Here is a 144179-nt window from a genome sequence, read left to right on the forward strand (position 1 = left end):
CTTGCATGAAATGGTATGTCTCTTATTACTAATATCTCCTTAGGGGAATCTATGATCTTTCCTTATTTTTCTCTCTTTCTCTTTGAAGATTACCTCTTCTTTAGAGTTGCATTTTACATAAATTAATGTATTTTCTTACATTGAATACTTATGTGATTTTATTGTGCATTTTTTTATGTCTAAATCTCTCCTTATAGGTTTTTTAATTATTCTCATTGTCCTTACACTTTGTGGAAATGATTTATTTCTCCTATACTTCCTAAGGATCTACTCTTCCTTTGTTGAGTGGTGTTTTCTTATGATTTGATGTCATTCCTTGTGTAAAGTTATTGTTTGCTCAAGGATTCTCTCTTATGAAAGAGGTGTAAGTCCTTGGCTACAATCTCTTCTTCATTTTTCAATGTATACCCTATTATGAACTTACCCCTCACATTGGGTCAAAAGTGTGTCATCCTTCATCAAGAATGCCTTTCACCTAGCAATAGGGGGAAGGTATGCATTCTTGTTCTCCTTCCCTTCTTTGGTAGAAGATGTTATGTTTGTTCAAGAAAATCATCTTGGAGGTATATGTCTTTTGATAAATTATATCTTCTCCTCCAAGGATCCCCTTTCCACTTGCTGCAAGATATCTCTTTTTCAACTATCCTATCCTTGCTTGAAGAGTTTCCCCTCTTTAGCTTGGATTTATGACATTGTTGCCTAAAGGATATCTCCTTGGTGTTGAAGGTGGATATCCTTGATTATAGCTTCCTTAAGACATCAACATAGGGCTATGTTGACATCTTAAGGGGGCACTCATATTGTCCTCTTTGTACTATATTCTATCATATTTTTGCATATCATTTTTGTATGTCTTAAATGGGGTATCCATTCTCTAAACTAGAGCAAACAAACTCTTATATGAGATACTCCATGCCCAAAAATAGACATAACATTTGATATATGTCTTAGACAGGGTGTGCATTCACGAAACTAGAGAAAACAAACTCTTACATGTGATGTCCTTGAAACCAGGCATGTATCTGTCTTAAACGGGCTAACACATTCTCAAAACCAGAGCAAAAATATTAAACGAGATGTTCCTGAAACCAGACATTTACCCCTTGGCATTTGCATTATATGTCTTAAACAGGTTGAAGCATGCACAAACCAAATGAAACAAACTCTTATACGTGGTGTTATACACTTGAAACCAAACATCACTTGCACACACACACGAGGATGAGTGGAACTAGAAAAACATGGATAAACTATTCCTACTCTCCTCCCCAACATGGATCACCTAGAAAAATATATCTAGGGGCAAGTATCCATATTTTTTCTCACCATTCTTCCCATGGATCACCTATAAAAACACATCTAGCATGTATTGTGCTCTCTCTTTCCTTCTTCCCATGAACTCATAGCTTTTCTATTGATGATTCATGGATGATGTGTGCTTTTCTCTTTTATGTGATTGCTTATGTTCTCAAGATGGTATTTTTCAAGAATGATATTAGTGGTTGAGACATTTTGATATCGAGGTCTCTTCAGCTAGTTGACTTGAGGTCTTGTTTTTGGTCTTTAGCTTTTGTGTTTTGTGTATTTTGCCTTTGTTTATCTTTTTTCATCTTTGTTTGCCTCTTTTCTTTTTTTTTGTGTGTGCCCTTTCATATATTTGAGCAAGTTAAGATCCTAAGATTGGGGGCTTGATCCCTCAAAATTAGTGATGTCTTATACTCCTTGTGATTATGCTCCTCTTCTTCATTTCTCTTTCATCTAATTTACCATGAGTATTTGCATAGGCTCATACTTCTGCTAAAGTGGAGGCTAAATGTAGCATCCCAAATTGTACTCCCTTACAATTGGGTCCTCATTTGGGCCCTAATCTTAGCATTCATGTCCCAAAGTTGGACTAGGACCTAATTCTACTCATACCATTAAAATATACCCTCCTTTTCTCTTTACACATCACATGGCCTCTTGGTTTTGGCCCTTGAATGGGGTAGGACCAAGGCGTGGTTCCATGGGATCAGGGCATGGCACCTTGGTCCTCTCAATTGGGACCTTAATTTGGCCCCCTTAATGGACATAATGAATTAGCGGGAATGTGATTTTTGTGTCGGCCTATGTTGGAAAACTAAGATGTTGTTCAATGGGCAAGTATAAAAGGAGGTCCATCCCTCTCATTTCATAAGAACGGGAGAATCATAAGGCATCCAATCAATTTGTATTCAATCAATCTGTCATTCAAGCTCATCATCAATCATTTCAAGAGATTTTCAAGGTTGTGTTGACGGGTGTTTTGACACACTCACCAACAGTCAAGTAATTTATGCAAACACTCACCACCTCTCCTGAAAAAGTAACAAGTTTGAAAGAACTCACTGCTCCAAGGTCTCTATAGTCAGGTCTTGATGGTGATGGGCAGCCCAATGGTTGATGTGGTTATACCTGTAAAGGGGCCTGTTGGTTAGAGCTAAATCTCGTTGGTTACAGATAACTGCACTTCCTCTCTTTTTGTATTTTTATGGTTTTAAGATTCTCTGGGAAATAAAATGCGAAGTGTAAAGGGAAACAAGAAAATAACAATAAAGACCAATATAATGATGACTTAATGAACTACTCAATTAGTTCCCTGCAATCCAAGTAATTATCAAATATTATCCAAATTGTCATTCAACAACGGACCTCCAGAAAACCTACAAAATCATCAATTTCACAAGTCTATGGAAATAAAATCATCAACAATATGGCCTATCACAATGATTCCCATACACCATTGACGTGCACAATATGATTCATAAATTGATAGACAAAAATATTAAACCACGTTGCTAACTCCAAATAATAGACGTTACTAGATTACACAGAACAATTTGGTAGAATATGAACGTAGATCAGGCAATCTACAAGTTGCTTTTCATATTAATCTCCATGAATGTATAACAAAAATAACTCAAACTTCTTAACCAATCTGCAAAATATTCTAAAATCTCTAAGTAGGCCACAAATCATCAATTTGGGACCCTTACAAATGAATCCAACTTCTCAATTTATAGAAGTCCTTTACCCTACTATCTAGGAAATAACTCTATTCTAATTAAGAACTAACCCTAGGAGTCGCAGTTAACTTGCAAGTTTATGCCTTGACACTCCACTTAACAACTACGAAATGGGGAGCACATGAGCACTACGAAAACCCTGCTAGGTGAGCTAGGTTTTTGTAATCATGCAAAATTTCTCTCAAAATTGGAACTCGAGTAGGAGCCACAGTTAAAAATTAAGGAAAAAAAGCTTTGCTATCTTTAGCAATTGTGTTCTTATCTTTTATTTCTTGATAAAAGCTCTATAATTATCAATTATACATGCAATTGCTTGAACTGGAGGATCTGCTACATGCTTAACTCTGAACTTATACTTCTTCAAAACTTCATCTGCATGTGTTCCCCCTTCCTCCAGCTCTTTCACTGTGTGTGCCACCTCTTGATACTGAGTAATCAGATACATGTATCTGTCCATAAGTGCGACATCAAACTAGGTCGTGGGTCCTAGGTTTTGTGCCTCATATGCATCCCACTAATTCAAAACTTGTTGTTGGTCCATTATTCTTGTATCAGCTAATCTGAGGCCAAAAGGTCCTAGCATATTCTTTACAAAATTCTCGTATGACAAAATTTTCCTAAGGAGAGGGTCTCGAATCTCGGTCATATCCTTGATATATTGCTGAAACTTTTCAATCTTCAGCTCTAGGATGTATACATAAGACTGCAAGTTTTTATAACTGTCACCCCCTAAGAGGTCCTCCTTTACCACTGTCTCTTCACCTAGCCACAATACCTTTTTCAAAACTTGGAATTGTTTAGTGAAAATGTTCGACTTTCGTTCCCATTGTGTGGAAGAGGAAGCCAAAGCTCCGCTTACCTATACCGCCTTACTATACATCCCCATAGTATTTTGCAAAAATAATCTTATTTTGGCCGTATTTACTTGGGCCCATGACTTGGCTGCAGCTGCCACCCGCCTTACCTCCACTAACGCTTTTACTTCTTCTTCTGGCAATGATGAGGTAGAGGGTAAGTCATCAATTCTACATGAGTCTAGGGGTTTGCTCATTTCAATTAGCAGCTACTTATATTGTCCTAGTTGTGCTTTGAGTTCCACATTGGAAGTATGCTCCTTCTCTACACGTCCTCTGACGATGCTCGTGGCTAACTCCAAAGTATCTAGCTCCCCCCACTTGGTTTGCTTGCCCAAATTTATCTATGATATTTGGTATTTGGGAGGAGCTTGTCCCTTGGCCTGAGATGGAACTGCCACATCTGCAATCACTTCACCGGAACTAGTTTTTGATAGGTGATGAACAGTTTTCAACTTCTTAGCCTTTGGTGGCTCCTCAGTGATTACTTGTTGTAGAGTGACCTTAGGGAGCTTTGATTTTCTCTTTTTCTTCCCAAAGGTAAATTCCAGCCATTGCGGTATATCTTCATCCTTGTCACCTTTATGTGACACTATATCCGCAGTTATAACATGAACCTTTGCCTGCTCCTCTGCTTCTGTTTGCCCGGGGTCTTGAGGTGGTATAACTTGACGAGCTAAATTGGTTTGGAGAGCTTGTTGCTTATGTAACTCTCCTAGTTTGCCACTGACAACCTCATTAAATGCCATTTCTTCATCACCTGCCTCTATTTCCTCTTGCCCGACTGCTATATCCTTAAGAAGGTCCTCCTGATCTTGAGGGGTTAGAATCAGTCTTTCATTCAAGAGGTCTCCTGCCTTATCCCCTTCTTGTTCGCCTTCTAGCGGTCGTTGTTGCTCAAGATCCTCTTCCTCCTGATCCAAATCAGATTCAAGGTTTCTAACTTTCATTCCTTCAGTGGTAGATGTGAAGCCTTGCACTCCAGGCTGCCTTGTGGATATATTGACTAGTGGTGGTGTAGGGGCACTGGTGCCTGGAGAATTTGTGGCATCAGTTGAAGGTGGCTGAGTGGGTATCTCCTCAATAACTTCAATATTTTCTTCTTGTTCTTGGGTACCCTCTCCTTCAGTTCTCCCTATGGTCATCCTTGGTGGGAGAACTCTGGCCAGTGGTACCGCTCCTAATCCATCGGTCACTCCCACGTCTCCAGCCTTCTTTGATAGTTCAGAATCCCTCATCTTCTCTTGGAGTTTCTTCAGTAAGTCCTCAGTGCTTTCTTTAGGTTTGTCTTCTTCACCTGGATCGGTGGACGTGTTTTGCCTCGAGGTTGACCTTGTCTTTTGAGCGTACTCCTTATGGCCCCTTGACTAAGGTACCCCTGAGGTGGATTCCTTCTATTTCACTTTTGAGATGCTGGGCCTTACCCTCTGGCGTAACCATTGCTTAGTCATGTTGATGACCACCTGGGAGACCTTTTCCATATTTTTATCTTCACTAGCAAAAAATTTTATTAGGGTGAGGGGCCTTTTATCTATCACTAATTCTCTATAAGATGGATCAAGTAAGTCACCATCATCCCTAAGGTCTTTAGGGAGGTTAGTCTCGATTTCAAAATCTCTCACTTGTGGGATAGATAACCTGTTATAGTTCTTCTCCCTGACCTAAAAAATATCTTGCAAGTTGGCCCAAAAGTCCTCCAAGCTGGGCCTATGCCCCTCATATGCCTTAGGCATAGCTTGCTTAAGTTTCCCACGGGGATCATAAAATTCCCTAGCATGATTATATTCCTTCAAGTTTAAATCTTGAAGCTCTTGTTCTGCCAGTTTTGCTACTTGTATCTTAGAGTAGGCAAAGTACCCAATAGATACTGAGAAATCAATACCTGTTTTATGCTTTGATGACAAAAGTGACTGGAGGCCTACAAGCTGCCTTACATATTCCAGCAGAATTATCCTATCATTACAATATCGAGGCAGTAACATTGAGTTCCCTGTGAATCCACTAACCCTGATGTAAGTGGAATGTGGGTTTTGTATGAACCAACATGCCCACTCTCAGATGATAGCCATAGTGGTGTAGGAGCACCCTTCCAAGCTCTTCCTCCTTCTTTGTTTTGTTGGTGTTATGCTTCTTTAGAAGCCATTGTATATGAATAAGAGCCATGAGCTCATTTGTTCTAGACTAGGTCCTTTGTGTTTTGTTGTGATTTCTTGTGCAGGAGAGGTTGAGTGTGCCTTGGATGTGTGTTAGGCCTTATTGGCATGTTACTGTCCTTAGGATAGCCCAAAATAGGCTTAGGAGTCATGAAAAGCAACAATGACAAAGTTGCTTAAACGCTGCAAAAGTTGCATGACAACTTTTAAAAGTTGTCAAGCAACTTTTCCACCCAAATGGTCAAAGACCCTTGTTGAGCATGGAGAACCCTAATTTTGGCACACCGATCGAGGATAGGGTAGTATAAGTATTTGCAAACCCTAAATTAATGGGTTGGATGTCAGACATTGTATGACCAAGCAAAAAGACCAGATTGAGACTGCAAATGTGTTACCATTCAATTTGAATGAAGCAATCAAGCAAGTTAATGGATTGATTTTGCATCCAAAACTATGTGGAATGTCTTCCATGGTGTAAATAATTTCATTTCAAGCAATTAGATTAGGTTTTTATTTGCAGATTGAGTGTGTTTGTAAATAGTTTGTAAATTGTCTTCATATTGTCCAGTTTTGGATAGGATTGTGTAAATGGCTTCATAACTCCAGTCCCCATTGTGGAACCACCATGAAACCATGGGGAATGAGATTTCAGACCTTGTACCATACTGCAAAACAAGTAGGGCCCTTGAAAATGTAGGGAGGCCATCAAGAGACCCAATCCTAGGCGAGACTGAACAGTGCCCGGCTAGGAAGGGTTAAGTTGCAGAGGTCTTGGAGAGCAAGGTTGGATAGAGAAGAGAGAAATCTTTGGAGGAGGTGTAGAGGAGTGTTTGAAGCGTCATTGGTGTGAAGGAGAAGCCTCCACCAGTCTAGACAAGGTGGCTATTATACAAAACATATACTGTGACCCAGGTAGACCATAAAACTCTCACAAAACCCTTAAAAACCCCAAAATTCGCCCAAGGCACTGTACGACCATTTGGAGGCCTAAAATCTAGAAAATCCTTGAGCCCTTTCCAAATGAATGGTAGTCCATTTTGGGAGGTTGGGTTGTTTGTGCATCATTTGTGAGAGGAAGCTCTAAAGGACCAGGTAGGAGGCCTAATTGGTCCTAGTCCTTGTAGCCCTATGTTGTAGGCAAAATACAAAATAGTGAATTTGGTAGGAGGGATGAAGGTTGTAAATTCTTGGGGGCACATGGATGGATTAAAAACATGGTTTAAAACCTGACCTAACCTTTCTAAGACCTAGGAAGGTGTGGAAGAAGCCAAGCCCTTATTAGCCATAGTAAGGGGTTTTGAGTCTCATGAGCAGGTGAGGCCTTAGGAGCAACATTGCAACTCATTGGTGGGTGGATTGGGTAAGGTTATGGGATTCCTCAAGCAAGGGAAGTCCTAGAGACCCTAGGGTGTGAAGAGAATACCAAGTGATCCCAGGGAAGGATCAAAGAGCATAGACTAGGATAGTCTATCCCAAACCCCATCCCATCAGATTGGTATCAGAGCAAGTTAAAGATTTGTTGGACTGTGTATGTCTCTATATACTGGTGAATCAATAGGGGAGAGCAAAATGGTTACTAATGCAGAGCTGGCTAGAGAGGTAGAAGAGCAGAAGGAGAAGAATAGGCTCCTTGAAGAAGCTATGAGTGAGATAAGGGATAAGCTACATGAAGTGGTGGATCAGAGGACACATGAACTTTGGGGTGAAGACACCAAAGATAAAGGAAAGAAAGCCATTGACATAGATGATATTATACCTGGACCAGATCCCTTGTTTAATGAAGAACCATTTGTAAAAGCTATTAAGGCTTTGAACACCAAAGCTTTTGAAGGATTGCCACATTTTAGTGGAAGGATGGACATTGACACTGTCATGGAATGGATTGAGGGCATGGAAAACCACTTTGAGTGTGAGGGAGTGACAGAGGCTCAAAAGGTTAAAGTTGCCAAATCAAGATTAAGGGGAGCAGCTTTGACATGGTGGAAGTACCTGCAAGAAGAGAGGGTTAGTATGGGGAAGCTACCTATTGCCAATTGGAAGGCCATGGTGAGTAAGATCAAGGAGAACTACTTACCAGAGGATTATGAAGTCCAACTTCATAAGAAGAGACAGGGTTTGAAGCAAAAAGACCTTGATGTGACCTCCTACACCGAAGAATTTCAAAAACTTTGTCTTAGATCTAAAGTCCAAGAAGATGAGTCTATTAAGATGGCTAGGTATCTAAGCAGCCTAAAGTGGAACATTCAGGAGGAGATAAGCCTATGGACTCCTACTACTGTTCAAAAATGTCATCAGCTTGTTGTCAAGGTGGAAGAGAGGAACAAAAGGAAAGGATACTCTAATAACAGAGGTAGAGGCAGAGGTAGAGAACAAATGAATCACCGAGGTGGTTACCAAAGCAAGTCAAATGAGCAGAGGAACCAAGGAGAAGCCAAGTTAACTGAGCAAGGCAATGAAACCAATCTTAGGGGGGGCCATCCTAGAGGAAGAGGTGCACAAGGTGGTCCAAGTAGGGGTAGAGGTACCGGTAGAGGTAACTCCTACTTTGCAACTATGAAGTGTTACAATTGTGGTCAATTAGGACACCCGACATATAGATGCCCTGACAAGCCTACCTCATCAAACAGTGGAAAGAGGGTTGCTAATGCACATGAAGACTCTTCAAGAAGTAAGACACCCAAAGTGGACCATATTGAATCAGAGATTGGAGAAAATCTGATGTTCAATAGGGTCTTGATAAAATAGCCAGTCAAGAGTGAACCTAAGCATAGGAGAGCATTGTTTAGGGTGAGATGCAAGATCCTTGGTAAAGTTTGCAAGGTGATAGTTGATTCAGGATCAACTGATAACATAATATTAGAAGAGGTAGTTAGGAAGTTGAAACTCACAAGGATACCCCACACTAACCCATACAAGGTGACATGGTTGAATCATGAGCAGAGTGTGCTAGTCAATGAACAGACTTGGGTAGAGTTTTCTATTGGAGGATACAAGGATAAGATCCTTTGTGATGTGTTGCCTATGGATGCTTGTTATTTGCTGCTAGGAAGACCCTGACAATTTGATAGGAAGGTGATCTATGATGGAGAGGAGAACTTCATATCATTCAAGAAGGATAGCAAGACCTACAAGATTCAGTCCTTGAAAGAGAATGAAGAGGGAACTTCAAAAACACCTAGTGTCTTATTGGCTACTGGTAAAGAGTTCTTAAACTTACTACATGAGGAGGAGATAGTGAAGTGTGCCATCTTTGTGAAACCAAAGGAGAAACAAGACAAGTTGCAGACAGAAGTACCCAAGGAGGTGAAGCAAATGTTGCAAGAGTATAAGGACATAGTGAGTGATGGAACACCTACAACACTCCCACCAAGAAGGTCTATAAGTCATCAAATAGACTTTGTTCTTGGAGCATCCCTACCTAACAAGGCTGCATATAAGCTCACACCTGATTAGAATAAGGAGGTAGCAAGGCAAGTGTAGGAGTTATTGGAACAAGGACTGATTAAGAAGAGCATCAACCCATGTGCAGTCCTGGTAGTACTAGCATCAAAGAAGGGAGGTAAGTGGAGACTTTGCACTGACTCAAGGGCAATCAATAGGATCACCATAAGGTATAGGTTTCCTATTCCTAGAATAGAGGATTTGATGGACTATATAGGAGGGGCTATGTATTTTACCAAGCTAGACCTTAAAAGTGGTTATCACTAGATAAGAATTAAGGAGGGTGATGAGTGGAAGACTGCTTTTAAAACCACAAAGGGATTGTATGAATGGCTTGTGATTCCATTTGGACTCACCAATGCTCCGAGCACCTTCATGAGGTTGATGAATGAAGTGTTGAAGGATTTCACAGGCAGATTTGCGGTGGTGTACCTAGATGACATTCTCATCTATAGCAGAACCAAAGAGGAGCACCTTGAGCATTTGAGGTTAGTCTTAGAGAGGTTGGATGAGGAGAAGTTATCCATCAACCTAGAGAAGTGTGACTTCTTGAAGCAAGAGCTGGTCTACTTAGGATATGTGGTGTCTAAGGGAACCTTGAAGATGGATCCAAACAAAGTGGAGGCAATCTTGAATTGGCCTGCACCTAGAACAGGGACTGAGGTAAGGAGTTTCCATGGATTAGCTCAGTTCTATAGGAAATTTGTGAGGAACTTCAGTGGCATATGTGCACTAGTCCTTGACACCATTAAGGAAGGTCTTAAAACTAAGTTTGAATGGATTGAGCAGGCTGACAAAGCATTCCAATTGTTGAAGCAAGAAGTAGCCACAAAACTTATCCTTCTCCTACCTACTTTTGACAAGCTATTCACATTGGAGTGTGATGCAAGTGGAACTGCAGTAGGTGGTGTATTGAGTCAAGAGGGAAGACCTGTGGCATTTTTCAGTGAGAAGCTTAATGAAGCTAAGAAGAAGTACTCAGCCTATGACCTAGAGTTGTATGCATTAGTGCAGTCTTTAAAGAAATGGAGGCATTACCTACTCCCAAAAGAATTTGTGGTGTTCACAGACAACCAGGCATTGAGTTACATTAACACTCAAGAGAAGCTTAGCAATAGGCATTTGAAATGGATGGAATACCTCCAATCCTTCACCTTCACCATCAAGCATAAGAAGGGACAACTCAACAGGGTAGCAGATGCATTAAGCAGGAAGTTGTTGATAGTTCAAGAACTACAGTTGCAAATCATAGGAATAGAAGGTTTCAAGGACCTTTATGAAGGAGATGAAGAATTCTCATCACCTTACAAGGTTTGCAAGGAGTTTGAGAACCATTTCCATGGTGAGTATGCAGATTACACTCTCCAAAATGGTCTCTTGTTCAAAGGTAATCAACTATGTGTGTCAAGAGGATCTATGAGGGAAAACCTCATCCAAGAGAAACACAATGGCAGTTTAAGTGGACACTTTAGAGTCAACAAAACCTTGGATTTAGTATAGAGGTACTACTATTGGCCAAAGTTGCCAAGGGATGTGAAAAAATATGTAGAACATTGTGGTGTATGCCAAAGAGCAAAGGGAGGATCAAGCAATGCTGGTCTCTATCAACCATTGCCGGTCCCAAATAGACCTTGGGAATGTATAAGCATGGACTTTGCAGTAGGGCTTCCCAAGACAAAGACAGGTATGGACAACATCTATGTGGTAGTAGATAGATTTTCCAAGATGAGCCATTTCATTCCATGTAAGACTACACATGATGCAAGCTATGTTGCACATCTCTTCTTTAAGGAGATTGTTAGAATTCATGGACTCCCTTTAAGCATTGTTTCAGATAGGGACAACAAGTTCATGGGCCATTTTTGGCAAACATTATGGAGGAGACTAGGAACTAACTTGTCATTTAGCTCAGCTTACCATCCACAAACAGATGGTCAAACTGAAGTCATCAATAGGGTGTTAGGCAATTTGTTGAGGTGTTTAACTAAGGAGTATGGTCAGACATGGGACCTAATCATTCCTCAAGTAGAATATACATATAATGACAGTGTGAATAGAACCACTGGTAGAAGTCCTTTTGAGATTGTGTATGGCAGACATCCAAGAGGAGTATGTGAGTTGAGAGACATTGGTAGTTTGGAATTGAGGAGTGGGCAAGCAGAGGACTTCACTCAAACCATCAAGGAAGTTCAAGAGAAAGTTAAGAAGGCCATCCTTGAATCCACTCAGAAACTGAAGGCAAAAATGGATGAGAAAAGGAGAGAGGTTCAGTTCAAGGTGGGTGACTATGTGATGGTCCATTTGAGAAAAGCTAGGATGCAAAGTGGTAAGCCTACCAAAATGCAGATGAAGAGGGTAGGACCTTGTAGAATCTTGTCACAATATGGTAAGAATTCTTACAAGGTTGACCTACCTTCAGATTTGGCTATATCACTAGTCTTTAATGTTGCTGACCTGATCATGTACAAGGGTGAGATAGAAGGGTAGACTGAGAACCAAGCCAAGGTACTGCAGGACCTAGATGTTAATGTCTTACCATAGGTGAAGAAGCTTATAGTAGAGGAGATCTTGGAATCAAGAGTGAAGAAGTCCACTAGACACCAAGTCTACATGGAACACTTGGTGAAGTGGGCAGGACAACCTGAGTCTGAAGCTACTTGGGTGGAGGAGAGCAGGTTCAAGACACTGGGCATAGACCCGACTCTCATCTCTTCTTCTATTTCTTAGTTGTGTGCAGAGGGGGATTATGGTGCAAGAGAACCCTTCCAAGCTCTTCCTCCTTCTTTTTTTTGTTGGTGTTATGCTTCTTTAGAAGCCATTGTATATGAATAAGAGCCATGAGCTCATTTGTTCTAGACTAGGTCCTAGTTTTAGGTCCTTTGTGTTTTGTTGTGATTTCTTGTGTAGGAGAGGTTGAGTGTGCCTTGGATGTGTGTTAGGCCTTATTGGCATGTTACTGTCCTTAGGATAGCCCAAAATAGGCTTAGGAGTCATGAAAAGCAACAATGACAAAGTTGCTTAAAAGCTGCAAAAGTTGCATGACAACTTTTAAAAGTTGTCAAGCAACTTTTCCACCCAAATGGTCAAAGACCCTTGTTGAGCGTGGAGAGCCCTAATTTTAGCACACTGAATAAGGAGAGGGTAGTATAAGTATTTGCAAACCCTAAATTAATGGGTTGAATGTCAGACATTGTACGGCCAAGCAAAAAGACCAGACTGAGACTACAAATGTGTTACCAGTCAGTTTGAATGAAGCAATCAAGCAAGTTAATGGATTGTTTTTGCATGAAAAACTATGTGGAATGTCTTTCATGGTGTAAATACTTTCATTTCAAGCAATTAGATTAGGTTTTTATTTGTAGATTGAGTGTGTCTGTAAGTAGTTTGTAAATTGTCTTCTTGTTGTCCAGTTTTGGACAAGATTGTGTAAATGGTTGCATAACTCCATTCCCCATTGTGGAACCACCATGAAACCATGGGGAATGAGAGTACAGACCTTGTACCATATTGCAAAACAAGCAGGTCCCTTAAAAATACAGGGAGGCCATCAAGAGACCCAATCCTAGGCGAGACTGAACAGTGCCTAACTAGGAAGGGTTAAGTTGCAGAGGTCTTGGAGAGCAAGGTTGGATAGAGAAGAGAGAAATATTTGGAGGAGGTGCAGAGGAGTGTTTGAAGCATCATTGGTGTGAAGTAGAAGCCTTCACCAGTCCAAACAAGGTAGCTATTACACAAAATATATACTGTGACTCAGGCAGATCATAAAACCCTCACAAAACCCTTAAAAACCCTAAAATTCACCCAAGGCATTGTACGGCCATTTGGAGGCCTAAAACCTAGAAAATCCTTGAGCCCTTGCCAAATGAATGGTAGTCCATTTTGGGAGTTTGGGTTGTTTGTGCATCGTTTGTGAGAGGAAGCCCTAAAGGACCAGGTAGGAGGCCTAATTAGTCCTAGTCCTTGTAGCCCTATGTTGTAGGCAAAATACAAAATAGTGAAATCGGTAGGAGGGATGAAGGTTGTAACTTCTTGGGGGCACATGGTTGGATGAAAAACATGGTTTAAGACTTGACCTAACCTTGCTAAGAGCTAGGAAGGTGTGGAAGAAGGCAAGCCCTTATTAGCCATAGTAAGGGGTTTTGAGTCTCATGAGCAGGTGAGGCCTTAGTGATAGTTCTGATACTTAATATAAGTACAGATTCAATAGCCAACAAGATGAGAGGGGGGGGGTGAATCATACAAACTTAATCTTCCATAAAAACATCAGATTCAACCTCGATAACATATATTTCAGTAATATAACCAAAATTGTTAAACATGCAAACTCAAAAGCATATAAACATCATAAACCTCATAACACCAGATTTAACGTGGAAACCCAAATAGGGAAAAACCACTGTGGGATTTTGGACCCACTAAGAAATATACTCTTCTAGAGTATGCTCGGTTAAAAGCAAATCCTGTTAAAGATTACAAACACATTGCTAGATGTGACCCAGTTAAGGGATTTCCCTCAGACCTGTTAGGATCTTCACCTTGTTAGAAGTGACCTTGTTAAAGGATTTCAAACACTCAATCAGAATGTCACCTTGCTAGAGGGTTTTACAAATAAGACTGTTAAGTCCACTCTGTTAAGAGATTTTCTGTCACTTTCACAAAATAATAGTAATAAAATCTATCTGCAACTTCACATCTAAAATGCTAAAGAAGATTCCTATTTGTTCAATACAATATAGACATAGAACTAATCTTGTCTATCTATTGGGCTTCTATACTCTGTTATTCAAACAGGTCTTCAAGCTTCTGTGCTTGGTAATCACTATGTAGCATCCCTGTGCATACACTTGCCCGCATACATTGTTTATCAATAGTTTCCTATTTATAAACAATTAGGTAACCGCATAATCTCCTTGATCACATTTCCCATGATCAATCATAGCCATCAGATCTTCGATCTTGTCTAGGTTCAATGCATCTTTCGATCTAAAAATGTTTTACCCCACCTTGGAACTTGCATATATTTCTTGGAACTTGTGCCAGGGTATTGCGGTTCAATCTGAGTTGTAGATCTTCATGCCGACTTTCCATTGCCTTAGATTCGTTAACAAACTATATTAACGGCATACCAATCATTCAATTAGTTCCAACTCATCAGCTTCCTTCAACGCATGTAAACATTTAATGCATTCTGTTATAGCTCGGTTACAACTCGGTAACAACTCGGTGAATACTAAACTTCACTCGGTAGACATTCCGCCTTCATTAACCGATAGCGATAACCTTAGGGTTTACCAACTAGGTTCCTTAGGGTTTACCGACTAGGTTCTTTGCTTGATAACATAGTATAGTATTAACCTTTACAATTTACAACATATGTATGATGTTAAAACAATCTAAAACATCATGATCTCATCATTGTCTAACTTGATAATAGTTGCCCATCGAATACCTTATTCATCCCCTTATTCATCATATTCTTTCTTGTGTCTTTTACCGACATCTATATAATCTTCAAATCATACTTCTCAAGATATGGCAACATCATACTGAATTATAAAATTAATTTTTTGACATCAATGACAAAATAATAATATCAAGATAGTAAACATCCTTAATCAGTTATATCCATAATCATCAATAATCATCAACAACCTTCTCAATATCCTTATTGAAATGCCAACAATCTTTCATTGTCTGTTATAATGCTATATTGCCAACAATCTCCCCCTTTGGCATTGATGGAAAAACCAATTGATTTGACCTTAAAAGATTCGGATTGCTGTGATTCTAAAATGTTGAAATGCTCTCTTGATGTCATCAGAATTTCTCCCCTATACATTAGACTTCTCCTCTGTTCTCTTCAGTCTTCTTTCCAATCTCCAGTCTTCTCATTAGTCTTCTTTTAGTCTTCTCCCCTTTATAGTAGTCTTCTCCCCCTTTGACAACAATGCCAAAAAGTAAAGAACTAAAACATAATTTTTGTCTGTATGAAGTGATTTCCTGCTGTTGTGTATCAACTGAGTCTCGGTCAGAGCATTTTATCTTCAATTCCTGTTCCCTGTATAATTTCCTATAATAATTCTTGTACACCTTTAGAAAACATCCTAAAGTGTATAAATTAGCATCAATTCCCAAAAGATATTTGATAGAGTCATCGGATTGATGCTTTCACCGAACTTGGTCAATGAGTAGAAGATAGGGGTAGGACCCCTAACTTACTTCTGAGATATTCAAAAGTGTCCCTTGGTAGTGGCTTGGTGAAGATATCTGCTATTTGTTCCTTTGTGCTAACATACTCCAACACCACTTTCTTTTCTTGAGATTCTTCTCTAAGATAATGATATTTGATAGATATGTGCTTTGTCTTAGAGTGCATAACAGGATTCTTTGAAATATTAATGGCACTCATATTGTCACAGAATATAGTTACTGGCTCGGTAACTTCCTCATTTATACCTTCTAACAATTGTTTGATCCATGCAATGTTGGTACAATTCAATGCTGCAGCAACGTATTCAGCTTCTATTGTTGACTGTGAAACACATCCTTGTTTCTTGCTAAGCCAACTCACTAGTCTTTCTCCTAAAAAGAAAGCTCATCCACTTGTGCTTTTTCTGTTATCAATGTTGCCTGCCCAATCAGCATCAGTATAAACTTTTAAATCAAAATCATTTCCTTTTTGATATACTAAGCCATAATCCTCAGTGCCTTTCAAGTATCTAAAAATTCTTTTGATTGTTGTCATGTGTGTTTCCTTAGGATCTGTATAGAATCTTGCAACTATACCTACTGCATGTGCTATGTCTGGTCTGCTCTGAACAACATATTGTAGCTTTCCAATCATGGATCGGTAAAGTGTCTTATCAACAGATGCAGATTCATCATTCTTTGATAATTTACAGTTGGTAGTCATAGGAGTACTTACTGGTTTTGAATCCTCCATTCAAAATTTCTTCAAGATTTCCTTTATGTACTTGGATTGAGTAATGAAAATCTCATTTTTCATTTGTAGTATCTGTAAACCTATAAAATACTTTATCTCACTAATTAATGACATCTCAAATTCTTTGCTCATTTCATTTCCAAAGTTCTTGCATAAAGAGTCATTTCCACAAAATATAATATCATCAACAAATATGGCTGAGATCAATATTCTATTATCATCATTCTTCATATACATATTGTTGTTCTCACTTGTCCTTATAAAACCAATCTTAATCAAATAAGAGTGCAATCTTTCATACCATGCTCTAGGTGCTTGTTTCAAACCATATAAAGCTTTGTTCAATTTACATACCTGATCTTTATTATTGTCTTTAACAAATCCTTCAGGTTGTTCAATAAAAACTTCTTCTTCTAATATTCCATTCAGAAATGCAGATTTGACATCCATTTGATATACCTTGAAGTTTTTGAAAGCAGCATATGCCAACAATGTTCTTACTCCTTCAAGTCTAGCAACAGGTGCAAAAGTTTCACCATAATCAATTCCTTCTTCTTGAGCATAACCTTTGCAAACTAGTCTTGCTTTGTTTTGAATGACCTCTCCTTTTTCATTTAGCTTGTTTCTGAAAATCCACTTTGTACCGATTACATTTTTGTCCTTTGGTCTTGGGATTAGTGTCCATGTGTCATTCTTTTTTATTTGATCAATCTCTTCTGTCATAGAATTTATCCAATCTTCACTGTTAAATGCCTCTTTCACTATTCTTGGTTCAAATTCAGATATCAAACATGTGTTCTGTCTCAGTTTGTTCCTTGTCATCACTGGATCATCCTTATCTCCTATAATCTGACTTGGTGCATGATGTTTTCTGACATACTTGGCTAATACAAGCTCGGTAGGCTCTGTATGATCTTCTTCATCACTCGGTAACTGGATATTCTCTTCATTTTCTTCAACAGTCTTCTCGGTAAGACTTCTCGGTTGAACATAGACAAATTCATCATAGTCTTCTGATTCCTTGGAATTTCCTTCATCATTTCTTTCTGCAAATTCATCAATTTTCACATTTGCACTTTCTACTATTTTGTTAGATGATTTGATCAGACATTTAAATGCTTTGCTTCTAGAAGAATAACCTAGAAATGTTCCTTCTTCACTTTTCTGATCAAACTTGCCATTTCTATCATCTTTATGAACATAGCATCTACTTCCAAAGATTTTAAAATAACTAACATTAGGTTTCTTATCATACCAGATTTCATATGGTGTCTTCAAAGTACCTTTCTTCAATTGAACTCGGTTCAAGGTGTAAACAATAGTGCTTATTGCTTCTCTCCAAAATGTTTGTGGCACCTTCTTTTCAATCATCAGTGTTCTAGCACAATCCACAATAGATCTGTTTCTTCTCTCAGCTATTCCATTCTGTTGTGGAGTTCTCGGTGCAGAAACTTGTCTTTTAATACCATGATCATTGTAGAATAAATTGAACTCATCAGATGTGAACTCTCCTCCTCTATCTGATCTAAGACATTTCAGTTGTTTTCCTGTTTCATTTTCAACTCTTGCCTTGTACCATTTAAACATGTGAAAAGCTTCTGATTTTTCTTTTAGAAACAATACTGACATCATCCTTGAATAGTCATCCACAAATAATATGAAATATTTATCACCATAAAAACTTTGAACTTTCATAGGACCACAAAGATCAGTGTGCACTAGATCTAAAATTCCCTTAGAAGTGTAAGACTTACTTGTAAAGCTTGATCTTTTCATCTTACCCATCTAGCATCCTCGACACATAGCATTCTCAGGTTTTTCAAGACTCGGTAGACCTCTTACTCGGTGCTTCTTACTTATTTTGATCAGATTATCAAAATTTACATGGCAAAACCTTTTATGCCATAACCAGGTATCATCTAAATTTGCATGCAAACACTTATTACGAGTTGAGTCAAGGTGAAATGTGTTACCTTTTGTTTGTGTCCAGGTAGCAGCTAACTTTCCATTCTTGTCATGAACTTTGACAATTCCTTTCCGAAATTCTATTCGGTAACTTGTGTTGTTTAGCTGTGCTACACTCAACAAATTATATTTCAAACCTTCAACCCAATAAACATCATTGCATCTTGCATTATCAAGAAATGTTATAGATCCTTTACCTTTCACTAGACATGGTGCATCATTACCAAATCTAACATAGCCTCCATCATAATCTTCTAATATAACAAACTTGTGTTTATCTCCTGTCATATGATGTGAGCATCCACTATCTATAATCCAAGAATCATTAGTGTTTATGTGAGATATTAGGGATTTTTCTTCATACCTTTCTTCATCTGATCCATCTTTGATAGCCACATAAACTACTTCCTCTATATTAGTCTCATCTGATTTATCATCATTATATTCCTCATCAGCTATTAGGCATGTCTTTCTATCTCTTCTTTTGAAGTCTCGGTGTCCTCTGTAATGATTTTCTTTCTGTCTGTCATCTCGATAATCTCTTCTTTCAGTAAAATCTTTGTCAGGACAGTTAGAAGCCATATGTCCTATCTTATCACAATTGAAACATTTCAAAGGTAGTTTTCCTTTATACTTACCTTTGCCTCTCGGTAACTTTTTGGCTAATAGTGCTTCAAACTCTTCTTGCTTTCTGATTTCCTCATACAGTTTGTGTACTGCCTCCATGTTCTTACAAAATCTTTCACTTGCTCCATTGTGATCTCCTTCAGAGTACTTATACTTTCTTTCATTGTAATCATTAGATTCATCAAGATGAAAAGAACTAAATGCAGATTCAACTTTATTTACCAAAGATCCACTGTTATCAAAGTTACTTAATTCAAATGCATGTAGCTTACCAATAGTAGCATCTAAAGAAACTGGCATATTAGGTACAAACCTTAATTCATTGATTGCAGAGACTTGGATTGCATAAGCTGGTCGAAGGGTTCTTAACAACTTACTTGTTATATCCTTTTCTTCAATAGTTCCACCTGCTCCTTTGATTTGATTGACAATCTCCTTTAGTCTTGTACTGTACTGAGTTATGTTCTCACCTTCATTCATCCTCATAGATTCAAGTTGTCCTCTTAGACTATCTACTTTTTCTCTTTGAACATGTTCATCTCCTCCATATACTGATATGAGCTTATCCCACATTGCCTTTGCATCATTGCAGCCTTCTAGATCATTAAACTCTAAGTCGGTCAATGCAGATGCTATTTCAATCATTGCTTGAATATGTTCTTGCTTTGCCTTTATCTCTTCCATAGTCAATGGATAGGTGCTCGGTGTGACAAAATCATTCTCTAGATAGTATACAACATATTCTCCAACTCCTGATAGATGTAGCTTCATCCTTTTCTACCATGTAGAGAAACTTGACTTGTTCAGCTTCGGTGCATCCCTCTTATACATCTTTGGATCTTTAACTCAAGTGCCTTTAAACTTTTCTTTTGGAGTCCAAAGCTCTGATACCAATTGATAGTTCTGATACTTAATATAAGTACAGATTCAATAGCCAACAAGATGAGAGGGGGGGGGGTGAATCATACAAACTTAATCTTTCATAAAAACATCAGATTCAACCTCGGTAACATATATTTCAGTAATATAACCAAAACTGTTAAACATACAAACTCAAAAGCATATAAACATCATAAACCTCATAACACCAGATTTAACGTGGAAACCCAAATAGGGAAAAACCACTGTGGGATTTCAGACCCACTAAGAAATATACTCTTCTAGAGTATGCTCGGTTAAAAGAAAATCCTATTAAAGATTACAAACACATTGCTAGATGTGACCCGCTTAAGGGATTTCCCTTAGATCTGTTAGGATCTTCACCTTGTTAGAAGTAACCTTGTTAAAGGATTTCAAACACTCAATCAGAATGTCACCTTGCTAGAGGGTTTTACAAATAAGATTGTTAAGTCCACTCGGTTAAGAGATTTTTTGTCACTTTCACAAAATAATAGTAATAAAATCTATCTACAACTTCACATCTAAAATGCTAAAGCAGATTCCTATTTGTTCAATACAATCTATACATAGAACTAATCTTGTCTATCTATTGGGCTTCTATACTCTGTTATTCAAACAGGTCTTCAAGCTTCTATGCTCGGTAATCACTATGTAGCATCCCTATGCATACACTTGCCCACATACATTGTTTATCAATAGTTTCCTATTTATAAACAATTAGGTAACCGCATAATCTCCTTGATCACATTTCCCATGATCAATCATAGCCATCAGATCTTCGATCTTGTCTAGGTTCAATGCATCTTTCGATCTGAAAATGTTTTACCCCACCTTCGAACTTGCATATATTTCTTGGAACTTGTTCCAAGGTATTGCGGTTCAATCTGAGCTATAGATCTTCATGCTGACTTTCCATTGCCTTAGATTCGTTAGCAAACTATATTAACGACATACCAATCATTCAATCAGTTCCAGCTCATCAACTTCCTTCATTAAATAACACGTGTAAACATTTAATGCATTCTGTTATAGCTTGGTTACAACTCGGTGAATACTAAACTTCACTTGGTAGACATTCCGCCTTCATTAACCGATAGTGATAACCTTAGGGTTTACCGACTAGGTTCCTTAGGGTTTACCGACTAGGTTCTTTGCTTGATAACATAGTATAGTATTAACCTTTACAATTTACAACATATGTATGATGTTAAAACAATCTAAAACATCATGATCTCATCATTGTCTGACTCGGTACTAGTTTCCCATCGAATACCTTATTCATCCCCTTATTCATCATATTATTTCCTGTGTCTTTTACCGACATCTATATAATCTTCAAATCATTCTTCTCAAGATATGGCAACATCATACTAAATTAGAAAATCAATTTCTTGACATCAATGACAAAATAATAATATCAAGACAGTAAACATCCTTAATCAGTTATATCCATAATCATCAATAATCATAAACAACCTTCTCAATATCCTTATTGAAATGCCAACAATCTTTCATTGTCTGTTATAATGCTATATTGCCAACACTTAGGAGAAACATTGCAACTCATTGGTGGGTGGATTGGGCAAGGTTAGGGGATTCCTCAAGCAAGGGAAGTCCTAGAGACCCTAGGGTGTGAAGAGAACACCAGGTGATCCTAGGGAAGGATCCAAGAGCATAGACTAGGCTAGTATATCCCAAACCCCATCCCATCACATAGCCTTCGGGCTAATCCGATATCCTGCATCTCCTGTCAATTTAATTATTATTGGGAAGATGAAGGCATCATTCACTCTCTTGAAATGAGTCTTTCCATTAGCTAGAGTGAGTTGGGAATAATACTCCCATATTTTCTTTTGTCCTTCCTCCTCTCCCAATTGACCTTCTGCCTGTAGCCTTGGAAACTTTCCAGCTCTAGCAGCTACCTAGATGACATATGATGTGAAAAAGAACTTCTGAGTATGTTGAACTTCTTTCATCTGCTTGCAGATATTGTCAGAGAGGATCTGCGGCCAATCAAAATATTGTTTTCCTATTAAAATAGTGCTCATGAATTGGAACATCCAGGGATGAAAATGCTTGCAATCTGGCTTGCCAAAGGCCCTGCTGAGCATGATGATTAAATCTCTTTGAGGCTCTTTGAAGTCCACCCTTAAGATCTTTATTGCCTTGACTCATGTCTTTCTTTCTTCTTCTAACCAGTTTGTATTCATATGCCTCTTACTAGCTGATGTCTTGTCATTCCATGCCTTTAAGGCCTCTTCTTCGGTCAACAAAAACACTTCCTCTCTGGTTGGGATTCCAAAGATGAACCCAAGCATATCTGGAGACAAGTCTATGACTATCTTTCCTTGTGCATTTGTATACTTTCTAGTTTTTGGGTTATAGAATGGTGCAATGGTCATTATGAATTCTGGTGCCTGTACCGACTGTGGGAAAACAATGGCTTTAACTAGGTCGGACCTCTTGATTCTTTGATGGAGGGCCTCTAGACTAGGTTTGTCCAACTGAGCCTTGATATCTTCAACTTCTATATGGCCAATTTCAGTATCCGTGACCCATCTGATTTGATCCTCTAGCTTTGAAACATATACCTATCCTTGATAATGGTACTTCATGGTGGTCGGGAGTCTATCAATTTCCTTGCCTCTTTTGCTGGAGGATGAGTCAATCTAACCACTCGAACCTGCAAATAGAATGCAAATCCTCAGTTTTTGACAAGCATAAAGGTTGATTTACCTCGGGACTTCAGGGTCTCGGGGTCCCGGGATAGGCATAGGTGAAGAAGGCCCGGAACTCCGGGGTTCCAGGCTTATGCCTAAGTGGAAGACACTCAGAAACTCCGAGGTTACGGGGTTCCAGGTTGAGAGCTACCCGAAACTCCGGGGTTCCGAGGTTAAGAGCTACCCAGAACTCTGGGGGTCCAGGGTTCCGTGGTTAAGAGCTACCCGGAACTTCGGGGATCTGGGGTTCCGGGATTAGGTCGAATAGCCACCCGGAACTCTGGGGTTCTGGGGGCATAAAAACCAACTACCCAGAACTCTGGGGGTCCGGGGTTCCGGGCTTAAGAAACTAGGGCAAACAAAAAAAAAAAACAAGCGAAGCAAGAAAAACAAACAAAGACCAAAAACAAAACGAGGAGAGAAACCAAACTGAAAACCAACAACAAGGGCAAGAAAATTCACCAACCTGGTGAAACAAGATGCCTGAAAACGCCAAGGAAAGCTCAGAGATCTGGAGGTTCACGACTTGGAGCTAGGGAGGAGGAGTTGTGGATGCACAAATGAACTTTTAAAAGTCCATTATCTCTATTTCTAGCTCCCCCCAAGTCCGTCCATACGAAGGCATTAAACACAACCTCAGGACTCCGAGGTCCCAAGGTTCTGAGTTCGACAAAAGGAACACCCTACCCCGAACTCCGGGGGTTCGGGGTTCCGAAGCAAACAAGGAGGCCCCTTACCTCGGGACTCCGGAGTTCCGAGGTAAAAAAACAAAAAAAGGACCTCGAGACTCCGGGATTCCGGAGTTCCAAGGTCAAAAGCAAAAGGGGACCTCAGGACTTCGGGAGTCTGGAGTTCCGAGGTCAAAAGCAAAGAAAAGAAAAGGGAAAACAAAGGGGACCCAAATATTCGACTCAAGGAGACTAATGGGGAAATAGATATGCTAGGAATAACAGGTTGCATATTCTTCATTTATCCATTGTGGAGAAACATTAAATCATTCATATGTAAACATGTGTTTGTGTGATTAGGGTTTTGTCATGCTCACACCATTTCATACAACATATATGGTTACATTCAAGAAGCAAGTATCAATATCAATCATTATAGATCTAAGGTATATCTTTCATTCATTTATTTCAGTATTTTCAATATTTCATTCAAGATTAATTCCTAAACTAGGGTTTGACTTAAGAAATCCCTTAATCCCATTCCCTTTCTTTCTATGTGTATGGAGCTATGATCTTCAGAATAAGCATTATTTACAGTGACGAATCAATCCCCCTTTGGAGTGTGAAAAGTTTGGAGGACAAAAGAAATGGGCACCATGGTCCTGATATTTTGAGAGCTCTTTTGAGGAATAGGTTTGAATCTACTTACATTGCTCAGATCAAGGTTTGTGTCTCAATCCTGCCACTGTAGCTCATTGTTTATGCATTTTTACTTCAATTTCCAGCACTTTAATATCCTAATTTTAGCAATGAGGATCCATTGGAGGGCAAGTCTGGTGCCAACAGTCGTGGTAATTCCAGCTCCAATAGCGTATATTTAAGTTGTTGCAGTTAAAAGCTCATAGTTGGACCTTGGGTCGTCACGGTCAGTCCGCCTACTTGGTGTGCACTGGCCCTCACGTCCCTTCTGCCGACGACGTGTTCCTAGTCTTAATTGGCTGGGTCGCGATTCCAGTGCCGTTACTTTGAAAAAATTAGAGTGCTCAAAGCAAGCCTACACTCTGAATACATTAGCATGGAATAACACGATAGGAGTCTGGTCTTGTTCCGTTGGCCTTCGTTTTTTATCTATACAAAAAAAAATATCCTAATTTCGGCAATTCAATTTACAAAAGAGGTTAAGTCATCAAAAACCCCTAATCTAATCATATTTCCCAATCCTAATCCTTGTTGGTTCGTGACTAGATCTATTGGATTGGAACCCTCTTTTGAATGTAATGTTCACTAAGCAATAAAATTAGTGTTTTCATCCTTATTGTGGTGGAAACCTTAATTTTTCACCATTACACCAACATCTTGTGTGAAGTCTCATCTAATTGAATCACGTGATATCTAGCATTCCATATACTATGGGTATGGTCTCCTCATTCATATAGGAGTCTCGTGAGCTAAACTAGATAGCAATTAAGTAGATTCTTCACTAAATTTAGGGTGCTCACAATCATAGGATTTAGTATGCATTTGGTGAGGATTTTGACTTTGTGCAAAACATTGATTCAAATTGGGCAAGTGATTATATAGATCATTCTTGTCTACTTTAGGGAATACTTATCACTTATTTTTGGTCCAATTTGTTGATCAAGCAGAAGAAGTATATACTTGCTCTTTCATCTTTCATTTTGAAAGCTTATAATCACCTTTTTGTGATAATCAAATTGCAATACAAATCTCAATGACTCCGATTCATCACCAAAGGAACACATACATTGAGATAAATATGCATTACCTTAAAAAGATATTCACAATCACGTTATTTATCTTTAGTACTATCCAACATTAGAGAAAATTATAGACATATTCACCAAACCCTTCATTGACAAAAAGTTCCTTCATTTGTGATCTTGGGTGCAACAAGTTTCCTCTTTAGGGGGGCTTCTTAGTCCTCTTCTCTCTCTATATTATGGGGGTGTACAACCTTTTTATTGGGGAGCTTGTTTTATTTAGTGGGGATTTCTTTCTGTAAGGGTACCTCATAAGGCTTCATTTTTTGGAACCCATATTTTCATCCACAAAATTTACGCTTAAGGGGGTGTCAATGTAGGCTTTTATTTCCTTTTCTTAGGTTATTAAAGTGAGTTTAATGACTTGAGTGGATTATTGAGGTGTTTTCATCCTACAAGAGAGTTACATGTGCTATTGTGAGACCACTTGGTGGTCACTCCCTATTGGTGGGACTATCCACCTCCACTCTTTTCTCGAGTTTATATTTGAAATTACTGTCTAGATTGTATTTTTAATCTTTTTCCTACAACTTCTCTTTGTGAGATCTTAATGTAATCTAGTCATCTTGGCATTTGCACATCTCTAAAATTTATAGTATGTATTTATGTTATTCATTTATTGTTCATAGCTTATTTCTCTCTTAAAAAGTTCTCAAGTTATGCTTTTATCTCATGTTTTAATAAATTCATCAATAACGTAACACTCTATACCTAGTAAGTTAAGATGAAAAATTGTATGCTCAATGTGAAGATTATAGAAAAAAATAAAATTCAACATTCAAAATTTTTAGTTTTCTCATTCTTCATGAGAATCTAAGACAACCTATCTTGCAAAAGTTTTCTTTTTAAGGTTCATTTGGAATGCTTGTAAGAATTTTTCTTATTATCCAAATGATCTAGATTGTAAAATGAGATATCAAGTCAAACCTTTGATGTAAAGCTTTCAATACCACTTAAATGAATAACGAGGATTTCAAATTATCAAATGCAAGTGTTCTTAGTTAAGCATAGATCTATAACATAGGAAAGTAAGTCAAACTCAATTATCTTTTCTTGTTTTACACCTTACAACAAAATCATAACTTGGAACCGACTAATTGCAAGCCTACTACATTGTTTGAGAATTGAATTGAACTTCACAAGATAGCAAGAAATCTTGTATGGCAATCTCAATATTTCATATGAGATAATTAATCATGCTAAAAAAAAAAGGAAAAATTTGTTACATGGAGGTAAATTTGTGCCCTAATCTTACTATAGAAAATCGTCTAACTAGATAAGAACTTAGATCGTATGATTGTACTCTTGTAACTTGAAGGTTGGTATGGTAATTTTGTATTTAAAATGTTCAAAAGTGCAAAATTCAAAATAGGAAGAATTATTTTTAGAAAATTTGACATGCATTTTCTCTAAGTCAATTTTGAAAAAGGAAAACTAATTTAGGTTTTCTTTTTTGTATTTTTAATATAAAAAAGTGTTGTTTTGAGAAGAACAAGTGCACTTTTTAAAAGATTACCAATGAATTATACACATTTTTAGTTTATTTAACAAGTTTTTATAATTTTTCTAATTATGATAAGTTTGAGGGTTGAAAAAGGATATGTTCATAGGCCAAACATTGTAAAGGCAAATCTCCATAACTATTGAATGAATTAGGAACACATAATAATGAAAACTAAACCATGAATAATAGTGTAAAAATAAAGTTATATTTTTTCAGGGGATGTATATTGCATTTCAATACATAGGTTGATAACATTGTTACTTTCTTAATCCTATACAATTAGCTCACCTTTCTTTTTATGTGCAACTAATATAATGTATCTAACCAACCATCCAACTAACATAACATTTCCAATAAAAGACAACTACTTTTAGATATACATTTGTCAAAATTTAATAATTTTATACGTAATTGCTAATTTGGAACTCTAATTGTATATTGTTTGGGTCCAAATTTGTGTATGGATTTGAACATATGACTCATACAAATGATATGATAAATCCTCATAGCTTGCAACATGTTTTATTTCATTATTTGATACATGAATTTAGCAAGAACAAGAGATGTTTACAAAATGCCTTAACGAAATTCATTGATTGTGAGGATTATGTTTTCCTTAATTAGACATCTAGAAAACCGACTTTACAACTTTGGGGAAAAGTTGAAGGACAATAAACAAGCATGCAATAATCTTAGGATGATTTTATGCTAATGTAAATTCTGTATTTGTTCTTTCTACAAATTAAATCTATATGTATTACTTGGCTATTCTCTTATGGACTGTGATGCTAGATATGTGTTAGACTATTCGTTCTAGTAAGAATTAGTTGTAAATACACAATTCTAATGAACAATTTGATGCAATTCATACTTTTAGTTGACTCACAATAATTAGTAGAAAAGATGGGGACGTCCTTGCAGTGCAACTATAAGTTTCAAGGTGGCATTTAGGCCACTACTCGACTTTGAATCCTAGCATGTTGATGCGTTGGGTCAAACATTTGTTCCCTGGCTGGCAAGTATACATGACAACAAACCCACAGTGGAGGTTGGTAGAGGATGGTGGCTCATAGCATCAAGAATCTAGCCCCCATGTTGGAGATCATTCCTACACGCTACAATGGAGATAGAGGTAGGGCCCCCAAGTTGGAGATTGAACCCACATGCCACAAAAGGGATGGAGGAAAGTAGGGAGAGAGGAGAGATATGGAAGAAAAAGGAGCGATAAGGAAAGAGGAGAGATAAGGAGGAAGGAGAGATAAGGAGAGATAAGGAGAGAGGAGAGATAAGGAGAATGAAGGTGGTGTCAGAGAGGAAGAGGTAAAGAGGTGTTAATGCCTCAAAATTAGATATGATCTACTCGAGAATGGGATCCTCCATTGTGGGTCCACTAATTCAAAGCTCCAATCAAAAACGATCATCGATCAAAAATAATAATAATTAGTAAAACAGATGGAAAATTTTACAATTTAAATTTAAAAATATGTAAATTCAAATTTACGATTACATACTTATAAACAAAATCAATAAACAGCACATTCTTTTGAAATCAGCAAAAATAGTTGAAAGTCTCCCTCTGAAAGTTTTCTAAAATTGACCATCCCCCATATTCCCAACTTCAACTCATCCTGGAACGTTCCGGAGTTGGAATCGCGCCTTCTTCGAAACTACGCGACGCTGTACACGGGAAACGACTCCTCCGTAGAGAGACTATAAATAGGCTTCTCGGGTCTTCTCTAAAACAATATCATTTTGGGTTTCATTAAAAAAGGCTGAGTAGCTTTCAAAGTAGGACGCTTATTTCTCTTAATCCATCTTTGCGAAGGCTTTGATTTACAGGTTTTCTTTGGAGAAAGCAAGAAATACAGTATGCAGATATTCGTGAAGACATTGACGGGGAAGACCATCACTCTGGAGGTGGAAAGCTCTGATACCATCGACAATGTCAAGGCCAAAATTCAAGACAAGGAGGGAATTCCCCCAGACCAGCAGCGTCTCATCTTTGCCGGGAAACAGCTGGAGGACGGTCGTACGCTTGCTGATTACAACATCCAGAAGGAGTCCACTCTTCACCTGGTTCTCCGTCTCAGGGGAGGAATGCAGATCTTCGTGAAAACCCTGACCGGCAAGACCATCACTTTGGAAGTGGAGAGTTCCGACACCATTGACAACGTCAAGGCCAAAATTCAAGACAAGGAGGGAATTCCTCCAGATCAGCAACGCCTTATCTTCGCCGGCAAGCAGCTGGAAGACGGCAGGACCCTCGCCGACTACAACATCCAGAAGGAATCCACCCTTCACCTGGTTCTCCGTCTCAGGGGAGGAATGCAAATCTTTGTCAAAACCCTAACGGGCAAAACTATCACTTTGGAGGTGGAGAGTTCAGACACCATTGACAATGTGAAGGCCAAAATCCAAGACAAGGAAGGAATACCCCCAGATCAGCAGCGCTTGATCTTTGCAGGCAAACAGCTGGAGGACGGCAGGACCCTTGCCGACTACAACATCCAGAAGGAATCCACCCTTCACCTGGTTCTCCGTCTCAGGGGAGGAATGCAAATCTTTGTCAAAACCCTAACGGGCAAAACTATCACTCTGGAGGTGGAGAGTTCAGACACCATTGACAATGTGAAGGCCAAAATCCAAGACAAGGAAGGAATTCCCCCAGATCAGCAGCGCTTGATCTTTGCAGGCAAACAGCTGGAGGACGGCAGGACCCTTGCCGACTACAACATCCAGAAGGAATCTACCCTTCACCTGGTTCTTCGTCTGAGGGGAGGAATGCAGATATTTGTGAAGACATTGACAGGCAAGACAATCACTCTGGAGGTGGAGAGCTCTGACACCATCGACAACGTCAAGGCTAAGATTCAAGACAAGGAGGGCATTCCCCCGGATCAGCAGCGCCTGATCTTCGCTGGTAAACAGCTGGAAGACGGTAGAACACTTGCCGACTACAATATCCAGAAGGAGTCCACCCTTCACCTGGTTCTTCGCCTGCGTGGTGGAATGCAGATCTTTGTGAAAACCCTCACCGGCAAAACCATCACTTTGGAAGTGGAGAGCTCCGACACGATTGACAATGTGAAGGCGAAGATCCAAGACAAGGAGGGTATTTCTCCCGATCAACAGCGCCTAATCTTCGCTGGGAAGCAGCTCGAGGATGGCCGAACTCTTGCTGATTACAACATACAGAAGGAGTCCACCCTTCACCTCGTCCTGCGCCTGCGTGGAGGGTTCTAATCCTATATTTCTGTTTAATTCGTACCTCTGATATATATGTATACGGCCTTTTTCATCAAATAAATAAATCTCTGTTCCATTAGAGTGCAATTTGCTTGAGTGTTTCTACGTAAGATAACTCAGAGGGTTTTGTAGTTATTTTGCTCTTAAGAACGAATCTTTGCCGTGAACAAAGTAATACAGAAGTCAAATGACACAATGACTTTGCTGTCTGAGTTGCTCTAACTGATGTTTTGTTGTTCTGAGCTTTTTCAACTGATTCTTCTCTTGCTGCTCTTCAAATTTTTATTAAATCGTGATTGTGGAGGCCATTCTGATGTGCCTTAAAAAATTAATACTAAGAATTCTTGAAAACAAATTCTGTCAGATGATAGTTAAAACATAGGGTTGTAATTTTGTGAAAGCTGCTTTTCAAATAAACTTAGCATAGCAGCAAAAACCTTGAATTTCTTTAATCCTGTCTTTGCCTAAAATCAAAATCATCTTGGAAGTACTGTTAATTTCTCGTCTGCCATTTCACTAACTGGGCAAACTTAAGAAAACCTATTTATTTATCTTTTTCACACGATGCAGAAGCCGTGAAATGCCACCTTAATAGACAGTGGGAAACAGAGACGAATTGTCATGATGGAGGAATGGTTAAGGATTGGGAGATTGCAAGATTCTTCCATGCCTTCCTCTGCATGTAGGCTTACTTCATTTGATGTCTACGGTCTGTCAATAGAGGAATGAGCAAATGACACGCTGCATAATGGCATGCTTCTAGCTAAATAGATTGGCTCAATCATTTTCATACCTCACTCTTCATGCCGCTTGCTTGACATGAGTTAGCAGAAGTAAATCAAGTGTGACGCAATCTGTTGTACTTCAGAAATTGTGATAGGGGGGTTTCATATAATTCTGTCCTGTAGTACATCTGTTATATCTTTTACAACGAACCAGTTTAAATTCTAAAACAAATTTTAAGACAATGATGATTATTACTATTTCATCGTTTCTATAAATTCCTCTCAATCCTAAGACTAAGCTCAAGCTATAGAGTAATTGCTTAACATAAGGTGTTTTCCCCAAAATGGTCTCCAAATTTTGAACCCATAATCTGGAACAAGTTGAAAAATGAAAAGAATATTGAACCTGCGAGACGAAGTTAAACTTTGCAACGGCTAACATGTGCCAAAGACAGTATAAAATTGGAACTATTTGAACATTCAAGAAAATTACATCCCCACATCAATATTTTAACAAACTGATAGAATAATCTTTTGCAAATTCGAAGCCCAAATAAATCCCTCAAGGAAATGTGCTCACAAGGACCCTGCACTTCTCTGCATCTTCAACTCTCTCCACTTCCACACAACATTTGCAGGCAGGGAGAACATTTGTTGGCATCCTCACTGCCTGTACCAATATGAAAGGCCAGCCTGTGCCAAAAAGACAACCTTTCAACAGGGTTTGGGCATCCATTAAAGCATACTGGAAGGGCATCCATTAAAGCATACTGGAAGGGCAGATTATAATTGCAGATGTTTTGGCAGAAGATTGTAGAAAATACAAACCAATTCCTCTTATTCTGTTTTGAAATAGGCTCAATGTTTTAGGCAAATGTTTTCTGCAAATGGCAAGCTAGCAAGAATGCAGCTAGAATTGTTCTAATGAATTTTTGCCCGTAAAACTTGGGCATGTTCAACTTAAGAAACTTCTGTTGCAAACAAATAAATAAAATATCCAACAGAAACTATTGGCTAGAAAAGATCTGTAATTATGCATCCCTTAAAGAAATCATCAGGTCTTAAAATTCAATATATCTGGAAAAAAAAATATCTTTGAGGTAAGGTAACATTCTATAATATTTCTTATGGAAAAAGTCATTTTATTGTACATCTTTAAAATATATGAGCATCATATTATACTCAATTGCATTTCTTATGATGATATTCACTTATGTAAATCTCATCATAGTAACATAATGGAAGGGAAAGTCACTGAGCTCATATGGTCCTTGATTGGATATAATTATAATTATGTATGTAACCTATTGGTCACATTCACATATATGTATTATAATAGCATATTTCTAAGTTCATAACCTTGATGGCTTCAAAATCTTCTTATTGTTGTTATAAGAACTCAATACACCTAATTTGCTATTTTATCTACATTATTCTGGTAAGAAATTATCTTAAATAAGTTGTGTTGGTAGATTATGTACTTTGGAGATGAGTGATGAGCTGATATCTAGTTTGCATGCAACTCGGGGAGATAGATCCTAAAAATTGAACTAATAAAATGAGTTATTGTATATTTTATAATTTGCTATGAGAAATTGAAGAACTTCATTGGAAGATTATAGAGGGAAAGTCTTGGATTGTCTTCTAACAACCATGCCATGTAGGATGTAAAGGAGTAGGGTTGATGACATATCACATGAGAATTGAAGGATATTACAAAGTGAACTTATGTGTTTTCAAAGAGAAATTGATAACTAGAAACACCATCACCTAGATGAGGAAGAAACTTTTTCATGAAGATATCTCAAAGAGGAGATTAAGTTTAGTCTTGGAAATTGTATTGCCACCATTTTAATGCTAATTAAATCAAATAGAGAGGTTGTTACCGATCATTAACCTATACCACAAATATCAAGTGATTAGTTTAGACAAAAAATGTTGTTATGTCAACTAGTGAAAGAAGACAATATTGAAGGGTAGGGATCTACTAACAGTGGACATGAAAAATTATAGGGGTCTTCATGGTAAAAAAGTGAACACCTTTCTCAAAATGTTTTTTAAATTTCCATGAAGTCAAGGAAAAGAGGAAGGGAACCACATTGTTATGTTCAAAGATGGACAATTCTAAAACATAAAATTTTGAATTAGAGCATACCTCTGAAGAAAAAGACCTTATTGTTCTCATTGTGGGAACCCAGGGAACAAAGGCATCAATATTATTACGTTGAATTCTTGTCGTAAAACAAAAAAATAAAAGCAATGTTGAATCAGTTCAAGCAACCTTTATTTGATATAATACTTGATAATGCATAGCATTATAAGGAAAAGGTGACGATGTGTCAAGTACACAAAGGGCTTGCCCAAAATAAAACGTTGTGAGTAGGCATATGCTAGATGGCACCATGCTATAAAAGATAATGATATCATTAGGTCGATATGGTGCAAGGATCATGATAAATGCAAGAAAAATGATAATACATGCAAGCAAACAAACAAGAATATACAAATTATTAAATAAAGATTTTGTCCCTAGCCCAATTGATTGATTGATAACATTGATAACATTTTTGACAAGGAGAATAATGTAAGGATTAGGAATGATATATCATGATGTTGACTTGAGTAAAATGGATTGATGTTTGTAGTAAAGATCATAAAAAAACTTTAAAAATGCTTTGGGTGATGTGCTAGATTGTTTGCCTAAATCTCATTGATTGGGATGTCATGCATTTGTTTGGATTGTTTGAGGATTGTAGGGGAGATGGAGGCTTGGTACCAAGTATATATACAAGGATGAAGTGATGGAGGCTTTTCCTAGATCAAAGATGGGATTGTTGGATGGAGGGTTTGAAGGAAGCATGAGTGTAGAGAGTATCTAGCAAATGACTTTGTAACATATATAGTAAAGATGGGAGGAATTGGGGGTAATGAGAGAGGTTTTGGCATGTGATATGTATTATGTTGCATAGGAATAACATGCCCCTTTTTGGATGCATTGTAGCATATAGGTTGAGAACATTGAATGAAAATTTACCAATATTCATGCGGGATGATAGGGTAAGGATTTCATTTTCAAGAGGATAACTTGATTGTTCAATGTAGTAGAGGATTCATGGAGAGCTATAAGATGGATAATTGTAAAATAAATTAAGGCTTGTATTCTCCAAATTATGCTTCAACAATATGCACCAATTTATATTAAGATCAAAAGCGATAAGGGGGGATAAATTGGGTATGATGGGAGAAGTATGCAAATGTAACAAATGGGTAGATGATGGGTGGAGAGGAAGGAAGATGATTGCCCACACGTGTAGGGTGGTTTTAGATTAAATATTTATGCATGATGCATGTTTACCAAGTTTTCATCATGGTGCTTCTCCAAGGCATCATAAGAATAATTTTTCATTATTTGATGTTTTTTTCTCTTTACTTTAAAAATAAAATAAAAAAATTATATTACTTGGAAGAGATAGATGGGATTCAATTTAAGGTATGTGAATTGGATTTGGGTGTGGAAGAGGGTGTTGGATGGATTCAAAAAATTGTTTACATGCATTAGTGGTAGTATCTCATTCTAAATAATTGATTTTACAAACCATGTTAATTGTCATTACACTCATAGATATTAATAAAAATCTTGTTGAGTGCTAATTTGGCTTCCCTAAATTGAAAAAAAATATAATATCATATTTCTGATATTGTAGGATGTGGCCAATGGAAATGGATGGTATGGTGAATGAATGATAATGGGGATTAGGCCAAAGAATCGATCAAATGGATGTGATATATTGGATAATGGATTGGATAACAGTAAATAGGTGGATGGAAGGACGAGGTAGTGAAGGAAGAGGGAAATGTCAAGGAACTAACACAAACTAGGGCCAAAATTTGTTGATACCATGATAGATATTAAAGCTTAGAATCAGGATCCAAGATTTGAGTGTGTGGGATTTTAGTGGTTAGTGCATTTAGATGGGAGTGTGAGTATTATTGATTTTTGAATAAAGGGACCCAAAAAGGATTTAGGATTTCCAAGATGGGGATGCTTGAATTTATATAGAGGATTATAGGATCAAAGTAGGGGATATGGATTTTTGGATTTGGAATGGAGTGGACATTTGGAGAGACAAATTTGGATGCTCCTTGTGGATGGATTGTTTCTTTATGCTTACGAACCCTTATTCAAATGCTTCATTTTTAAATGGTGAGCATAATTGGTATTTTTCCTTAATGTGGATTTTGGATCTAAATTTCATTTGATTTTACATGTCGATGTGTTTTGACATGGTGATTCTTAGATTTTTGTAGACTTTGTTTTTATATGTTTTTACATACAAAATTCTTTCAAACACTATGTTTTGGTCCCACGTATAGGCATTCTATGAATTGGATGATGGATTCATCATTTTGCAATATTCTAATGGTGCTCAAATATTTTGATCATATTTAAGGATTTCAAGAGATGCATAGCTAAGATTAATAAAAGGATTACTGGAGGAGGTGATAGGAGTGATGAGGATGATGGGATCGATGAGAGGATTGGTGCTAGAACTCTCATGAGAGGAGTAAAGAGAGAAACCTTTTTTTAATGCTGGAAGAAGTTTCTTTATCTTTTGTAGAGGTGTTACCAATGTCTTTCTCATGAGATCTATAATTGAGGCCTTAAAATCTTAGTTTTTCTTTGTTTAGATGGGTTCTAATATGCCCTATTCATGAAGGCCTAACTCAGATCATAGTTCATGTTTTGAGAAATCCAATTGGCTATGAGATATGTATTACTACAAAAATAAGATTTTCAAATATATTTTTAGATGAGTGGAGAATGGTGGTTATTTTAGTTTCCTTACCAATAATAAAAATAGATTGGATGAAGGTAGGGGAACTGAGGTGATAGAAATTTAGTTCAAGGATGGGTTTTGCTTACATGCTTTGATCTTGAGATGGTAGGGGATAATGGAAAGGATTAGTTGGGATGCTTGGATATTGACTTGGATGGGGAAAAGTTTGCACATGACTTGGTACAATCTCTTTAAATATTTGGGTGTGCTTAGATGATACGAGGATGGAGTAGCATTTTGTGTTAGAAAATAGTGCATAGATAGATAAGGCACATGTAACATTTATGGATATGGGGTTTGAGAGATGTAAGGTTTTTATGGATGCAATAGAATGACGAGGGTTCAAAATTTCACACCTTAGCTTGTAGTTTGTGATTTAGGGTCCTTTGCGAATTACCCTTGGAGGAAATCCCTAAATTTGGCATTATTTAATAGGTGTTTGAAGTGGCATGGGTTAGATTATGAAGGTTTTGAGGATGAAGCAGTGTTATAGGAGGTGGAGTCTATGAGGTGTTTGCATTAGATAGGGATTTTAAATATGTATAAGTGATGAAGGGATTGGACTAAAGAGTTGAATCCATTGTCAAATGTACCATAAATATTTAACCAATAAATGTTTATTTAGGCTCAACAAAATAGCTTTTTCTATCCATTTCTTGATCCAAAGTCATTATGAGTGGGTAATTAGAGATTGTGCAATTTTTCTTGAAGTGGTACTTTCTAAGGGTTTGTGAGTTAGTTTTTCTTGGTCCATAAGACTCTCATTATCATCATAGATATCAAATTCATATTGATTGGCAAAGCTAGAATCATCATCATTAAAGAAGGACCTTATAAATAGACAAGGGGACTCATAAAAAATAGCGTAACATTTTACATTTGGATTGGGATGGATGACATATTGATTTTGGTTTTAGATTGAATATTTATTTTGACATCAAGTGATTTGAAATTTGATGTACGAAATTTCAAATCATGGATAAGTTTGTAGTTCTCGATTGGATTGGAGGTGATGGGATTTGGTTTAGGGAAGAATTTGGTGGATAAATAGATGACTGAGTCAATTGGATGATTTAATTTGATTGATTTTGTATAGTTAGTATAAGATAAGTTTCTAAGAAAGGATTTGAGTTCAATGAGTATATACTTAGGATAGGTAAAGTTCCTAAGAAAGAATTGGATTTTATTAGAATTAAGGTTTGATCCTCATAATGGTTGGATTCAGATTGGATGGAATTCAATTTGGTTGGGTTAGATTATTTGGATTAGGAAAAGTGGAATGGAGAAGATTAGGGTTTCCTTGGATTTTATATTTTTCTTTAGTTGTCTTGGATTCCTTAGGGTTTTGGATTAGGATCTAGGATTACTAGGATGGATTTAAGGTTTATAAGCTGTATGAGGGGATTTGAGTTCTAAGGATGATTGATTTGGATGGTTAAATTGGGATTATAGTTGGGAATATGGGATTAGGCATCCAAACTTTATTTTGCAAGAGTATTTGGATTTTCATTTTATTTTCCTCAATGGTTGGTTTTGATTTTGATGGTTGATGGCGAACAATGTTGATTATTCTAAATTCAAGGGGTGAGCATGGACTTTGACAAGAAAACATACCAATCACAAGAATAACCTAGATTTTTCCAACTAGGTTTGTGGATGATTTTAAGCCCACTAATATGCCTTATCTAAGATTGGAGTGTAGGGCCCACAATGACACATTAACTATATTTTCATCAACCAAGATCACTTGATGGTGTGAAGGAGAGCATACATGACCTAAAAACTCATTTCTACGAGAACAAGGTGAGTAACTTCTCGAGGCAACTACTTACGAATATATTACAACCAAACATGGTTGATGGTTCCTAGCTAGGATGCACATGGTTGCTAGATGATGTCCTTAATATAACCAAAGGTGCATGAAGCCTAATTTTATGCAATGAGAGGGTATGCCTAATGGCGTAGTGTGAGAGGGTGACCCACTCTCCTCCTTCGTTTTTGTAAGGTATAAATTTCTTTCATGCTTAGTGATAATAAAAAGTGTCCTTAATGGGATAGCCTCTTAACTCTCTCCAAAATTTATATACCCTTCTAGAACATTAAGTTTTGATTTGTCCCCTTTAGTGTGAAAAATAATTTAATACAATCACATGAAGGAAATACCAATTTCTTTTAATCTCCAAGATCACCACATGGCACAAGGAGCAAGCATACCCACTTGGCTCTCCTAGGATTTGTTGATGTGTGTTTTATGCACATACGAACACCGAATAAAATACCAAAGTATTTTACCCTATCTTGAACAAAATCACTGAATATGATATGATTGAGAAAGATCAAATTGTGATTCCAAGGTTTCTATGATCAGTTCTTGACATGTGGGTAACTTAATGGCTTCACGTGATAATATTGTTTTCACTTGGGGACTTTCGTAATTGTTCGATATGGAGACTTTTCTAAATTGGATTTGGAATAGGAATGCTGGTAACTAAGTATTTTGCAACTCAACTCTTGATTCTAATCAAACAAATATTTCTAAAAAAGGGAAAAATAAATAGGGTCTAGGAATTCTATTCTAAAACCTAGAATGCAAGAAAGGGGTGAATGACTCGCTAGAATCCTACTGGGCAAGGTCTCACCATCAAATTGAACAATTTGACATAAGATCAATGCAATCATCTAAGGTATACTTCAAAGATGTTCAAATTATTACCACCAAACATTGATACCATTCAAGTTAATGCATAACAATGGAGGTATAAAAATTGAAGTTAACTGCGCGCAAAATTCCAGTTGACCACACAAGGCAAACTTACAATCAGCAAGAGGCTAATGGTATGGACTAATGGATTCCATATAAATGCATTCAACAAATTCTCTCATTCAATCTAACAATACTTGAAAGCAAATTATAATGTAACTTGGAGGAATTGAGAACCTCAAATGTATACAACACTTAAACAAAAATCACCATCAATTCAAAAAATGACTTATATTCACATCTGCAGCATATACTGACAATTCTAAAAAATATCTCTCTTACAAATGAGAGGCAATGGGGTTTATATAGAGTCTCAAATGAAATGAATGGCCAAGATTGAATCAAAATCAAGGGTCAAGATCATGCCAACAATGCCCTAAAGTTGCCCTAATTAGGGTTTACATAAAAATGGACATATGGCTCAATAAAATAATACCTAATAATCAAATAGAGAATCTTCTAGAAGATTTCGGCCCGCATCTCTTTCTCTCACAGCATATTCCAAGAATCTAGCCAATACAAAATCTAATTCCTATATGGAAATGCTTGGCAAAGCATCCTGCTGCACATCAATCACATCCAACATATCGAAACAAGCATCTAAGGTGTTCCCCCAATCTGGCATAAGCTTCTGCGAATTATGGACATGGACCAGCAATGAAACCAAATCATCCGTCTGATTCTTCTTCAAAGAATCCAACTGATTGAAGTACATGAACTTCATCTTATCTCTCAACTCTGCTAAGTGTAAACCACTAGCATCACTAACATCCACTCCCAATAACTCTTCAATTGATGTAAGGATCCTCGATTGTATCTCTTGAATCAATCCTTCCATCTCTATAGAATCCTTGCGTGCATGCCCATAAGCGAATTTCTTCATGGTTGATGAACAATACCAGCCATGGAAATCATATATGTCTCCATAATGCACAACTCCTTCCCTAATCAATGTGGTCATGTCAAAGGATTTCAAATCCTTTACACATTCCCATGCTCTCTCTTCCCAAGGAATTTTAAATTCCTTTTCTCCTTTCTTTTCCCCATGCACTCTTCTATTTGGGAATTTTTAATTCCCTTGTCCCTTCCCAAGGAATTTCAAATTCCTTTTATTCTTCCAATGTGCCTAGGGATCTCTTCCCCATGCACCTAGAGGAGCGTGGAGACAAGAAATGCCTTTATGGAAAATCTCTTGGTCTCCACACCTTGTCCTCTCAAATTTGGTTTGGAAGATTCAAAATCGGTTGGTACTCCTATGGTGACCAGATGTAAGTTGACTAAAGATGATGATTCCCCAAAGGCAAATCAGACTAGATACAAATCTATGATTGGTGGATTGCTCTATTTGACTCAGACTAGACCTAATATCATTAATGTTGTTTGTCTTGTTGTTATATTTCAAGATGATCCTAAGGAATCTCATGTTGTAACTGTCAAAAGAATTTTTAGATATTTGAAAGGAACAGTTGATTTTGGTATGTGGTATCCTAAAGATGATGATTTTACTTTGAGTGCTTTTACTAATGTCGAATGGGCAGGAGATGTGGATGACAGAAAGAATACTAGTGGTGGTACATTTTTCTTGGGAAAAAGATTGGTTTCATGGTTGAGCAAAAAAATAATTCTTTTTCTCTATATATACTGCAGAGGCAGAGTATATTGTTGCTACAAACATTTGTACTCAGGTGGTATGGATGAAGCAGAAGTTGAAAGATATCAGAGTAGTGTATGATGAGCCTATTACTATCTACTATGACAATTCAAGTGCAATTAACATTTCTAAAAATCTAGTATTGCATTCAAAGACTAAACATATATCCATCAAGTTTCACTTTTTGAGAGACAACGTAAATGAGAAGGAAGTCAGATTGGAGTGTGTGCCTACTAAGGAACAGATTGTAGATATCTTCACAAAGCCTTTGCCTAAGGATACTTTTGAGTATCTCTGAGGGAAGTTAGGGGTGATTGCCCCTCCTAATCTGAATTAAGATGTATCGGTATGCATGAGTTTGGTGCATTTCACAGTCATATCTTGTAATCTAGATTGATGATTGGTGGTTGCTTCTCAGGGGGAGTAGTCAGTTTTGAGAATTAGTTTTATGAGTCAGATGTTCAGATTCGGGGTGAGAGATTCAGTTTTGTGGTTTGATTGCAAATATGTGCCTTTTCCATTGACATCAAAGGGGGAGCTCGAGTCATGTGAAAATCTATGAAGAAATGTAGTAAGAAAGGTCTAAGGGGGAGTTGTTGATATTTTTATTTATCATTGATTGTGTCATGTTTTCACACAATATGTTGCCATCAATGCCAAAGGGGGAGATTGTAGGAAGAATGTTGCAAATATGTGCTTGAGAAATATTTGAGAGATGTGTTGTCATTGTTGTCAACATATTTTTCTGTCTGAGACATTGATGCAGTGAAGTTTGTTCAGCATGATGAAGATCAAAGTTTGTAAATTAAAGGATTTTTAGAGGGTTGTCTGTAGTTGATTCAGTTCAAGATTCAGAGGTCCGCATGGAGATTTGATTGAATTATGGGTATTTGTGTTGTGGCTAGTTTTTCAGTTGTCCAGTGGTGACAGAGTGACAATATTTTGATTTGCATTGCTTCGCATTATAATATCTTATTTTATATTTTTCTAGAGGTATGTTTGGGACGTTGGTGTGTGTCCTCAATTCAAGTGGTTCAAGGTTTGGAGGTCCGCAAGTTATTTTTCAAGGTTGACAATCATTATAGTTAGTGTTCCCGAGGTTCGATATGAAGATGCTGGTGATTCTAGTAATTTTTATTGGTGCAAATGTTTCTATTGTAGTTCTTGATGCTTGTGGATGTTTCTGGATCATGTGCCTTTTGTGTTGGTGGTCTGCATTGATTTTTGAGCTCGTAATTGATGTTTTTCTTTGGTACGTTGGCGTTCTTAATGTTCTTGGTCAACTAGATGCTTGTAGTGTGTTGCAGATGTTCAAGGCATAATTTTTGGAGGTGTAGCGTGTTCGAGGCAAAGATTTGGGTTTGTGTTATGTCTTGACGGATATTGCTTGGTCTGCATGTAATATTGTATTGAGTGTGGTTGTATTTTTGTAATTAGGTGGTGATTGTTGATCCGACCTTGATGATTTCTCCAAGGTTGATGTCATGTATAAATAAATGTAATAATCTTGTATTCACGTGGCTGTGTGGATGAGTATGCATATGTATGTGCATTGAATGTATACATCTTTTGAAGGCAGAGAAGAAGTGTGAAAAAGAAAGTTGTGTGCTTCAATGGAACTGAACCGGGCATTGAGATGCTATTCCATAGTTCATTATTTCTAGATGTGATCTGGGACTGTTTGTACAAGTAGTGAGCCTTCCCTGGGTAGTGAGCCTTCTTATTTTGAGCAGTGATCTCTAAGGAGTGTGCCTGAATGCATGTGCATTCCCCATTGTAATACTTCTAATAGAGTATACCTATTTTATGGGTTCATCCCTATCATAGTTTTTCCCTTAACCAGGTTTCCACGTCAAAAATCTTGGTGTTGTGTGTGTTTATGATGTGTTGTTGATCTATGCTTTCATGTTTAATTATCAGATCTAAGAATAAGTTTAAGTTTCTCGAGTAATTTAATCTCTTATATATAAAATTAAGTTTAAAAAATTATAGCTTTAGATTAAGTTGTTTTGGATTAATGTTTCCTTCTATCTCTTTCCATCCTCAAATATATATGAAAAGCCAACTTCTAAAATCCCAGAGGTCGTTTAATGAATCACAATGGGTCCCTGTTCATTAAACTTCCCATAAAGTTATTTTTTCGTAGATCCAAATCTTAAGATCAACAGTTCTTTTCTGGCATGCACGATGAGACCTTGATTTTGAGACCTTAAAGGAATTATATGAGACATAGGCTTAATACTAGATCCCAAGCCACCCGAACTGAAGCCTACTTTTACCTCCTCTAGTATATGTATCACAAGTCAAGGCTACTAGACAAGCCACAAACCAAACTTAAGTACAAGTTTAGTCATAGCTTTAGATGGCTATGCTACCTAGAATTTTTTTGCTTGGGATAATGGTAGTCCATTAGTTGCTCACATGCCTCCTACTCAATGGGATCCCACTCCCATTTCAACATCGAAAGCTTTGCCTAGGTTTACAAGAGAAGATTTTAACACACCCACGAAGCATTTGTAAGATGTAGCTTATTATTGTAGGGTACATAACATCACAAAGAAAAATGTTTCTCTTAGACTTCTTTCAAAGGGAAAAATCTTGCATGCCTATTTGATTATTCACATAAATACACTCAACAAAAATATAAGCCCCATTTGAATATAAAAATAAGTATTAGCCATAGAAGGACTAATAACAAAAGGTCATATATAATGCTCTTGTGCGCTTATACAACTCTTGACAATAGTATGTAATCAACAAAAACAAAAGCCTTTTTTGAAACAAACAATTGTTGTTAGTCATAGAACGATTAAAGTCATTCTTGACTAGAACATTTCTTTCCTAAAAATAAAATCAATATAATGGCTAGAAAATTGAGTGAGTATGATGGTTTAGTGATAGATCAAGACAACTTCTAGGGGTAGAGGTATACCTCCTAGGTTGAGAAGGGCAACATAGTGATAAGGCAAGATGGTATGATATTGTAGTAAAAAGTTTCACATTTTATAAGCATATAATACTCCTACTACAAAAATAACTATATTAGCTTATAAATTTTATAATATCCTTTCAATGTTTAATTACTATCTTAAGAAAAAAAGTTAAAATTATAAATTAATTTTAGTCTGATATTTCTTATGAGCTCAAAATAATTTAGGTGTGATTACTAGTATGATCATTTTAGTTTTTCAAGCCAAGGGAACAAATCTTTCTCTTGTGTGTGCAATCCATGAAAATCAAAGAGCTACTTATGAGACAACTATCATGTAAGAAAAAATGATATTTAACTATTAATGCTCAATAAACTAAATATTAGATCTTGCAAATCACATGAGACCACCCTTAAAACTACTCTTATATTAATCATTTTGCTTGAGCCTCTAGAATTCCAAGTAATTTAATCTCTTATATATAAAATTAAGTTTTAAAAATTATATTCAAAATTTTTACATAAATATTTTAAACATCTAAAATTATTTATCTCAATGAAAAAGTATTCAAAACTGAAGGGATTAAACCCCATTGCCCCTAAATTATATTTCAAAATTGAACTAAACGGGGATAATGCAAATAACCCATAGGTCGACAAAACAATATCACCAGTTTACATGCCAAGAGTGACAATTTCAATAAAACTAATAAGTGACAATTCCAATAAAACTAATAACATTGCTTACAAACATGCATAAACTCTTATTTTATTGTCTATCTTCACACATAGTCAATTCTCATAAGTAGCAAGTATGCTTCTATTCAAGAGATAGATGACAAACTATGCATGTTTCTTTCAAGAATGGTGCCACATTGTGCATGCCACAAAGATGATTTTAAAGAATTTTAAATAAACAACAAACAAAACCCATGAAGCAAATGAAGAGGGATATTAAGACAAACTTTAATTGAAGGTTTCTTGCTACTCCTTTAACAACTTTCATGGGAAATTATGGTTGGAGGTCTTGGTGGCAAGGAAATTAGATATGGTGGTGATGAATATGCACAAGTAACATTTAAGCATAGATTGTATGGATTTCTTAATATTATATTACAATAAGTTGAGTGTGTATATATAGAAGGGGATAGACATAATTATGGATGATATAATAGGGAAAAGATTGAGTGACAAAGAGAGATATCTTATGAGTCATCATAAATTTGATTGCGTGATAATATTGTAAATCAATATTATGTGAAAGCGTATTTATGAAAGGTTAATGCTGGTTAACACTTTAGATTGTTCTAAGAAATTAATAGGCAACATATGTAAGTAAAGCAAAATGTTGAATCAAAATCCACTTCTATTTATTGAATGGCTTTTCACTCAATATAAACTACATTCATTGAATGCACCAAATTTATATGCACTCCCTTTAAAACCCTAACAAACTTAAAACTTTCCTATATAAATGTTCAATAGTAAAAAATAAACAACGTAAAATAAAATCTAATACTTCTATTCAGAAAGAAACACCAATAGACATGGTTATTCCTTCAAATCTTTGAAAAAACATGTCGGGAATCAGTTGAAGCGAAACGCACGCAAGAGTAACTTTGAACATTTTCCCTTCGAAAGTTGTCCGCAATTGACCATCTAATATACCAAATTTCAATTCATCCAGGAAAGTTCCGAGTTCGAATCCCACCTTCTTCGAAATGACACAACCGCCAGTAGAAACTACGCGCTGGTTTACACGGTTCGTGCTACAAGGGAAACGAATTGTCTGTAGACAGACTATAAATAGGCTTCTCGGTTCTTCCCTTCACACATTCTCAATTTGGGTTTGGTTGAAATAGCTGAGTAGATTTCAAAGTAGGACGCTTAATTTTCCTGAATCCATCTGTGGAAGGGCTTCAATTTGCAGGTTTAGTGTTGAAGAAAGGGAGTAATAATACATCATGCAGATATTTGTGAAGACATTGACGGGCAAGACCATCACTCTGGAGGTGGAAAGCTCTGATACCATCGACAATGTAAAGGCGAAAATCCAGGACAAGGAGGGAATTCCTCCCGATCAGCAGCGCCTCATCTTTGCAGGCAAACAGCTGGAGGAGGGGCGTACCCTTGCCGACTATAACATCCAGAAGGAGTCCACCCTTCACCTGGTTCTCCGTCTCAGGGGAGGAATGCAAATCTTTGTCAAAACCCTAACCGGCAAGACTATCACTCTGGAGGTCGAGAGCTCCGACACCATCGACAACATCAAGGCCAAAATTCAGGACAAGGAAGGGATTCCCCCAGACCAGCAGCGCCTGATCTTTGCCGGTAAGCAGTTGGAGGACGGCAGAACCCTAGCCGACTACAACATCCAGAAGGAGTCAACCCTTCACCTTGTGCTTCGCCTCCGTGGTGGAATGCAGATCTTTGTTAAAACCCTCACCGGCAAGACCATTACCTTGGAAGTGGAGAGCTCCGACACGATTGACAATGTGAAAGCGAAGATCCAAGACAAGGAGGGAATTCCTCCTGATCAGCAGCGCCTCATCTTCGCTGGGAAGCAGCTCGAGGAAGGCCGAACTCTGGCTGATTATAACATCCAGAAGGAGTCCACACTTCACCTCGTGCTGCGCCTTCGCGGAGGGTTTTAATTTTATATTTCTGTTTTATTCGTATCTCTGATATATGTATACGAGCTCTTTCATCGAATAAATAAATCTCTCTTCCATTAGTGTGCAATTTGCTTATGTGCTTCAACTCAAGATAAACCTGAGGAAGGACTTTGTACTTATTTTGTTCTAAAGAAGGAATCTTTACCGTGAAGAAATTAATACTGTTGTCAAATGTGTCACAATGATTTGGCTGTCTGAGTTTCTGTAACTGATCTTGTATTGTTTGAGACTGATTCTTGGCTTGCTGCTCTTTTAATCTATTAAATCTTAATGTGAAAGCTTCAAGTTTTAATCAAGTTGTGATTGTAGAGACTCTTCTGCTGTATGATTGTATAATAAGATTAGGGATTCTTGTTTCAAGACGTGCTGACTACAGAATCTGTCACATTATAGCTAAAACAGAGGGTTGAGCGGTTTTTAAAATGTTTTTGGCAGAGATGCTCAAACCCTCGAATTTCTTTCAAAATAACTTTTCTTAAAATCAAAATGATTGAAGAAACGATTCCAGGCAAGATAATCCTGAGATGCGATCTAAGTTTCTGTAACTAGTTTTAAAAGTCGATTTCACAAAAACATAATCCTCTGTTTTGGCAGAGAAGTTTAAACCCTCGAATTTTCTTCAACGTGAATTTCCTGAACATCAAAATCAACTTGAAGAAGTGTTAACTTCTCTTGTATGCCGTTTTACTGATTGGCACAAGTGAAGACAATTCTGTTTTTATCTCTTGTGCACGCGATACAGAAGCCACGAAAGGCTCAATCAGTACCCTTGCAATTGGAAAATTTATCATCATCAAATCGCTCTAGAGGTAGTGAGGTTCGGTGAAAATTTCTGCTATCCTTCAATGCGAAGGATTCTGTCCTATCTTATTAACAGGAAAATCTTTTAATTAGGTAAGACTTTAGAGTTTGCCTACACTTTTTCTACTTAAAAATTGTTAAAACTAGCAATCGCACCTTGGTGTGCAATGGGTACGTCGAAAATGTGTGGAAGGTTATTTAAAAAAAATGATATTATTTCTTGCATACATTTCTAGAATATATGAGATCAATTGGTAGGTCAATTAGAAAATCATATTGGTGCAACAAAGGTCTCGAGAAAGAAATGATGGCTTCAAATCAACTATGCATTCTCTTATAGGAATCAAAATATGATTGAAACTAAACCTCTAATGATGAAGATATTTAGACTCCATTACCAATAAGCTCATGTTATGTTTTCAATAAAGTGAGAGAGAGATAGGTGTAAGGAGATAAAGGAAAAATTAGAGTGAAATATAAAGAACAAAGAGAGAGGACCTAAGAAAGAGAGGGATATAGAGATACACAAGCATATTGAGAGAGAGAAAGAGAGACAAAATCATATTGAGAGAGAGAGAGAGAAGTGGAGATGAGCTTGACTAATATTTAAAATTGCATTTATAACATTTAACAAAATCCTCTTCCATGATGTTATTTTAGAATTACGCTAGCATACATTTGCACAAATCTACATTGAAATAGATTTCTCAGAAGGCTAGTCAAAATATATTCATATGAAAAAAGATGCTAGGTACTTATTGTTTCAAACTCTAGACTATGTTAATGTTTCATTCAACTGTCATTGATGTTTTCAATAAGGACACTCTTCTTGTTCTTGTCCAAGAATGCACAAACTTGGTGGAAAGGGGCCCCTCCCCCTCAACATGTAGATGTTTAGATGTGTGAGGTACAAATTTAAGCTACTTCAACTCTAGATCCAAGGATGTGTCTCCTCATCTCAAGGATGATATGCCTTTGATGCACCCTTGTGTACCCAAGGCTTCTTTGTTAATGGAGTTGGATGATATTCTATTTGAAGAGAGGGTCCTAGAATATGCTCCCACAAAATCTATAAAGAAAGTTGGCAAATTAGAGCTTGGGGTACATTTCCAAATTAAAAATCTGATGGTATTGGATTATGTAACTTCATAAGTAATTGTTGAAGGTCAAGTCTATGTTATATGAAAGTGCATTAGGTTAGTTGAAATATATGAAGAAATTACCCACGAACCTTTAGTTTTCAAATTTGAATTGATAGCTAACCTAACTCATTCATTGCCTATTTTTTTAAATATCTAGGTTATCTTTTGCATTCCTATACATTATTTTCAATATTTTTAAAATCTATTGCACGACAGTAAGATATGAAGAATGCTATAATAATTATAATAAAGATAAATAGATCTATATGTCGATTATATTTGATATTATTTGTAGCGACTATAGTAATCACTGATAATAATTTAATGCAAATAAAGCACTCCAATTAATTCAAGGAAAAATAAATAAACGAAGAGGCTTTGTTAATATTTCTCATTATTTAATAAAAGTAATTAGGTTCTATTTGGATTCCTTTCAAGTATATGTGTTGTTCCCCTTTGGTTTTCAAATAGTCTAGATCTCTTCAAATTGCATATTTCATTTTTAAAAATCTTAGACCTTTAAATATATACTTGCAACGATTTTCAATTACAATAGGCAAATTTTTCAACCATTTGCTAAAGGAGACATATCATAAGAAAAATCCAAGATTACCTCACACTAGGAATAAAATACACCTTAATTTTGGTTTATTAACATGATGACAGATAAATTTTGAAACCCAAGCAGACTTTTCATTGCAGAATTATAACTTGTGGGGAGAGGAGATTTCTATATATGAGAAAGATGCCATTAAAAAAGAAAATTAAACACAACACTTAAAAGAGTAGCTTGTTACAAGATTGGTCAAAATAATCTTCATACAAAATACTTTGCTGTTATTTGTGATGTTTGTCGTAACTACTGGAAATTATTAACAGTTACATCAAGCTCTCCAATAACATTGGGACAAAGAAAACATACAATGAATTGTCAATATTTCTCATTCATTAATATATGTAACAGGTTTAAGGTGGATATTTTCCATATTCTCTGTTGTTCCCTTCTAATCTTTTCAAAATTTCAAATTTTCGTATTCTAAAACGAGTCAGATTTTGAGATATACAATTGTGGGGATTTTAAGCTATATGAAAAGATCTCGGTTGAAGGAAGATTACAGTGCTACAGATCATATGGGTAAACACTTGCTAAAAAATATCCTTCATAAGAACCATGAAAGACTACAAGACTACTTCTCAGGCCATGTATTTACATCTTTGATTTCAGTTCTTAAGTTTCAAACTGCAACACAAATATGCAGGAACTCATTTCTTTGTAAAAAAATAACTTTGATTTGAAAAGATTAAAATGCCACTAAAACATGCAACCCATAACAAGATTGATGAAGATAAACTTTCATATTGAATGTGTTTGGTATCATTTGCCGCGTCTGTAGTTACAACTGACAATCATTTACTAAAATAATATTTTGGGTCTCAATTACTTACTGAGAAAATCACAATGCAAAATTTCAATGAGCAGGAATGGACCCATGCAATTTTAGATTGGGCATCATTTTGGAAAAACACAGTTCTGATTTTACCTTTTTCTCATGATGTGTATTGTAGTAATCTTCATTCTTCCTCCTCTTAGCGGCTACCTGATCATGGCAAATTATGTCATCTACCAAGATATAAACTCCAGGAGACCAAGTATTTGCTCTACAAAGGATCTGCGTCATATGTTCGACGACTCTAAGACAAACAAATACGATCTTGTTTCGCTTCAGTGTGCAAAGGCGGTGAAGGTAGTGCAGTGTTGCTTTCATTACTTTTCCGTTCGCTTTAAAGTTCCTCAACGACCACATCAACAACCAAAAATGATCCAACGGTTCGAGAGGTTGCAATCGTCTTGCACACTTCTATGCAAATGTAAACCATTGATCTTCAAAGTCATCTGATACATCTCATATAAGAGACACCTTCGATGTAATAATATTTTAAAAATTCAATTTAAAATGAAGAGTATTTTTAACAATTTAAATTTGAAAAAGGGGTGGAAGTATAATTATTTTTAGGCTTGAGATATTTAAATTTAGAAAATTTTCATTGATTGTTCTAATTAGGAATAAAATTATTAAGAATGTGAAAATAATGTAAATTAATGGTTTTTAAGTTTAGGCTTGAGATATTTAAATGTAGAAAATTTTCATTCATTGTTATTAATAGGAATAAAATTATTAGGAATGTGAAAATAAAGTAAATTAATAGTTTTTAAGTTTAGGCTTGAGATATTTAAATTTAGAAAATTTTCATTCATTGTTATTAATAGAAATAAAAATATCAAGAATGTGAAAATAATGTAAATTAATGGTTTTTAAAGTTATAAATATTTATTTTTTGAAATTTATTTGAATTTTTTTTTTAATGTTTGTTAAAAACTTGTTTCTTGTATTTAGGAGTATTTTAAATGACTAATATTTTTTCACATAACATAATAGTTTTTAAAAATAAGATCAATTTATAATATATCTTTTTGATTGATAAAATAGGAACTTTTAGCTTGGTTTGAGTCATTTGAAGTCACAAATGGGGATCTCATTACCAACATGAATATGTGCTCATTAGTTTAGTAGAGGTGCAAAGCTTGCAAGAATATTGGCCCAATGAGGGTTTGGAAAACAAAGACATGAGCATGAAGGCTAAAAGCTTTAACGCAAAGATTCAAGTTTTTGAGGGTGCAATACTCAAGATCACAGTGGCTTAGTGAAGGTTTGAACCTTGGTGGTTAGCTACAACAACAATGTCACAGTTCAAATATGTAAACATAAACACAAAATCCCCCCAAAAATTAAAAATAAGAAAAGATCATCCCAAGCACGTTATCCAGAAGTTGAAGGGAGGTAAAGTGTAATTTGGGGTATGACATAATCCATTTCTTAACCCCTATAATGCAAGAAGCCTAATAGGATTAGGTGTCTTATGCTAGACATCTTCCAAGGAAAATCCTTCAAGATTCATTGTCATTAAAGATTCTCTACGTGAAAAAATGAAGGTCTAGTCTCCAAGACGAGATCCAAACCCTAAGATTGACTTGATTTACTAATTAAATTATATTAATTAAAAAACTAATTTATTGATTAAGTCTTCATCTTAATAATTGGTTCTAATCCTACAACTATTAAATATTTAATATAATTGACATGAAGCACTTCTAATTTTCAAACAATTTGATTTTAAATTCTCAAGAAAATGTTAAACTTCTTTGTTTCAATAATTATCGCACCACTGATTAAATTTGGCACTATATGAGTAGTAACCTTACCAAAAGATCTTAACCATCTAACAACTTAAATTTTACAAAATTAATTTAGATCAATTCTTTGTCCCTTAAGGATGAACAATTTTGAAGCATATTTTAAACCCTTCCATTCCAATATTTCATTAATCCATCCTTACAAAAAATTCTAAATAAACATTGAATTTTCAAAATTATTTAAATAATGATAAACAAATAAGTTTTTCAATATATAAGATTCATTTTCCATCACTAATTGAATATCACATAAAATTAATTATGGTTTGTAAAATGAGATAATAATGAAAATAAAAATAATAATTTAAATTAACCATTACGCCTATTATTACTTAATGTGGTACTATTATTTGGTTTGAATGTTGTTATAATCCAACCATAGAGATAAAATTCTTATTCTTTCCAAAACTTACAAGATATTTATTCTACTTAAATACTTCCATAGATAATAATTAAAATAAAACCTCATTATGAATAAAGATTTATTTTGATATTAGCGAAAGAAATATGAAGATAGTAAAAAAATAATATTGTATTCATTGCATACTTCTAAACCAAAACATGAATATGAATCTAAATATTTCATTTGAACAAGTATGTATTACAATATATTTTAACAAACTTATTTCTCTTTCATCAACAACCAAAAATTAATCCAAGACTATGATACAACAAGTCATATGCTAATAGATAACTAATACAACATGAGTGAATACAATAATACTTCATTTATATAAACCGCATTAAAAAAATAAGTTTAATAGAATAAATTTTTACATCATAGAATCTTTCGCTACAACTTGAACCACTCATTTACAATAAATTTTATAGTTGTTACACAACCCTTTTTAGTAACTTAGACAAGAGAGAAATGGCTCTAATCTCCCAATAAATTAAATCACTCAAGCAATCTCTTTAATTATGCATGTCAATCATAGTGTGCTAATTTTTTTGCACTTAGGTCTCTTGAGAGACATTGTCAAAAACTAGTCTAAAATGATCACATGATATATAGGGTATGAATAGAAGCCTTCCCTATCATTAATCTATCTATGCCCAAATGTGTTGACATGCTCATTTTGGCTTCATGATGCACATAACGCAAAATATGCTTCTTGCCACATTTGCATTTCTCTCAACTTATACTTTTTACAAGAATACATTTGATGTTGGCAGGGTCAAATGGTGTTGAGTTGACTAGGAAATGTAGAGGGATCCCTTAACCTATGGGTCTAGATGAAAAATTCATTGGTGTCATGACCTATGAGAATTAATTTGTCATTGTTTGGTAACTTTTTCTCTTAAGGCTCTTTAAAGATTGACTTGGAATAGTGTAGTTTGGAAGGATCAACTAACCTAGGGAACATGTTACGGGACTTTTTCTTGTGGAAATAAATTGTAATAAATATAATTATGAACATTATTATAGTTATGAAAGGGTGTGATTTTTGGTAACCATCCTATGACATTATATAAACTCATGAATTAATAAAGAAGGATACACAGAGGGAGAAAATAATAGAAGAAAAAGAGATTGAAAGAAGCAAAATCAAGAGGATAGTTAAGGTTTGGTGGTTGGGCATTGGGCATTGGAGAAGGGGCATACAATGTGTGTCCAAATCAAGGTACAACATACACCTGGGAGTGTCCTGGCTAGGGCTGTGTTTATTTCATGCTGTGAAGGCATGTGGGGTTCTGTGTAGGAACCATGTCCTCCTAGAGTGCTTCCTTGCCTGGAAACCCTAGGCCTATAACTAATCCTGTACGTGCAAAAAGAAGTCTCTCCATGATTTTTTGAGAGAGAGAGAGAGAGAGAGAGAGAGAGAGAGAGAGAGAGAGAGAGAGAGAGAGATCTGCATCAGCTTTGCCTTTTGCAACTCTCTAAGGGCATTAAATCAGATGATGCATTTCTATCCCTTGTTCCAAAATTATTTTCACTAGTTCCTTGCTAGATTCCCAACTTGATATTTGTTGCTCTTGGCATTAAAAAAAATCTAAAATGTCTTGTAAGGAAAATAAATTGGTTAAGCAAAGGAAGTACATTTGAAAGTACAAATATATATCTTTAAATAATTGAAACAACTCTAAGCTAGAGAATCTCCTTAAGACAAAATTTTTGGTAAAGACCTTAGGAAAAAGGGAATTGATCCATCATAATGGCTTCAGAAAATGGTTGAAAAGCTTACGAAGACCTAGAGAGAACCAATCAAGTCCTAATAAATGAAATCGATGAACTAGCAGCTAAAGTCAATCAACTTAAGAAGGAATCTATAGAACGAAGCAAACAACAAGAGATGTCAATCTCAGAAAGAAAGAAAAGTTCTCGATCAACATGACATCAAAACAAAACAAATGAAAAACATAGAACAAAAAGTAAACGACGACGAGAATCATCCGAAGAGAGTGACACTTCCGAATCAAGCAACTCTAACACTTCTGAATTAGAATCCTCAGAAAACACATTTAGCAAACAAACACAATGAGAATTAGATAATTTTGCCTGTAAAATCAAGCTACCTGAATATAGTGGTGACATTGGTATAGGAGAGGAAGCAGAGCAGTGGTTGACTAACCTAGAAAGATATTTTGACTTACAAAACACAAGGAGCTATGCTAGAACAAAGATCACCACCTACCAATTGAAAAGTAGTGCATTAAATTGGTGGCAAGATACAGTTATATCTTTAAAGCTACAAACTGATAGAACAAAATGGTCACAATTTAAACAATTATTTCAACATAAATATCTTTCCGATTACTTTTTACAAGAAAAGAAGAATGAATTTTTTGAATTGAAACAAAGGCTACAAACTATAAGTGAATATAAACAAAACTTTGAAAGACTTAAAATATTTGTACCATTCATCAAAGGACATGATCGTGTTGTTAGATTTATCAATGGTTTAAGATATGAATACCAAGCTCAAGTATGGTGCGGAAAGCTAGTATTAGTAGATGAAGTTGGACAAATTGTAGAAAAAATTGAAAATTATCATCAAATTTCAAGACAAAAAAGAGAAAATCGCAAAAGAAATAGGGAAGGTTCATATAAGGAAACTTTCAAACAAGGAAGACACTATTCCAACCAAAATACAGTTCAGTGTAGATCCACCAATATGTCCCATTTCAACAAAGACCACAAGACATCATCAAGAGTTCAATGTTGGGCTTGTGGTGAGAATCATCTTCAGCGAAATTGTCCTCGAATGTACCCTTATTGTGGGAAATGTGGCAAGAACCACTGTAAAAATGATTGTTCATGCAACCCCCAACAACACCAAAATCAAGATAATAATTTTTCATCCCTTCCAATATGAAGATTTATGTAGCTATAGATACAGGTACGATGCATTACCAACCTTCTTTAATTGAAATTAAAGGTTTTATAAATAATCATCCCATTGTTTTTCTTGTTGATTCAGGAAGTAGTCATAACTTTATTTCTCCTAGGGTTGTAGCACAACTAAGGATTGCATCTAAATCAATAGAACCTTTAGATGTCGAAATGGTAGATGGTAGAATAGTTAGACAAACAGGTGCAATTATTGAAAATTTATAATTTGAATTAGACAAGCTTGTAACATATGATCATTATCACATATTAAATCTAGGTATGTATGATGCTATTCTAGGTATGAGTTGGTTGGAGAAAAACAATGCTTTCCTAGGTTCTGAAAACAAATAGGTTAAGCTAAACTCTAACATGGGGACATGTCATATTTTACAGGGGGAGAAAAGACCTCCTCACATTAAAACCATTTCAGCAATGCAAGTTAAGTGTAGTGCGAGGAAAAATTGTAAAATATTTTGTGCTATTCTTTTTAAAACATGTGATAAATTTAAATTAGATATTAATATTAAACATGTGGTGCAATTATTTAAAGATGTGTTTCCCGAAGAATTAAATAGCTTACCTCCTAAACAATCTGTAGAACATGCAATTGATCTAGTTCTCGAGGCAGAACTTGTCTCCAAAGCTCCCTATCGACAGTCAATCCCTGAATTAACTGAACTAAAAATCCAATTAACACAAATACTTAAGGAAGGTAAGATAAGGCCAAGTGCCTCTCCATGGGGTGCACCAGTATTATTCGTTAAAAAGAAAGATGGGACCATGAGGTTATGCATAGATTATAGAAAACTTAACAAAATAAACCATAAAGAACAAGTACCCCTTGCCTCGAATTGATGACCTCCTAGACCAGTTACATGGTGCCAAATTCTTTTCCAAAATAGATCTATGGCTAGGATACCATCAAATTCGTATTAAAGAATTTGACATTTCCAAAATGGCATTTTGAACACGATATGGTCATTATGAATTTGTGGTAATGCCTTTTGGTCTAACTAACGCACTTGCAACCTTTGTGACCTTGATGCACGATGTATTCCGACCATTTCTAGATGTATTTTTTATCATCTTTTTGGATGACATATTAATATACTCAAAAAATGAGCAAGAACATGAGCAACATTTGAGGATGGTACTAGAAACCTTACGAAAAACACAAATTATATGCTAAATTAAGAAAATGTGAATTCTTTAAATCAGAGGTATCTTATTTAGGTCATATAGTTTTAGAAAAAGGTATTTCACCAGACCCTGCTAAGATCAGAGCAATTCAAGATTGGCCTATCCCCAAGGATGCTCACGAAGTAAGAAGTTTCCTAGGATTATCTGGGTTCTATCGTCGGTTTGTTAAAAACTATTAAAAATTTGTTGCACCTTTAACCGACCTAACTAAGAAAGATCAAAATTATAAATGGACTGATGAATGTGATAAGGCTTTTGAAACATTGAAAACATTGCTAACAACTACACCTATTCTTTGCATCCCAAATTTTAGCAAACCTTTTGTTGTGATTATAGATGCATGTGGGACAAGTGTAGGTGGTGTTCTAATGCAGGATAACCAAGTTATATGCTATGAATCAAGAAAAGTATTACCTACCGAAAGAAACTATCCTATTCATGATCTTGAATTATTAGGGATTGTCCATGCCTTAAAGGTTTGGGGACACTATTTATTGGGAAACAAGTTTATTTTGAAAACAAACCATCATAGTCTTCAACACATATTTATTGGGAAACAAGTTTATCTTGGAAATAATGAATATAATTAGATAAAATTTAATTTAATTATAATATTTTTTTATACCATATAAAAATGATTTAAACAAATTATAAAAAAATAAAATTAATCTCATATAATTAATTTCTTACATACTTTTAAAATAAAGTATACTTAAGATTATTAGGCCTAATATGGTTGATTAAAAAAAAAACTTATTACTATATTTGTATTTGAGCACATTTGTTATACATTAATGGGGGCTCCAAATAACTGTGTGGGGGGTATATATGTAAAGAAACCTATATTTAGCCAATAGGCTATTCCCCTTGGGGGTACCCCATGTCGAGAAACTGTTTCATTTCCCAAAGATTGTAAGCATTTCCCAAATGGTATTTTCTAAAATGATTTTACTCTTTATTTGCAAAAATTATTTAATCATTACATTACACACTATTGTCACTCAAAATACCATTTGCTTCCAAAGTAAGCCAATTTGCCTAAAATTGTTATGATACTTCCTACAAAAAAAAAATCAACTCGACACTTTAAATCTGAATTTGCTTTCAGTTACAATTACTTTTTCAGCTTGAGACAACCATTTGAATTTTTTTCCCTCTTTTCTTCTAGCAGCTAAAAAGGAAATAGAGAGCAACTCATTACATACACCATAAAACTCAATCCAATAAATAAAAAAGTTGAAGAATGGCGCTTTACATGAGAGAGATGACATAGAAACCAACGAGTTTAGGTTGCCCTCAACACACAAAATTTAGGAAAAAGAACTATGTGGTAAAATCTATAGCTTGCATTACATTGAATTCATTTCAAAAGGAATAGAAGATTCACCTGCAATATTAGGTACATAGGAAGTCAAATTAACTTCTATAAGTCTCGGCTCGATTGATTGATCAACAACAGATAATAAAGAAGTAGCACTTGATAAATGATTAGCTAGTATGAAATCTTATAAAGGATTTACTACTCAACCTCATTCTTTATTGCAGTTCTCCTTGTTTCTTGCACTGGGTGTGGAAGAATGCCCATGGATTTCACATCCAAAATGATCACTTTGTTGTAAGTATGAACAAACCATATGGGTCCTCTTGAAGAAAAATTCCACTGGAGGTTGTGTTAGGTTTTGTGAGATATCTACCTGATTAATAGTGCCATTCTCGTCTTGTAAGTCTGGTTTTGGTGTTCAGTGCAAGAACTTCCTCCATTAAAGAAGCAAAATGGCCCAGTGATATCTATAATTTTCTAGCATGATACCTAGAAGACATGCAGGAAAAAATTAATTATAAGTGTAGCAAATAATTTTTTTTATAAAAGATTAATTAGATTATATAATTAACAATACAACATTGCAAAACAAGATATTTTACAAACCAAATTATATTATAATAATATTTGAAAAACAAACAGTATATGTTTAAAGACACTTCTTAAAAATAAGATTGATTTTTAGTATTTTTATTTTATTTTATTTTTGAAAAAAGGGGTAAATATTTATTCAGAAATCACAAAAATACAAAGAACAGGCCTTAGGCCCACCAAGATAGCAACAAAAACTAAAAGGATCCTAAAGGAACCACCAACACCACCACTACAAAGTCTAGTGACCATAGCAATAGATCCGATTGTCAGATTTCCAATGATAATACCTTTTCGAAAAGCCTTCAAAAAGATGACATAGGGCCAAAGGCTAGCTATCTTGGAATCATACAAAAAACTAGGCTCATCTGGAGCCTCGAAGGGCCTCAAAAATGATAATGAAAATGAAACAAACATAAAAGGGAAATTGATCCTACACCACTGGGTGCTCTTGCATCATCATGTCTTCTAGCATTAACCTGTCTAAAGTTTCAATATAATCAGGAGTAGACCATCCCTTCCACTAAAATACTAACCATCAACATGCTCTGAAGCCCACTTGGTCAAACAATCAGCCATTCTATTCCACTCCCTGGGAATATGACAAAAGGAGACAAATTCCAATGTATTACATATCTGTAAAATATGTCTGATCACATAAGCTAATTGCCAACTCACATCATTCAAATTTTGTTTGTTCAACATGTCCACAACAATCTGAGAATTCGAATCACAAATAATCTTCCTCCATCCTAAAGAACAACCTCGCTCAACAACAATCTTAATAGCTAGGGCCTCCATAAGATTGTTAGAGTGCTGCCCAATATAAATAGAGAAGAAAAAAATTGCACAACCATCATCACCTCTACCTATACCTCCAATACCTGCATGTCCAGGATTCCCACATGAAGAGCCATCTGTATTAATTTTTAAGATTCCCACGGGAGGGGGAATCCACCTTCCATCTCTACTTATCCGTTGCTTTGCATGTTTAGATCTATTTCCAGGAGCACAGTCCATTTTAATGTTTTCCAGTTGCATATTCCTTACAATAGCATAATCACCTAGATCAACATTTTCAGACAAATTGCACTTAGCCGAGATTGTCTCCTGAAGCCTATTAACTATCTTCTACCACAGCTGAGGACTCCCTATATGTGAATCACAAAAGACCCTCTGATTCCTTTCCAGCCACAAATTCCAAATAATAAGGGTTGGCCCAATAGCCCAGGCCACTTGAAGAAAAGAGGTCTTTGTTGGGGGTCTGCCCAAGCTATCCCAAAATTCAATTAAGGAGGTAGCATGAAAACAAGCATGTTGCCAAGCCTCCCACCACTTATGCCCAATCTCCCTAGAGAAAGGGCATAGAAAAATAAGTGGGAGCAGTCTTCCTCATTATGCATACAAAGATAACAGATAGATGGTCCTTGGAAGCCTCTCTTATGAAGATTATCCCACATGAGGCATTTCCTCTGAGCAACCAACCATAAGAAGAAATTACATTTCAGCCAAGAGAAGCTATTCCAAACCTTCTTCCACCAGGGAACATTTGTCATGCCATGTAATTGCCTATTAAGCTGTGCATAACCTTCAACAACAAAAAACTTGCCATTCTCTCTCCTTGAGGGAACTACATAATCTACCCTCCAAGATATTAACCAACACCACACGATCTTCATTCGAACCACCCAAGGACCATTCAAGAGGATCCTTCCAACAAGTCACCTCAACCTGTCCAATGCGCCTCACCGTTTTAAAATTCTCCACCTTAACCCATCCAACATCAATGAAAATGTTGCAAAGAGGCCGAAGTTGTGGATAACTAGACAGAATACGAGGGTGACCATCCCAAGAGTCCTACCAAAAAAGAGCTTCAGAGCCTCTATTACAAATCCAATAAAGGCCATCTTTAATAAGTTGGGCACCTTTTTTAAGAGTATGCTAGATACAAGAGCCCTTGCCACTAAACTAAGTCGGGGCACCTCCAGCTCATTACTATTAGCACCAGGGAGATACTTGTGGGTTAAAATCTTAGCCCAATCCCGATCCTAACTATTACATGACCTCCAATACAGCGTAGCCGCCAAGGCCTTGCTAACCAAAGCAATAGATCTGAGGCCAAGACCCCCAGTATGTCTCAGTCTACAAACAAAGTCCCATTTAACTAAACTCCACTTAGAAGAAAGAAAACTACCAGACCAAAGAAATTGATGGGAAAGAGCATCAAACTCTCTCACAAAGATGGAGCGGGGAGCCTACACAAAACAACTAAAAATGGGAAGCGCTTACACCACAGTCTTCAAAAGAATCACTCTTCCAACAGAGGATAACCACCTGTAAGTCCAATGATTAACCTTACAAAGAAATTTATCCAAAATTCCTTGCCAAAAATCTCCATGCTGAACCCCCAAATCTAAAGGAATCCCGGGGTACAATAAAGGAAGGGACCTCGTCTGAAATCTGAGGATCCTAGCAATCCTATTCTGAATAAGCCGAGGGGTATTAAAGATATATGGATGATTTATCTTCCTTAATTTTTTGACATGAAGCTTTGCAATAGATATCCAAAGCTCTCATGAAATTCACTGCCTCATTGATTTTGGTCATGCCCATCAAACCTGTGTCATCCACAAACTAAAGATGAGAATAGGGAGGTAGAGCATTACTCCAAACCCATCCTTGAATAAGACCATGTCTCACCTGGGAAGTGAGAAATTTGCCAAGACCTTCAGCCACGAGAATAAATAAGTAGGGAGATAAAGGGTCTCCTTGCCGAAGCCCTCGCGAAGCGCTAAACAATTATGAGGGTTCCCCATTAATAAGAACTGAGAAATAGGTATACGTCACACAACTAAGAACCTAATTCATCCACTCTTCTCCAAAACCAAAAGCCAAAAGGATCTTTTGTAAGAAATCCCAACTCACCCTATCATAAGCTTTGGCCATGTCAAGTTTCATAAACATAGCCTTCTCCTTAGAGGAAGCCATCGAATGAATAACCTCCATTGCTATCGCAACTCCATCAAGGATTTGTCTTCCATCAATGAAACCACCTTGCTCCTTAGAAACCAAAGTGCGGAGGAGAGATTTGAGTCGTTCAACATCAATTTAGTGATTATCTTGTAGACAACATTACATAAAGTAATAGGCATGTACTGATCCAAGCTATTAGCCCCCTCCTTCTTAGGAATGAGAGCCAAGAAGGTAGAATTCATAAATTTGAGCATGTATTTATTCCCATGAGATTCTTGAACCACATCTAGAAGATCATACTTTATAATCTCCGAAAATTCTTAAAAAAAATCAATAGGAAACCCATCAGGGCCAGGAGCCTTGCCTTTTTTCATTTGAAACACAACCCCCTCAAGTTCAGACAACAAAATGGGGTGCAAGAGAGCATCATTCATTTCAACAGAGACAAGAGGGGGAATACAGTTCAAGATGGCCCTCTCTTCCACCATAGCTTCGGGATCCTCTTTGGTAAACAAATTAGAAAAAAAACTGACAGCTTCCGTTGCAATTTCTTCTTTAGATGAAAGATGAACCCCTTCTGAAGAAATAATAGAGGTAATAGAGTTACCATACCTCTGAGCCTTGACAAAATTATGAATAAAAGCAGTGTTTCTATCACCTTCTTGGAGCCAATCCACACAAGACTTTTGTTTCCAGAAAATCTCCTCATGCAACTCCCACTCTTCTAAGTCCTTTAGAGCAAGGGACTCGGCAATATTGAGCTCCACAGTCATCCTTTGATCCCTAATTTGTCGCGTAACCTCGTCCAGCTTGGATTGAGCTTCCATATTGTGTCTATGCAGGTTCCCAAAACATTGTTTCTTCCACCTCTTTAGCCTGTATTTTATATGTTGTAATCTCTTCCCAGAGGAGTACATAGCCCGCCTGTGGGTAGGCATCCCTTCATACCACCAATCAACCATAAGATCCCTCAATGACTGATCAAAAAGCCACATCAATTGAAATTTGAAAGAGGGGATTTTGGAGTTTCTAAAAGATGTAATGGAAAGCTTAATAGGCCAATGATTAGAACCCCTCCAATCAAAAATTTATGAACTAGTGGACCACCTATCATGCACCCAATAGTAGGAAACCAAAAATCTATCAAGCCTTTCAGAGATAGCCTCAACACCACTCCTATTATTCCATGTAAAGACACCGTTAATTGGTTTCACATCAATGAGATTCAAGAGACCAATATTATCTCTGAGTAAATTTGACGAAGGATCAAGCCTGAATAACCCACCTCGCTTTTCCTCCAAACTAGTAACGACATTAAAATCTCCAGCCAAAATCCAGGGGAGAAAAGGATCCTGAGCCTAAACAAGATTCATGTGAACCCAAAGATGAGACTTACCCACAAGATCAGTAGGAGCATAAATATTAGAGAAGAGGCATCTTTCTCCAGTCTCAAAGCTAGAAGCGACCATAGAAATGGAAGACTTGCTAGAAAACCACCACAAAGGGGAAACTTTCCTCGGGTTCTAGAAGCAAGCAACCCCCCTGAACTTCCATTAGAGCTCACTCCCTGCCAAAGGCCCTAGGGCCAAACACACAAAGCACAACTGGCCAAACCATCCACTGAAAGCTTGGTTTCCTGAATAAAAACAACATCAGGAGACTCAGAGTCAATTAATCTACGAACAACCTTTTGTCTAGGGATGTTGTTCAACCCCCTTACATTCCATGAGAGCACAATAATTTATGTGGTTGAGAGAAGTGGGAATCAATGGGCTTCACAGACCCCGACTCAACTAAAGTATCATCAATAAGCTTAACCTTTTCCTGATCCATTTTTCGTCCACTCCTTAAAGGTTTGTCTAAAGAACCCTTTTTGAGGGTCTTTTGTTGTAAGCCTAAAATAGTTGGTGCTTTGTTACTCTTCATTGAACCTAAGGCCACTATAGTGGAAGGAGGAGTAGACGTCACGACCACTGCACCTTCAGGGACCTGTGACTCACTAAGATCTTGTTTGTCTTTAACATGGGAAGACAAATCCATAACCATTTGAACATCCTGTTGATTCTCCAAAGATAAAGCCAGACCCTCTTTCTTGGAATCCCCATCCAGTACCTCATGCTGAAATTGGGCACCCAAGGACATTTCAACTTCCTTCCTCTTGGACCAAATCCTCTAGAACCTCAAACCTATTTAGCATGACATCATTTTGCCTATCCAACCAGGTTCTCTTCTTTCCCTTGTCTTTATTATGAGGTTTGACAAGAATGAAGCCATCTTTATCATCAGGACCATTAGGCATAAGGGCTTTCCCCTTATCTTCCCCCAAAATAGAGTGAGGAGGATCAGAAACAACCAGTTTAGAAGATTTATTTTTGGGACATCTCCGCTGTAAATGACCATATTCATGGCAGATTCTGCATCTAAATGACAGGTCTCATAGTCCAACTGTTGGATCTAAGAAGATGTCCCCAAACAGATTTCCATAGAGTAGAAAAAGATTATTTAAATCAACTTCTACACATATACGAGCATAGGAAATTACCTTTCGATCTTGAGTTTGTGAAGCCAAACCCACAGGTTTACTAAGAAGCAGTGAGATTGAGTGAAGAATATCTTCTCTCCAGAATTCCAACGGAAGCCTCGACAATCGGATCCACACTGGCACACGAGAGGGAAGCTCCTCAGTAGAATTAAAGCCAATATGCCAAGGTTTTATAAAGAGTCCCACCTGGTTAAAAAAATAAGGGCCACCCTCAAAAGCCTTGTTCCTGTCTGCCAGGCTGGAAAAAACAACCAAAAAATAGTTATTGGCTGCCATAAGTAGCTCCATGTCTCCTTCAGGATTCTAGACACGGTGTTCCCAAGACTCTAAAATAGGTATAGAGAGGTGAAGACCGATAAATTTGCATATGAGAGCATGATTGCACCAATATTCAACATCCTTTGAAATTTGCTCAGGTTGAACAACCAGAACTGGACGATCTTGGGATCTCTCCAAACAACCATTCACCTTTTTCATGTGAAATGACGCTTTCGAAGAAGAGACGCCTGCCCTTGATTGGGAATGACCAATGTGTTCCTTTTCACATGCATGCATCAAATGAGATGGATCCGCCATTCTAGATCTCTAGAGACCATCTGAGAAGAGGATAATCCTCTGTTCTCCATGCATCCAAAGAAAATAGCAAAAGAAGAAAAAGAAGGGTGGAAAACCCAACCGCAAAACCCCACACACCCCAATGGCAACCTAGAGCAGAAGAAATAGAAAAGGGTTGCAAAACAAACCCTGCAGCAGCCCAGAAAACTCGACCACGGGCAAGCAAAAATCAACCCCCAACAAGCAAGAACCCCCCCCCCCCCTGGAACGAAGCAAGCAGAGCGCAGGACGTAGGCTAGGGAACGTCGGCCCTAGCACGACACCCACGCACACACAAAGCCATCTCCCACATTCCCTTCTGAATCAAGACTAATTTATTATTTAATTATTTAATTCAGAGACCAATTTTTAGTATTTAATCATTCTCTAAATCAATTCAATTCAAAGACAAACTTAATTCAAACACTTTCTAATCAATTCAATTCAAAGAGTAATTTTTTAGTATTTAATTCAAAGTCTAATTTTAGTATTTAATTCAATTTGTATAGTTTTATCTCACATATAATCACGGTTTCCCATTCATATTGGTTGTATATGCAGGCTTGAGAAGCTCATTTAAGGTTTGACTGATATTCTTATCCAAAAATTATTGCTTCACTATAGTTTATTTTAAGATTTGAGTGTATTTTTTATATGTAAGATTTTAGTTTAGACTACGTGAAAGAAAACCTTGGAGGTTGGAGGTCCTTATATAGGAAGAGTGACTATGAAACCAAGAATTATTGAATGAATAATAAACAACAGTTACAACTTCCCATGATTACCTTCCCTCATATATTATATGAGGGAAAACTTTATACAAGTTGTGGGCCAACTAGAGACCAATAGAGTATGAGTATAATGCTTGAAGTAAATTATTATTTGCAGATTTGAAAGATTGATTCACGGGTACACAGTAAGATTAGTTTTATCCCAAAATTAAACCATCTTTATTATTTTATTATTTTTACAAATATATATTACCTTTTATTATTATTTCTTATGTAATTTGGTACAATCCATATACTCTCTTTATAAAAAAAAGGTACGTAATTCCAAGCTTGGTCACTTACACCATTATAATAATTTTCTTCAATATTAGCACTCTATGGATTTCTATATTGCAAGAGAGGCTCATGAAGATCGTCTCCCCAACTTATTTTTAAAGGAACAACACCAGATGTAAAGAAGAAATCTCCACACCAACTTCATTGTAGAAGAGAACACAAAGACGAACATACAGACTCCCTGAATCAATTTATTACAGCTCTAGAAAAAAAATGTTCACATATTTTGTATTTGTATGATTTTTTCTCACATTTATAATTATATAAATTACTATCGACATTATCCATTGCACCTCACTTAGCCCACCACACTGCCTCGACACCTATTCAATTCCAGCATACCACAAATGATAGAAATAGAATTTGACTGACCACAACACAAATGAATTTCTGATAGGAATTGGAGCAAGTTCTAGTAAAAATTACTTTGATTGTTGGTTGAAATCACATTGAATAATTAGGACTTAGAATCAGTTATTGTTGCTTGTTGTGTTATTTTTTCACATTTTAAAGGGGTTTGTAATTCATATTGCATGTTTGAAGATATTGAGGATAATATCTGTTGCTATTGAGTGGCTTTAAATCGAATAGATATCATATAATATTCCTAATATTCCTATCAAGAATATTATAGAGATGTTCCTACAAGACAAGAAATGGAGATGGGGAGTGGATATTCTATCCCTATTTCACCTAGCCCTAAGACACTTCTGAACTGGAACATGTCAAAATATCATGTGGGTCAAGCATCCAAGGGTCACACTAATTAGCAGTAACTGGATTTGTAAATGTTCAAATTCATACAAACAATAGTTTCCTTATAGCTAGAAAGTCCTTTCCATCATGCATGTTGATGTCATTGCATATTTTTACATTGCTCTGTGATCATCAATGTTTTTACTTTTTAGGCTTCCACAGTACTTGCGTTGGGTTCAATTCAACCAAGTTGTAAGGAGGTGTCCATCTTTTGGACTTGTTATGGGAGAAGTCACTAATAATAATTTGTTCATTTTTAAGTTACCAAAGGTTGAAAGCATTGCTTTGATTCACATGAGATGATCTAGATTTCTCTGTACTAAAGATTTTAGACATTAAGTTTTCACTTAAATTGGGCGTGTTTTAGGTGATATTTTTTTTCTTGTGGATTAGGTGAGACCATATATCAAGTGAGCTTACTGTGGTTCTTGTTATGTATGGATGCAGGGCCAAAAGAGTTCACGGTCTTGTGGCATGATCTATAGGCATGGTGAGTATTTCGTTCTTTGACAGTTACATATGAGGCTTCATTACATCATATCCCATTCAAATTCCAGTTTAGCCATTTTGAGCACAACTTGTTATAAATTAACAGTAGCCAGACAACCAATAAATACCTAAACTAAATATTTTGTGCAGTCGAATACCTAAAACATTGCTCAAAATAAATAAAATAACAATATAAAATGGACAACACAAATTTACGTGGAAAACCCCAACTGAGGAAAAAACCACGGGAAAAGGATCAGTAGCATTTTATTAATCATGGAAATGTGCATAAAAAACAACTACCTCACAATTCTCAAAGAGGTTTATGATATAGATTCTGGAAACTGACAAAGAAACTGTCCACCGAACAACCTTTGGAAATGGAAACGGTTCCAAACCTAATCTCCTCATAAAAATAATTTATTTTATTTGATCTCACAAATAACAATCTCCCACTTGAGATCAAATAGAGGTTTACACATTATTTTATATTTCCTTGTTGCTGATCTAATTCCAGGTTGTTTCATCACATTTGTATCAAACCAACCAAGGTTCTACAAAGATATTGTTTATCCCTTGGTAAAAATTTGGTTAACATATCGGCTGGATTATCTTTTGTGTGTATTTTCTCCAATTGTAGTAGACCATCATTGAGCACTTGGCAAATCCAATGACATCTAACATCAATGTGTTTTGTTTTATCATGAAAGGCCGGAGTTTTGGCAAGATGAATTGCACTTTAGCTATCACAATTCAATACATACTTTTCTTGTTGCAAACCTAGTTCTTCCAAAAACCTCCTCATCCAAAGCATTTATTTTCCTACTTTAGTTGTTGCAATATATACAACCTATATGGTAGATAAGCCACTACTTTTTGTAACCTAGATAACCATGAGACTACAGTTCCCGCAAAAATATAAATATATCCTGTTGTAGATCTTCGAGAATCTAATTCACCTGCCATATCAACATCTATAAATCCTTCCAACAAGATATCAACATCCCGAAAACACAAGCAATGATTAACTGATCCTTTAATGTATCTAAGAATCAATTTAACTGCAACCCAATGTTCTTTGCCTGGATTTTCCAGAAACCTACTTACAACTCTCACTAAATGTGCAATGTCAGGATGTGTGCATCCCATAGCATACATAAGACTTTCTACACCAGAGGCATATGGAATTTTGGACATTTCTTCCTTTCCTTCAATAGTAGTGGGACATTGATTAGATGATAATTTAAAATGAGAAGCAAGTGGTGTACCTACAGGCTTTCCACTAGACATATTAATTTTTTCCAATACCTTTTCAAGATATTGCTGCTATGATAGCCTTAATTTTTGTTTTCTCTATCACAAGTAATTTGCATCCCCAAAATCGTCCTTGTTGGTCCCAAATATTTCATTGGAAAGGCTTGAATTAATTCTTCTTTTAACTTTTTAATCATCAACTTGTCTTTTCCAGCAATCAACATGTCATCAACATACAATAATAAGACAATAAAATTACCATTTTCTTCTCTTTTAATGTATACACAATGATCTAAATTTAATCTTTTAAAACCATTATTAACCATAAAAGAATCAAATTTCTTATACCATTGACATGGGGCTTGTTTCAACCCATAAAGACACTTATTTAACTTGCAGACCAAATTTTCTCTACCTTTTTCAGTTAATCCCTCTGGCTACTCCATAAAAATTTCTTCATCTAAATATCCATGTAAAAAGGCTTTCTTGACATCTAATTGTTCTAATTCTAAATCTAGAGCAGCAACAAGACCAATTACTCCTTGTATTGATGTCATTTTAACAGTTGGGGAAAAAATTCTGTAAATCAATACTTGGTTCTTGTTCAAATCCTTTCACCACGAGTCGTGCTTTAAATCTTTTTTGATTTTCTTTGCCTTCATGTTTTATGCAATACACCTACTTTTGCTTTAGAACTTTTCTTCCTTTTGGTCTTTAAACCAAGTCCCATGTGTTATTTTCATGTAGAGATTTTATCTCTTCTTGCATAGCCTATTTCCAATTTACACAATTTTGACCTTCAGCTACCTTCTAAAAACAATTAGGTTCACCTTCATCAATAAATAACACACATTTTGATGGACAATACCTTTGTGAAGGCCTATGTGTCCTACTCGATCTACGAAGCTGTTCTTGTACTTCTTGTTGGGGTCCTTGATTTTCATTTTGTTGCAAGGGTTGTTCATTATCTTCTTGTTGGTGTCCCTGATTTTCATTTTGTTGCAAGGGATGTTCATTATCTTCTTCTAATGGTGGCTGGTTTTCATGTTGTTTTTCCTGCACTTTTGCAATTTCAATAAATTGCTTCTCCACGCCATTTTCAATAGTCTTAATTTTTTTTCTTCATTAAAAATAACATCCCTACTTCTAATAATCCTCCTTGTTAAAGGATCCCACAATTGGTAACCTAACTCATTATCAACATATCCTAAGAACATACATTTAAGTGACTTTTCATCCAACTTGGACCTTTGTTCATTAGGAATATGCGCATATGCTTCGTATAGCACAAATCTTTACCAATCCATACCTTTTCGGGAATACCACCATTTAATGAAGTCACGGGAGAACGATTTATTAAGTACAACAAGTTGTATTAAGAGCCTTTGCCCAGAAATATTTTGGCAAAACAAAATTTAAAAGCATACTCCTTACTTTTTCCATTATTGTTCGATTCATTCTTTCAGCTGTTCCATTTTGTTGTGGGGTGCATGGAATTGTTTTAATGCGCTCTATCCCATGCTTACTGCAATACTCTTCAAACAACTTAGAACAATATTCCCCACCATTATCTGTTCTAATGCATATCAGCAATTTATTAGTTTCTCGTTCAATAGCCACATGAAATTTCTGAAAAAACCTAATCTTTGCTCTTCATGGGATAAGCCCACACCTTCTTTGATGCATCATCAATAAAAGTTACAAAATAAATTGCTCCTCCTAATGATTTTACATTAATTGGGCCACATACATCAGAATGTATCATATCTAATATTTTTGTATCTCTTTTAAGACTATCTCTTATGAATGATACCCTTTTCTATCTACCCATAACACAATGTTCACAAAATTTATTCTGTATTTTTTATGCCAGGTAAAAGCTTTTGTTCGACAAGAATTTTCAAGCCTCTTTCAGTCATGTGGCCAAGTCTTTTGTGTCATAAATCTACTCTAGACTCCTCCTTTGCAATAGCAACAGTGTCTAATCTTTGCAGCTTTGATTTCAATCTGTAGAGAGAGCCTATTTTCTGCCCTTTTGCAACAACCAGTGAACCTTTTATAATTTTCCATAATCCTTTTCCAAACATTGTATGGTAGCCTTCATCATCTAACTTTCCAGATGAAATTAAATTCATTCCAAGTACTGGTACATGCCTAACCTGTGTAAGCAATAGACTACAAGCATATGTTGTTTTTATTAGAATGTCTCCTATTCCTTCAATAACATAGACTCTTATCACCCAAGCGAACTTTACCCATATAACCAGATCTATAAGAAATAAAATTTTCTTTTCTTGGTGTAACATGATAGGAGGCTCCAGAATCTAAAATCAAATCACGATCATAGTTAGAAGTAGAAAGACATACATCCTCATAAGGTACGGTAATTAATACCTCTCCTTCTGATAGGACAACAATAGTTTCCTCATTATTGTTGGGTACCTTTTGCTCCTTTTGTTCCTCCTTTAATTTCCAACAATGCTTTTTGATATGACAAAGTTTTCCACAATGATAGCAGGTAATTCTTCCATGCCTAGACTTTGACCTGCCTCTAGAAACCGATCTCTTGGAGTATTTCTATATGGCTTCCTTCCATGATCACTCAGGGTTAATGCCTCCATATTTGGCATTTCTTCTCCCATAGATTTCCTGCGCATTTCTTCATTCAATAAACTGTTAGAAACATCTTCAAAAGATAATTTACCTTCTGGTGTTGCATTACTTATGGCGACAACTAAGTTTTGCCAACTATCAGGCATAGAACTTAATAGTAGAAGAGTTCGAATATCATCATCAAAAACAATCTTCAATGATGTCAATTGATTCAACACTGTGTGCAACGCATTTAAATGTTTAGCCACTGAACTTCCTTCCCTCATTTTGAGATTAAATAATCTTTTCATCAAAAATAATTTGTTAACTATTGTATCTCGTTCATATAATTCATGAAGCTTTTTCCATAATGATGCAGTTGTCTTTTCTTGTGAAACATGGAAGTATATCATGTCTACCAAAGATTTCCGAATAGTAGCAATTGTATTTCGACCTAACTTGTCCCAATCTTCATCACTCATATTTTGTGGCTTCTTTGATTTTCCCTAAATCAACAATTGTAGATCTTTGAGGGTGAGTATATCTTCCATTTTTGACCTCCATATGTTAAAGTTAGCACTTGTAGGTTTTTCAATACTTATCATGGATTCCATTGAATCACCTGCAAATAAAACTTATACACACCAAATCTGCAACAAAGGCTTAGCAGGCTCTGATACGAGTTGTTATAAATTAATGGTAGCCAGACAACTAATAAATACCTAAACTAAATATTTTGTGTAGTCGAATACCTAGAACACTGCTCAAAATAAATAAAATAACAATATAAAATGGACAACACAAATTTACGTGGAAAACCCCAACTGGGGATAAAAACCATAGGAAAAGGATCAACAACATTTTATTAATCATGGAAATGTACATAAAAAACAACTACCTCACAATTATCAAAGAGGCTTATGATATAGATTCTAGAAACTGACAAAGAAACTATCCACCGAATAACCTTTGGAAACGGAAATGGTTCCAAACCTAATCTCCTCATAATAATAATTTATTTTATTTGATCTCACAAATAACACTTGTGGCTATGGTACTTGAAGTACATGAATTTGACCTTTATTCCTTATTGGTATTGCTCTGAAATCATATTTTGGGTATTTCTTTTGTTACCTGCAAATTTATTTGTACCTAATGTTGCATTTGCATTCCAAGTAGGAGTTTTTTTGACAGGAAGATTCATTTTCACAAAAATGTGGGATCCAAATCCACTTCTAATTATCTGACAGTGAGTTTTCCTTACCACTTTCAAAGATGATAACCCCGCAAATGCCTTAAGCACAAAGACTTAAGTATATGTATCTGCCCATATGCCTGCATGTTGCATTTGAGAATACAATGACAAGAATTTTTCATATGACCCATTCGATGCATACTCTCTATGGATTGAATTCCAGAGGAAAGCATCTCGTTTCTGCATTTTGTCAAACCCTTGGCGACCATTATCCATACTACCATGCTTAGAACACGTGTGCACCAATTTGGTGCTTAAAGAGAGATTTTGTCCAAGCCCACTGACATGAATGAGGGCATTTAATTGGTTAAGTGTTGTGATATTGGTGCACTCCTCTGCTAAGGAAGCATGTGTAGCAATGATATCCCCAAATATTTGGTTTTCAAATGCACTGATATTGTCTTTGAATTGAAAAACATGTTTTAATGATTCCGGGTTTTGTTCCAAAATTGCCTGATAATCTGAAGAAAAATTGTTTGTGAAGTTTGCAAAGGAACGAAATGGATGAGCCAACAATGAGAACTTTTCTTGAAATGGCATTGCTAGAAACCACTTAGCATAACAATGGTGGACATTTGATTGAAGTAGTTCCTGAGTTTTCCCTTGCCTGTTTTGAAATGTTAATTGATGGATAACACGTTTTGATGGAACGAAACAACTCTGGCGGCTATAATGAAAAAGTGAGCAACATAGCTTACAAATAAAAATCTTTGCCAATTCTTTTGCTAAGATGTATATGAGATTCTGTTTCTAAATTCTTTTGGCTGCATGTAGTAGGGTATTCTAACACGAATGCTAATGCTAGCTTCCAATGGAACTCGTGGTAGTGTTGGTCCTTTGGAATCAAAGGTTTGTGTTTTTTAGCCTAAACAACAAAATTAAAGTTTTTCGAAATTGATTCTAGAAAGTTTGGTTCAAATTGCACCACCAACCACAAAATTAGAAGGTAAATTATTTTACCGTAGCGATGAAGTTGCTTTGGAGCAATGTGAGTATTAGCATCAAGCCTAGAATTTGATGACCACCTCTGTCAGTCATATGATTTTTTCATGAGGGTTTGGTCATTGTAGTGCCTTTCATTTTAGCTTTTAGGAAAAATATTAAGTGTTAAATTTTTATTTATTTATGATAATATAAGATATTTTAATTTATGATAACAAAGGAGATGTGCAGATTTGAATTAAAATGCAGAAGGAATACAAATTTAAAGGTGCATATGAAAATTAGAGGGAAAAGACAAGGATCGACATTGGAAATTGAAGGAGTGATTGGTAGGGTTGAAAAGTTTTGGCAAATATCAATTCAAAGTTGTAGATTTAAAAACAAAGAAATAGGTGTAGATATCACAAATGATATAGATTAAAAAAAATGAAAAAAATTAGAAAACAATGATAAATTAGTATATTAAAAAATCTTAAATTTATTAAGTAGGTTTCTAAATTCACACGGGCCAAAAATCTTGTTCATAATTAAAATATTTTAAAAATTAGAAAGAAATATCCTATCGTTTTGATTATGACAAGTTTCTAGATTGATATTTAAGACAATCTAATTAAAAGAAATTCACAAAAAATGCTAAAAATTTATAAAAAAAATTGTATAAAATTAGAAACAATTATATTCTAATCCTTGTCTCCAGACATGTAGTGTCGCGGTTAAAACACTTCGTTGGTGAAGCAGCCACCAAGGTTCAAACCCTTGCTGAGCCATTGTGCTCACATGCCTTGTGTCTCCGTTGGGTCGTTGTGCTCGCGAGTCTGAACAAGTGAAGTTTGGGGATGAGGTCCCCCAATTGTGGCCTCACCGGTTCATAGCTCCGGGTCAAAAGTGTTTCATGTGGAGCTAGAGGGCGTGTCATGCTAGCATCGCCAGTCACGTTAAAAAGTTTACCAGACATTTAATATATATATTCTAATCCTACCATTTCAAAATATTCTAAATAAATTTATGTTTTTTATAATAAATATTCTAAAATAATATATCAATTCTATTATACTAAAATAGTATATAATATATATTACCTATTATGATTTTTTATGGTTTATTAATAATTTGAAGTGTCATATGTACAATTTTAAGAAAAAATAGCAAGTCAATGATATAGTCCAATAATTTTATAAGTTGTCATACATGGTCTAAAAGAAAAAAAAAAGGCCATATAGACCGTCAAATTCCAAGCTTGATTAGCAAGTATAGAGATCTAATTGATGTCCAACAACTCAGCTAATGAAAGTCTTTATACCTCATTTTCAAGGACATACATTTTCAATTATGACAAGTCAAACACCTGAAAGAATTGTGCCTTTTGTTTATAAGTGAATGTACGACTTTTATAATTTTAGATGTATGATTTTTAATTATTGATATAAATAATAAAAATAAAGGAATGATTCTTTTATAATAATTTAAGGTAAAGTAATAAACGTAGTAACTGATTTTAAAATTAATTAATTATTCAAAAAACAATATTTAATATTTATATCTTGATAATGACCTTACAAATAGTTGTCTTCTTGTACATATGAGTTTCTTACAAGAGGATACCAATTTTCAAAGGAATTGAGATTTTTATACTAGAGTCATTATTAATGATTTTTGTCATACAATCAACCTAAGAAAAGTTCATTCAATTTATATATCCACTTAGTTTTTGGGAAAATAAGATTATCAAATATATGTACAAAGTAGTTTAGGTTCTGAATTTTGAGATCTTTCTAATAATTGATTTGAGTTCTTATTGTTGCTCATTAACATATCCAACTTTTGCTATGTTTTTCATTAGAAGAGTACTAATATATTCTGCACATGGACATTAGTTATAGGGGTTTCGCTACACTAATAAAGGCAATTTATATATTTTGTCATATCCTTGAAGAAAATAATACAATTTTTTTAATCCTTTTCCAAATTATGATGATTGTATAGAAGATGTCTAAAAAACTAGCAACACATGTAATTGACCTTGTAAGTTAATCGTCTTCATATATTGTAATTTTTTTGTATTACGAGAACATTTTTGCACGACATGCCAATCTAAACCCATATTTTTTTGTTCATAAGCAATTTTCTTCACCTTTGAAGATCAGCTAACGTGTATTCCAAACACTTACTCCTACCAAAAACAATATTCAATTCTCACGACTTTCTCTACCCAAAGTATACCTAACTATCGACGTAACCATTGCACCTCATTTAGATGCAAGTGCTAGTTTTAAATTTAAAACTATGGGCATCAATAGATAGTCATTTATTGTACAAGACAATCATACATCCTACAACCTGCTCCTTTAATCTGCCAAAGATAGGACAATATTTTATTGTTAAATGCATGTTGTAACAGTTGCACGGGTTTGAAAAGGACACCAAAGAATGAATGAATGAATGAGTTTTAATGACGTCCACGAGACCCAACGGCAAAAGGGACCCACAAGCTCAAATTAACCCAGTTTCAGACTTTTTTCCATGCTAGATCTTCTCTTGTGAATCTTGATTAAGAGGTTTGTTGTTTTGTGAAGTCTTGACTCTTCAAAAAGCTCATTCAAACTATCCACTTTTAATTCATGACCAAACTGACTACGAATGTCTTCATACATTGTACACTTCATAATGAAATGCCATTCTGTTTCTATTGTCCTCTTGTTGCAAAAAGACCTATTTGAAATTCGACAAGTTGTAGTCTCTAGTTTGTACACGCAACTTTTTTAGTACTGAAATACTAACCTTTTTTTTATAACAATAATAAAAGTGAAGTATTTTCAACCACTAATGTATTAAAGTTTTTTGTTTTGAAAAGTGTGCGTTTATGCAAAGATTTAATAGCATTAAGATATTGAAATATTGTATGTCAAGTTGGTGGAAGACATAATTAAAAGAAGATAGTCCATTCACGATAAGCAAAGTGTTTTATTGAATTATTTAGTGTCGTTGCTTTATACGATTCACCTACTTCGACGAATTCTTAAAAAAGTTGAACATAATCTATACTGTTTCGAATTTAGAGGTAAAAGCTACCGATAAAAATGGACGGCTCTAATCAGACTTAGAAGTGAACTTGTCCATTTCAAATAGAAGACACCTTAGAATATTTACTTGCGCTTGACGTCATTAAAACTCTTCTTCATTCATTCGTTTGCTTTACCTTAAAAGAATGATGTACCTACTCCAGAGAAGAGGACATTTACTCCAAATTTTATTTCATTAAGCTTTGGGGGACGTTTCAAATCTGTCGTCCACTACATTCACAGTGCAAGAGGTGCAGGGGTTGAGGCGCATGAGGCACTGGCTATGGAACCCTATAGCCCCTACTTCCTTCCTAATTTCCATGCGCCCCTCTATATACGGTGATTGCAGCAATGCACAACTGGTCTTCTTCCTTTTCCGTGCCCACGACTGCTGCTTTTGTGAGGTTTTAAATTTTGTTTTGAAGTGGACCCCACTGGTCCACCAACATGCTGGCAGACCAACGGAGTCCCCTTCAAAACAAATTTATTTATATTTTGTATAAATTTGATTTAATATTTAATGTATTTTATTTAATAAATTTTTATTTATAGTTTTAGTAATTTTTAATATTTATATTTTTAACTGTAGTTTATTTATATTATTATTTTTTATATTTTAATATATTCTATTTATATTATATTTTTGTAAATATATATTTTTAATATGTTTTAATATATTTTTAATATTATATTATATTTATATTAATATTATATTTTTTTAATATATAATTACTAGATATAAGAGTAGACATAAATTCAATCATTATATTCCTAATAATTAGAAAAAAGTATCATCTGTTATTTATAAAATATCATATTTTTATTTAAAATATAAGTCAAACAGTTCTCAAGTATTTTATATAACAATTTTTTTCATCTTTATTTGGTTTGTTTATAGGTTAGTTTGTGAGAATTATTCAAATTCTTGTTTGGTTTGAGGTTGGAAACTTTGTTGTTTGATTTTTATCAAAAGAGTTAAAAGACGCATAATACACTAATTCTCACAAACTAACCTATAAACAAACCAAATAAAGATGAAAAAAATTGTTATATAAAATACTTGAGAACTGTTTGACTTATATTTTAAATAAAAATATGATATTTTATAAATAACAGATGATACTTTTTTCTAATTATTAGGAATATAATGATTGAATTTATGTCTACTCTTATATCTAGTAATTATATATTAAAAAAATATAATATTAATATAAATATAATATAATATTAAAAATATATTAAAACATATTAAAAATATATATTTACAAAAATATAATATAAATAGAATATATTAAAATATAAAAAATAATAATATAAATAAACTACAGTTAAAAATATAAATATTAAAAATTACTAAAACTATAAATAAAAATTTATTAAATAAAATACATTAAATACCAATCCAAATTTATACAAAATATAAATAAATTTGTTTTGAAGGGGACTCCGTTGTTTCTTTTCTGCATTTCTTAGCCTCCTATTTATCCTGCCGCTCTGTCTGTCGTTTCATACAAGAGAATTTTTGTGATGTCGAAGAAATCTCATTTTTGTCATTGCCCTAGGGTTTGTAGATTGGGTGCCTCTTCGCATGGAGAATTCTTCAAATACGCTACTTCTTGAGAAACGAAAAACACAAGTGGTGAGAAGACGAGAGAATAGGAAGGGAAGGCAGGCCAACAAGTCCGATAAAAGAAAACTTTGCCTGGAGCGCAAGAATGAAGAAGCGTTCTGAAGTTAGAATCGCGCCTTTCTGGAAGCGGCACAATATAAATAGGCTTCTCGGGTTTTCTCTAACACAATCTGTTTTTGGTTTTGATAAAAAACGGTTCAATAGTTTTCAAAGTAGGACGCTTATTTCTCTTAATCCATATCTGTAAAGGCTTTGATTTGCAGGTTCTATGTTGAAGTAAGCAAGAAATACAGTTTGCAGATATTCGCGGTGAAGACTTTGGAGGTGGAAAGCTCTGATACCATCGACAATGTGAAGGCGAAGATTCAGGACAAGGAGGGAATCACTTCCGATCAGCAGCGCCTCATCTTTGCAGGCAAACTGCTGGAAGATGGGCGTACCCTTGCCGACTATAACATCCAGAAAGAGTCCACCCTAACCTGGTTCTCCGTATCAGAGGAGGAATGCAGATCTTCGCTGAGGAGCAGTTCGAGGATGGCCGAATTCTCGCTGATTACAGCATATAGAAAGTGTTAAACTTCATCTCGTTCTGCCTCTTCGCGCAGGGTTTTAATTCTATATTTCGGCTTTAGACGAGATTTTTCATCAAATAAATAAATCTCTTCCATTAGTGTGCAATTTGCCTATGTGCTAATGCTTAGATAAGCCCAAGAAAGGATTTTATCTTCATTTTGCTCTCAGGGAGGAATCTTTGCTATGAACAAATTAATACTTTCGTCAAATTACCTCTATGGTTCAAGTAACACACTCCCCCCTGGCATGCATTTGGTCTGTTAACAAGTTCAATTTACATAAATTAATGAAAGTTATTTTGTCCATGCAAAATGGGTGCTGCAAGCACATTCTAAGGACAGAGTCAGATTTGTATTAATAATTTTAAATACATATGTTTGTCACAAATTTCTCAGACATTCAAAAATCCCCGCTATTTGAGAACACAAAGATTTCACCAAAACCTGAAAAACTTTAAACTTATGTTTTAGCCGTTTTTCTAAACCATCAGAGGGTTTTATAGTCTAGGAAAGCAAACAGACTATTAATGATAGAGGCAGATTTCCACCTGCCTAGAACAGAGTTTTGAGCTTAAAATTAAACCTAAGAGAAATATACATATATAATTTAGTATCCAATAATCAAAATGAGGAATCCACAGAAAGCCTAGCTTGAAGAGGGAATGTCAGGTTGTTGCAGTTGCTTCCTAGGATGACCTCGACCTCTGCCTCTACTTGCAATTTCCTGTGGAGCTTCAATTGACAGGTGCTCCTTCCTTGCTCGTCCACGTCCTCTGCGCGGGGGTGACCTCTACCACGGCCAATTCCTTGGTGAATATAGATTTATTGATATCAGTGACATTCTGATTCTAGGAAAGGGTCTTAAAAAGAATAGTAATCGATGAAAGTTTTTTTCTTTCAATTAGGTTTAATAAATTTACATTATAGTATAGAGCAATTAAGGACAGTAATCAAGCATAAATGGGTATAGGATGATGTGTTCTAATCTAAATCTTGGTAGATTTTTTGATTTTTCAAAATATCAAATTTGAGTTGATTCTCCAATGACTAGTGAAGTGGTCAATGAGGTGAGAATTAGATTACACAGATACACAAATTAAAGAGTTGATTTTCCAATGACTAGTGAAGTGGTCAACGAGGTAAGAATTAGATCATATAGATACACAACTAAAGAACTAACACTTGCTTGAAAAGGATCTATTCTCAGTGTATGAGATAATCATCATGGGATTTGTAACAAAATTATCTTCAACATAGACAAATAATTAGATAAACATGACAAAGAACACAATCTAATAAAATATATAGTAGATAAACATAAAGGGACATGTAATCAGGTTCTAAAGGAAAAATACAAATACTACAAGTATCAATAAAATGTGAAGGATGTGAGCATGGCAAGAATCATAACTATAGACAAAAAAGACAGAGGCACAAAAAAAATTTAGACCATCTAATAGTAGGATCTAAGTAAGATGAGGATAATTATGTCGAGGCGTTCCTTTCTTTATTTGAAAGGAACGACCTCAAAGAAAATCGGTGGTTGTTCTCGCATCCATACACATGCAAGATGATTCAAGAGCTTTTGTCTATTCATTACTTTTTATGGTCATATGTGGAGAGCTGGTAACTTTTCAATAATGCGTTACAGTGGAGTCTGTCAAAGTAACTTCTTCGATATGTCTTTTTTTAATTTTCATTTTGTCTTATTCAAAACTATATTGTCATCCGTTTCGTTTTTTCATTTGATGTTTTATGCATGTTATTTTAGGTTTTTTTTTTTATTAAATTACTATTGAATGTGTATTTCAAATAATGAATATATTAATTATAATTATGTTATAAATTATGTTTAAACATTAAATCATTATAAAATTTCATAAATGTAGAAATTATAATTACATTTATTATTAAATATTATATTATGTATATTTTTATTTTTGTTGTGTTTTTGCTATAAGATCATAAAATTATATAGTTAAATATATTGATGTTTAATTATATATACTATTATATTTATTAAGAATAAAAAATGATGAATTTTTTTTTAGATGTATAACTTTTTTTTTTGTTATATGTATTTTTACTATAAGATAATAAAATTATGTATTTAAACAATTTTTTTTTTTCCTATAAGATAATAAAATTATATATTTAAACATATTTTTGTTTAATTATGTAGAATATAATATTATATTTATTATTAGAATAAAAAAATTAATGGAATGTTTTTTTAAAGATGGGATGATTTTATTTGAAGTGGATAGTCAATATCTTATACTTTATGTTCTATAAATTATTAAATTATTAAATCACTCCCTCTCTCTCTCTCTCTCTCTCTCTCTCTCTCTCTCTCTCTCTCTCTCTCTCTCTCTCTCTCTCTCTCTCTCTCTCTCTCTCTCTCTCTCTCTTTCTCTCTACCTATGTCTATACCTACCTCCTCCCTTTACATATCCACCTCTACTTATCTATCCATCCCTCTCTATCTCCCCTCTTTCTATCTCTCCCTCCCTTTATCCCTCCCTATCCCCCTATCTATCTCTCTATCTCTCCATTTATCTTCCCATATATCTATATTTCTCTCTGTTCACATATATCTCTAACTCTCCATTCTTCTCTCATCCTCTATCCATATTCCACTATATCTCTCCTTGTCTCCATCTCTAATTATCTCTCTATTTGTCAACATCTTCATCTCTATCTCTTTCTCTCCCTCTCTCTATATCTCCTTATCTCTCTATCACTCTATCTCTCCCTCTCCCTCTCCCACTTCCTCAATATACCTCTCTGTCTTCCTCTCCATATCTACTTCTCCATCTCTCCCTCTAACTCTCTCTCTATTTATTTATCTCCCTTTTCCTCTCTTGCCCTATCTTCATCTTGACCTCTATCTTCCTCTCTCTTCTATCTTTAGACATGTGTCTCCCTCGCTTTATCAATTTATCTCTCTTCCTCTTCCAAGATCTCTATATCCATCTACCTCTCTATTTTTATCTCCATCTCTCTAGATATTTGTTCTCTCATCTCTTCCTCTATCTCTATCTTGTTATCTCTTTGTATCTCTCTACTCTTATATCCCTCCTTTCACTTTATAAATTTATCTTTTCGATATGTATATCCTTCGTTACTCTCTCTTTTTATCTCTCCCTCTCATTCTCTCCATATCCCTCTCCTTCTCCATATCCAACTACATTTCTCCTCTCACTCTTCCCCACTCCATCTCTCCTTTTACCCCTATCTCTCTCTATCTCTTCCTCTCCCCTATATAAAAAATACCATGAGCTTGTTGGTAACGAAGTGTAATTATCTTCTTGATTCAAAGGTTTTGTTTCTCGTAATGTTCAGGTCCTTCTAAGTGGATGCATAGTTGATTGAAGCTATCACTTCTCCTTTGAGACCATTGTTACACAAACAACATCTTTTGCTAACTGGCCTATGAATTAACCTTAGGTACGACACAAGTTTATGAATTTTTTTTTCTTATGTGACCTTCCACACCTCTTTGGCATACCCATTGCACATCAAGGTGTAATTGCTAGTAAATATAAACTTATAAGATATACACATGTTAAAGAGTATAATTATAAAATCATAAATATAGGAACATAGGAACACAAGGTGTAGACATTATAAGGATAAAAGACCTAGGGTCATGATATAGATAAACATAATAAGCGTAGTGATCATGATATATAGAAACACATAAATATCATGAATCATGTGACATAAAATCATGTAGACAAGTGAAAACAAAAGTGGTGGAACATGAATAGATATAAGTTTGTAAGTAGTGAAATTATCAAGGGACTATAGTATAGCTTGTAACTTAACATGTAAGAAGCATTAGTGTCAAACGGTAATCGATGTTCCCCAAGTAGGGAAAACACAACATAAACCATAACATATAGATGGATTGAGAATAGGAGAAACACAATGAACATGACATAAATAATAAAGAAAAAAAGTAAGAACACAAAAAGATGACGTAGAAAAAATATGAGTTTGTTGGTAAATAAAGCTTAAAAATGTTCATTGTCTAATGGAAATATCATTATCTTCCTATAAAATAGTAGCATGTTCTTCTTCCTAAGTGCATGATTTTATTTTTAAAGTACACATTCCCTCTTAATAGGGATTGACAATTTTGGTGAACACGCTATCATTAAGTGAAATTGTAGGACAATCTTTCTTAACCCATTACTCTTGCTTCTTAGGAGTTGGTTTCATTAAAGATTTTATATTTTTTGAATCATAATACTTTGCTCTGGTGTCCATGGAGAAGTTTTTTAAGCATGAAATGCATGTTGTTGAAATAGTGTTCTAATACTTTTAATGTGGTATAGGTAAAATATGCTTAGAATGACCATGTGGCATTTTAACCTCTTCTCTCTTTTCTTTTCTCTTATAAATAATTTAATTGATACACATTGTTGATGCAATAGGAAAACTCCTCTTGCCTGCAACAACAACACACTAACACAAAAATGACTATAGATACTTTGCTTCAGTTTGAATTCACAAACACAAAACAATTTATTTTCATTGCTTAAAAACTAATATAGATTACAATTAAAAACTCTATGAATACATAGACTAATCATTATCGAAAACTCCCTTCAGGGTGAACTCACAATAATGGTTCCCACTTTTTTGCCACTTTTGACATAGATGTACATTTTTAAAATAATCTTCAACTTCCGAGAACTATAACTTTTAAACTATTAAAAATTTGAAGATGATGTAAGTTAGTGATTTATATCATTTTGTTTGTAGATTCTATATACATTTTTTTCAATTTTTTTTGAAGGATTTAAAAAAAAAATTCCATCTCCCTCGAAAAGTAGTTTTTTACAACAAACTACATTTTTTAAGAGTGATGTGCCTCCCGAAACGCTAACTTTTTTTCTATAAATGATAAAAACCCAATTCTTTCGAATTTTGGTTTGTAACATCAATATCTAGGTCTTGCATTTGGTTTTATAGTGATATCTTCAATATTTTTTATTTTATAAAGTTTTGAAGTCTGACTAGTCATAATTCAGACATAGATTTACGTTTGAACACATAACTTGTTCTATATAAATCGAAATTCAATTTTTTTTTTGTTAGAAAGAAGACATCAATACCAGGGGCTTAGATATTTTTCAGAATTTTTTTGAATTAGTTTCTTATTTTTCCCAATGCGTTGAATAGAGAAGTTCATGTTCGGTGAAAAACCAATTTTCCATAAAATTAAAAAAACAAGAACATAATAAATTCAAAATATAACAAAATTATACTCATTGGAAAGCTTGCTCCGTGTACTACCATCAAATATTTTTGGCTTATCAAGATTATTTCATTTGTGCTTTCAACCAGAGCTCCGAAGTCATAAATTCTTCAAAACTCTGAAAATTTTTGGGAGAAACCTCTAATAGGTGGGTTCGAATGAACAGTACTTCAAGCGAATGGGGTCCGCTCGAACCATAAGGGGTTCAAGTGAACCCCCATTCGCTCGAACCCATAGGCTTGATTTTGGCTAGTACTTTTTTGTAACGGCCATGTTCGAATGAACCCGGACATTTTTAACTGTCGGGTTTCGTTCGAACCCTGGCCGACGCAAAATTTTATTTTTTTTCATTTGTGGAGTCGTATAAATGTCCATAATTTTTTTCATTTTTTATCACACAAATGATTAAAATAATTCGCATTTTTGGATGAAAAAAGACATTTGAAAATTATTTTGAGGGCAATAATTTCAAGGTTTTTTTAAAAGCATGGGGAACAAGAAGAGAAGGCAAAAAAAGACTTCAAGGAATTATTCTCCCGAAATGGAAGAAAGATATTGAGAACAAAGAAGACAAAGATATCATGATGCAAGTATGTATTTTTAATTTTATTTCTATTTAATTTAATATGTATTACGTAACAATTAATTAGTTCAATATTTTTTATCTAATATTTTTAATGAAAATTAATTTGAAAAATCTTAATTAAATTAATTGGAAATAATAGGATTAAAAATAATCTTGTTTTAATTGGAACTCGCATAATTAATTTGAGATAATACATGTGTATTTGCAAATTTCAAATTCCATCAACTTGCTTCTTGTGTAATTGCATTTTTCTCCTATATAATTAAGTCCATTTATAATATAGATAAGACCTATTAAGTCATAAAATTAATAAGACCTATTATGTCTTAATTTCTAGGTTCTAAATTATATATATTGAATATTTAAGACATGTACAAGTAATTTCATGTGATAGGTCCTTTAATATCACATAATATATTTGTCTTAAGGGGAGTTAAGTATATTAATTGTGAAATGTTTTTTCATATGTGATCATATTGATTTTAATAATAAGGCCTATTAGGACTATTACATTGATTATAGGTCTTAAATGTGACATAAATTTATAACCTATTACATGTTGAATAATTTAGGTTCTATTTATATGACTTCACTACATGCAAAAACATTTCAGATTAGGAGGTCTGTTATGCAATAATAGGTCTTAAATATACACACATGTGACAAATTATAGTCCACCTACATTATGGTCCATAACAAATTAATATGAGGTCACCTTTATCGTACATGCATGCATCAAAATATTTGTACTTTTAATTTTCAAAATTGGAATTTCTAATTTATCAAAATTTTATTTTATGTGTTAAATTAGTGCTCAAAATTAGAGATTGAACTTTAATCCTAACCTGAGAACAAATTGAACTTTAAACCTAAATAGGTAATTTAATTAGAGTTATAACAGTAAGGTCCTGAAAGTAATTAAATTTAATAAACCAAATTGAACGGGCTAATTTTAACATGTAAAGCTTTAAGCCAAATTCACCCCTATTCTTAAACCTAATTGAATAATCTTTGATTAATTCAAGAACCTTACACAAACTCTTAGATTATGTGCAGAACGGGCTCGAGAAGAAGGAAGTTCTGAAGCGAGAGTTGAGGCAAACGAACCTGTTGAAGAACACAATATAGTTGATGAACATAGGGAGGAGATTGTCCAAGTTGAACCAATGGAGACCTTTGAAGGAGAGGGGTCAGGCTCCTTACCTCCTACCACTGATATGGATGAGCATATTGTGGATCTAGCTAAACAGGTGAAGAGAAATATTTCTTATAAAAATTTAGATCTTTTACTTGAAATGGATGTGGATGAGTTGAAACGTCTTAGTGAAGAACCTAGACATCTAAAAGGAGGTCAATGAATAAAAGTGGAAAAGAAATAATGTCTCATTTCAACAATCTTGATACTACACTAGAAAAAGCTCAATTGTTATCAATTGTACTTACTCGTAAAAACTTAATAGATCCAATGAAATTGTTGGGTATAGATACAACATGTCAAAAGAGGAAAAATTCTCAGCTACAAAAATCTATTGTTGATAATGTTAAGAAAGGTTTGGTGAACATTGGTAAAAAATCTCGAAAACTAGATAAGACCATTTCAAGAAGAGTGATGTTGGCATCCTTAGTAAATGAAAGATTGCCTGAAAAAAGACAAATCTCTTCACTGTCATTTGAGTTTGGTTTTAGTAGAAGGACAATATCTAAATATGTTAAAAGGAGAAAGATTTTGGATGATACTACCTCAGAAGGAAATTGGGCAATTATGTGTAGAGCTCCTCGTTCTGATAGAATTGAAGATGTTGTTAGGAACTTTGTGACAAGTTTTTGGAATGACAATACTCGTGCTTCATCAAATAGTAGAGATGTTATCAAGCAAAGGATTGGTCCTGATCATTATGATCTCCATGTAAAACATTGCATAGACACAACAAAACATGAATTGTATGTATTGTTTACTAAAACAAACCCTCATATAAAGATTGGACAAACCATGTTTGAATGGTTTAGGCCATATTATGTGAAGTTAAACAAAGTTTTTGAAACTTGTTGTTGTCGTTATCACATCGAATTTGACTTGTACTATCAGGTGTTTCAAAAGATTAGAGAAGATAGTGATGGTTATGAAAATGCTCCTCCTAAACGAACAAGTCAATTCATAGCATCCATCTTATAAAGTCTATAAAAAGATAAATGCAAATGAGCTATAAAGTTTGGAGCAAATCAACAGGGATCATGTCAGCTACGAACTGAGCGACCATCTGAGGGGGAGTCCTGCAAAAGTAGAATTTATTTAAATATTAAATATAATATATCTATCTCTCTAGACGTGCATGTACATCAAATCCAAGTAGAGTTAAATAAAAATTTAAATATAAATTATAATGTGCATGTATACATACATGCACATATATGTACCAAAAACCATAACTAACATGTCCACTAACAGCATCTAAAGAATCTCTCCTACGCACACGCTTAGAGCTCAAGGAAGGAGTGACATGAGCTAACTGTCAATTTAAGGATTAGTCCATGATCAATTTAAATGATCTACAAATTAAAACTTAGAAATCTAGTTTATTTATTAAACATGATCTATATATATATATATATAGATTTATCCTACAAATTTGCAACATGTATCTTCTAAAAATTTAAACGCACATGTACATGTACATACTTGTGTATCACCTGGATTAGGCTGTATAGTTTGATCCTGTCCCGTGATCATATCAACAACATCACTCATGCCTGCATATCTCTCTCTAGCTATACGTATCACTGAGGAGTGCAAGGGGCTAATTAGATGAGTGGGCATCGTGGATGAAGTGTCTGACTATAGTAGCATGTCCATAAATCCAGTATGGCTCAAATCTCTCAGCTGCTCCTCAAATGAGTCCAAACCCTCATCTGTGATATGGACCTAATCAACTCGTATCTCCTCCTCAAATAAATCAAGGCGACCCTCATCTGTGATATGGACCTGATCAGCTCGTAGCTCCTCCTCTGTAGCAACAGAGTGATCTGTAGGTGGGTCAGTGCCTGGAGCATGCGTAGAGTGATGAGAATGCTATGACTGCCTCGGGGTATGCGTCGATGCCATTGTAGCCTGACCATCTCTAAGAATCTCCTCTCTAACATCAACCAATGGTATCCCAAGTCGAGATGAAATAAAACTATAAGCATGTAGTAGGTCCTCGGCTAAATACTGTGACATCTGTACATGTCTACTACCTCTGACTATAGCTGCTACCTCATCTGGGGAGGGGATGCCAGCACTAATATACCGATCATCTGAATCTGAAGCCCAGCCATGACTAGATGATGCATTATCTGTGGATGATCGTGAACGTGGTCGACTCATCATATATCTGCCCACCCTATCAAAAGATATGGTGGCTGTTGCTGATGCAATCTGTCCAATCCTATCAATTTCTTCTCTCTGAGAAGCAATCACAACGTGATCCGCTATGGGTGCCATGGCTGGGACTACTGTGAGAAATCTCTGGCCAACAAGGTCCTTGTGTCTAGGTGGAGCTCTATCACGCCTACGATATGCATCTCTATCAACAATCCTGCCCCTTCCCTGTCCATAATATCCTGGAATATCAAGGTAGTTTGGTTTCATCTGACAATGAACCTCAACAAATACCTATTGTGCAAAGTATAATGGTATACGGTCGTTATTAGGATAACGACCATGGGCAGCTAAGAAGCGTGGGTAAATCAGTGATGCAACTTGTGGATCGATACATCTGGTAACCTGATATCCCCTCACCTTACTCTTCTCCTAATATTGTGGAAAGCATCTCTCCTTGATGGTCTCCTTCGAGACCACCCCCACCACATCAACAAAAGAATGAGGACCCCTCACCTCACTCCTCAACTGTCTATATATATATCCTCTATAACCTTAGGTGAGAATGAGGTATGAGAAACTAAGCGGTCCCTCAATGTCCACAAACTATCAAAAATGGACGTGCATGTACTCTTGTACATGCCATCAGTATGAGGGTCATCTAATATGATCCTCAACCTATGCAACTCTCGATCACTATACTAAAAAATAGTAGCAATGTCGGGCAAGGGGGGATCCTGCTATGGAGAATCAACATCATCAATGTGTGGCTCCTGATCAGGAGCTTGCGCAGGTGGATCCTGATTAGGAGCCTGCGAATGTATATCCTAGGATGCCATCTATCTAGTTACATGTCATAAAGTTAAAATAAATACGTAAGCAGAGAGAGAGAGAGAGAGAGAGAGAGAGAGAGAGAGAGAGAGAGAGAGAGAGAGAGAGAGAGAGAGAGAGAGATAACATATATTTCAGAGAGATAGAGAGATCTAACATGTGTATATTTAAATCTTTGACATACATAAAAAATTCAAGAACATGATATATAACATTTGGGCCCATCTGATTATATTTGGGCCCATATGATTATAAAAGTATTAAATCTGCAATATGTGATCTTAACGGGAATGTCATACGACCCCTTAAGATACTATGTGATGGACTATGGGGTATTTCATATGTGACCTACTAAGGGGTCACACATGTGTTAATGCATACGTGACCCCTTAGGACCACATACGACCCCTTAAGACACTATGTGATGAACTAAGGGGTATGTCGTTCACACTAAGATTTTATAAGGGGTCATATGCGGTTCTAATGGGTCACGACCCTCAAGACCACATATGACCCCTTAGGACACTATATGATCCTAAGTGGAATGTCATATGTACAGTAGGATGTTATAAGGGGTCATATGTGACCTACTAAGGGGTCATGCATGTGTTATAACACATGTGTGACCCCTTAGGACCACATATGACCCCTTGGGACACTATATGATCCTAAGGGGAATGCCATATGTACAGTAGGATGTTATAAGGGGTCATATGTGACCTACTAAGGGGTCACACGTGTTATAACACATGCGTGACCCCTCAGGACCACATATGACCCCTTAGGACACTATGTGACCCTAAGGGGAATGTCATATGTAAAGTAGGATGTTATAAGGGGTCATATGTGACCTACTAAGGGGTCACGCATGTGTATAACACATGCGTGACCCTTGAGGACCACATATGACCCCTTAGGACACTATGTGATCCTAAGGGGAATGTCATATGTACAATAGGATGTTATAAGGGGTCCTATGTGACCTACTAAGGGGTCACACATGTGTTAATGCATGCATGACCCCTTAGGACCACATACGACCCCTTAAGACACTATGTGATGAACTAAGGGGTATGTCATTCACACTAGGATTTTATAAGGGGTCATATGCGGTTCTAATGGGTCACGCATGTGTTATAACACATGTGTGACCCCTCAGGACCACATATGACCCCATAGGACACTATGTGATCCTAAGGGGAATGTCATATGTATAGTAGGATGTTATAAGGGGTCCTATGTGACCTACTAAGGGGTCACGCATGTGTTAATGCATGTGTGACCCCTTAGGACCACATACGACCCCTTAAGACACTATGTGATGAACTAAGGGGTATGTCGTTCACACTAAGATTTTATAAGGGGTCATATGTGGTTCTAATGGTTCACACATACATGTTATGACACATGCGTGATCCCTCAGGACCACATATGACCCCTTAGGACACTATGTGATCCTAAGGGGAATGCCATATGTACAGTAGGATGTTATAAGGGGTCCTATGTGACCTACTAAGGGGTCACACATGTGTTAATGCATGCGTGACCCCTTAGGACAACATACGACCCCTTAAGACACTATGTGATGGACTAAGGGGTATGTCGTTCACACTAGGATTATATAAGGGGTCATATGCGGTTCTAAGGGGTCATGCATATGTTATAACACATGCATGACCCCTCAAGACCACATATGACCCCTTAGGACACTATGTGATCCTAAGGGGAATGTCATATGTACAGTAGGATGTTATAAGGGGTCCAATGTGACCTACTAAGGGGTCATGCATGTGTTAATGTATGCATGACCCCTTAGGACCACATACGACCCCTTAAGACACTATGTGATGGACTAAGGGGTATGTCGTTCACACTAGGATTTTATAAGGGGTCATATGCGGTTCTAATGGGTCACACATGTGTTAAGACACTATTTGATGGACTAAGGGGTATGTCATTCACACTAAAATTTTATAAGGGGTCATATGTGGTTCTAAGGGGTCAGGCATGTGTTATAACACGTGTGACCCCTTAGGACCACGTATGACCCCTTAGGACACTATGTGATCCTAAAGGGAATATCATATGTACACTAGTATGTTATATGTGATCCTCTATGACATCCTAAGGGAACGTATAGTGTCATCAGGGCATATGTGGTCTTAAGGGGTCATGTTGTGCATGTAATAGGATGTGAAAATAGGTCACATTGTAGAGGTTTTATTTTATCTAATTTTTTTAAATTTGTTATCTAAATTTTCTAATGTTTTTTTCAATTAAAATTTATTAATTTGTCTAACGTTTAATTTATTATATTTACGTTTGTGACATTTTTCTAATTTTCTTTTTTTGCTAATGTTTTTCTAAGTTCTGATTTACTACCTTAGTTTTCTATGTTTTTCATAACAATTTTTTAAAATGTTGAAAAAAATATACATATATACAATTATGTAATTTTAAAAACAAATTGACACATTTCAGTCAAAATGTTAAATTATCAAACATTTTTCTAAAATAATGAAAAACAATAAATTATCAAACATTTTTCTAAAATATTGAAAAACAATAACTATATACAATTATTTAATTAAAAAAACAAATTAACAAACAAATTATTTATTAATTTAATAAAAAAAGACATTATTAAACCAAACAAAGGGTTATTTTGTGCACCTGATATAATAAAGGTCGAAAACTGAAATATGAAAGACGCTAGTTGTTGTAGACAAAGCTCAGTGATGTGATGCTGATGACTGGTTCGATCCAACCCCCACCGGATAGAAAATGACAAGTTTGACAATGACCCTTTAACTGTCACTTTCGCTATTTATAAATGTTTTTAAAAAAATCTAACTGAAATAGGTTCGAGCGAAGGGGGGGTTTGAGTGAACCCAATAAAATAATATTATTTTAATGGGTTCGCTCGAACCCAAAAGTCATTCGTGGTTCGAGCGAACCAAGGACCGCAACATGGTTCGCTCGAAGGCAGAGGGGTAATTCGAGCGAACACCCCTATTTCGCTCGAACACCTAGAAAATTGAACTTCCCACTTTCACCAAATTCCTTCGTTGGCGAAAGTGGGAACCAGCTTTGTGAATTCACCCTTCATCAATGCCCATGAACTTCTTATTGGGCCTCCTCCTTACAACTACAACCCACACTTTCACTCACTAAATAAAATCTACAAACATCTTCTTTATTCCTCTTGCGCAATGGGTCTCACAACAACTATTTGTTATGTCATTCAATGAACCTACTCTCATTGTTTTGGTGTTTCTATTGTGTAGGTCTTACTGAACTTTCTCATACACCTCCATTCATACTTCCACCCATTATTTGCATGTTTGACACCTCCAAACTTTGCAAGCATTTCCTTTCACACTATTATCTCCTCCTTTACTAGTTGGTTTGTCTTACTTTTTAGACATTCATTTCTTTCATAGCCACCCCCTTCTTCTTTAGACCCCCCTCTTATTTTTTGATCCTTGTATTTTTATTTGTCTCTTTGCACAACTTTTCTCACGACCCTCTCCCACGATTATGCCCATGACCACTCTCTTATAGAGCATTAAAATTCTACCTCCACTTAATGCATTACTCATAGAAATGATGTTGGTAATGGTTGAGTCTTTAATTACACCTTTGACCTCTAACATATGTGCATACTCTATTTTACTATTTAGCACACACAAGCAACATGATGACAACGGTTGTGGAATTCAACGTTATGCTTGCCAAGTATAAATCCTTCTTTACAAATCCAATCTACGTATAGATTCCATAGTGAACTCCTTTGAGATTGCAAATAATCTATAGAGAACTCCTTCATTGTTGCAATTACACATGAAACTATTTCTTTTTCCTCTTCTTCTAGCATTTCATCGAAACAACTGTCACCCTCCTTTCAAAACTTTGCTTCCTACTATTTTCCCCTCTCATGGATTGGCATCCACCATATACTATCCTCCTCCATTGATGACTCTCTCCTCTCTTCTTCTCCTTCACGGGATCCATTCCACCATGAAATAACCTCCACCAAATATCCACTCCACTCTTCTCCTCTTTTGTGGATTTCAATCCACCACGAACCAACCACCTCCACCAAGTTTCACTTGGAGAACCTTTCACAACTTCCACCTACAAATATGCAACATCTGTATTCCACCTTGTCAATATACCATTCTCTTTCTCACTCACTTGAGCACACAAATCCATCTCAAATTCTTTATTACAAAATTCATAAAAATTTACCTCTTCTGTTGCAACATCTTCTTTATCACCTATCACTGCAACTACAAATTCCTTTGGCAAGTCATTTTTTTATCTCATTATCTTCACTTGAAGTGATCTCTTCTCCAAGCAATGAGTCATCTTCATTAGGTCCTCAATCAACCTCTACTCTAACTTCAACTTTGTTCTCTTCTTTAATGGCCGCAACAAGATATATAACTCCATCATCCCTTTGACCTTCTATTGCCACTTAAATTTTCATCTCTTCCTTTGAGCTCTCCTCAAATAATACTTTTGCAACATGTTAGCCCTATTTTTGATTATGATGCAAAAACTGGATAAGCCCTACGAATTTTTGTTTGAATTCATACTTCAATTCTCTAAGTTCATTTTTTGAGGCAATTGTTCGCCTCGTTCGTCTTTTGGGATCTATGTAGTTGTTTCTTGGTTCTAGCTTTGGTGTTAATTCAAAAAATTAGCTCAAAGTTGTCATTTTAAGTCTTTTTTTCTAAGATAGTGTAAAGTCGGAGTTTAAGTCTGATATTGCACCTCTCTTAGTCTCTTGGTGTAAAGTTGGAGTTTACGTCCGATATTGCACTTGCTTGGGTTAAATGCATCCAAAATATGTATTTCGGGTTTGTAAGCTTGAAATACACATCTTGGTGTATTTCGGGTTTACAAACCCGAAATACACATTTACGTCGCATGTTTGGGGTTCATTAATTGTTTGGGTCTTTCAAATTGTATCAATTTATTCTTTCTTTCAATCTTCTTTTAATCTTCTTTTTGGTCTTTTTGCTTTCCATTTTTCTCCTGAGCACCTAGAGTCTTATCAAGTTGTGGAGTTTGAAAGGCTAAAGGTGTTTGAAATCTTCCCTTCCAAACATGTTTCTTTGCTTCATTTCTTACCATTTTAGGGTTTGTTTTCTTTCTTTTTACCCGACTGTTTGAGTTTTGAATGATCAAGAATTGTTTTCATTTTGATCACCTCATGGTGTATGCTAGGGATATAATCCTATCATACATCATGTTTCTTTGTTATGATGTATGGTGGGGTTGTATCCCCAACATACACCATTTTTATTTCAAATGCCATAACCTGCAATTGTTGTTTGGTGAAAGTTGGGGCCTTAACCCCAACATACACCAAATGTCAATGTTTGGTGCATATTGGGGATACTGTTGGACCTCACCAATTTTTCCAAATTTTGAGGGCCAATGTTGAAAATTTTGCTTGTGACACTGAGAAACACTTCTGCAGATTCAATCCAAGTAGCTCACTTTGAGGGTGAATATTTTCACACCCATTGATTCTCATCAAAAATCACTTTGCGATATTTCCAACCTCTTATCAGAGATGACATGTGACCATTTGCAGCCTCCTGGGATCAAAATTGATGAGTTTTTGTTTTCCTTGTTTTGGGGTCCTGAGGTAGGTTTGTTGTTTGCAATTGTTAAACTTTTTTGAGTAGTCATCTTTGGAGAGTTGTATTTAGTTTCTTGTTGAGTGTCTTGTCAAACCAATAATTTTTTTGTGATTTTTTGCACCCTAATGAAGCCCCATGTCAGTTTGTAGAATTCCATGAATTCATTTGACATGTTTTCCAGGTCAAATCCATTTGCAAATTGTTTAAATTTGCAAACTGAATTGTGTAAAATTTGCTAAAGTAGTCCTACATTCTGATTTTTATTTCATGACCTATTGACCTACATGCAAAATTTAACGTTCCCCATGATTATCTATATGTTTATCTACCACTTTGCTGGTTTGCAGCTCCCTAACATTTCATTTGATATTTTTTCAAAGTCAGATCCAAAAGGACTTTGTGAAGGTTGAAAATCAGCACTTTCATAAAACAACCGAGTAGGCAAATTTGATGATTAAAATATTTCACCTCAGACATCATCATGAGAAATCGTTTGGCATTTTGAATTCTCTGTATGACATTCTACAAATGTGCCAATTTTTTAGAACTTGGGGAGGTGATTTGATCATGTTTTGAAGCCAGTTCTGAAGGCTACTCAGGTTGTTTTGATTAGAATTCAGAGTTGTCAAGCATCAAATTAAATCATCATTTGCTCAAAATTTTGAGCGCAAAATACACCCAATTGAGGTTTCAAAGCATTTTCAATGGCCAGTTGTCCATGAACAAAATTTATTTTAGTCGGGCCCACTAGGGACCCTACTAATTGTTATGCCCTGCATACCTAACCCCATTAGTTTCCTTGTCTTGAAAATATGGGGCCCCCCCTTTTTTTCTTTTTGTAGCTTTATTTTTTTTAGTTTTTTCCTTAAAACCTTGGAACCCCAGAATCTCGAAGTCCCGAGGTGTTCTTTGCCTGTCTTTGAAGTCCAACCCCAGAACCCCTGAGTTTCGAGGTAGGTACTTGTTTTCTGTTGTATTCTTACCCCGGAACCCTAGAATCTAGGAGTTTCAAGATAGGCTTTTGTTTCTTGTGTTGGTCTCGATCTCAGAACCCCAAAACCTCGGAGTCCTGAAGTTGTGTTGTGTTTTTAACTTCGGAACCCCGAAACCACGGAGTCTCGAAGTTGTTTTGCTTGTTTTTTTTTTTTGTTTTTTTTACCTTGGATCCTTGGAGTCCCGAGGTGCCCCTACTTGTTTTTGACCTCAGAAGTTTGGATCCCTGGGGTTCTAAGGTTTGTTTGCCTCTTCTTGTTTTTTTTACCTCGGAAGTCTGGAACCCCGGAGTTCTGAGGTCTGTTTGTGGTTTTCTTGTGTTTCACTTCAGAAGTCTGAAACCCTAGACTCTGGAGGTCGTGTTTAAGGCGATTGTATAGACAGAATATCGGGGGTATAAATAGAGGAAATGAACTTTTTTGAGCTTATTTGTGCATTCAAGTTTTCCAACTTCCTAGCTCTGCCTCCTAACTTTGCGCCTTCATATCGCCTAGTTTTCGAGGGTTTTCTTCCTCTAGGTGAGTAGATTTTTTTTGCCCTCTTTATGTTTTCTTGTTTAGAGTTCTTCCTACATCCCTTAGGGTTTTCAAACCTCAGAACCCCAAAGTTTCAGGCTCGGTAGTTATTTTTCAACCTCTGAACCCCAGAGTCCTGAGGTTGATCTTTTCTTGGTTGTGCTTTTACCCCGGAACCCCAAAGTTCTGAGCTCGATAGTTATTTTTCAACCTCAGAACCTCAGAACCCCAAAGTCTCAAGGTTGATCTTTTCTTGGTCATTCTTTTACCCCAGATCCCCGGAGTTCCGGACCATCCCTTTTGACCTATTGGTGTACTACACCTAACCTCAGAACCCCAGAACCCCAAAGTTGAAGTTCTTTCCTCTTAGGCCACTGTTTTAATTCGGAACCCCAGAGTCCTGGAGTTCCGGAGCATCGTTTGGGCTATCATTTGAACTACACTAAGACTCCGGATCCCTGAAGTCCTGAATGAGTTGTGCTAACTTAGTCCACCCCAGAATCCCGGAACCTCGAAGTTCCCAGTTTATTGTTTTGAGCTTAGTCAACCCGCAACCCCGGAGTTCTGGGTTTATTGTTTTAATCTTGTCTTACCTTAGAACCCCAAAGTTTTGGGCTCCATCATTTTGGTTCACCCCGGAACCTCAGAACCCCAAAGTTTTGGACCATGTTATTTTAGCCCATCCTTACCTCGGAACCTCGGAACCTCGGAGTTCCAAGGTCAATTGTTTTAGAAAGAGTTTTTTTCGCCCCAGAACCTCGAAGTTCTGAAGTGGGTGATATAACAGTTGATATATTTGATGATGTGATAGGATAATTTGTGGTTCTTTCTTGTAGCTCAGAAAAATTAGATGGACCCAACTTCCAGCAACAAAGGCAAGGAATTGGATAGACTTCCCACCACCATGAAGTACCATTATCAGGGGCAGGCTTATGTTTCAAAATTGGAAGATCAAATTAAATAGGTAACTGACACAGAGGTAGGACATGTTGAATTAGAGGATATTGGAACACAATTGGATAAACCAAGGTTAGAGGATCCTTACAAGAGAATCAAGAAATCAGGGCTAGTGGAAGCAAGTATTTTTCGTCAATCCATCCAAGCCCCCAAATTCATTATGACCGCAGCACAATTTTACAATGTAGACACTAGGAAGTGCACCAATGCCCAAGGAAGGACAATAATAGATTTATCTGTTGATATGCTGGGATATGTGTTTGGTATTCCTTTGAGAGAGGAAGAGATGTTGTTGACAACTAAGGAAGAAGCAACCGAAGTATGTGAAGGGGATATTTCTTCGAGAAAAAGGCATATGAATGAAAATTAGCTTGAGGAGGAAAGGAAAATAGGATTAAAGGCCAATGACATTCTAAGGGATGATTTCAAGGAGCCACAATGTGACCTGATTATTATGCTAAGCAAGGCCTTCGGCAAGACAAATTGCCGACACTTCCACCCATGGATGTTTCACTACATGACTATTGTTCAGATTGGAAAGAAATATTTTGATTGGGCTCAGATCTTATAAGACAATATACATAAGCAATTGGTGGATGTGCATAAAATGAATAAATTCTTCTTCACTTCATATGTTGTCTGGGTAGCGGCTAGAGTAGGAAAATTTGTAGGGTTGCAGACAGAGGGTCGGCTTAGAGATGAGGAAGGAAAAAAGAAGGTTGGGGAGCATTGCACCAATTCCCTCTAGGCAACACAAAGGCACATTACAAAAGAATAAACGGTGCCTTCCTTTTCCCTGTCATCATCAAACTCACATGTGATACAGGTTATAGAATAAGCCCAAAAGCAATAGCCATAATCAGGGAATGGGCATGTTGGTTCATTCAGAATGAACGTTCCACGAAAATTAGGGTCAGTGGATTCACAAGGAGCCCTATATTGCTGCCAAGATACTATAATGACCATATTATATTATTAGAGTATGTCAGGAAGATGATTGGGTTGTAATCACTTTTCTCTTCAAAACATAAGGCAGGTGTAGATTTTTCAGTTTCTATTGGTTACTTTTCTTGTTCCAAGATCCAGGTAGCTAAGACAGTAGAGCAGGAGTTGCAAGATCTAAATTTAAAATAATTCAATTATGCTCGAGAGTATTATGACCCATAAGGAAAAATAAAGCAAATAATGTCAAAGGCATATGAGGGACACAAGTCAAGATTGGAGGATTTTTGGGCCAACCTCCAAGATAATTTTGAAGTCAGAGAGAAAAGGTATTCCAGGATCTCAGTTCCGCAGATAAGGAATTTTAAAATAGAGACCAATCTCCCTAAAGTGTAAAGGGATGATGGTGATTTATTAGACCCTACATATAAGGAACAATAAATTGATAGGAATCTCCTCTCTCCAATCAGATGGTCAGGGCATGAAGAGGTGGATATAGATAGAGTAACTCAAACTATTATAGATAGAACTAGGCAGTGGCTAAGTTTGAGGAATGGCCGAGCGCTCCGAAGGGGAAGAAAAAAGAATCAACCTCAGGTGCTCCTCAGTCAAGGGATCATAAAGAGTATGCCCACAGGACAAGGTCCAACTCTAGAAAGAATACATCTACAGACCTAGAAGAGGCTGCACAACCCGAAGAGAGTACTGAGGAACTCCTCAAGCAAGTCAAGGAGAAAATGAGGAAGGCCGAAATTTTGAAGAAGGCTGTTGATTTCAGAATTAGAGAAGGGTTAGGAGTTATGCGATTGGCAAATGTACTTCCCGTTAGGGCAGCAATTGGGCAAAGGCCAAGAGAAGACATTTAGGAGGAAGATGAATAAGGGAAAATTGATGAAAGTACACAACCTCCTCATGATATGACAAGTAAATCTACTCAGCCCCCTCCAACAACAACCACACAGGCTCCAATCTTGATGTCAACCACTGCAACCCCTCTACCAACATCATCCGGTATTTTTGTAACAACATCAACAACATTACCTCAAGTAATTACAATATTGTTTCCTGCTGTAGAAAATGTAAGCATTCATAACATTGAATCGGATTCTGATTAAGAAGATGAGTAGCCTATGGAACAATTGATACAAAGAGGGACCGAAGGGAAGAAGGAAAATAAGTTTACCAAGCTCAAGAAATAGGTACCAGTTGACCCCATGAACAGTGATGAACAAGGTCTACTAGCTGAGCAGACACTTGGGGGAGAGAAGGAACGAAATGAGCCTGAGGATTCACAGGATGAAAGATTGGTCTTAACTCTAAAAGACCAAGAAGATCTACTAAAAGAGATAACTTCCAAGCAAGGTATGGAGGAAACATATAAAGGTGGTAGGGAGTTTGAATAAGAGATGAGTGATAGGTTAGGAGAGTTGCATAAGAAACAATAGTTGAATATTGATGTCGCTCTCTGAATCACCCAAATTCTACCAGCTAGATCAACCCTAGATATTCAAACCTAGGAGCAAGTTGGAGAGGAGAAACATGAAGCAGAAGAGCAGTCAAACGTACATGTGGTAATTGTTGACATCGTGTCACATGAAGGTGAAAAGGATAAGGATGTGCCACAATTGTTAAACTTCACCTTTGAGAAGAAGAAGAAATTTGTGGTACCAAAGGTTACACTACAATAGACCCTCACTGAAGAACCACAAAAAACAAAGAAGGCAAAGACAATTCATCATTTGTCAAGGACGAGTTTTGGTGAAGTGATTGTTGATGTAGCAGTTTTGACATAGGCCGAATGTCAACACTCCTCGAAATACCAGGTGTCATAGGTCAAATTGGGTAAACAGACCAAGTGGGGAGAGATAGATGCATTGGAACTTGCTACTAGTGTCATGAGGGGACAAATAGAAAAGGAGCACATCTCCCATTCAGAGGTCAAGGCACAACTGGAACAATATAAGCAGTTGTTGGTACAGATGAGTAAGCCCCTAGATACATGTATAGATGATAACCTACCTTCAACCTCATCACTCCCAGAAGAAGATATAAAGCACCGGTTGAAGTAAGACAGGTGGCAACTACAACAAAGGCATGGGCATGAATAAATGCCTCTAAAATTAGATTATTCTTGTAAAACACCATGAGGGAATATGTAAAGGCCATGCAGGTAGGAGGAGGGTTAGCTTCTTGTCCTCAGCAGTGGGAGCAGAAGCTCAACATTTTTGGTAAACAGTTTCAAGTTTTGAATAAATTTTTGAATCTTGGGGAAGAGGTTATAGTAAGAGAAGATCTCTTAGGCGGATATAGTTGTAAAAATTTGCAATCCTACATATTCATTTTGGAGTTGAAGATTGAAATGTTTCAACAGTATGGGAAGGATATAACAGGTATTTGGTCTCCCCTTCTTAGTGTAGTAGATAAGTACGAGAAGTTTGTAGGGGAGTTGTTAGGAGTTTTTGGGCCTGATATAACCAATGTTGGGTATATGGAGGAGGACCGGGCACTCCACCAGTGGGATGCATATGAGGCACAACATTTTGTAGCTCCTGCTAAGTTTTGATATTGTGTTAATGGACAAGTATACATATTTGATAACTTAGTATCAACATGTCACATAAATAATAGAATAGTTGGAAGGTGGAAGAGAGAATGCAAAGGAGATATTGAGGAAGTAGAAGTTCAAAATCAAACATGTTGCTGACCCTCTTGCTGAAGTGATTGCATGTATCATTAGCAATTACAAGACCTATAAAAAGAAGTGAAAGATAAACATGTGGTTGCTAATGATAGCATGAATTTTTGAAGGAGTTTTGCATGACACCACACTAGGACTTCAATTGCACCTCCAAATTACACTTTAGTTTTGAGAAAATTTTAGATGACTACGAAAGCTGGGCTCATGCAACACCATTTTTGTAGTGCTCTCTCAGTCCTAGTTTAGTAATAATTAACTGGAATGTAAGGCAGAGACTTGCATGTCAGCTGTGACTCCTTGCTTTTTAGTTCTTAATTTAGGTAGATTTATTTCCTAGAAAGTAGGACAAGAAACTGGGTTGCTATATTGCTTTAATCACATGAAGAATTGACAAAAGAACATGTATAAATGGAAAAGAAATATTTTCAGCTAGCCACCATGCAATAGTGAGTAGGTTTACCCTGCACATACCCAATATGGGTAAATGGGTTTGTGTCTTAGTCTACTCTTAATAATAAATTCAAGGTTATAAGCTCACAAGTAATGATATCCAACCATACAACAATCACCCTTGTTCTATGTGTGGCACTAAATATAAGTTTATAGTCAATAGCCCGATCGTGTATGCAAAGCACTTAAGTATAAAGTAGAGTATGATATGTTTTACTCTAATGTTACAATTGATGAAAATGCTCTTAGCATTCTATCAAGAAATCGTGATGAAAATATTTTCAACAAATTAAAGATAGTGCACGAAATTTGATTATGATGCAAATGAAATCATATTTGTAAGTTCAATGATGGAGACATATGAAGGTAATATAATTTAGTTCAAACAACATCAATGGCTTTGAAACCTCTGACATATGTAGAGAGATGGAATTGATCTGTGCATGGGTTAATAATTTTGATGCAAATCCAACATTATTGATTGATTGACCAGGAATCAGTGCATCTCCTATCAATGAGTATGTCACATCAAGATTATTCGATATGACATTCCCAACATTATTTCCTGATGGATGATGTGACTAGTTATAAACCCGAATGAGGTGAGTGCATTTACATGAAATTGTGAAGCATCTATTGAGGTATAAGGATCATTGTTTTGGTCAACATCCAATATTCATATATTTTATGATGAATATAATAATGAGACATCATGCACAAAATTCATCTGCAGTATTTGTGAAAATAAGTTTTCAAGACATGTCAATCACCATTAATGAGTTGTGTTAGCATATGGAAAACATGCCACACTCTCATCTAGTTGATTGGCTAATGCGATATGGAAACAAACTTAGGGGTACAAAGTCATATTGGGCTCAATGTCATGCAAAATTGACAAACATGATTCATCAAATTGGCTCTCCTACAATAAATTCTTTACATTGAGTGTTGCAAACATGTATTGACCTGATTTGCATGCATTAATGCCAGGAACACCACCAAGTACTCCAGAAGAAGCTCATATTTGGCAAAGAGAAAGTTTTATAGACTATCCTCATATTGTTGTACATAACATGCACTTAAGACATTCAATATTCAGAAAATAAATTTGAGTAAAAGGAATGAATGCTAAAGATTACTGGACTAGGTATGAATGTCAACATGGTCACGATATGTGCATGGGTTCCTTTGGATGCATGGAGCACCAAATATGGACAATATTGATTGGTAAAATGAGGAGCAGAAGAAAAATCTTGAGAGCTATTTTCATTCTATTGTTCACACATGGAATCCTAGACAAGATCCACATCAACAAAATATACACACATGTACATAAATATTTTCATATACATCTAATATATCACATAAACTACTTATACTTGATGATATGGCTAATACATTTGTTTGTATTTTCAATTGTAGGCATTCCAAAATTAGCATCAAAATCCATGTTTAAAAAATACAACATAACTTGCAAAGATAGATATTGATCATGACTATGAAGAGGTACTAAACTTTGTAAAATGACACACAATATGTAGCAAGGGTGCATGCCTAAGAAAAAAAGGAAGCGGGATGGTTTGCAGGTAACTATTTAATTAGTATAAACAAATTCACATATTTAAATATATAAAAATTATGCAAATTAATGAAATATATGAGTTCATATTCATTGTAGGTATAAATCCACTTGGTCATTGAATCTAGAATGATCCAAATTATATGAAGACATTGAATCAGGATACAAAAAAATTGAACCAACAAGAAATAAAGAAAGAGTGAATTCATATAATCGTCACATATTGAAATTATAGAGAGCAAATATAGATTGGCAAGTTGTTCTTTCCAAACATTTTGTAATCAAATATATTGCAAAGTATGCCACAAAAGTAGAAAAAATCTCAAAAGCATATACCAAGATGTTGATGTGTCTTTCAAACATGGAAAACCCTAATGATTTAGCTGCATAAGCATATAGAAAACTTCTAACCGAGATAAATATAGAAAGACATATTGAAACTCAATAAACATGTCACATGTTGTTAGTGTAGCGTCCTAAAATTGCAACACTTGCAATTTCGACTGCATTTGGGTCTTCACGATGGCGACGCAACACTAAACCTGAATGGAGACCTCGAAACTTGCTCATGACATCAAAAACTGCATTTTTCCAGCACCCTGGCCTGATCCTCCTTGCACCCTGCTGTCCCAGGAGGTGGGACCAGAGCACCCAGCACCCTGGTCCTTCAGGACCAGGGCGCCCAGTGCCCTGGTCCCCCAAGACCATGGCGCCCAGCGCCCTGGTCCCTGGCCCTATTTTGGGCCTGGTCTCCTATGGGACTTTGGTTCTTTTTGTTTGCAATTTGGAAAATAACATTTCCTGGTCGGCCTAAGGTCAGGAAAATCAGTCTTTTAACCCTAATTGGCAAGTATATAAACTACATTTCCTCTCCCATTTTGAGGTAGATAAAAAAGGAGGAAGGACATATGTGTACAAGAGGCGGAAACGATATTCAAACATTCAAGCATTCAAGCATTCAAACATTCCTTCAAGCAATTGATCATTCTAAGTCTCCATTCAAGGCTAAGTGTTGCATTCAAGACAAGGATTCAACAATTGAAGAGGAGATCACATATTACAACATACAACAACATCTATACCTTCGCATATAAGGATACAAACATCCTTACAACAAGGTATTAGTACTTGTTTTACATTACATTTACAGCTTTTCTCATTTCTTGGTTAATTCCAAAACCGGGGTTTGACCTAAGGGCAAACCCCTAATCCCTAACCCCCCAATCGTCTTCGCTTTTCTGTGTGTAGGTTGCAGGTACGCGGCTGAAATTGAAGATGTGGAATCCTTGTGCAGAGACAAACAGATCCCCCTTCGTTTCGCGGATTTTTCAGAGGACCGTGTGCACGCCGGGCGCCATCGTCCCGTCAACTTTTGCTCAAATTTGCAGGACAGTGCCGTCTCGACATTTTACTGCTAATTCCAGGTCCGCAGCTTCATATCATATCCCTATCTCTATTTATAAGTGAATCTTTCTTGCTTCTACATGCATTCATAGTTCAATCTTTCTATCTACATTCTTTACAAAAGAGGGTATCCTTGCTATCACAACCCTTGAAACTCATATAGAATCCAATCTTGCATTGCATGGGATTGGATCTTGTGGGTTTCAACCCCTCTTTTGAATGTAAAGTCCCTCCTAAGTGAAAACCATCAACCCTAGTGACTCTCCCTTCTCTCTCCTCGGAGTTGGGGAGGGGAGAACGACTAGGGTTCAATTTTTCCGCTTTACATTTTGGTGAACCCGACGTGAACATCCTTTCTGATTATTCATAGTTAGATCTGAAAATTGGATTCCTTGATTACATTTCCATGTTTGATCTTTTGCAAAATTTTAGAGGTTAATTGCATAAAAACCCTAAATTTTCTTTTTAAGTAATTAAACTTGTGAAATGTTTAATTGTTGATGCTTGTTTCAGATCTGCCCTTCTATTAAAAATTATCAATTCATATTTGTGCTTTAATTTTGAAAATTAAGTGGTTAAGTGTCAAAACCCTAATTTTTGAAACCCTCTTGATTCAACCTTTGTCCGACAATTTCACTGATCAAAACATCTCCAAATCGGCTGTAACTTTGGATTCCGCAATAAGATCACAATATCTTTCATCCCTGAAAATTTGGAAAAAAGTTGCGAGGACCGTGTGCACCCCGAGCGCCATCGTCCCCGACATTTGTTCCGAAATTTCGGGAGCTAGATCTTACTGTATTTTTCTACTAAAATCCAGAATTTTGGCTGATTTTATCAATTTTAACACTTTCAAAATTACAGTCAAAGTTGGTCTAGCGATTGCTTTGATTGAGGCTTCTAATCATTCAAAAAATTTTGAAATTGAAATTTGTGTCAAAATTGTGTTTCTTACAGTCCTAAATCTGAAAAGTGTGTTATCATTCATTCGAAATTTCAGTAATTTATTCAAATTTTTGCAATTTGTGACTTTTGAAATTAAGTGTTTAATTACAACAACTTTGATTTCCGCTTTCAAAATTGAATTTTGCGTGAAATTGAGTCAACTTTCAAATTTCAAAACTTGCATTGCTTTTGGTATTCCCTCTAAAATCATAAAATTCAAAATTTCAGTTTCCCTCTCTTTTTCAAAATTCAAATTTTGCATTTTTCGACAATCTTGGTAGGGTTCAATTTTGAGATTGCAGCTTTAATTTGGCCTATCTACAGATCGTAAAATCACTCAATTTTTTCAGGTTAGCTGTAAAATCATCATAACTTTCATCCCTGCAAATTTCAAAAAAAGTTGCGAGGACCGTGTGCACTCCGAGCGCCACGGTCCCGGACATTTTTTCCAAAATTTTGGGAGATTGTCCTGATTGTATTTAACAGCTTAAATCTAGAAGATTGGCTGGTTTTACTAAAATTTGCTACCTCTAAAATTCAAAATCTTCTCTCTTTCTTTAGTGCATGAGTTTTACAACAATAAGCCCTACTTACACTATTCCCGTTAGATGAAGCCTTAGAACGCTTTGGAAGTGGAAATAGATACCTTTTGATTCAGGTCCACTCCACTCATTGATTCTCAGGCCCGGAAGATTGCTCGGCCAATGAACTTTGTTTGAAAACATGCCCCTACTATTCTATGGGGCCCCTACTATTAGAAGAAGGGAGGGTTCGGCAGGGGGGGGAGGGCCGGATTCTATACGTAACATGCCAACTATCATCCACCCACCAATTAATCTACCCTCCCGGGGGGGCCGTGGGAGGGCCCCTCGCAAAACCCCACCGCCCAGGGCAAACCCCACCACCCGTTCTCGACCCCACCGCCCATATTTGCCTAGGGTGGTGGGGCCGGACCCCACCGCCCATATATTCCTTTAGGGTGGGGGGGCCGGACCCCACCGACCATATATTCCTTTAGGGAATATATGGGTGGTGCGGATGCTTCAAAGTGATAAGAATGGAATTGATATTTTGCGTGGTATTGCACACATTGTGGATTCAAATGTGATGCCTATGAAAAGTTGTGCCGAAACCTTAGGTTATACACAACCTCCTACTCAAGTCAATCATTCTATTCCTTTGACGACTCCTATTGCTAGTATACCTACTTTTACATCAAATATAATGACTACTTCAATACAAGACATTCCTCCTATGATCACTAATCATGGGGGCAACCCTTCTTCTTCAATCAACTCTCTTCCTTCATTCAATCCAACTTCTTCATTCATTCCTTCAATAAGTGTTCCTATTATATCACCACAAATGAACACGACACAAGGGGGCAATTCATTTTCCATTCCTCCTTGTAGTGTTCCTCTTGTCCAATCATCTCCTATGACTAACTATCATAGTGTCCCACCACCTTATTCTCTACCTTCTTTCAATAACATAACACCTCCATCACAATCTAACACGTCTAATATGAACTCTTCGACTGAAGCGACCATTAACAATCTTGCACAAACTGTCTCTTCTTTACAGCAACAAATTGCCTCTATGAATCAATCTAAGTTTAGTGTGCCCACATTTGATGTTGCGAGCCCACTTTCTCTTGACGTTGTTCAAGCTATTCCCCCTAAACATGTTGAAATTCCGCATTTGGAGCTTTATAATGGTAAGGGTGATCCTCTAACACATGTTAAGACCTTTCAAACAATATGTACTGATTTTGCTTATGACCAAAGGTTGCTTACAAAACTGTTTACTAGAACATTAAGAGACAAAGCCCTACAATGGTATTGCTCGTTGCCTTCCTATTCTATTTCTTCTTTCGAACAACTTGCAAATGCTTTTATTCAACAATTTCAAAACAATATAAGTCCTAAAGTTACTTTGATTGATTTAATGCATTGTAAACAAGGTGTTAAAGAAAAAGTGACTGATTTCATTGGTAGATATAAGCATTTGTATGCTCAAATTTCTTTTCCAATGCCTGACAATGATATTCAAAGAATCTTTATTTCTAATTTACAAAAAGACATTAGAGAAAAACTCCTGTTTTCTGAGTTTACTTCTTTCCAACAGTTGTGCGCAACTCTTCACAATTATCAACTGACTGTGAGTCAAATGGAACAAGCAAATCCTATGGCTCCGAGTGATAAGGGTGATAGTAGTCAACAACCATTTGGGAAGTTTAAACCGAACAGAGAGTCTATTAAATTCAATGAAAACATCATCAACAACAATGTGAATGCAGCATCAGGTGTGCCTCCTATTTCTAAGTTTTTCAAGAAAGAAAGAAAGTTTACTCCTTTGAATGAATCATTGCATAGTATTATGAATAAGTTATTGGAACAAAATGTGCTTACTCTTCCTCCTATAAGGCAAATTGATCCTGCAAAAATTAATTCACCCTATTTTGATAACAAATCTTTTTGTCAATTTCATCGTCAACCTGGGCATGATACTGAAAAATGTTTTGCTTTAAAGGGGAAAATTCAAGATTTGATTGATAATAATACTATTTCTGTTTCTGGAGTGAATGATAAAGGCAACACATCTGTAGCTCCTCCTAACCAAAATCTTCAGATTTTTACTGATCCATTGCCTTCTCATACCTCTAATGCGATTGATACTACTGATTCCTCTGTCTCACCTGATGATCTTGTGTCTATGACTCCAAATGTGATTAACTTTGTGGAACAGCAGAAAATCCCTAAAGAACCTTCCATCACATTTGATTCCAGTGAAACTATCAGGGCACCTGATGGTCCTTTATATATAGTTGCAAAAGTCAAGAATACACCTTGTCGTGGAGTGCTTATTGATCCTTCTTGTATGGTTAATGTCATTACTGAAGAATTTCTTTTTACTTTGCAATTGAATCAAGTAATCTATGACGAAACAAATGTGGTTGTGAAATTATTTGATGCATTTTCTTCTCCTGTAATTGGTTCTATTACATTACCTATTGAGGTCCATAACAAATCCCTTGATGTGGACTTTGCTATTATTCCATCATCTGAACAATTTCGTGTGAAGCTAGGCTATCCTTGGCTATCTTCCATGAAAGCTATTGCTTCTCCTATTCACAAGTGTTTGAAATTTCCCCATAATGGTGAAGTTGTTACTGTCAATCATAGTCTCTTTAAACCAGCTGAAAGAACTTCTAGCGTTCCTATTGATTACTTTTGGCCTAAACAATTCCAGTCTCTTCCACCACGAAGTGATCATCTTTTCAAATCTTATCAAAAGTGGAAAAAAGATATGATCCTATCTCTAAGTGAACCTAGAACACCCAAACTTGATATTCCTATCGTTCTTGAGAAGGAAGTTCTTCCTTTGAAAGATAAAACTAATGTCTTTCCTCAAGAAGATTCCCAACCCATCCCTATGGATGTGAGTATGCCTATGTCTAATAAACTTTCTAAGAGCAGACCTATACCTCCTCGTCATGATGGACTTGGTCTTCTTCCTAAACCAAAAATTCCTCCTTTATATGGAGCAGTTCCTCCTCCTTCTTTTTATAGAGAGAAGAGACCTTCTTCTTCTCCTATTATCCAGCCTAAGAGACCACAACCTAAACACCCAAGTGATAAGGATGAGAACATTCCTCCTCCTCAATCTCCTAATCTTCCTACTAAGACTAGACGAAATCGTTCTGCACGTGAATGCCGACGAAAGCGTCATCTTAGAGCTCAGGCAGCTGCTTCTCAAACTTTGCAATCCCCAAAAACACCTTCAACAAGCATTATTCCATTTTCTCCTCAGCCGACGATTGAGCCGAAATCTCCTAAACATAAGATGCATGATGGCCTTGATCCTGTGCGAGTTAAAGATCCTATTTTCATAAATCTTCTTGATGATATAGATGAAAATGTTATTCATGATGCAAATGTTACTCTTGTTCATTCTGATAGTGAATATGAACTTGTTGATATTGATAACCATTTATCTAATGAATTTACTAAAGCACTTATCCTAGCTCCTAGACAAGAACACCGTGGCTTGGGATATGAACATAGCCCTTGTTTGGATCTTGTGATAGCTCCATTTGCTGTGTTGGATGTTCCTCCTCTAGCGTGTTCCCTACCTTCCCGAAATATTGATCAGCAAGATCGGGGGGTAGATGACGTGCTAGACTAGTTTCATTAGCATAGCAGATTCTCTCCTCCTCTCTTTTGTTACTTCTTCTATATGTTATTCTCATTCTTCTATTTGTTGTCCTTAGTGTTGTCTACTTGAGGACGATGCAAAGCATTGAGATCTCTCGATCTCTCTCATGTTGACTCAAAAGACACATGTGTTCCCTTCTTCTAGGTGACCTTCCTTGATTGGGGAATGAAGAACAATTATGCATACATACATATGATATACATGAATTATCATATAGCATACTGACCCCGAGGAAAGCGAAGTCACCTTGTGCTTTGTTTTCTGTGTCTATTATCCTTGGAATTATCTCACACTTGGGGGCTAAATCCTTGTGATAACGTGCTCCTTTCTCATTTCTTATATGTATCACTACCTTAAAGCAATCACCCCCGGTGAGGCGTGTGCGATCGCTTTAACGTAGGGGGGCATACACCCTGTCTATCCCTTCAAGATACTTGAAAATTTCTTGGTGAACATAGCTTTGCCTTGAAAATTTTCGGTATTTCTCTTACATGACTCATAGTGAGGGAACTTTACTACTGACAGTCATGGTTCTCCCTTGTGATCTTCCCTTTTACTTTGTCAATCGAATTCATAAGATCCTTAGTCCACTGGGGGCTTGGTGTATCTTGCCTCCTTGACGTGGTGAAAGTTTTTCAATGTTGTTTCCTTGTACTTTACCGGAAGTATGAGCGTACGCTTATACTCCCGCTAAAGTGGGGGCTAAATGTAGCGTCCTAAAATTGTGACACTTGCAATTTCGACTGCATTTGGGTCTTCACGATGGCGACGCAACACTAAACCTGAATGGAGACCCCGAAACTTGCTCATGACATCAAAAACTGCATTTTTCCAGCACCCTGGCCTGATCCTCCTTGCACCCTGCTGTCCCAGGAGGTGGGACCAGAGCGCCCAGCGCCCTGGTCCTTCAGGACCAGGGCACCCAGCGCCCTAGTCCCTGGCCCTATTTTGGGCCCGGTCTCCTATGGGACTTTGGGTCTTTTTGTTTGCAATTTGGAAAATAACATTTCCTGGTCGGCCTAAGGTCGGGAAAATCAGTCTTTTAACCCTAATTGGCAAGTATATAAACTACATTTCCTCTCCCATTTTGAGGTAGATAAAAAAGGAGGAAGGACATATGTGTACAAGAGGCGGAAATGATATTCAAACATTCAAGCATTCAAGCATTCAAACATTCCTTCAAGCAATTGATCATTATAAGTCTCCATTCAAGGCTAAGTGTTGCATTCAAGACAAGGATTCAACCATTGAAGAGGAGATCACATATTACAACATACAACAACATCTATACCTTCGCATATAAGGATACAAACATCCTTACAACAAGGTATTAGTACTTGTTTTACATTACATTTACAGCTTTTCTCATTTCTTGGTTAATTCCAAAACCGGGGTTTGACCTAAGGGCAAACCCCTAATCCCTAACCCCCCAATCGTCTTCGCTTTTCTGTGTGTAGGTTGCAGGTACGCGGCTGAAATTGAAGATCTGGAATCCTTGTGCAGAGACGAACAGATCCCCCTTCGTTTCGCGGATTTTTCGGAGGACCGTGTGCACGCCGGGCGCCATCGTCCCGTCAACTTTTGCTCAAATTTGCAGGACAGCGCCGTCTCGACATTTCACTGCTAATTCCAGGTCCGCAGCTTCATATCATATCCCTATCTCTATTTATAAGTGAATCTTTCTTGCTTCTACATGCATTCATAGTTCAAACTTTCTATCTACATTCTTTACAAAAGAGGGTATCCTTGCTATCACAACCCTTGAAACTCATATAGAGTCCAATCTTGCATTGTGTGGGATTGGATCTTGTGGGTTTCAACCCCTCTTTTGAATGTAAAGTCCCTCCTAAGTGAAAACCATCAACCCTAGTGACTCTCCCTTCTCTCTCCTCGGAGTTGGGGAGGGGAGAACGACTAGGGTTCGATTTTTCTGCTTTACAGTTAGAACTTCCATTAGTATAAAACAATAGAAAATTTGTTAATCTAAATGTTTCACATGAGGTGTTTAAACCTATAAAAGTACATATTGAAGAGAACAATGAATAACAAACAATATCTCTTATTGATGGATATATAACAAGGTTTGTATGGAACATGTCTCATTGATTGATGTAGCTAGATCATGGACTTATAATCCTAAATGAAAAAAGAGACAACAAATGGGAGCCAAGGCAAAGTGCATCTATTATCAGAATTATCCTTAGGTCTGTATCCATTCCTCCACCTGACTCAGATAAATGGATTGACTTTTGTTTTTCAAAGTTATTGTTGTACAAACCATTTTGTGGCATAGAAAGAGATATTAGTCATAATCATGACTCCATAATAGTAAAGTGGGAGTCATTCAACTATAATGCTTGACACATGGAATGAACAATGGCTAAAGAAAATGTTGAAAATATGAATGATTCTAAAATTGAAGATAATGAACCTGTTCAAAGAAATACCATAAAGCATGAATGGGAAATTTTATCTACGTTGCATCAAGGACAAAATATACAAGTTTTTGAAACAGATATTTTGGGAAAAAGAGACATTAAAAGACATACAGATTGGTCTCATGAATATTAAGGTGAAGAGTACACAACTCAAGCAATCAATTTCATAAGCAACAGGAAATCTTGTGGATGTCACATACATGATGATATATTGCAATGCATTGACTACACAATGCTCAACAATAAACAAAGAAAGGCAATCAACATAATTATGGTCCAAAACCATAGAAATCAAAATGGAGAGCCATTATTCATAATTACATAGGGAATAACAGGAACAAAAAAGTCGTATTTGATTGGTGACATTAGTCAGGCCCTTGAAAACGAGGTAATGTCAGGTTGTTCTCTCCTTCTATTACTTGCACTAACAGGAGTTGCAGCATTCAATATAGAAGCCTCTACAATTCATTCAAAATTGAGAAACCTAATACGAGACTTTTCTCAACTAGAAGGAATAAGACTTACAAGTTTTCAAGAAGCTATAAAATGTATCAAATATATTTTGATTGATGAAATGAGCTTCATTGGTCAAAACATGTTGGAAAACATAGACTCTTAGCTCCAACAAGCATTCCCACAAAATGCACACATAATCTTTGCAGGTAGATCTTTCATTATGACTAATCAAGAAAACTATTTTATTTTATATTTATAATAATTAATATCTATATTATTTTTATAATTTTATTACATACTTTTAAATTAATGTTTGTCGGTCATCTTTTAGGTACATCTATGATTTGGGTTGGATATTTGGGCCAATTGCTTTCAGTCAATGATAGACTACCATATGATAGAAATAGATGGACAAAGTTGATGTGGCAAGAATTCAAAATTGTGGTTACATTAGATAAAATATTTAGACAAGATGGATAAAACAACCAACAACAAATGTTTCATCAATTTTTGACAAATCTAAGAGATACAAACCCACAAATTGATGACTAGAGATTACTTATGACAAGAACCCCTATTAACATAGATGCTAAAAGTAATGTTGAGTTTGACAATACTGTCCATTTGTTTTCCACATATCAAAATGCTCATAATCATAACAAAAAAATGTTATATAGATTGAAACATCCTATTGCATATAGTCTTGCAACAAAAGTAGGAACTATACATCAAGCATAAGATTTTTCAAATGATGAACTTGATCTAGAGATATTGATCAACAAGAATTCAAGGGTGATGTTGACTTCAAATCTTTTGATACAAGCAAGACTTATAAATGGAGCTCCAGGATATGTTCGAAAGATTATCTATAAACTAGGAAGTTCTCCATATGAACCACCATCATATGGTATGGTTGAATTTGACCATTATATAGGAATACCATTTGAAGATCATCATCCAAATATAATTCCAATAACACCAGGACAAATGGACAAGACATTTTAGTTACCATTGAGATTGGCATGGGCATTGACTGTACATAAATCTCAAGGGTAGACTATATCAAAAGCCACAATTGATATAGGACCAACACAAAGAACAAGATTAACATTTATCGCAGTGTCTCGAGTAAAATCTCTAGAAGGTCTTAGAATAATGCCAACATTCACATATGATCGTTGCGAAAAAAATGAAAATCGGTAGACAACTTGCAAAGTGAAATGCCAAAGAAAACATATTATATAGACATATTAATTTTAAGAAAAAAATGATCATTTCTAAGAGTCTTTTTCCTTGCTAATTTTACTTTTCTTAATGACTTATATTGTGACAAATAATTTGATCAATGTCACCTTTTTTTTTTTAACTATTTATTCAAAATTATCCAAACAAAATGCAATTGAATATTATTTATAGTTTTATGTATCTATTTATTAATACATAATTCAAATTTTATTCGGAAATCTTCTATTTTCTGCAATGTCTAAATTGTTTAATACATACACATAACAAGTATAATATTAGTTTTCTCCATAACACTTTATATTTTATCTATACATGCTTCGAATTTTTTAAGTCATAATTACTTAAAATATATATATATATATATATATATATATATAATTATCAAAAACTACAACCATTGGTAGATTGATTTTGTTCATCTATGTTCTGCATTGCATTTTACAATTTATTTCAAATACTCTTTTTGATAATAGTAATTAATATTTATTAAAATAAGATATACTAAGAGATATCAAATTATGAAAATATTTAATATTTATACATTTATTTCTCTAAATTTGTCTTTTTAAGGCTTCGATTTGCAGGTTTTGTGATGAAGAAAGTAAGAAATATTTGTGAAGACATTTTGATAGGAAAAACCATTATTCTGGAGTTGGAAAGTTTTGATACTAAATTAGAAACACTTTTTCATCCTTGGCGTTCCAATAAAACTGATGTTTTGGGTTGTCTGAGTTTCTGTAAATGATGTTTTGTGACTAATTCTGGGTTAAGTGCTCTTCTAATCTATTAAATTGTTCAGGTGGGGGCTCTTTAATTACACAAGGATTTTTCAATTTTTTATTAAATTTTTGATTGGGGAGACTCTTATGGTGTGGGATTTTACTCTTTTGGAACTCTTGTTTCATGACGCGTTGATGACAAATTTTGTACATGATAACGAAAACAGAGGGTTACGATATTTTAAAAACTGAATTTTACAGTCTTCGGCAGAAAAGATGTCGAATTTGTTTTGGCTTAACATCCCCTAAAATAAAAATCAAATTGAAGTAGTGTTAAACTATACTGCATTTCATTAAAGGAAAACCTGATGATTTACGTTTTTTCAAGCGATGCAGAAGCCTTGAAAGGCCATGTGAACAGACATTGAGAAATATATAAAGAAATTGATAGAATGAAGTAATGGTTGAGGAATGAAAATGGAGAAAAAATGCCCTCTCTATGGCTTAAGTCATATCCATTATCTCTTGGCTTACATTTGGTATGTTAACAAGTTCGATTTACATAAATTAATGGAAGTCATTTTGCACATGTAAAAATGAATGTGAAAGCACATTTATTTCATTTAATATTGAGTTTCAAATGGGTAGAAGAAACAATCAAGGATGAAATTCAAATTCTAATAATATGCTTTGATGTTTTGCTATCTCAATGTGCATCATGCACAAGGGTATTGTTTTAGCTATCTAAATGTGCATCATGCATGGGGTATTATTTAGAACATTTAGAAAATTTGTTAGATTTTGAGTATTTAAGTTTTCTTTTTTAGTCAGGCTAAAGTCAATTTGCACTATAGTTCTTGAGCAATTAAGGACAGTACTCAAGCATAAATGGATGATGCGTTCTAATCTAATTCTTTGAAGGTTTTTTATACTTATTCTTTAAAATTAAATATGTTCGATAAGTTTTTTAAGTTATTTCATATAATTTTTTAATGAAGAAATATCTTTAAATTTAATAAATATACAAAACAAAACGATACAATGTAGTACACAAGAGCTTTGCATCAAATATCCAATCAATTAAACAATAAAGAGCAGAGGGATTTTGTCACATACATACATCTTAATGGAATCAATATTTTTGTCAGGCAAGACACTTGAACTATTTGACAGAATGCCTCAAAGCATCTACAACATACTCAATGAATTGACCCTGCACTGCATTGATTGCAAGAAAATTCCTAATTTCTTGTCTAATGTCTTTGTTATTAAGTTTGTTTCAATATTTTTAAATATTGTCTCTCTCCTTATAAGGTGCTTCTTACAACAATTTATCTTAAATTGTCACAACTTTTAATAAACATTATAATTCTCATTTACACTGTAATGGTTTTTATGTTTATTTAAAAAACATACAAACTTCTCTTTTTTCTTTGATCGGTAATATGTTGTTTTTTAATAACTTATGAAATAAAGCATTAATATGTTGGTTTTTAATAAATTATGAAATAAAGCATTACATTAAACGAGAGTCACTTAAGTCATCCACCCAAAACCACCAATCTAAAACCCCCAAACCACCAAAACCAGAAAGTGGTAACAAAAGAAACACCATCTAGCCAGCTTCCCCCACCCAAATACAATTAAGCGAGCACCAAAACAGCTCATTACATCATTGCCATCATAAAAAATTTACTGGCAATTTAATTTTAACAAAGAGCAACAAAAAGTATAAAAGATTCTGAACTAAAAACTAGATTAAGCACATGGTGAGCAAAAAATAGGGGTACCTGAGAGCACATCAGAATCATTGGTGACCTTCGTCCACCTTCACCACCGTGACATTTGAAGCTCCACCCATGTCAACCATCGCATCTCCACCATCATTTTGAGCAATTACCAATGATGCATCACTCATTGCCATGGCTCTAGGCATACTTCTAGTTCGCGGCCTCAACCTCCATCCATTACTCTCAACCTCCCCTGCCTCCACTCGTGCCTATCGGATAATATCCTCCAGCTCCAAGATTTGAACATAAAGCATCAATGCCTCCCAACTGCGCATCGTCATTTCCAGGAACGAGCCTTCACTTCATCTCTCTTCTTGAGAAAGGGGATGTTCCTACATCTGTTTCAGAATTCTGGCTGCTCAACCAGAATTCCTTCCGACACATCAAAGACCCTCCCTGGCACCACCAACTCGAGTAGTGAGTTCATGTTCAACAGATACTCCTCTAACACGATTTCCTGCATAACTTTCCTAACCTCCTCACACAGGGTGCCTAGTTCTAAACCCCATGCCATAATGAGTGAATAAACATCCACCCATGTTCGATACCTATGGCCTATAACCCCCACCTCCTCTCCCAGCACTAACTGCACAACTTTCAGGAACAGGGGCTCCCTAGACTTGAACATGGTCATCAATCTTTTCTTCGGGATTGGGCCCCAAAAAGTCGACATTAATTTATTGGATTTAAGCATGAACTTAGCCTCCATATCGTCTGCCACCTGCAAAAATGCCTTCCTCTATCACAAAGCCACTCTCTCGACCTCCAACAATCTCTAAACATCCGAAGTAACTGGGCATTCATTCTCAAACTTTTCATAAATGCATCCTCCACTACCACTGCAAAATTCATTGGCATTAATTGCCACTGTCAGTGAAAAATACATAGGTTCACGCGCAGGGGGTGGGAAATTAATCTCACACACTTCAATCAGACAACTATAAAATATGAAATTAGGCATTCAAAACATGCCAATAAAATATGTCATCATTCTTGTCCCACCACTTCATCATACCTTTTTCTAGCTCGAATGCCATGTTAGAAAGAGCATCTGCTAACTCATTGCCACCTCTTCTGATATGGGTTATATAAAAATCTTGAAAATTGCAAAGTTTCAAAACAATCAAGGCTATAAGCTTATTTAATCTCCATCTTGGGGTTACCTTGTTCATAATTGTGTTCACAACAACCTTAGAATCTCCTTCAAGGTGCACTTTCAGAATCTTCATGTTGGCAGCTAACTCCATTACTAATAAAGCAATTTGTGCCTCTGCATCATTATTGGTTCCATCTTGTATTCTCTGCGCCCTTATATAGGATCATCCCACATTCATCTCGAGCCACACATCACGCCCCTAAGATGCTTGGGTTACCCCTAGAAGCCCCATCAAAATTTATTTTAATCCACCCCTGCTACTGCTTACTCCATGATTCCTTCTCCTTTATCTGCTCTACACTCGAAGGATGAACCCTTGGAAACCCATGAATAGGTCTGAGTTGAATCAGTGGCCAACTTCCTAGGATAAAACTCTCCATCATACTGTACGGATGGTTTGCAAAATTGTGACTAACAATCATCGTTGACACAACTTCAAAGATAGCCCTTTCAACTCTATCAAACAGTTTTTCCAACGATTCTTGTTCGTACTAAATTTTTTTCCTGTTACGTTCTTTTCATAATTCCCATAACACTAATGAAGGCGACATAGTCCAAATGCTAGAAAGGGCCGACTTTTTGTCATCTGAGAACCAGTTCTAAAATAGATCCAATATATTGTCTGGAAGGGAAATTTCCCATCCCAACTTGCTTAGTAGAAATTTCCAAACTCCTTGGGTTGTATCACAATGTAACAATAAGTGATCCAATGATCTTTTCGTTTCTTTGCACAAAACACACTGAAACAGCCCATTGAAACCCAAATGCTTCAATCTATCTCCCATCAAAATCCTCCTTTTCAGAAAAAGCCAAGAAAATACCCCCCGCCTTTGGAAGTCATTTGGAGCTCCAACAAAGCTTGGATGGCCACTCCATATTCATCTTTGCATTTTCTATAAGGTTATAACCCACTTTGACTAAGTAACTCCCAGATTTAGAGCCATACCATTTTAAAACATCTTCTCTCAGACCAAGAAGTGGTTTATAGTCTTCTAGAATCTCAGTAAATGCAAATTTAAGCTGAGGGGGTAACGACAACCCATCAACATCCTTCTATACCCACTCATCAACTCCGTTCAATCTTATTTTGATCATATAATCCTTCACTTTAGAGCCCCAATGGGCTTCCACCACCTATCTAATGAGGCCTACATCCCTTCACAAGGACAAGGATGGCCGGATGGTGCAGGAGCACCTAAGGGTGAGGAAATACCCTTTGCAATTTTGGCATTTTTGGCATAAGGACTGATTCTAGTCCATTAGGTTGTATATTTGGATCTTGGAGCGCATTTTTGTCTTCATTTTTGAAATTAATGTTTTCGGCGTAACCTACCCCAATGAAGTCACCAGCGGTTGGAGCAAGTCAAAGAAAACCATCGGATATCAACGGGAGTGTTTTTTTACCTAACCCGATAGCCGATCAATACCGCCAAGCTAACGGTTGAGCAAGTCTCGGGTTGATCTACGTCAGTCGCTATACCACTATGAGAAGTTGCACGGGGTTTATCTGTTGCGACTTGGTGACCATGGTGGGACCCAGCGAAAAAGAAGAGCATTCTGGGCGGTTAGAGTGGTTGTGCTGAGATGTCAGGGTAGAACCCTCGAAACCAATCAATGAATGCCACGTGGCAAAGCACAAAAGAGAGATTGAGCAGATCAGACGAACGGATTAGTTTTTCAGTTATCTTCCTGAAGACCGATAGAAACACCCAGCAAGAAGAGAAAGGCATTGGCTATGGGATGAAGGGATTTCTTGCTATCTTGATGCTCGACGAGAAAAGTGTGAAAGATGGACTTTGTCATCAATCATTGGTAGGAGGTGTTTTAGGCTATACCGACAACCCGATAAGAAAGATCTTTGTTGGGAGTGCACCATCAGCCATCGACAAGAATGTTTTGTTGCTACGTTGATGACCCAATGTAAACCGACGAGGAAGTGCGCAGTTTGTCAAATATTATTGGACATCGGAGTTAGTGTTTTGAGGCTACTCCGATGACCTGATGGAGGTTGAAAATCAGTTATAGATAGAAACCGAATTGTGTTTGAATTGTATCGAGTTGAATATCATCCGTTAGGGATGTTTTCATGACATGTCGTAGAGGCTATAAAGGACCCAATGGGCATTCTGTAAGGGGTTGGATTGAGGATTGTTGGATGTGTTAGTTCCACAAAATGAACATTATTGAATAAAAATTTGAAGACCCTTTCTGGTTTCCTTCTCAAAGTTCTGTAAATAGTGGCTTAAATCTGTAAATGCCCATGTGATAGAGTAGATGTTTCTTTTATGTGTTCTGTGAGTTCCAATTATGAGTTCATGCCAAGCTCGACTTTGTAAATAAGTTGTCGTTTTGTTTCTTGCTTTTTGTTGGTGGCAAGCAGTCATAAACATGGCTTTGTCTTGATTCTCCATCGTGGGATCCACACGACCATTGGAGGTTGTCAAGAAGAGCCAAGCATGTACAATAAAGTTCCATTTGTAGCAGACCAGGGAATGGCATTGGCCATTTCAGCAAACTGGCCTTAGGTGAGCTTGATGATAGCCCAACTAGGTATCAGTGACCAAAAGGAAGTCGCTTGCAGGGTAGACCGGAGTCTAGGATATTAGCCTTAGACTAGAGGAAGATGGAATTGAATGGAGAGAAGGTCCTAGCATGAGGAGAAAACAACTTAGGAGAAGTTGTAGGCATAATCCATGGTAGAGAAAACCTTGCAAGGTGTCTAGTTAGATTTAGTGGACTAGTGAGTTGGTGGATTTACGAAAGTGAATTCATAAGGAGCAGAGTAACAATCCTCAGTAGTGAGGACCTAGAGTGGATTACGGGAATAAAGAGAAGTATCCTCGAGTAAGGCTAGGAAGAAAGCCTTGGAGTGAGTCAAGCTTACTCATGCAGCTAGGATCCTCCCTATCAGATTGGTATCAGAGCAAGTTAAAGATTTGGGGTGAAGAGTGCAAGACTGATCTAGTATCAGAAGAAGGAGTAAAGATGGTGACCAATGCAAAATTGGATAAGCAGGTCCCTGACTAAGAAGATGAAAACCGATTGCTCAAGGAAAGGTTGGAGCAGTTGAAGCAAAAACTGGGTGTGATGGAAGTCAAGACAGCAGAAGTGAGTGGGAAGATAGACGAGAATGGTAAAATGTTGGCGATAGAGGATGAAGTCCCTATACCAGACCCTGTTATTGATCAAGAACCATTCTTGAAGGCTTTGAAGGCAATGAGTGGAAATTCTTTGGAAGGAGTACCATTGTTTAGTGGCAAGATGGAAGCAAATTCGGTAATGGAATGGATAGAAGGAATGGAAAACCATTTTGAGTGTGATGGTGTGACCGAGGCCCAAAAGGTTAAGGTGGCTAAGTCAAGAATGAGAGGTGCTGATGTAACTTGGTGGAAGTTTATACAAAATGTGAGAGAGAGAGAGAGAGAGAGAGAGAGAGAGAGAGAGAGAGAGAGAGAGAGAGAGAGAAGGTAAGATCCCCATCTCTTCTTGGAAAGGGATGGTAAGCAAAATTAGAGAGACTTGTCTTCCTAAGGATTATGAAGTGCAGTTGCATAGGAAAAGATAAAACCTAAGGCAAAAGGAGTTAGATGTAAGTACCTACACTGAAGAGTTCCAAAAGTTGTGTCTAAGGTCAAAAGTGATGGAGGATGAGAGCATCTGAGTAGCAAGATACCTCAATGGTCTGAGATGGAACATACAAGAATAAATAAGTTTGTTGAGTCCAAATACAATTCACAAATGTTACCAGTTGGCCGTGAAGGTAGAAGAAAAGAATAAGAAGAAACATGAAAGCACTAGTAGAGGCAGAGGTAGAGGTTGAGATTCAAGAGGTTTCAGAGGAAACTATGGAGGCAGAGGAAGTGAAACAAGATCACAAGGAGAGTCAAAATTGACTGAGTAGTCCAATGAATCCAGTGGAAAGAGGAAGTTATGGTAGAGGAAGAGGTCCTAATAGCAACAACAAAGGTAGATCTGGAAGTATTGGCGGAGGTTCATACTTTGCAAACATGAAGTGTTACCATTGCAGTAAGTTTGGTCATCCTGCCTATAGGTGTCTGGAGAAGGCAAACTCATCACATAAAGAGAAAAGAATTAATTGTGTGCAAGAGGATTCTAGTAGTGTGAAGTCTCCTAAAGTAAACCTTGACCCAAAGAGTGGTGATAATCTAATGATTAGAAGGGTGCTAATCAAGGAGCCGGTTAAAGAAGAACCAAAACAAAGGAGGTCTCTTTTAAGAATAAAGTGCAAGATACTTGGTAAGGTCTGTAAAGTAATCATCGACTCAGGATCAACTAACAATATCATCTCCGAAGAAGCAGTAAGTAAACTTGGGTTGAGTAGCATGCCACATAGTCATCCTTACAAGGTCACATGGTTGAATAAAGGACATGTGTTAGTCAATGAACAAGTATGGGTTGAGTTTGCAATTGGGAAGTATTCTGATAGAATTTTATGTGATGTTCTACCCATGGACGCTTGTCATTTGTTTCTAGGAAGACCGTGTCAATTTGACAGAAAAGCTATCCATGATGGAGCAAAGAACTCATATGCATTCACAAAGGAAGGGGTGACATACAAGATTCAATCTTTGGTAGAGGATGAAGGAACCAAGCTTAGTAGTCCTAATGTGTTGTTGGCTGCAGGAAAAGAATTTTTGAGAGATCTCAAGAAAGGAGACGGAGAACATTATGCTCTCTTAGTGAAACCTAGTCAAGAAGAAAAGATCAAACAAGAAAGTTTACCTAAAGAAGTCATGCAGTTGTTAGAACAGTTTAAGGACATTGTGAGTGATGGAACACCTGCAATGCTACCTCCTCCTAGAAGAGTAAGTCACCAAATAGACTTTATACCCGGAGCATCACTACCTAATAAGGCTGCATATAAGATGACTCCTGAACAAAATAAGGAAGTGGCAAGACAAGTACAAGAGTTTCTTGACCAAGGTCTAATCAGGAAAAGTATAAGTCCATGTGATGTACCAGTAGTGTTAGCAACCAAGAAAGGAGGTAAATGGAGATTATGTACTGACTCTAGGGCAATAAACAGAATCACCATAAGATATAGATTTCCTATCACTAGAATTGGGGATTTAATGGATTGTCTTGGAGAAGCAAAGCATTTTACTAAGTTGGATTTAAAGAGTGGATATCACCAGATCCAGATTAAAGAAGGGGATGAATGGAAAACAACTTTTAAGACTACATAGGGGTTATATGAGTGGTTAGTTATGCCATTTGGGCTTACTAATGCCCCTATTACCTTCATGAGGTTGATGAATGAGGTGTTGAAGGACTACATAGGTAGATTTGTAGTGGTATACCTTGATGATATCCTAATATACAACAAAACAGAGAAAGAGCATCTTGAACACTTGCAGATTGTATTAAGGAAACTGCATGAGGAATAGTCGGCAATCAACCTTGAAAAATGTAAATTTATGAAACATGACCTCATTTATCTGGGTTTTGTAGTGTCACAAGGCACTTTGAAAATGGATCCTAGTAAGGTGGAAGCAATACAAAGTTGGCCTACACCGAGAACTGCTACTGAGGTAAGAAGTTTCCATGGGCTTGCCCAATTTTATAGAAAGTTCATTCGAGGTTTTAGTGAAATTTGTGCTCCTATTCTTGATACAATTAAGGGTGGGTTGAAAACTAAGTTTAGGTGGACTAATGGAGCCGACCAAGGGTTTGAGTTGCTAAAAAAGAGGATAGCTACCCAACCCATCCTAGTTTTACCAATTTTTATTAAGTTGTTTACCCTAGAATGTGATGCTAGTCATATAGTATTTGGAGTTGTTTTGAACCAAGAGGGAAGACCCGTAGCATTCTATAGTGAGAAATTGAATGAAGCCAAGCAGAAATACTCATCCTATGACTTAGAATTTTATGCCTTAGTGCAAGCTCTTAGGAAGTGGAGGCATTATCTTTTGCCCAAAGAATTTGTAGTGTTTACGGATAACCAAGCCTTGAGTTTTATTAATTCACAAGAAAAGCTGAGCAATAGACACATCAAATGGATAGAATACCTGTAGGCATACACTTTCACTATCAAGCACAAAAAGGGACAGTTGAACAAGGTAGCAGATGCCTTAAGTAGAAGACTTCTCACTGTCGAGGAAGTGACTTTGTAGAGCATAGGTGTGGAGAGTTTCAAGGGGCTTTACAAGGAAGATGAAGATTTTTCTGAGGTATACAAGGTATGCAGTGAGTTTAATAATCATTTCAACAACCAATATGCAGATTACACACTGTAGAGTGGTCTTTTGTTTAAGGGATGTCAGTTATGTGTGGCAAGAGGATCTATGAGGGAAAATCTCATACATGAAAAACATAATGGAAGTCTTAGTGGACATTTTGGTCTGAATAAAACACTTGAGTTGGTGCAAAGATTTTATTATTGGCCGAAAATGCACAAAGATATCAGGAAGTATGTGGAGTAGTGTATTGTGTGTCGAAAAGCCAAGGGTACCAGTTCAAATGTTGGACTATATAAACCTTTACCAATTCCCAATAGACTGTGGGAGTGCATCAGTATGGATTTCATTGTGGGATTACCAAAGACCAAGACTGGCTTGGATAGTATTTTTGTCATCATTGACCGGTTTAGTAAAATGAGTCATTTTGTTCCATGCAAGACTACGCATGATGCTAGTTTCATTGGACATTTATTTTTCAAAGAGGTGGTAAGAATTCATGGGCTGCCTCTCAGTATAGTTTCAGACAGAGATGTGAAGTTTATGGGAAACTTTTGGAAAACTTTGTGGACAAGACTGGGAACTAACCTTTCTTTTGGTTTTGTGTATCATCTGCAAATAGATGGTCAAACTAAGGTCATTAATTGAGTATTGGGTAATCTTCTAAGGTGTCTGACGAAAGAATATGGACAAATATGGGATCAAGTGCTACCACATGTAGAATTTCTATATAATGACAGTGTCAACAGAACTACAGGTAAGAGTCCTTTTGAGATTGTTTATGGACTCCACCCACGTGGTGTTTATGAACTTCGCGATTTATGAAACCTAGAAGGAAGAAGTTGACATGCAGAGGATTTCACTCAGTCTATGAAAGAGGTGCATCAACAAGTGCAGAAAACATTGATCGATGCTACACAGAGGATTAAGGCTAAAGCAGATGAGAGGAGAAAGGACATTCAATTTGCAGTTGGAGATATGGTGATGGTGTTGGCATTATAACAAACAATAAGAGATTGTTGGCATTTCAGTAAGGATATTGAGAAGGTTGTTGATGATTATGGATATAACTTATTAAGGATGCTTACTGTCTTTATATTATTATTTTGTCATTGATGTCAAGAAATTGATTTTCTAATTCAGTATGATGTTGCCATATACTAAGAAGTATGATTTGGTGAGTATAAAGATGTCGGTAAAAGACACATAAAGAATGTGATGAACAAGGGGAGAAATAAGTTATTCAATGGGAAACTATTACTGAGTTAGACAATGATGAGATCATGATGTTTAGATTGTTTTGATATCTTACATATGTTGTTGATTGTAAGGATAATACTATACTATATTACCGAGCAAAGAACCTAGTCAGTAAACCCTAAGGAACCTAGTCAAATAAACACTAAGGTTATCTCTATCGGTTAATGAAGGTGGGAGGTCTACCGGGTGAAGTTTAGTATTTACCGAGTTGCAACCAAGCTGTAACAGAATGCATTAAATGATTAAAAGCTTTATTTAATGAAGGAAGCTGATGAGCTGGAATTGATTAAATGATTGGTATACCGTGCATGAAGTTTGTTAAAGAATCTATGGCAAAGGAAAATCGGCAGGAAGATCTACAGCGCAGATTGAACCACAATACCTTAGCACAAGTTCCAAGAAATGTATGCAAGTTCCAAGGTGAGGTAAAACATTTTCAGATCGAAGGATACATTGAACCTGGTCAAGTTTGAAGATTTGATGGCTATGATTGATCATGGGATATGTGATCAAGGAGATTAAGTGGTTAGCAATTATTTATAAATAAGGAACTGTTGATAAACAATGTATGCGGGCAAGTGTATGCACAGGGATGCTACATAGTGATTACCAAGCACAGAAGCTTGAAGACCTGTTTGATTAATAGAGTATAGAGCCCAGCAGAGGGACAAGATAAGTCCTATGACTAGAATGTATTGAGCAAATAATAATCTGCTTTAGCATTTTAGATGTGAAGTTGCAGATAGATTTTTATTACTGCTTTTTTGTGAAGTGACAGAAAATCTCTTAACCGAGTGGACTTAATAGTCTTATTTGTAAAACCCTCTACCAAGGTGACATTCTGATTGAGTATTTCAAACCCTTTAACAAGGTCACCTCTAACAAGGTGAAGATCCTAACAGATCTGAGGGAAATCCCTTAACCGGGTCACATCTAGTAATGTGTTTGTAATCTTTAACAAGATTTGCTTTTAACCGAGCATACTCTAGAAGAGTATATTTCTTAGTGTGTCTGAAATTCCATAGTGGTTTTTCCCTATTTGGGTTTCCACGTTAAATCTGGTGTTATGAGTGTTGTGATGTTTATATGCTTATAAGTTTGCATGTTTAGCAGTTTTGGTTATATTGCTGAAGTATATGTTACCGAGGTTGAATCTGTTGTTTTTATGGAAGATTAAGTTTGTATGATTCACCCCCCCCCTCATCTTGTTAGCTTGGCATATGTACTTAACTATTAGTATCAGAACTATCAATTGTTATTAGAGCTTTGGACTCTGAAAGAAAAAGTTTAAAGGTACTTGAGGAAAAGATCCAAAGATGTATAAGAGGGATGCACCGAAGCTGAACAAGTCTAGTTTCTCTACATGGCAGAAAAGGATGAAGCTGCACCTATGAAGAGTTGGAGAATATGTTGTATATTATCTAGAGAATGATTTCATTACACCTAGCACCTATCCATTGAAAATGGAAGAGATAAAGGCAAAGCAAGAACATATTTAAGAAATGATTGAAATAACATCTGCATTGACCGACTCAGAGTTTAATGATCTAGAAGGCTGCAATGATGCCAAGGCAATGTGGGACAAGCTCATATCTGTGTATGGAGGTGATGAACATGTTCAAAGAGAAAAAGTGGATAGTCTAAGAGGACAACTTGAATCTATGAGAATGAATGAAGGTGAGAACATAACCCAGTACAGTACAAGGTTAAATGAGATTGTCAATCAAATCAAAGGAGCAGGAGGAACCATTGAAGAAAAGGATGTCACAAGTAAGTTATTGAGAACCCTTCTACCTACTTATGCAATCCGAGTCTCTACAATCAATGAATTGAGGTCTGTACCCAATATGTCAGTTTCTTTGGATGCTACTATTGGTAAGCTACATGCATTTGAATTAAGTAATTTTGATAACAGTGGGTCTTCAGTAAATAAAGTTGAATTTGCATTCAGTTCTTTTCATCTTGGTGAATCTAATGATTACAATGATAGAATGAGTAAGTACTCTGAAGGAGATCACAGTGGAGCAAGTGAAAGATTTCGTAAGAACATGGAAGAAGTACACAAACTGTATGAGGAAATCAGAAAGCAAGAAGAGTTTGAAGCACTATTAGCTAGAAGGTTACCGAGAGGCAAAGGTAAGTTTAAAGGAAAACTACCTTTGAAATGTTTTAATTGTGATAAGATAGGACATATGGCTTCTAACTGTCCTGACAAAAATTCTATTGAAAAGAGAGATTACCAAGATGACAAATAGAAAAATAATCATTACAGAGGATACCGAGACTTCAGAAGAAGAGATAGAAAGTCATGCCTAATAGCTGATGAGGAATCCAATGATGATAAATCAAATGAAATTGATACAGAGGAAGTAGTTTATGTGGCTATCAAACATGGATCAGATGAAGAAAGGTATGAAGAAAAAGCCCTAAAATCTCACATAAATACTAATGATTCTTGGATAAGATGAAGAAAGGTATGATGGAGGTTATGTAAGATTTGGTAATGATGCACCATGTCTGGTAAAAGGTAAAGGATCCATAACACTTCTTGACAATGCTAAATGTAATGATGTTTATTGGGTTGAAGGTTTGAAATATAATTTTTTGAGTGTAGCACAGCTAAACATCATAGGTTACCGAATAGAATTTCAGAAAAGAATTGTCAAAGTTCATGACAAGCATGGAAAGTTAGTTGCTACCGGGAATCAAACAAAAGGTAACACATTTCACCTTGACTCACCTCGGAATAATTATCTTTATGCAAAGATAGATGATACCTGGTTATGGAATAAAAGGTTTTGTCATGTAAATTTTGATAATTTGATCAAAATAAGTAAGAAGCACCGAGTAAGAGGTCTACCAAGTTTGGAAAAACATGAGAATGCTATGTGCCGAGGATGCCAGATGGGTAAGATGATAAGATCAAGCTTTACAAGTAAGTCCTACACTTCTAAGGGAATTTTAGATCTTGTGCACACTGATCTTTGTGGTCCTATGAAAGTTCAAAGTTATTATGGTGATAAATATTTCATATTATTTGTGGATGATTTTCAAGGATGATGTCAGTAATGTTTTTAAAAGAAAAATTAGAAGCTTTTCAAATGTTTAAATGGTACAAGGCAGGAGTTGAAAATGAAACATGAAGACTACTGAAATGTCTTAGATCTGATAGAGGAGGTGAGTTCACTTTTGATGAGTTCAACTTATTCTGCAATGACCATGGTATAAAAAGACAAGTCTCTGCAGCGAGAACTCCACAACAAAATGGGATAGCTGAGAGAAGAAATAGATCTATTGTGGATTGTGCCAGATCCCTGATGATTGAAAAGAAAGTGCCACAAACATTTTGGAGAGAAGTAATAAGCACAACAGTTTACACCCTGAACGGAGTACAACTAAAGAAAGGAACTTTGAAGACACCATATGAAATATGGTATGACAAGAAACCTAATGTAAGTTACTTCAAAATCTTTGGAAGTAGATGCTATGTACACAAAGATGATAGAAATGGAAAGTTTGATCAGAAAAGTGAAGAAGGAACATTTCTTGGTTATTCTTCTAGAAGTAAAGCATTTAAATGTCTGATCAAATCATCTGACAAAATAGTAGAAAGTGCAAATGTGAAAATTGATGAATTTGCATAAAGAAGTGACGAAGCAAACTCCAAAGAACCAGAAGATTATGAAGAATTTGTCTATGTTCAATCGAGAAGTCCTACCGAGAAAGCTGCTAAAGGAAATGGAGATAATGTCCAGTTACTGAGTGATGAAGAAGATCATACAGAGCCTACCGAGTCTGTATTAGCCAAATATGTCAGAAGACATCATGCAAAAAGTCAAATTATATGAGATAAAGATGATCCAACGATGACAAGGAACAAACTGAGACAGAACACATGTCTGATATCTGAATTTGAACCGAGAATAGTGAAAGAGGCATTTAACAATGAAGACTGGATAAATGCTATGACAGAAGAGATAGATCAAATCAAGAAGAATGACACATGGACACTGGTCCCAAGCCCGAAGGACAAAAATGTAATCAGTACAAAGTGGATTTTCAGAAACAAGCTGAATGAAAAAGGTGAGGTCATTCGAAATAAAGCAAGACTAGTTTGCAAAGGATATGCTCAAGAAGAGGGAATTGATTATGGTGAGACTTTTGTACCTATGGCAAGACTTGAAGGAGTAAGAACATTGTTGGCATATGCTGATTTCAAAAATTTCAACGTATATCAAATGGATGTCAAATCTACATTTCTGAATGGTATATTAGAAGAAGAAGTTTTTATTGAACAACCTAAAGGATTTGTTGAAGACAAGAATAAAGATCAGGTATGTAAATTAAACAAAGCTTTGTATGGTTTGAAACAAGCACCTAGAGCATGGTATGAAAGATTGCACTCTTATTTAATCAAGATTAGTTTTATAAGGACAAGTGAAAACAACAATATGTAAATGAAGAATGATGAAAATGGAATACTGATCTCAGCCATATTTGTTGATGATATTATTTTTTGTGGAAATGACTCTTTATGCAAGAACTTTGGAAATGAAATGAGTAAATAATTTGAGATGTCATTAATCGGTGAGATAAAGTATTTTATAGGTTTACAAATACTGCAAATTAAAGATGAGATTTTCATTACTCAATCCAAGTACATAAAGGAAATTTTGAAGAAATTTGGAATGGAGGATTCAAAACCAGTAAGTACTCCTATGACAACCAACTATAAACTATCAAAGAATGATGAATCTGCATCTGTTGATGAGACACTTTACCGATCCATGATTGGAAAGCTACAATGTGTTGTTCACAGCAGGCCAGACATAGCACATGCAGTAGGTATAGTTGCAATATTTTCTGCAGATCCCAAGGAAACACACATGACAACAATCAAGAGAATTTTCAGATACTTGAAAGGTACTGAGGATTATGGCTTAGTATATCAGAAAGGAAATGACTTTGATTTAAAAGTTTATACTGATGTTGATTGGGCGGGCAACATTGATGATAGAAAAAGCACAAGTGGAGGAGCTTTCTTTTTAGGAGAAAGACTAGTGAGTTGGCTTAGCAAGAAACAAGGATGTGTTTCACAGTCAACAACAGAAGCTGATATGTTGTTGCAGCATTGAATTGTACCAATATAGCATGGATCAAACAACTGTTGGAAGGTATAAATGAGAAAGTTACTGAGCCAATAACTATATTCTGTGACAATACTAGTGCCATTAACATTTCAAAGAATCTTGTTATGCACTCTAAGACAAAGCCACTGCCAAGGGACACTTTTGAGTATCTCATAAGCAAGTTAGGGGTCCTACCCCTATCTTCTACTCACTGACAGAGTTCGGTGAAAGCATCAATTCGATGAATCTACCAAATATTATGTGTGGATTGATGCTTATTTACACACTTTAGGATGTTTTATAAAGGTGTGCAGGAAAACAAATACAGGGAACAGGAATTGAAGACATAATGCTCTGACCAAGACTGAGTTGACACATAACAGCAGGGAATTCACTTCTCAGCGGAAGAAATCATGTTTTAGTACTTTACTTTTTGGCATTCTTGTCAAAGGGGGAGAAGACTATTGTATGGGGGAGAAGTCTGATGATAGGGGGAGAGCATTTCAGAATCTCACAACAATCCGAATCAATTAGGTCAAATCAATTGGTTTTGCCATCAATGCCAAAGGGGGAGATTGTTGGCATTATAACAGACAATAAGAGATTGTTGGCATTTCAATAAGGATATTGAGAAGGTTGTTGATGATTATGGATATAACTGATTAAGGATGTTTACTGTCTTAATATTATTATTTTGTCATTGATGTCAAGAAATTGATTTTCTAATTCATTATGATGTTACCATATCTTAAGAAGTATGATTTGGTGAGTATAAAGATGTCGGTAAAAGACACAGAAAGAATGTGATGAACAAGGGGAGAAATAAGTTATTCAATGGGCAACTATTACTGAGTTAGACAATGATGAGATCATGATATTTAGATTGTTTTGATATCTTACATATGTTATTGATTGTAAGGTTAATACTATACTATATTACCGAGCAAAGAACCTAGTCGGTAAACCCTAAGGTTATCGCTATCGGTTAATGAAGGCGGAAGGTCTACCGAATGAAGTTTAGTATTTACCAAGTTGCAATCGAGCTATAACAGAATGCATTAAATGATTAAAAGCATTATTTAATGAAGGAAGCTGATGAGCTGGAATTGATTAAATGATTGGTATGTTGTGCATGAAGTTTGTTAAAGAATCTATGGCAAAGGAAAGTCGGCAGGAAGATCTACAACACAGATTGAACCGCAATACCTTAGCACAAGTTCCAAGAAATGTATGCAAGTTCCAAGGTGAGGTAAAACATTTTCAGATCGAAGGATACATTGAACCTGGTCAAGTTTGAAGATCTGATGGCTATGATTGAACATGCAATATGTGATCAAGGAGATTAAGCGGTTAGCAATTGTTTATAAATAAGGAACTGTTGATAAACAATGTATGCGGGCAAGTGTATGCACAGGGATGCTACATAGTGATTACCGAGCACAGAAGCTTGAAGACATATTTGATTAACAGAGTATAGAGCCTAGCAAAGGGACAAGATAAGTCCTATGACTAGAATGTATTGAGCAAATAAGAATATGCTTTAGCATTTTAGATGTGAAGTTGCAGATAGATTTTTATTACTGTTATTTTGTGAAGTGACAAAAAATCTCTTAACCGAGTGGACTTAACAGTCTTATTTGTAAAACCCTCTACCAAGGTGACATTCTGATTGAGTGTTCGAAACCCTTTAACAAGGTCACCTCTAACAAGGTGAAGATCCTAACAGATTTGAGGAAAATCCCTTAACCGGGTCACATCTAGCAATGTGTTTGTAATCTTTAACAGGATTTGCTTTTAACCGAGAATACTCTAGAAGAGTATATTTCTTAGTGGGTTCGAAATCCGACAATGGTTTTTCCCTATTTGGGTTTCCATGTTAAATCTGGTGTTATGAGTGTTGTGATGTTTATATACTTATAAGTTTGCATGTTTAGCAGTTTTGGTTATATTGCTGAAGTATATGTTACCAAGGTCGAATCTGTTGTTTTTATGGAAGATTAAGTTTGTATGATTCACCCCCCCCCCTCTCATTTTGTTAGCTTGGCATCTGTACTTAACAATTAGTATCAGAACTATCAGATGGTGCTTCTAAGCAAGGCAAGATTATAGAAGGGAGTCCCTAGTAAGCTTTAGATGCAGAGAATAGGTCCTTGCAAAATTTTGGCTATGTATGGCTCAAATACCTATAAGATAGATTTTCTCATAGATTTGGCATTGTCCCCTGTGTTTAATGTGCAAGAGTTGGTTCCATTTAAAGCTCCCGTAACAATGGCAGATGGACTACATCCAGAAGGGGAGGCTACTCTCAGTGATATTCCAGTACCTCCCATTTCTAAACCACATGTAGAACATATTTTAGATTCCAGGGTGAAGAAGAGAACGCGGCATGGCGTGTACATGGAACACCTAATCAAGTGGCGACACTTACCTGAAGTGGAAGCCACTTGGGTTGCAGAATCCGATTTCAAATGACTGGCATTGATGTTGTCTTGTCGTCCCTAGGGGGGACTTGATTTTTCATGTGGGGAGTATGGTTCAGGAGCACCTAAGGGTGAGGAAATACCCTTTACAATTTTGGCAATTTTGGCATAAGGACTGATTCTAGTCCATTAGGTTGTATATTTGGAGCTTGGAGTGCATTTTTGTCTTTATTTTTGAAACTTCATCTTTTCAGCATAACCTGCCCCGATGAAGTTGCCAGCGGTTAGAGTGAGTCAAAGAAAACCATCGGATATCGATGGGAGTGTTTTTTTACCGAACCCGATAGCTGATCAATACCACCAAGCTAACAGGTGAGCGAGTCCCAGGTTGATCTACGTCAGTCGCTATACCACTATGAGAAGCTGCACGGGGTTTATCTGTCATGACTTGGCAACCATAGTGGGACCCAGCAAAAAAGAAGAGCATTCTGGGCCGTTAGAGTGGCTGTGCTGAGATGTCAAGGTAGAGCCCCTGGAACCAATCAGTGAATACCACGTGGTGAATCATAAAAGAGAGATCGAGTAGATCGGACAATCGGATTAGTTTTTCGATTATCTTCCCGAAGACCGATAGAAACACCCAACAAGCAGAGAAAGGTATCAGCTATGGGACAAAGAGATTTCTTGCTATCCCAACGCCCGATGGAAAAAGTGTGAGATGGACTTTGTCATCGGTCATCGGTAGGAGGTGTTTTAGGCTATACCGACAACCCGATAAGGAAGCCCTTTGTTGGGAGCGCACCATCGACATCGACAAGAATGTTTTGTTGCTACACCGATGACTTGATGGAAAGGATGAGGAAGTGCGCAATTTTTCAAATGTCATCGGACATCAGAGTTAGTGTTTTGAGGCTACTATGACCCGATGGAGGTTGAAAATTAGTTATAGACAAAAACCGAATTGTGTCTGAATTGTATCCAATTGAATCTCGTCCGTTAGGGATGTTTTTATGACATGTCGTAGAGGCTATAAAGGACCCAATGGGCATTCTGTAAGGGGTTGGATTGAGGATTGTTGGATGTGTTAGTTCCACAAAACGAACATTCTTGAATAACAATTTGAAGACCATTTTCTGGTTTCCTTCTCAGAGTTTTTTAAATAATGGCTTAAATCTGTAAATGCCCATGTGATAGAGTAGATGTTTCTTTTCTGTGTTTTGTGAGTTCCAATTTTGAGTTCGTGCCAAGCTCGGCTTTGTAAATAAGTTGTCATTTTGTTTCTTGCTTTCTATTGGTGACAAGCATTCATAAACATGGCTCTGTCTTGATTCTCTATCGTGGGATCCACATGACCGTTGGAGGTTGTCAAGAAGAGCCAGTCATGTACAATAGAGTTCTATTTGTAGCATACCAGGGAATGGTGTCGGTCATTTCAGCAAACTGGCCCTAGGCGAGCTTGATGATAGCCCGACTAGGTATTAGTGACCAAAAGGAAGTCGCTTGTAGGATATACCAGAGTCTAGGCTATCAGCCTCAGACCAGAGAAAGATGGAATCGAATGTAGAGAAGGTTCTAGCATGAGGAGAAAACAACTTAGGAGAAGTTGTAAGCATAATCCATTGTAGAGCAAACCTTGCAAGGTGTCTAGTTAGATTCAGTGGACTAGTGAGTTGGTGGATTTATGAAAGTGAATTCACAAGGAGCAGAGTAACAACCCTCGGTAGTGAGGACCTAGAGTGGATTAGGGGAATAGAGAGAACTATCCTTGAGTTAGGCTAGGAAGAAAGCCTTGGAGTGAGTCAAGCTGACTCAAGCAACTAGGATCCTCTCTATCATCAACCCTCCCACGAATCATACCATAAATTTTCTTTCTCACCATTCCCCAACTGTCATGTGAGATGCTCTGTGATCACCTTCCAGAAATACAAGAGGAAATTATAAATCACCGAACCTCTCAGCGGGTCCCTAACTGTGAAAATTCATTCCTTGAGATTTGAGTCTAAGTAATTGTGTTTCAAAATTTGCACCCACTTATGTTCTAGTTTTTCATACATCTGCCAAATTAATTTCACGCCCATCACTCCATTCAACAAATTCCAGTTTCTTAAGAATGCACCCCCAAACCTTTAGATTGACAAACCTTATCCCAAGTGACCAATGGGATCTTTCCCTGCTCACTCTTGCCATTCCAGAAATTTTTTTGCATGATCTAGTTAATGCTTCTGACGATTTTCTCTAGGACTTTTAAGAACATCATAGAATAAATAGGCATTGCAGATAAGATTGATTTTAACAACAATAATCTCCCTTTCGTAGTGAGCCACTTACTCTTCCAACCTTCCATCTTATTAACACAACTGTCCAACAACCGGTGCCATAGACCTATCTGGTTTGGTCCTCGAAAAATAGGGGTACCAAGGAACCTTCCCAGTAAGTTCCTAGTCTTAACAATCAATATTCTGACAATCTCTCTTTGTTTCCTCAGATCCGTATTGAAAAAGAAAATGTGTGACTTATCCCAATTCACCTGTTGATCGGACGTAGAGAAAAAGACATCAAGTGCTTTTCTGATGGTACGAGCTTCACAAAGCGAAGCATCCCAAAATAGGATTGTGTCATCGGTAAATTGCTGATGAGTTACCGGGTCAACCCCCGCTGCCACTTGAATCCCTTTCCATAATCCCTCACTTCGAAGATGTTTGATGAATCTTCCCAATGTTTCTGCTAAAATAATAAATAAGAAAGGGGACAATGAATCATCTTGCCTCAACCCTTAGGACATTTGGAAAAATCCCTGTAGGCTCCCATTCACCAATATAGATACCCACAGTCTGTCAATACACGCCCGCACCCAATTGATCCAGTGGGAGGAGAAACCAAACCTTTATAAAACTCAGACTAGAAAGTCTCGATCAACCATATCATAAGCCTTCCTGATATCCAATTTTATCAACATCCAATCGACCTTCACTTTTCTAATTATGTGTATAGCTTCATGGGCTATAATAATACCTTCCATGATCGATCTCCCTGGTACAAATGCTCTCTTCTCTTCTAAAATGATTAGCTTCAAGAGTGTTTTCAGTCTTCTCATAATAACTTTGGCAATTGCCTTAAATATAGAGTATTGCATAATGAAATTGGTCTGAAGTCACCAAAAGGGCCCAGATTCCCAACTTTAGGAATTAGGCCCAAAAAAGTGTAGTTTAAAAATTTAAATAGACATGCATTTTCTCTAGCCTCTTCCACAACCAACCAAACATCATGACCGATGATATCCCAAAATTGTTGATAAAAAAAGGAAGGGAAACCATCAAGCCCCAAAGCCTTGTCTCCCACCGTCGAAAAAACTGCCTATCGGATTTCTTCGATGAGAATCAGTCCGCACAGAGCATGATTCTGACTATCCGAGATAATGTGTGGAATATGTTCCAATAATTTTTCTTGATACGTGATGTTCAAACTTGAATCCTTAGTCAAAAGCCCACTGAAAAACTCCACTATCTCCTTGTTAATATATTTTGCCTTATCCAACAACTCATTCGCCTTGCTTCTAATAGAAGTCACTTTATTCTAGGATCTCCTAACCTTCACTGAGTTATGAAAATATTTTATGTTTTTGTTTCCTTCCTTCAGCCATCCTTCCCAAGACTTTTGTATCCAAAACACCTCCTCTCTAGCTAAAATTTTATTATATCTAGCTTCCAAATTCTTCTCCCTGTTGAAAGAGTCCAATGTCATACCGTGATCCATGATGTCTTTCTGAATAGTTTCTAGTTCTGCTTCTAATGTGTCTCTATCAACAAATATGTTCCCAAATTTCACGTGATTCCATTCTTTCAATTTCCCTTTGAGGAACTGCATTTTCTTAAAAAAACTAGAAAGCCTTTGAACCAAAAACCAATGATGCTTCCTCCCACCAAGTTTTAATCAAGTCTTTCAACCCAAGATCCTTTAACCATATTTTTTCGAATTTAAAGGGGCATTTAATCAGAACACTATCTAAACATACCAGGAGATCAAATGAAAAATGATCTAATGCAGCGAACGATTTGACCCCAGCCTCAAATATGAGCGATCTGGCGGCCCAATTACCTCCCAAGAGAAATCTGTCTAGTTTTTTAGCAATGTGATTGCTCATGATTCTACGATTAGACCAAGTGAAGGTGCTTTTATTCATTTTAACTTCTCTCAGACCATTCTCAAATACAAAGTTTTGGAAGCCAACTTGAGATACAGTAAAACTCCCATTGCCCCCTTTCTTGTCTGACAAATCTAAAATTGTATTAAAGTCTCCCCCATGAATCACCAATTCCTGTGATAGATTACTCAAGACTACCGACAACTCTTTCCATGTCTCCAAGTGCAGATTAGATTTCATCAGGCCATAAACATTAATGAGAAAAAATCACAATTAAGGTTGTTAGCATGGATTATGCATAACTGTCAAGATTGATTTTTGATGAGTTCCTCCTCATTAACAAGATCAGGGTTCCATAAAATACCAAGACCACTTGATGCACCAACAACGCTCAAAAAGACTCCTGTCCATGACCACCAAGCTCTTAACAACCCCTCTGCCTCCTCCAAATTCAATTTTGTCTCTTGTAAGAAAATCGGATCTAGCTTCATCTATTCAAGACCTCTCTTGATCAGACGATGTTTTTCAAGGGCATTACAGGCCCTGACATTCCAAGTTAAGATTTTCATTTCTCTTCAAGAAGGGGGGCCCCCTTCCCTACTATGAGTTTTCTCTGACCCTTAACACTCCCTTCCATCGCAATCTAAGCCCTATTGGGTTTTCTTCCTCTAGACTTCTTTTCTCCCGAAGATGCTTTCACAATATAGGAATCTATTTGATTAATAGTGTGGCTCTCAGTAATGTCTTCTTCATCAAAGACCCCCCAATCCTCCTCCTCATCCTCCTGGATCATATCCTTCGCCTCCTCTTCCCCAACAATCCTTTCATTATTATTAATGATAACTTAACACTTTTTCGAGTGCATAATTTCGTCTGCACTTGGCTCTAGCTGGGACCCTACCACTACCGCATCCAAAACCACCAAAGCAACTTCAACTTTGTTAAGATCTTCTTCCACTAGATTAACAACTTCAATTTGGCTTACTATTCTATCTACATCACTAGAAGCCGCCATATGATCCATATTTGTATTTACCCCATTTTCCTTAATATCTTGCACTATCTTGGAAGGGGAAGCCCTATTGTCCACGGGATTAGATTGCCTCTTCTCCTTCTCCTCGTCAACATGTTTCCCTCCTATGCATATTCTTGCATACATCCCGAAATATTTTTTCTCAATGGCTTCATCCAACTTAATATAAAACCCTAACTTGTTGCCAATCATCTGAAAGGACTCTTCATTCCAGTACTCCCTTGAGAGGTTCTAAAGGTGCAACCAAGTGGGGACTTCTTCCAGAGGAGCCTTGATAGGGTCAATGTTCGGCAACCAATCCCTGATGTACAGGCCTCTGCCTCCCATGAAAAATGGGCCATTGTTAAGAACCCATTGCTTGTCCTTACTATTCTTCATAATGACTAAGAAGAAATCGTTAGGCATTCTCTTAATGTCCAATTTGAAAGGCCATTCCTCCTCACACCATTTCTTAACCCGCCAGAAAGTCGGCCAATCCCCAATCCATTTCATGGAAAAACCCTTTTCTCTGAAGAATGCTACCAAATCATTCCAAATTTTGTTATCTAAAAAACAAGAAATTTTTTGGGCGTCTAAAGGTTTCGGTTTTACCTTCTCCACTACCTTCATTCATGGGATCTTCCTCGGCCTCCATTCCTTCTCACAAACCTTCTGCCATTTCGATTTCGCTCCAGGCAGATTCGGATTGCGATTGCTAAAACCACCCTGGTGATCGTTTATGTGTCTCCAATGTTCCTTGCTCTAGTCACCACTTTCCTTTCTTCCCATAAACAACACTGGGGCTCTGTTCTGATCCTCCCAAACCCACTTTGGCTTTGTCCATGAGCGAAAGCTTGAATTTGCAAAATGCCTTGGTTGATCATTTGGTTGGAAATCCTTAAACTCCCTGGATTGCTGACCCAATCTCCTGCACGTTGCCATTCTTTTTAAACATACAAACTTCTTATCTTTATATATTTGATAGATATATATTTATTCAACCTTAATTTTCAATTTCTTAGTTTTCCTAAGATTTCACTTTCAAGATCTGAGGTTTCATAAGATTTCAACTAATGTTGGTAATAAATTTATGAAAATTTATAATGAAAGGAGGGTTGACACATTATATTAGTGTAAAAAAAATTAGAATGTATATAGAAAAACATTTTGATCATACATTTATCTACCTATTAGTCGGATTTAATGCCACTTACTCAATAATTCAGCCTTTGAAACTTGTTTTCCAACGTAAAAATATGAGTACTTTAAAATATAGACTAGGAGTTCAATTTTTTGGACAAATAATTAAAATATTAATATTAAATTTTAAGAGTTTAGACTTACAAAACTTTCAAATAGAAATAAAAGTACTATCGGCGGTTTGATGGAAATCCACCATAGTCACAAAAAACCATGAAATCTAAATAAGAAGAAAACCCATCAATCCAAATCATTTAGAAGGAATTTGAGAAGATGTGGAGGTATTGATCTCTCCATAGGGATCTCCAATTCATAATATGTGAATGGTGATTAGCATCAAAATATTTATGCCATAGGGATCTCTAGTTCATAATATGTCATAAATATCAATGGCTGAAAAAAATTACTAGAAAATGAAGCTTTTTCCAAAAGTACTGGATTTATTTAAAAAAAGTATTAAAATATGGAGAAAAGGGAGTTGACAAAAAAAAAGTATTGGAATATTGAGAAAGAGGAGTTAAATAAACTTAAACAAAAAAATTAGAATAGTAAAAGAATAAACAAAAAGCAAGAAAAAATATGTATTTTCATTAGCATGTGATGCATATGAAAGGGGAACAAACCATGAACAAAGCTCAAGTGGTCAATATGTTAGTCTCAACCAAAACCAAAACCATTAGAACTTTTAACCTTCAAATTAATGCATATCAAAAGAGAATGAAAAAGCATAAAAATAGAAGCAAAACAAATGATAATTAGGGGGAAGGACTCCCTAGGATGCTCTCATGATGCTCTTGTTGCCTCTCCCTTGTTCTTTTCCTCTCCAAGATCCAAAGCTTTCTTGAGTGTAGCCCTCAGTTTTTAGCATGTACCCATGGATGTCAAATGAAGGATTGAATGTAATTAAAAATGTAGTTTTATTTCTATGCAAATGTACAAACTAGAATTGCTATGAGAAAGCTAAGTGAAATGCTTATGCAACTATAGTAACAATGCTCACAAAATGCCCTTTTTTTGGCTTGAGGATGAGGTTTCCTTTTATAGGCAAAATGGTGGATTGAATGGTCAAGATTGATCTGGCTTAGCAAGGGCTAGGATTGTATGAGAAAGGCACGATCCTAAATCCATGTTTGCAACTTCCGCCAATGTAATGGTGACAAGTGGCATCATGAGAGGGATTGAGAGGAGAGGGAAGAAGAATTTAATGTTTGAGGAGAGATGAGGGTAACCTCATGTGGTTGGGTTATTGAATAAAGTTATTACCCAATGGTAAAGTTATTACCTAATGGGTAAACTCTTGTGCAAGGTTTACCCATGGTTAGGCCTTGACTAAAGGGACAAGACCCATGTGGGTTAATGTATTGAGGAAGTGAAGCATTTAAGACTCTAGGTGAGATGATGGGTTTAGGGTTAACTTGGGGTTAGGATTGTGCAAGTGATTAGAAGGGGGGTTTAGGCTAATTAGAAGGGTTTACAATAATCTAGAAGAAAGGTTAGTGAGCAAGTGGGCTTTGCAAGTGGATGAGGATTTTGGGATTTTTTAAATAATGGTACAACTTGCATCTATAAGAGAATGCAAGTGGATGGGAGGATTTTTAAATAAATATTTATTTATTCAAATGGGGATTTGATTGGATATTTTAAAATAAATGCTCAATTTATTTAATATTTGGACTACAGTTAATCATTTTAATTTAAATAAATTTTAAATTTATTTAATTAAATTAGTAGAAATAGAATATGATTGAAATGAATTAATTAAAAGCAAATTTGATTAATAGAAGAACATTAGTGCATTAAATAAATATTAAATATTTATTTAATTTAGTGGACATATTTATGTGTCTACATTTGCCCCTCTTTGAGATGGTGCAATTTATCGTGTCGTTTAAAAGAACAACAGATAGGCATGAGAAAAATGTCCCAAGGATGTTAGTTTAGTGGATGGTATGCCCCCTCCAGAGGGGCCGAAATTTTTTTAAAATTGGGCGATCTCTCGAAAAAAATAAAGAAGGGGGGGGGATGATAGAGTAGAAGAATCTGGATTAAATAGTGAAAGAGTGGAGGAAAACAGGGTTAATACGGAGAAATGGCAAGCCTCAGAAGTTCTAGGAGTCCATGGAAGTGATCAGGGCGAAGAATGGATAGGGTTGGTTAGGGTATATTTGGGCAAGAAGGGGTAATTTGGTCTCATTTTTACACTCTTCCATAGTGAATTTGAGCTCTAATAGAGACCCTTTTCTGAGCACTTTGTTAAAGAAAAGATGGTGGTTCCCATAGAAAATCAGTGATTTGAGCGGATCCAAAGGTACCAGCGGCCAATCGACTACAGTCCCCCAGAAAGTTCAGTTCTGACTTTTGTGATTTGAGCTCATTTTATGCATTTTTTAGCTAGTTGAAGTTGAAGCTAGACAAAGGCACCAAAACAAATGTTTTAGCACTTTTGTCACCCATTTTGGCATGCTATTGTGTTGCAATGGCGCTATTGCATAGTTGCTATAGTTCTTTTGTCAATGTAGCTCTATTATGCAGTAGTTGTAGCACTTTTGATTTTTTTAAGTTTTAGCGATAGTGATAGGTTAATTTAACGCTTTTGCATTTGTGTAGCATGTTTGAGAGTTACAATAGCTCTTTTATGTGTTTTAGCACCTGTGATAAGTAAAATAGCGCTTTTGGCATAGTCTTGAGTCATTTGAGTTATGATTGCCCTAGTTAGATTTGGATTGTGACAGTTGATGTCAATTTGTTGTTTGAGGTTGTTTGTTGCATTTCCAAGACTCATTGTACCTATTGAGACTAGGCAATTGATGTAAATGCATGTTGTAGTCTAGGTGTTTGTGACTCGAGTTACCCATTGAGACTTGAGATACTTGATCAAAAAGTATCGGATGAAGCCTAGGTATTAGCCGATTATGTGAGCAAAGAGGTTGACATTGTCACCTAATTGTGTTTGTAGGAGGACCTAAGTGTGTTGCAGGCCCGAGATAGGCATCACGGCACTCAGCGTCTGTGGGACCAGTTGTTTGACCTAGAGATCGATTGTGTGTATTCGACCAGTTTATATGGCATGATGCATTTACCCATGATTCGCTGATAGATTGATGAGTGAGTCTGAATTATGATGTATCTTCGCGTATCCTAAGCTAGAGGTGCATGATGGGTCAGTGCCATAGGATGACGTTGGAGAGTTGTACAAGCCACTTCTTGTTGTACTTGTTGATATTGTTGGTGGTTTACTATGTTTGGACTGGAGATCGCATGGGTTGGTTGTCGGGTGGGGACAGGTGATCGAGCAGATGGCGAGTGAGGGGACCCGATATGCCTTGGGTCCTTTTGTCCTAGCTCATTTGTACAGTGATTTGCATGGGGTTGTGTACCATGAGAGTACTTCCTTGGGTGTTGGGATCACATTGCTAAACATGTGGACATAGGAGCACTTGCCCGCCTACAGACCGGTTTGTATGATATTTAGGGCTATTGATTATCCCTATCTGTACATGTATGGAGGTTTGATGACTTAGCCCTATCTAGGTAAGGTTGAGTACTTGCGTCAAGCTCTAGATGATTTAGATACAGTGATGTGGTGGCCATACTGAGATTGTGAGCCCTCAAAGGATGATGTTGAGGCTATGCCCTATGTATATTCTTCTTGGTTTTTTATTGGATGGACTTCCTACATAATTGAGAGGCACCTTCTTGGCTGGCTAATGAGACAGTTCTGACATGTGTAGGGGATGTCAAGAGGATCAGGAGTATGCTCGTGTAGTTCGGTAGAGGTATCAGTGGGGGCCACTATTAACATATGATCAGGCCCTAGCAGAGTTCCGCAGTCTCCAACCAAGGACATGGGCATACAGGGCACAAATTGAAGATATAGGGGTGATAGAGGACTACGCTCAATTCTTGGTTGCATACCCCTTTCCACATATTTCAGATCTTGTCAAGCTTGTACCGATGTTTGAGGATGAGTGACCTCCTCGACAAGGGAGGAGGAGAAGGAGTAGACTAAATGAAGGAGGAGGAGATTTGGGTGGAGGTGGAGATGTGGGTGGAGGTGGAGATGGGGGAGGAGGTGGAGTAGGCAGGAGAGGTAGGGGATGTCACCTAGTCCGATTGTTACAGGCAGTACGTAGAGTAGAGGGGGATGTCGATAGAGCAGCAGGAGTAGTAGGATAGGGGGGCCTTTGGGCTATGATGTCGATTCAGTTACAGGACCGTCTGACCAGTCCAGAGGCTCAGATCCAAACTTTGGAGGAAAATCTTGATGATAGAGATGTAGAGATAGCTGCCCGAGATGTTCAATTATTCGCTCAAGGTGCTGAGGTGACTGTTGTTCTTAAAGAGTGTGATGATACCATGGACTAACTACAATAGGCACAAGAGAGGATTCGGGTCTTGGAGCATGTACAGGGTTAGGGCCTGACGACCAAGGATATGAGGGAGATGCGGTGGGCCAGTGTAGAGATCGATTATTGGTGAGGGCTTTATGAGAAAGTAATGCCCAATAATCAGCAGGCGATGAGCTATTCTCAGATGCGATGAGCTTGATCTGAGCACTCCCAAAGAGTGCAAAGCAACAAGGGTGTCATGGGTCCTCCCCCCCATCCAACACCTTTAGCCGATGGTGCCCCATCCACATTTGGCAAGAGTGCTACCTGATAATTGTATTTGTTATTTTGTTGTATTGTTACATATTGACAATTGGATGGCTCTTTAGTAGCCAATTTTTTGACATCATTGTACTCTTATACACATGTATTATGTTTTGATGAGAGATATATGATGAGATCTCCTTTTTGGTGGTGATGATATAAGATGTTTATATGATTTATTGCTTATGCGGGATGTATGTTGGTGTTGATTTTTGTGATATGCATGATGTATGATGGATCCTATATGTGGTATGATGATGAATGTTATTCATGATGATGTGCAAATTATTTTGTTATGCTTATGCAAATGATTTTGTTTTGATGCTATATTGCTTATATTGATTTATATGATTTTGATATGATGCGATGATGTATATAAGCTATTTTGATGATGACTATACATGTTGTGGATGCATATGGTAATAATTTGTGATGCTAGATGACTTGATTTGATATGATGATTTATGTTATTAATGCTATATTGGGAGATGATGATGATGTTAATATATAATGAATGTGATGAATAGTATGTAATAAATGCAATGTTTGATTGTTGATAAAATGATGAAATGGAATGTGTTGTTTTATGATATAGATGATGTATGTAATGAATGAATGTATGTAATGATGATGTATTTGATAATGATAAATGAATGAATGATATGAATGATCCTATAATGAATGGATGCAAATGAGCCTATAATGTAAATGAATGCAAATGGTTCTATAATGATACTAATCAATGATATTTAATGATGATAAATGAATGAATGATAATGGAATGGAATGTGTTGTTTTATGATATGGATTATATATGTAATGAATGAATGGATGTAATGATGATGTATTTAATAATGATATAATGAATGATGATGTATTTAATAATGATAAATGAATGAATGATTATGTAAATGATGATATAATGATGATATAATGAATGCATGATGATGTATTTAATAATGATGAATGAATGATATGAATGATCCTATAATGAATGGATGCAAATGAGCCTATAATGTAAATGAATACAAATGATACTAATTGATGATATTTATGATAAATGAATGCAGGATGACACTAAATGATGATAGTTAATGCATTGTAACTTACCAATCTTCAATGTGTGGAATACACCAACTAACACTATGCAACATGAATGAACCTAAAATGACCCTAAAAATAGGGATGATGATGCATTTTATGAATGGATCTAAATTCGAAGTAATTCATGCACCTAGTGAAATGGTTAATGTTTTTAAAAATGAAGATGCTAGAGGTAGATGTTAGGTAATGTGTATCAAAGTACTCCGCCGTGAATTTTAAAGATAATTTTTCAAACTTAGCTTTCTCATAGCAACTTTATTTCTTGCATATGCATGCATAAAAAAATAAAATACAATGTATGACTAAACAGATATATGGGCGATATGCAATGCAATGCCTTATATACAGATGAGATGAAATGGGTGATCCATTGCTGATTCATAATGCTTTATTTCCCCATTGAGAATTGTAGTATTGATCCTGGCCAAGGTATTTAGAATCCAAGGTTGAGTGTTCCATGTGTAAACAAACATCATAGACAAGGAAGGTTCCCCTCCATTCTGATTCATATACGCATGGTCGAGGTTTATGTTGTAGTCAGTAAGCCATAGTGATCTATGATTGTATTTTTTCATAGGATCTCGTCACTTAGTGAACTTCCTATATACACACCATTAGTATTTTCCCCAAAACTTCATTGGAACAATCCACAGACAAAAAACAAAGAAAAGATATCAGGAACCATCCTAGCCACTCTAATCACTTGTGGATATCCCGGAGTAGCGTAGGAACCTAATACAAAAAGTAGTAATCTGGCCAAGTGCTTATTAGCCAAAGAAAATCTTCTTGTCAAAGGAATATGTCACCATGTCCTGTTGTAAGGAAAGATGTGTCCTTGTTAAGACGGTCAGGCATATGTGTTGCTCAGATGTTTGATTGTTAGTTGATTTGATAGTTGGTCATTTTTTTAGGTAGCTTAGATGTTGTTTTATGTCTAGCTTGATGTTTATGTACAAGGAACAATTTGATTGCAATGTTTTTGATTGATTTTGATGTTTTCTGATATTTTTGGGTTTTCTGTTTTTTGAATGTTTGTGCTTTTTCTTCAGAACATTTTCTGAATGTTTTTGTTCTTTTTTAGATTTTACAAATGTTTTTGGATTATTTCAGGATGTTTTCGGTGAATCACCAGTATTGAGAATTTACTCCCATCATTAGGTTAAAAAGGTTACCCCCATTTAGGTGTCGATGTAAAAGAAGGATGCAAGACACATGTGGCAATAACCCTGATTGTAGATTAATAACAAGTCGTCGTGGATATGATGTATGAGTGGATGCAATGAATTTGATCATAATAAGTTTGAAAGAAATGGAGCCATGGTCTTTAATAATCATGTCTATTTGCCAAGTTTTTACCACCGTACTTATCCAAGGTGCCACCTAAGTGGTTTTCACTCTTTGGATGAATGATTTTTCTTTACTATTTTCTTGCTTTTTTTTTTCCATTTTTTTGTACCTTTTTTCAGGACTTTTTTTTGAATCTTTTTGGTCTTTTTGAGACTTTACAAGCCTAATTCTCTGCATAGCTTATGTATGGAATTTTTTGAGATGCATGTTGTTGATTGGATCTACCAGTGGTTCCCCTTCTGAAGTTGCTAACTAATACACCCCAAATCCGAAGACATCGGTGATGACATATGGACCCAGCCAACTGGATTCAAATTTGCCCTGGTGTTCTTTGTTTGGTTGATTGCAAGGATTCTCTCTAAAAATAAGATCTCCTACCTCAAATGTGCGAGGCTTGACCCTATGATTATAGCTTCTACTCATGCATTGTTGATATGCCTTAAGGTGATTGTAGGCATCTTGTCACTTCTCATCAAGTAGTTCCAAGTCTTGAAGACGGGAGACACGGTACTCTTCCTCATTAATTAGATTGTGCAAGGAAACCTGGAGGGATCGTAATTCAACCTCAATAGGCAAGATAGCTTCATCTCCATAAACAAGTGATTATGGGGTTGCACCTGTAAGGGTTTGAATGTTAGTTCGATAGGCCCATAATGTGGGATTCAAATGAATGTGCCAATCACGACCGACATCATTGGTTGTCTTCTTTAAGATCCTCAATA

The 144179-nt window shown here is 36.3% G+C and overlaps 1 pseudogene; it reads left to right on the plus strand.

Annotated features, from left to right (window-relative positions):
* Positions 1 to 28217: 28217 nt before the first annotated feature.
* On the plus strand, positions 28218 to 77125 carry LOC131077347 (polyubiquitin-like; annotated as a pseudogene).
* The last annotated feature ends 67054 nt before the right edge of the window (positions 77126 to 144179 follow it).

This window comes from Cryptomeria japonica, chromosome 4 (assembly GCF_030272615.1).
Source record: "Cryptomeria japonica chromosome 4, Sugi_1.0, whole genome shotgun sequence".
Taxonomy (NCBI): domain Eukaryota; kingdom Viridiplantae; phylum Streptophyta; class Pinopsida; order Cupressales; family Cupressaceae; genus Cryptomeria; species Cryptomeria japonica.